Source organism: Quercus lobata, chromosome 8, assembly GCF_001633185.2.
Source record: "Quercus lobata isolate SW786 chromosome 8, ValleyOak3.0 Primary Assembly, whole genome shotgun sequence".
Lineage (NCBI taxonomy): Eukaryota > Viridiplantae > Streptophyta > Magnoliopsida > Fagales > Fagaceae > Quercus > Quercus lobata.
This window is the reverse complement of record NC_044911.1, coordinates 556829-678724: the sequence shown is the minus strand read 5'-3', so window position 1 is coordinate 678724 and position 121896 is coordinate 556829. Positions and strand designations below refer to the sequence as shown.

General features: G+C 35.8%; 11 protein-coding genes and 1 pseudogene across 14 annotated transcripts in view; 7 read left to right on the top strand and 5 right to left on the bottom strand.

The window, feature by feature from the left end:
* Positions 1-4669: 4669 nt before the first annotated feature.
* Positions 4670-7144, bottom strand: LOC115958080. The gene is made up of 4 exons (XM_031076442.1): positions 6253-7144; positions 5996-6166; positions 5445-5923; positions 4670-5368 (listed from the first exon to the last, which is right to left on the bottom strand). The coding sequence occupies exons 1-4, from the start codon at positions 7052-7054 to the stop codon at positions 4838-4840; spliced, it is 1983 nt and encodes a 660-aa protein (XP_030932302.1). The 5' UTR covers positions 7055-7144; the 3' UTR covers positions 4670-4837.
* An 8571-nt stretch (positions 7145-15715) lies between these two features.
* On the top strand, positions 15716-22073 carry LOC115955636 (phosphatidylinositol/phosphatidylcholine transfer protein SFH13). 4 transcript variants are annotated; one of them, XM_031073846.1, is made up of 15 exons: positions 15716-16051; positions 17074-17165; positions 17344-17647; positions 17758-17857; positions 18164-18430; positions 18780-18857; positions 18933-19037; positions 19126-19175; positions 19262-19361; positions 19523-19621; positions 19714-19827; positions 19919-20081; positions 20383-20759; positions 20848-20922; positions 21621-22073. In XM_031073846.1, exons 2-15 carry the CDS (start codon positions 17159-17161, stop codon positions 21639-21641), a joined length of 1860 nt encoding a protein of 619 aa, XP_030929706.1. In that variant the 5' UTR covers positions 15716-16051; positions 17074-17158; the 3' UTR covers positions 21642-22073. The 4 variants fall into 4 exon arrangements, with proteins under 4 accessions (XP_030929706.1, XP_030929707.1, XP_030929704.1 ...); XM_031073847.1 differs by having other exon boundaries at positions 15717-16051; positions 20548-20759; XM_031073844.1 differs by having other exon boundaries at positions 15717-16051; positions 20374-20759.
* A 13504-nt stretch (positions 22074-35577) lies between these two features.
* LOC115958444 (GPI-anchored protein LLG1) lies at positions 35578-38266 on the top strand. Its single transcript, XM_031076857.1, has 3 exons — positions 35578-35913; positions 36012-36068; positions 37621-38266. Exons 1-3 carry the CDS (start codon positions 35811-35813, stop codon positions 37977-37979), a joined length of 519 nt encoding a protein of 172 aa, XP_030932717.1. The 5' UTR covers positions 35578-35810; the 3' UTR covers positions 37980-38266.
* Positions 38267-45223: 6957 nt separating this feature from the next.
* Positions 45224-51518, top strand: LOC115957393 (GPI-anchored protein LLG1-like). Its single transcript, XM_031075621.1, has 3 exons — positions 45224-45857; positions 45968-46024; positions 50802-51518. The coding sequence occupies exons 1-3, from the start codon at positions 45755-45757 to the stop codon at positions 51158-51160; spliced, it is 519 nt and encodes a 172-aa protein (XP_030931481.1). The 5' UTR covers positions 45224-45754; the 3' UTR covers positions 51161-51518.
* Positions 51519-51878: 360 nt separating this feature from the next.
* Positions 51879-53711, top strand: LOC115957391 (pentatricopeptide repeat-containing protein At5g66520-like). Its single transcript, XM_031075619.1, has one exon. The coding sequence runs from the start codon at positions 52050-52052 to the stop codon at positions 53643-53645; it is 1596 nt and encodes a 531-aa protein (XP_030931479.1). The 5' UTR covers positions 51879-52049; the 3' UTR covers positions 53646-53711.
* A 61-nt stretch (positions 53712-53772) lies between these two features.
* LOC115957392 (actin-related protein 8) lies at positions 53773-62290 on the bottom strand. The gene is made up of 12 exons (XM_031075620.1): positions 61720-62290; positions 61044-61129; positions 60430-60500; positions 60200-60267; positions 59786-59847; positions 58568-58665; positions 57700-57781; positions 57228-57370; positions 56302-56450; positions 54941-55074; positions 54697-54815; positions 53773-54352 (listed from the first exon to the last, which is right to left on the bottom strand). The coding sequence occupies exons 1-12, from the start codon at positions 62058-62060 to the stop codon at positions 54275-54277; spliced, it is 1431 nt and encodes a 476-aa protein (XP_030931480.1). The 5' UTR covers positions 62061-62290; the 3' UTR covers positions 53773-54274.
* Positions 62291-67876: 5586 nt separating this feature from the next.
* Positions 67877-76063, bottom strand: LOC115955886 (annotated as a pseudogene).
* On the bottom strand, positions 76061-78595 carry LOC115955404 (pentatricopeptide repeat-containing protein At3g54980, mitochondrial-like). The gene has a single exon (XM_031073520.1). It carries the CDS (start codon positions 78593-78595, stop codon positions 76061-76063), a length of 2535 nt encoding a protein of 844 aa, XP_030929380.1.
* Positions 78596-80435: 1840 nt separating this feature from the next.
* LOC115955403 (disease resistance protein RPM1-like) lies at positions 80436-91066 on the top strand. Its single transcript, XM_031073519.1, has 4 exons — positions 80436-80721; positions 80784-81292; positions 81431-82000; positions 90977-91066. The coding sequence occupies exons 1-4, from the start codon at positions 80436-80438 to the stop codon at positions 91064-91066; spliced, it is 1455 nt and encodes a 484-aa protein (XP_030929379.1).
* Positions 91067-105289: 14223 nt separating this feature from the next.
* LOC115955889 (disease resistance protein RPM1-like) lies at positions 105290-106910 on the top strand. The gene is made up of 2 exons (XM_031074281.1): positions 105290-105447; positions 105631-106910. The coding sequence occupies exon 2, from the start codon at positions 105957-105959 to the stop codon at positions 106815-106817; it is 861 nt and encodes a 286-aa protein (XP_030930141.1). The 5' UTR covers positions 105290-105447; positions 105631-105956; the 3' UTR covers positions 106818-106910.
* A 10030-nt stretch (positions 106911-116940) lies between these two features.
* The window catches only part of LOC115955888 (uncharacterized WD repeat-containing protein C2A9.03-like), a 10465-nt gene continuing 5509 nt past the window's right edge, over positions 116941-121896 (top strand). The window contains exon 1 of the mRNA XM_031074280.1: positions 116941-117230. The gene's annotated coding sequence lies outside the window, so the exon portion shown is untranslated. The remainder of the gene's footprint in view (positions 117231-121896) is intronic.
* The window catches only part of LOC115955402, a 465-nt gene continuing 233 nt past the window's right edge, over positions 121665-121896 (bottom strand). The window contains exons 1-2 of the mRNA XM_031073518.1: positions 121758-121896; positions 121665-121709 (exon numbers count right to left, since the gene is read on the bottom strand). The exon at positions 121758-121896 is cut by the window's right edge and continues 233 nt beyond it. Of these exons, the coding sequence (XP_030929378.1) occupies positions 121665-121709; positions 121758-121896 (184 nt within the window). The remainder of the gene's footprint in view (positions 121710-121757) is intronic.

Sequence of the window (121896 nt, the reverse complement as noted above, 5' to 3'; positions counted from 1 at the left end):
TTTCTTTCAAAGTATATATTGGATATAGCATTAGCTAATGGTTTGAGGATGTTAAAATTAAAATTAAAAAAGAGGGAGATAGAATGATAAGCTTGTAAAATTGGCAGAGATGAAACTTGGAAACGGTAAAAGGCATCTAGTTTACAGTTATAAACAGGATTTTATTAATACGTATCCTTCATTAATTTTCATTTTTAAAAAACTTTTCTCAAAAATTAAAAAAATAATAATAAGTTTTTTAATTTTTAAAAAAATATTTTCAAAAATAGAAAGCAACCGGATCCTTATAAACAACACCGTGTTAAATGTTTGGGATCAAATCCTAGACAAGTTTAGGGGATTGGAGACTTGACTGAAATGATAGTTCAACTAAAAAAAATACTATTATAATAATATTTTGCATGAATTTAATTTGTTTTGATAGTTGACTAGATTTGGATGTGGATGTTTCAGAAAACCAAAGCAAATGTCGGACAAAAAAAGGACTCTAAAATTAAACAATAAAAGTACTCCCCCTGGTACTAGCACTTTCAAACAAACAAACCAACAAAAAAAAGGTTCTCCTACCATTCCAAATTCCCAATGGTCCGTAATTAATTAATTAATTCTTAGTCTACTTTAATGAGTGGCGAGAGCCATGGGAGGAGAGAAAGAGAGAGACAGAATTCTCTAACCTCTCACTCTTTAGGCTTTATATGTCAGTGAGTATAGGGGGTGAGCGTAAAACCCGAGAGTAAGTTCAGTGTTACAATTTTTTTTTTTAATTTTGCCACAATTTTGTTACTTGACAGTTTTTTAGTGGTGTAATCATGGACTTACGTGGACTTATCATTTTATTTCCACAATTCAAAAGTTGCCACAAAACAAAATTATGACAAAATTATGAAATATTTTGTGGTACTAAATTTACTCAAAACCCAAAACAATAGGTCAGGCAAGGAATCACTTTTAGGCTTTATATTTTAGTTCAATTTGTCAATTTTTTTTTTTAATTATTGAATAAGAGAGCAATTATTATGAATACATCCATCATAGTAATTTGAATTGGCATACATTAACAAATCCGTTTTTAGAAAAATTTATTATAAATTAAAAAAGTTGTCAAAATTTTTTCAATTTCTGATAAAATTTTTTCAAAAAATGGTATACTTTTGTATGCCTTTAGAATATGCATTAGTATAATCCTAATAATTTTAGGGTTTTTGAAAAGTCATATAAAAGTATAAGTAAATTGTATCTGTAATTGTGATATAACAGAGAGATGTCAGTGAATTCTGAAACGAAAAAAACCTACTACCCTTAAAGGCCCGGCACGAGTTTGGTTCAGTAAAATCCCCCCAAGTTCCGTAAGTTCTTTCGAAGAGTTAAGCAAATTGTTTGTTAACAATTTCATCGGGGGACAGAGGCACAAGCGCTCTTCGTCCAGCTTACTGACCATAGAACAAGGGGAGAACGAAAGCCTGCGGTCATTCATCACTCGCTTCAACAGGGAAGCCCTTAGCGTGGACGAGGTGGACGACAAGCTTCTACTGGCAGCCTTCCACAATGGGATTAATTCGGATTTATTTATCCACAAGCTATACGAGAAGGAGCCGCAAACCATGGCCGAGCTCGTCCATTCGGCTCAGAACTTCATGAACGCAGAAGATGCAATCATAGCCAAGAAGAGGAAAAGAGCTGAGAGGATGGAAGCGCACCCAGCTCGACACTCAGAACAAGCCCCTCGTCCAAAGAAGGGACGGACGGAAGATAGAAAGGAACGAGATGGCAGGAAGACAGGTCCCATGGGAAGAAGCCAGAACTATACGCCCCTGAACGCTCCACTTAATCAGGTGCTCATGCAAATCAAAGACGATCCTTCTTTAAAATGGGTCATCCATGTAGATGGATCATCTACATTATATGCTGGAGGAATAGGAGTTGTTTTGCAGTCGCCGGAAGGGGACAAATTGAAATACAAGGCCCGTCTGCAATACCAGACTACTAACAATGAAGTGGAGTATGAAGCCCTTTTAAAGGGGTTGGAACTGGCCAAATCTGTAGAAGCAGACACAATACTTGTCATGGGAGACTCTCAACTGGTCATAGGCCAAGTCAATGGAACATATGAAGCCAAGGAAGACAGAATGAAGAAGTATCTAAGGAAGGTAGTACGCCTTGTGAAGAAATTCAAAAAAGCAGATTTTGTTCAAATCCCAAGGGAAGAGAATGTGGAGGCAGATACTCTGGCGAAGGAAGCATCTGCGAATGAGGCGTTGGACGATATAGATGGTGTACACTACATGCCAAGTATAGACCTTCCAGAATTGATGCAGATAGAGGGAGAAGGAAATTGGATGACCCCAATAGTGTCCTACTTAAAGGACGGAAGGCTTCCAGAAGAGAAGGACGAAGCAAGGAAGCTCAAAGTCAAGTCAGCCAGGTATGTGCTTATGGACGAGGTGTTATACAAGAGAGGTTTTTCCCAGCCTCTCTTAAGATTTTTGGCGCCGGACGAAGCAAATTACATGTTGAGGGAGGTTCACGAAGGAGCATGCGGGAACCATTCGGGAGCCAAATCACTCGTCCATAAAGTCATCCGTAGCGGATTCTATTGGCCAACCATCCAAGCTGATGCTAAAGCATATGTCAAAGTATGTGATCAATGTCAACGCTTCAGCAATATTCCCAGACAACCAGCAGAATATCTCACGCCAATGATGGCCCCTTGGCCTTTCGCGCAATGGGGACTAGACATTTTGGGGCCCTTTTCGACTGGAACTCGGCAAATGAAGTTTCTAGTGGTGGGAATAGATTACTTCACAAAATGGGTGGAAGCCGAACCCTTAGCCAAAATTACGCAGCAGAATGTCAAGAACTTCGTCTGGAAGAACATTGTATGCAGATTCGGAGTACCTAGAGTACTAGTGTCTGACAATGGACGATAGTTTGACAACACACCTTTCAGGGAATTTTGTGAACAGCTTGGAATGAAGAACCATTACTCCTCACCTTCCCACCCACAGGCCAATGGCCAGGCAGAAGTAGCAAACCGATCCTTGTTGAAGATCATCAAGACTCGGCTCGAAGGGGCAAAGGGAATATGGCCGGATGAATTACCAGGTGTTTTATGGGCTTATAGAACGACAGCGAGAACTCCAACAGGAGAAACTCCTTTTAAACTAGCCTACGGAAGCGAGGCAGTTATACCAGCAGAAGTACACATGACGAGCCACAGGGTGAGGAAGTATCAAACTGAAGAAAACGAGGAACAGCTCCGTCTTAACCTTGACCTTATGGACGAGGTCAGGATGGATGCAGAGCAGAGGACAGCAAGGTACAAAAATCTAATGGCAAGACAATATGACGCTATGGTGAAGCCTAGGCGTTTCAACATCGGGGATCTCGTCTTGAAGAAGGTTACCTTGGCAACAAGAAACCCGGCCTACGGGAAACTTGGCCCAAATTGGGAAGGACCTTATAGGGTTATCAACTGCAAAAGGCAAGGATCCTACTATTTGGAAGCTTTGGATGGGCGGAGGCTGGAACACCCTTGGAATGTTGAGCACCTCAGGAAGTACCATCAATAAGTGCTGACTCTTCACCAGTGTCCTTGGACGAGGTATCCGACGAGCAGAAGTGTTTACTACTATTAAGTGTTTTTAAGTATTTTAATAATCCCCTAGAAAGTACATTAGTGTCTTCACTTTTGTGCTATTCATGGATGAGTTGGTTTGTATTTCTAATTCAATAAGGCACTAGCTCATGAGCATGTGCCATGCCTGTGGACGAATGATTACATAAGTTTGGGTTTTCAAATATATATATTGTTTTAAAGTATATTATTGGAATCCTTATATGGTCATTTAGATTGATCCGCAAAAAAGAAAGCGAGCATGGACGAATGAAATCCTTGGACGAAAGGACATATCGTCCATGAGCTTTCCTCCAAAGGAAAGATGAAAAGGTACATCCGTCCAAAGCAAGAGACGAGATGAAACCTAAGCTGAAAATGAAGCTAAGGTCTATCCGTCCGTAACACAGGACGACATGGAACCTAACCCAAAATTGAAACTAAGGTTCATTTCATCCGTCCAGAACATAGGACGAGATGAAAAATAAGCTGAAAATAAAGCAAAGTTTCATCCGTCCAGAACATAGGACGAGATGAAAAATAAGCTGAAAATAAAGCAAAGTTTCATCCGTCCAGAACATAGGACGAGATGAAGAATAAGCTGAAAATAAAGCAAAATTTCATCCGTCCAGAAGAAAGGACGAGATGAAAAGGAAATACTCGTCTAGACCTCAAGACGAGATGAATTCCCAAAAGTGTTCGTCCAAGACGCGGACGAGCGAAGACTTCAAAACTAGCTTAACAATCCATTACATTGGACGAAAAATCGTTAAAAAAGTCTAAACATCAAGGACGACAAAATGATCGTCCATAGTTTCGGAATAACGAAAAATCTAGGCAAAAGGAACCAATTTACTTTCTTGGTGATGTAATAAAATTCACCCCCATGCCCAAGACGAGGTGAAGTAAATTCCTAGATGGACGAACCACACATTGATGAAAATAAGAATTTCATACATAAAGCTGGAAACATATATATTCAAACACAATGGAAGTAAAAGTAGAAGTATTCATTTCTTTCATGAAATTCTAAGGGTGGACGACCAACGTCCAAAAACCCCTTTAGTTTTGAATATGAAAATGTATATAAAACTCGTCCATAATCCTGGACGAGATGATTGTACTTGCATAAACTTTAAAAAAAAAGGAAGAAGTAAAAAGCCCAAAACAACAGGCACTTCTATGAAAAGGCAAATAAAAGTAAACTTTCTAAGGAAATAGATTTCACTTGGGCAAGCTCGTCTTGGGATCGTCCTGAATGACTTCAGTGTTAGCATCGTCCATGATGTTGACGTCCTCGGAACTCGTCTGCAACGCGGAACTCTCTGTAGCAAGAGGGAGCTTGAACGAGTTGAAGTCCAAATCAGGATACGCCTCCTTGGCATCAGCACGGAAGTCTTCATACCCAGCTGCATAATGACTGTCTAGACGATTCTTGTACTCGTCAGATTTCTTAAAAGCAGCTATTGCTTCCTCACGTGCCTTCTCCAAGGACGAGGTAAGCTCTGAAACTTGTCCCTCGAGATGGACGATGCGGGTATCCTTCTCTAAGTTGTCAGCTTTGAGCTCCTCTACTTCGTTCTTCAACTTCGTCTCGCTTCCCAGCAGACGATTAAAATCCTCTGTCAACCTGATGACCTCCCCCTTCTTAAGCAAAACCTCATGGCCCAGCTCCTTAGCCTTATCCTTGGCTGTCTTGGCCTCTGTAGCAAGCTCCTTGGCCTGGCAGGTCGCTGTATAAAACTTTGACATAGCCTGCATTTGGACGAAAAGGAGTTAGACATTTTATTCAAATTAAATGTTTACACACAAGGACGAGGAAGAAATTTACCTTGAAAAGGTCATGGATGCCAGAACGCTCAAACTCCTTCACTGACATGTTGTAGCATTCGTTAACCTCATGATCAGTGACGATCCCTTTGAACGTCCTCCATGCATAACCCTCGTCCAGAACCAAATTAGAGGGACGATCAGAGGATTCAGACGAGCCAGACTTCTGAGAAGTTTTGGGAGCTGGGGGAGGATCAGACGGAGCAGGATGAATCGTTTGGACGGGCTCCACGTCCACCACAGGCTCGTCCAAGTTCACTGTTGGTGGCACGAACTTGGGAACCTTTGGAAGGGAAGGCCTTTGTTTTTGCTTCTTGTGGCCACGACGACTGGGAAGGTCGTCCAGGTCCACAGTACTTGAAATTGGTTTTGACTTCCTCTTCCCAGCCTGGACGGAAGCCACTTTGACAGTAGGAGCAGCAGCATCTTCGTCCCCGCTAGCCACTGTTTTCTCTTTGTTTTCCCTCATCGTGCTTATCCCTATGACGAGAAAAATTAATTTAAAAAAAAAAAAAAAAACTGAAATAACAAAGTATAGTGGACGACACTTACTTCGACGAGTGAGCTCTTCGTGACTTAAATTCTCAGCAGTTGGGATTGGACCAAGTCCCCAAGTTGCTAGACGAGTAAAAGTAACCAAGTCGTGGAAAGTCCTTCCTGGAAAAGTGCGAACCACTTCTATCTGATCCAAGAAAAACTTATCCAAACGTGGACGAACGACAGCTGCATCACCAAGATAAATGGTTAGACGAGTGACAGATTAAAATTTGTTGAAGGACAAAAAAGATAAAATGGAAAGAAAAACATACCCTCAGGGCGAAGACGACCTAGAGGGCTGGTAAAAGGAGGGAAGGAGGGAATACCCACATCAGCTGGGTCCCCAGCCCAATTTCCAGAAATAATAAAAAATTCTTTTTTCCAAAGACGGTCAGACGAACTACGGCCCGTTATTAAACTGTAATACGAACCTCTGGACGAGAACTGGTAGAACCCAGCAGATTTTTTGATCTCTGAGGGCTTATAACAGTAAAGGAACTCGTCCACTGTAATTGGACGGTTCCCTTCCAATGCCTCACGCCATAATACTTGCATGGCAACTATCGTCCTCCAACCATTGGGATTGAGCTGGTTTGGCCCAATACCCAACCTTTGGAAGAGGTCTCTGCAGAAAGAGTTTAAGGGAAACCTAAGGCCAGCTAATAGGTAAGAAGCGTATACCCCTAAGCCTGAGGAAGGGGAACAACACCATTCTCCAGGCTGGGGTAGACGAGGGTTAAGCTCTTTAGGGATTTGGTATCTATCTACAAGAGTTTTTAACTTAGCATCGTCTAAGGTGGACGCTACCTCTGGGGCACAACTATAGATTACATCTTCGTCCTCTTCCTCGTCTTGAGGAGGACTTGATGGCTGTCTGGACGAGCTAGCCCCAGATCCAGAAGCCGCCCTACGTCGTTGTTCCTGAAATTCCTCTAAGGGAATGCCAGGAACCCCAGACGAGTAATGCTCGTCTGAGGAGTCACTACAGGACGAACTATCTACACTACCGTCACTCTCAGAAGAACCGTCCTGGTAGTCGTCTATCTCTCTCTCTAGACTAGAAGATGAAGGCATGGTTGAAATGTAGAGGACTTAAAACGAGAGCCTAAAAAGAAAAAAGGAAGAGGAAATACCTGATGAAACTAGGACGAGTGCTAGACGAGAATCTTGGACGAGTTTGCAGAAGAGAATGAGGAAAAAAGTGAGGGGCATGAAAGAGAATGCGCTATTTATAGGCCCCAGCAACAGGGTCAACGAAGCGACACTCACCACTCAGAGATTGACACGTGGTGATCTCTTTGGGAAACGGGATCGACGCGGCTGGCCAACCAACGGTTTCGTGACACGTGGCGTACGAAAAAGCGAAACTTTGTTGAAATCACGACAATGTCCTGGACGACCCTTTGGACAAAGGGGCAACTGATAGAGAAGCGGAAAATAATTCCCATCTCCAGCTCGTCCAACTGGCTCGTCCAGAGCCTACAACGCAGGATTGATCCCAGAGTTTATCCAGAAGAGGAAGAAGCGTCCATGAATAATAGCACCACTCCATAAACTGTCCTCCATGAGGCATGATCGTCCATTGGGTTCGTCCATGGACAATCGATAGATATCTTTGGACGAACCAAACCGTCCTATGCTAGACAGACGGAAGCTCAACACTTAGACTTTCAACAAACCCTTCGAATAAGTTAACTTCCATTAGCGGTTACAATTTTATATCCGTTGAGGTAGTTAACTCCGGAGTTGTTGGTTTCCACAAATCCTGGAACGGTTATTGGACAAGTAACCGTCCCAGGCTCCCTATATAAGGGACCGGTCTGAACCCGACAAAGGGAAGATTCTCACTCAGACAATTTTCCAAAATACTTGGAACTTCCTTCTCTACAAAACTAACTTCTCCATCGGAGGGGGTTCGACCGGTCTTCTCCGGTCTCCTCTTTGATTGCGTTTCCTTCCTTGCAGGCCATCAACCGTTTCGATAGCCCACCGAAGCCAGGCCATCCACCTTACTGATTCGGAGCGATATCAAGTAGTATCTTTGTATGAATAGGTAGTATCTATATATAGTTATATACGATGTCACTTTCTTGGACGTGGGAATGTCTGAGGCTAATGCAGACACACCTTAAGACAATACAACATAAAAGATTGGTAATGCCATGCAGGCATGCACAGTAGTATAAAAGTTACAAACAGAAACACCCAAATATATATTAATTACTACTTCCTCTCCCTAGCTAAGCTAGTTCTGAGCCTCTCAAAATCTCAGAGACTCACACACAATGTGACCATACACTATACTATAATATTGGGACCATTGGGAGAGAGCGACACAGAGCAGAGACGAAGAAGCTAGATTGATTAATAAAAAAAAAAGTATTGGGTAGCTAGCTCTAGCTAGGAATTAGATGGTGAAAGTGACCATTAATTAACTGCATCTGCATGCAATATCGTCTCCCCCTCTCTCTAGTCTTTGTCTTTTCGAGAGTGACTTCTCGATATTCTGACGCGCCCTTCTTCTCCTTCTCTATGTCTCCATCTTAAACGTATGCTGTGTTGTTGCTTTTGTTCTTTGGCCTTTGCTTTAACACCTGGAGGTGTTGCTCAGTGGTCACCACTGTTATCACTCATCATTGTGTGTAATCTCTTTTCCTCCAATTCTATTTCCATAGAAATTAGAATGTCATATAAACTTTAATAGAACTTGTTTCTAGTTGTTGCAGAATCAGTACCTTTTAAGCCAAATTCTCTTTTAGGTGTGACCAATGTGGTGTCTTCCCTTATCCTATGCTAGAGACTGGTGCATGATCACTATCATGTATATACATATATAAAATTTGTGTAATTTTTTAAAGACTCAAGCAAATTATGCATGTATCCTCGATTCCCTACCCTCAAATCAAAAAGATGGCGACTTGTTTTGTAGTTGTTAAGCACAAAGAATTTTTACTTTTTTGCTTGTTTCTTAATGGAATTAGGCATCTTTTGACCACTTAAATGCAACTTAGCTTAAAGCTGTCCTATCATGGTTGCACACTCTATTATATGGTTGGGGGTCCAAATTAAACAAGTCTTTGATTAAAACGTGGAACAAAACTTCATGCTTACGCTAAGTTGAGGTTAATGGTTTGGATTCATATACGACTTTGATTAGATGGATAGTTAACTATACGAAGATAATTTATTTGACAATTTCAAAAATTGACATTCATGGACTAGTACTTAGCAGCCGGGGCACTCAGAAGAAAAATGTACAGCATATCTAAAAATAACAATGATGTAAATGTCCACGAATCACAATTACAAAAGGTCAACATCAAAATTTCATTTGCTGTTGATGAATTTACGTGATGGGTATGCACCATCAAAGGCAAGTAATTAATTAAAAAAAAAAGAAGCTCCAGCAGTATATCATAGCTGATTAGGTAGTAAAAGTTCTCATATCGCTTCACATGATACTTGATAAGAGTTGAGTGATACACATGGTATTGGAGACCTCCTTTTTATTTAGCAAAAAAAAAAAAAATCCGTAATATAATAATGGTATCTTCCCTCCTCTCATGTAAAAGTGAGTCTTACTAACTATATTTATGATTGAATTCATTATTATTTGAAAAGAAGAAATACATTATTATTGTACTATTGAAATATTATATAATTATCTATCAAAAGGACAATTTTGTTTTTGTTTGTGATTTCTTTCTTTTCAACATCTTTGAACTCCAAATTGACTTTTCATTGGTGATGAGACTTTGATGACTTCAAAATTAGTGTTATGTGAGATCCATTTGTCTACATTGAAAAAGAATTGATATTTTGGTCTAATGATAAATAATAATAATTATGAAGTATACACTATCAATTAAAATTTTATCTTATTTAAAAAAAAAAAAAAAAGTTAGAACTACATGGGCAGGTTAGAAGAAAATTGTTTGACACTAATTTTTCTTAACATTATTGACTTATTGTCTTTGAGAAACCACTTTTATTTTTAATTTTCTTTTAAGAAGACTTTGAGAAACCACTTGATTGAGAATAAATCTAAAGTGGCACTATAATTTGTCTGGACGACTTATTAGGTATTAAATTCCTCAACAAAGTACAGTGATCAAATATATATATAAGAACCCAACTTTTATTTTTCCTTCTGAAAAAGAATATATGGTTTTTGACTTTTTCTGTCTTTGATGCTGACGAGGCATTTGGTTTTGACTTCATATAATTTACCTCAGTACTATGATCAATATTGATGCAACGTACATAGATTATCTCTAGAAGAAAGAAGAAGCATTGAGAAGAAAAAAGTAAATTAAATTTAAAGCAGCATCGATTCGTCAATGCTTAACTTTAGCAACGTTTCTATCTATGTTAGAAAGAGTATGAAACGAGCCAATTAAGCTGTAATTGCTTTGCCGTGTCAACCTCGTAGCTTGGAATTATGATCAGACAAATGGAAATTTCTCATTAATTAAAACGTCTCCTTCGTTAGGTTTTCTTGCGTATAGTGATGGGTCCATCTCATATATATATTTTCTTCTTTACTCCTATTTATAATTAAGTTTTCCCTCACAACCAATAATAATAGAATAAATAAAGTTGTTTGGTTGTTGAGAATAACACTTAACACAAAAAATACCATAAAGCATGTACAAGTATTTCACGACACTTTACCTTAATTAATCCATGCTAGTTGTTGTGATTACTGATTAGGCTCAGACTTTCCTTTGCCCCGACCCCAAAAAGCAAAAATATACATATCTTAAAGGGTTAGGAATTATATCTTATTTTAAATTACGTCCCATATTTGCCAATAAAAGTTCAAATTTATGCAACTATTTTTATTTTAAGTTTCGTTATTCTGAACAGTAACATACCAAGAAAAAATGGAAAGAGATGGAATTGTTGATAAAACTTTCGGTTTAACCTAGGTAAACAGTTTCTATTTTCTTGCATAGATGACCGATTTTCACTTTCTCATTTTAAGTGGAACTTTCTTTCTCCAAAACGTGCTTTCTCTCTTTATCTTATTTGTTTAATGGTGGTCAAATTGATTTATAAATAAGTTTTATGTGAAACGTAAAATTTTATCTAACATTTATCATGTTTTTCTATCCCATTACTACTTAAAATAACAAAAAAAAAAAAGGGGAAAATTTTCAAATTAAACTGATCTCATAAATTTAAAATTGATAACTAGGAGCATTCACATCCAAATATGCAAAATGCATATGGATGATACAATAGCAAAAAATCACTAAAAAGTAAAACACACTGACTTCCGGTTATACATTTCTATTCAATTTTTTACACATTGCTATATATTGTATCATCTAAATACAGATGATCACTATAGCAATATTTATAAATTAAAAAGGCATATTTTATCGAACAGGGTACAAAAGAAAGAAAGAAAAAAGATTGTTGAGAATAAATAATAAAGAAAAAGTAGTTAAATAGAGTGATAAGAGACTAAATAATGAAATATATAATGTATTGTTGAAATGGTGATGTTAAATAAATAAAGTAGTTTTTTTTTTTTTTTTTTTTAATGTGATAGAATGCATTTTTCACACATAATAGTATGTGAAAGCTCAAATCTAAATTATGCTTGAAGCCTTCTTATATAAAGCGGTATTTGTTTTACACAATATATTTTATACCCACTGTACTTTTATAACTTGAAAACATGACTTGAAATTAAGTTTTTAATTAAATCACATAAAAATTCAATTTGTAAAACAATTTCTTGCCTTTTATGTAATTTAAAGAAGAAAATGGTACGTTGGGTAAAGTGATTTAGGTGCAGATTTTGGTTTTTTCAATGCATTGCGGTAGAGTGATGTAACGGGACCAGGTAGTTGGCCTGTATGCCTACTTTAACAAAACTACCAACTCAACTACTAACTAACTCTCTGGAAGTAACATTCAATGTTTCCATATCCTCGGATTATTAATTACTGTCTCATTAAATACATAATAATGGCAAAAATATACTATGACACAATCGTTTATTGTTGTTCTGAATTTTGTAGCCACATAATAAATATTTGATCGTGGACTTGTACTATACCTCCACGCATTTGAGATCTATGAGCTAAGCAGGGCAACCAAAAATGGATCTTAATTAATTCTTGACAATGAAATCAACTTGTATAGTACTACATGTTTTAAGTAAGGTCTTCTGCCAAAAATGGTTTGTAATTAAAATATGAGAAATACTATCAAATATTCTAAAGAAATTAGTTTAAGAAGTATTTTTGTAAAAAAAAATTATGGAAAAAGAGTAAAAGCAATTAATTGTTTTGATCACTTTTTATATTTTCAATAAAAATTATGTCAAAAATTTTCTAAAATAATTTATTAACAATTGCCCTTGAAGACACCCGTTAATAGGACCCTTTAAATAAATAGGAAACTAAATTGGCATAGATTACAATATTTTGGTTGGACATTAAGGTTGCGTTTGGATTGGGATGAAAACTTCTGCGTCTGCGTTTTGTTTGGTTTTTTTTTTTTTTTTTTTTCACGCGTTTTTGAGCGTTTTGAGTGTTGCGGCTACTGTTCATGTACTGTTCAATGAACAGTAGCCGCAAACTTTGACTTTTCAAATTTTTTTGACCAATCACAGCACATCGTGTACAGTTTACGGACCCACAAATTTCACTTTTCAGCAACTTTTTCATTAAAAATGGGTCCTACGATACTATTCACACATTTAAAAATTATTTCACTACAGTGTTTTTCAGTTTTCAGTTTCAGTTTTCAGTTTTCAGCTGTATCCAAACGGACCCTAAGACTCTCTTTTCTGATTTTTAGTCATGGATTATTATGATTCAAATCCAAGAGTAATGGGGCTACTTTTTCTCTTTAAATCCTTTCCTTCTCCTCCCTTCCTTTGCTTAAGCCAGGAGTCATGGGGTTTGCTTTGTCTACATTCTTATGATCTTATCCCCCTTCACACTATTTAGTGGATCTCCTCCAATAATTTATTATATATAAAATAATATAACGTAATCGACACATTATTATAGCAAGAGTAATGTTACATATAATACAAGTTTCATTACATTGAGTGTACAAACTAATGTGTCACTGATCATAAAGAGACAATTTAAATATTGAGTTATAAGGTGGTTGAAACCTACCAATTGCATTTATTATCACATCAGTTTGTAAACTTTTTGTAATAAAACTTGTAATATTTTTAGCATTTTCCTTATAGTAATATTGCTCAAATCTCTACAATCAGGTGCATTCGAGTTAATTTAATTGATTAAATCTTTAGTCCTTGGATAAGAAGTCAATATTCAAATTCTTTCAACACAAAACTTATTTTAAAGTTTTGACATGACAAAAATAAAAATCTCTACTATCAACATAAAAAAAGGCGCATATCACTGCATTGAATATGTATGTATGGAGTAAATCAATTTAGAAAATAAAAAGTGTAACCCTTATACAATAAATTCTAAATATAAATAAATTTTTAAAGATATTTTCTCAAACCTTCATAAATACTCCGATTAGATCCTTTTGTGCACTTAATATAAATGTTGATGTGTAATGCAAGCATACAATATGAGTCTTAATTTTTTCCAGTGAAACATTAGATATTTGTGTTGCTGTAATGATTAAGGTAGAGATAATTTTGTAACAAGGTGTTTATATATTAAGATTTGACTAATGTATGCTTATATCTTAATAAATCATTTCAAGAAAATTTTTATAAAAAAAAAAAAAAAATCAAACTTATTATGTCTTGTTATTATCGGGTTATATTACCGAGTGCTCTTAGAGTATTGGTTAACAACTCATTTTAGGAAAATTTTGATACTACTTTTATGAAAAATAAAAAAAATTATTAAAACACTAATTGTTTTTTTCATAACAAAAATTTTTAAATAAATTATTAACTAATACCTTAAAAATATTCGGTAGCATTGGCCCAAAAAAAAAAAAAAAAGTAGAAGTAATACAGTACATTCATTGCAACCCATGTGAATTGGGAATATATAATATGATAATAATAAGAAGATAGAAGGTACAGTATATCGGAACCAAGATTAGACAAGTGTTGCAAAGTACATGTTTGGTGTGAAATTGGCACAAAATACATGGATACTCATTCTCATATTGATATTACTATATGCTTAAAGTAAAAAGTGTTCCTGTCTTCCTGCCATAGCCTGATAGCTTCGGCCATAAGATCAGCAACTAGTAGTAATAGTATAGGGAGTAGTAGTATTGATGATGAGAATTTCGTACTTTAATAAATTAAATAATAAATAAACAACTTCATCTTCTCAAAAAAAAAAAATAATAATAATAAATAAACAACTTCATGGATTCTGAATTGAACAGCTAAAATAATAAAGTTCAAAAGAGGAAGCTAGCTAGCACGCCATTACTTTTATCAAACAACTCGCCGACGCCCATCCTATCCCATCAACCTTCCTAAAGTCACCGACGTCTGTTCATTTTTTATTTTTTTTAATTACTGTTAAGTTTTTTAAATCTATATTATTTTTTTTCACTGTAAAATAAACCCAATTGATAGAGTAATATTTTAGTAATTTGTTATCCATTCAAATTATTCCTTAATTTTCCCCCTTTTTTTTTTATATCACTCATCCTCACCCACCCTTTCTAATCCAGAATCTTTATTAAACAAACAGATTTGATAGGATTGACCGATTGAGATGATCTAGCATTGATTCTCCAAACAAAAGAGAGAAACAGAGAGAATTTAGTAATGTTTGATAACTCTGCGTGAACTTAGATTTTGAGTTAATCATGTATGTATAGTTCAGATTTTAAAACCGGTGGACTTGACTTATGTAAAGAAGTTTGTAGAATACTAATCTAAATTGATTAGATGAATTCCACCAAAAAAATTTACCTCTATAATAACTTGTGGACAAAAATTATGTATTGAATTAAATTGCATTGACCATTACAGAGTTAAATTGATTGTCATTAGGGAGAATAACAGGTTTTGTGTTATATTCATCAATGCAATCATATATATATATATATATATTGAAATCCTAACCTCGTGATTAACTATTTATTCGCTTTTGTTATTAAATTATTATAATATATTAGTCTTATTACATATGTTTTGCATGTGCAATGAGTTTTTTTTTTTTTTTTTTTTAATTTTTATTTTGGATAAGTTTGTTTTGAAACATGAATTGGTAGGAGAGTGTTCTATTTTGTAGGCATTTTAAGTGGAGTTGGAGATATATCTTTACCAGATTCTCCTCAAGTTTTTTCCTAGTTAAACTTAAGGTTTATGGGTATTTCGAAGCTACATAAAAGTTTAGTTCAAAGAGAAAAATCCTTTTATAAATAATATAGATTATAGCAAAAAAGAAAGTTACTAATGCTAAAACAATATTTTTAAATTATTATGATTGGAGCAACATTTATTTAATTTTACTTTAAACTATTATTGCCGCTGTTTTTATACACCAATTACAATGCGATACTAAAAAAAAAAAATGTTAGACTTATAGTTTGAGATGATAAGTTGTTAATAATAGATAGTAAAATGATAATATAAGAATCAGTAAGAATTATACTAATTAAAGTGTGGATAAAAATGTTATTACCCGCAAGAAAAAAAAAAAAGAAAAAAAAAAAGAAAAGAGAGACAGGTGTGCAAAGGGAGGGTGACAAATAAGCAAAGTCCTGAAGTAAAGTAAAAGAAGGAAAGAGGCGTCGCTGGAAGGACCCTTCACTTCTTTTAGAGATAGAGAGAGAGAAATTGTGAGAATTGAGAATTCCCTTTATTTCTCAAATCGAAGAGAGAGAGAGAGAGAGAGAAAATATTAGATCTTTTTTTCTTTTTGGCTCGCTCTTTCAGAGCTGAGCTCACACACAACACAAATTTTCTCTTTTTTCTTTGGGAATTCACCCCAAAATTCTGTTTGTTTCTTGGGAAAATAAAAAAGAAAGAAAGTTCCCGACTCTCCGGGAACGGAGTTGAAAAGCTTCAGTTTTCGCTCCGTTTCCGAGAGAGATAAAGACTCTCTCTCCATCCAGCTCTCCAATTCTTGGTAGACGGTGCGTTTTGTAATTTAATGTGAGAGAGATCTAATTGCTATTGTCGGCATTGTTCTGATTTTTTTGCTTGCGTTTCTAAATTTGCACCAACTGTTACTTTCATTAACATTAACATTAACATTATTAATGTTAATTTTGTTTCAACGCTATCACTCTGTTGCATTTGTTGCAAGTGCTATTATTATTATTTTTATTCTAAATATAAATAATATTAGTAAGTATCGCTGAGTTTTTGTATGCTAATTTTGATGACTTTTCCTTTTTATTTTTTATTTTTATAATGTCTTAGAAGATTCTTAAGATAAAATTTAAGGCTTTGGTTCTCAATCTTCCGGAAATTGTTGAATCAGGAAGTAATAATCTATCAAAGGTGGTGAATTTAATATCTTATTGTTTTTTTTTTTTTTTGGGGGGGGGGGGGGGGGGGGAGAGGGGTGAAGGGGGGAATTTCGTTTCTATGGATCTATTGGATTTACAGGATGTTTTGGTGAAAAAGTTTTAGGATTTGTTTGGTTAGCGTGAAAGTTAGAGGAAAAATTCTGACTTTCTTGTGAAATGTTTGAGTTTCCCGGAAAATAATTGTTGTTTCACGGGAAAGGGGCAATTTTTGATGAATTAAGACACAGGGAAAGTGGCACGTCACAAGAAAGTTGGTTCATTCTCATCCACAAGCAAAACCCATATGTTGATTTTTTGTTGTTTAGGTTTGTATTACTGCCAATTAGCTCTTCTAGCACAAATGGCACTTTCTCCTCCCACAAGTTTGGATGGAGGTTTGAGTTTGTGGATACAAAACCCACCTAGTGAATTTTTAGCTTACCAATAAAAAAGAAGAAAGCTTGTCAACGATTATTATTTCTTCTATTTAAGTAGGAAGTTTGTTGGTCTTCTTTAAATAAAAAAAGAAAAAAGAAGTCAAATATATGTTGCGCTTGTGAGTTGTGACATACAATATATTATGGTTTCTTACATTTGGAATTTGGATACTTAGTTGCTGTTTTTTTTTTCTGTGTTCTTGACAGTGTGGAGCTGGGTTTATGTCCGTGAGCTTGCTGTGGATTTGTCTTAATCCTCTGAAGATTAGGGTTGAGACTCTAGTGGTCTGAAATGTCAGGTAAGCTTATATGCCCTGTGATTTTCAGTTTTTCACTTTCTAAGTTTGATGTTTGATTAATTGGGAATGTTAATACAAAGTAAATAACTAAAGATGATTGAATCTTTACAATAGTGGTGGGATCAGTAGTTATGCACTGTGATGTTTTCACTACTAATCTGTATTTGTCCTGTTGAAGGCCTAGAAGGTTCGGGGGCTCATGATGATATTCGAGAAAGAAAATCAGATTTTGAAAATTCTGAGGATGAGAGACGAAGATCAAAAATTGGAAACCTCAAGAAGAAGGCAATTAGTGCTTCAAATAAGTTCACTCATTCTCTTAAAAAAAGAGGGAAAAAGAAAATTGATCATCGGGTTCCACCAGTTTCAATAGAAGACGTACGGGATGCAAAGGAGGAGAGTGCTGTATGTGAATTGCGTCAAAAACTACTTGACAGGGATCTTTTGCCACCTAGGCATGATGATTATCATACTTTGTTGAGGTAAGTTGTATCTTTCAATGTATAGTTTGTCTCACCTTTTATAGGGCCAAGCAATACGTGCATTCTGAATTGTAATCCTCCTCCTTTTTATTTATTTTTTGTGTGAGCAGATTTTTGAAAGCTAGAGACTTTAACATTGAAAAAACAATCCTGATGTGGGAAGAAATGCTTATTTGGAGAAAGGAGTATGGAACGGACACCATTTTGGAGGTAATCATACTAACTTATAGTTAGTCCACAGAATTCTTTAGTGCAGTTGAAAAAAAAAAGGAACCTTCTTTTTCATTTTCTCAATATAAGCATAATATAAGGATATTGCAAACTTCTAACTATATCTGTCATTGATAAAATAAAAATTGGTGGCAAAAGAAAAAGGAAAATCATAACTTGGGAGAATAGTACAGTTGCATCTGGGTTCTACTAGTCCTCTAATAATCAGAATGCATTCTATGTCAGAACTTATTCTATCTACATTTTCTGTGATTCTGATCCTTTTTGGACTTGATCAATGTGAAGGATTTTGAATTTGAGGAGCTGGAAGAAGTCTTGCAGTATTACCCCCAAGGCTACCATGGAGTTGATAGAGAAGGCAGGCCAGTTTACATTGAGAGGCTTGGGAAAGCTCATCCGAGTAGGCTTATGCGTATCACTACAATTGATCGATACTTGAAGTACCATGTCCAAGAGTTTGAAAGAGCACTACAGGAGAAATTTCCTGCTTGTTCCATTGCAGCAAAGAGACGTATCTGTACTACAACAACGATATTGGATGTGCAAGGCTTGGTATGTAGACTTCTACTTTTGGAAAGCCTTTGGCAAATTGAAATTGGTCTGTCACAGAAAAAAAATTCAGTACAATCTTGCTAAGTTTTTAGGAATGGAAGTTTAGATTTGCTTCTTGTGTTGCATGTACCTTTAAGAGTTCAATCAGACCAGGCTTTCAGTTTTTATGCTTTATATCAGTATAATTATCAAGGTGTCTAGATCTCACTGTTAGTAGACTGGGACAAGAACAAAAGACTCGTTATGTTTAGTGATAGGAACTTTTTCTGCTAACTGCTGGTTGTTTGTGTAACCTGCAAGTGCTTATCTGCTGGATTTTAACTGTCAATTGATAATATGTTGAAAACAGGGCATTAAGAATTTCACCAGGACTGCTGCAAGTCTCTTGGCTGCGATGTCAAAAATAGACAACAGTTATTACCCTGAGGTACTGATGTTTTCCAAATGATATTTTTATTTTCCTATATTGTGTTGGTAAATAATTGTTCTCACAAATCTACAGACATTACATCGAATGTACATTGTCAATGCTGGTCCTGGCTTCAAAAAGATGCTTTGGCCTGCTGCACAGAAGTTTCTTGACGCAAAGACTATTGGAAAGATACAGGTAAAGGATATGGTTAGGCGGCCTATAATTTCTCAGAGTAATATTCCTGCAGCCTCTTCTGACTGTATTTATTTTAAAAAAATTGCAGGTTTTGGATCCCAAATCATTGTCTAAACTACTGGAAGTCATAGATTCGAGGTAATTTGTCATCTGTTTGTTCTGTCTTGTTTGAATGTCCATCTGTAACACCGGTTAATTAATTGCTTAGACACGTTTCCTTTCAGTCAGTTGCCAGATTTCTTGGGTGGTGAATGTACATGTTCCATTGAAGGAGGGTGCCTCAGATCTAATAAAGGTCCGTGGAATAATCCTGACATAATGAAGGTAAGCTTCTTGTAAGAGTGATTTTCCTTTATGTTGCCGATTTATCTTTTTTGGCCAGATGCATGTGAATTCATAGTACCTTAAGCATGAAATCTTTTTGAGGATTGAACTTTCTATTGAACTGAGTATCTGAAGATTAACATTGGTCTCCCCATGTTTAGCTTGTACATAGCGTGGATGCAACATTTGTGCGGCAAATTACCAGAGTTTCTATTGACCAGCAGAAATCTGACACTTATGATAAATTACGGCCCATGAAGGCAAGTCCTAATTTGATTGGCACAACTATGTTGATGCATTATTTGTATATCTTGTTCCTAAGTACCACGTTCCTTTTTTCTTCTAAATTCAGGGAAGATGTAGCAACACATCAACAGCAGAATCAGGGTCTGATATTGACGATCCTTGTTCCCCAGTTAGACGAAAGAGCTCTGCATTTCCTCATTTGGCCCCAGTTCATGAGGAAGTAAGTTCTAATAGCTGTGGCTCACATTGCTTGCAACAATTATTATTTGTATGCATGTAATTTGTGTGTGTAATCTACAATTGGTATGCAGGTAAAGGCATTAGATACAAATGCCTACTACAGTTGTGATGACAAGTTTTCTTTGGTTGAGCAAGTCGTGAGAAGTGATCAAGAAGAGGGATATTTTGGGGATCAATCACATAACATTGATGAAATGGATAATACTCCTCCTGTGGGAACATCAAATTTGGAAGGTACTTGTTAATGTAATTCATAATGGTACCTGTTCATATAATATACGATGACAATCATTTATTTCTCAATTTTTCTAGCATGTATTAGATCAACATATTGTTTGTGCCTTTTTTTCATCAAAATAAAAAGAATTTTTTTTTTTTTGTTTGTGGCTCATAGGGTATTGCATGAACATTGTAAAAAAATTGATTATGAGGCATGGCATTTTCTAGTATATGTTATTATTATATAGTTGTGTTTCATTATTACGCTATTATTGGAATTTATCTCTTAATTGACATCTTGTGTCAGGTACTCCAGTTGGTGGTTGGTTCAACACTGTTAAGGAAAAAGTTGAGAATAGTGATTTTCAATGTGTTGCAAGAGCACTGATATCTTTCTTCTTCAGAATAGTTGCATTTTTACGTGTTCTACGATTTGAATTTTGGAGAAGGCAGAATAATGTTCACCCATCTAATTTGACAGAACACAGCATGAATAGTCATCCACCAGCTGTTGAAGCTGCAAATGAAGAAGACCGTGTCCTTCCATGCCTAGAACGTCTTCAGAGACTAGAAAAAGCATTTGAGGAACTTAGTTGCAAACCTGCTGGAATTCCTTTGGAAAAGGAGCAAATTCTTGTAGAATCTTTGGACAGGATCAAGTCTGTTGAGGCTGACCTTGAACAAACAAAACGAGTATGATTTGTTCTATTTGATTTATTCATGTGAAAATGAAATTTTGATTGTATTGATGGTGATATATTTTGCTATCATTTGGCTACAGGTACTACATTCTACAGTGGTGAAGCAACTAGAGATTGCTGATTTGCTAGAGAAATTAAAAGAGTCTGACTGTCATGTAAGTATCAGAGCTGCATTTTTTTCCCCTGTATTAAATTCATATTCCCACCGTCAAAAAAAAAAAATCTATTCCCTTCTTGCAACATCATTATCCTGTCCTATAGGAATTGTGAGGCTTGAATCCATTGGGAGCCCTGGTGATTATCATAGTTAACTACCAATCACAGAGAGTGGATAAATACTAAGAGAGGCCTTCTTTCTGTTAACTTTTCCTTTAGATAAGAAATACATTTTTCTAACACACTTTATCAAACTTCTAGATTCTCAAAAGGCTGGATTTTGGATTAATGTACTTGGATTAATTTCTGGTGGTGACTTGGAAATATTTACCAGATATTTCATTTGATATAACAAAAAGGGTGGACTGCTAGCAAAAACTCATATTCATTTTTCTCCACTTCCCATTATCTTCTATGACAGAATTCTGCTAATATGGAATATACCATGACCTTTTCTTAAATTACGTGTAACTGCCATGGTGCACCCGAGTATAAAGCATTTTTGTTCTTGAAATTAAAATGTTAAATGCATATATTTGATTAGTTAGTTTCTCAAATAGTGATTAATTTATATTGTTGTATGCATTCAACTAGTTGTCCTCTTGTTAGGAGGAAATTTGTTTTTGCTATCATTGTGTTTCAAAATTAATAATCATATTTAAAGTTCCTTTGTTGAAACTGGTGATCCTTAATGCAGCAAAGAAGATTCTTCTGTTGAATACTTGACGATAGGAGGGGTAGAATGGGAGCTACTGGGAAGAGAGAGGAGGATGATGCAACGAGCATGCCATTCCAGGGGCATTTCTTGGCTGTGGGACATACTGGGAAGGCAATTCTTGTTTTTCTCCCCTTTTCTTTCCTATATTGAGTACTGTAGACAAAAATTTACGGTTGAGCTGCATGGGTTTGCCTCCCCCCTCTCAGCTTTTGCAAAATTGTAGAGAAAAAAAAAAAAAAAAGTTAATGAAATGGTTTACCATACGGCATATTTTTGTAACCATTCTTTCCACTCCACTGAATATACGAAATGCTCAACTGGACTTCATATGAACCTCCTTTGAAGCCATCCAAAAGGAGCTTCTTAAAAATAACAAGGTTATATTCTTCAATCTTCCATTGATAAATAGATACAGTTCCTTATTTGCCCTGAGATAGGATGAGCTACATATGGGCTTATTCAATATTTCATTTCTCTGTTTGCTGCATTTGTTAGATAGGACAAACATAAACTTTTTCACAACTTTTTGATGTTGTATGTTGTGATTGGTTTAACATCACTTTCACTTAACTACTTTATGATTCTTTTTCTCTATTCTTCTCTTCTTCTTCCTACAACCTACAAGTAAGTATTTGTTTACTCTAAATTTTTTCCATTAAATTGAATAGGTTTTGTGTATTTTTTGTCTTTTGTTTAACCTAATTTGCTTAAGTTTTATCCAATTTATATGATTATGGTTTGAGAATCAATCATTAAATATGCTTAGACATGATTTTTTAAATTATTTTGTGTTTTATGACGTGGGTTCCAATTGTGATATGTTGCTTTCATCCTCTCAATTTTGATTTAGAGAACAATCTTCTTTTTAGCTTATTATTAACCATGTCTTGATATAAATTTGATGATAAATTGTTCATAAAAAAGTTGATTTTTTTTTCCCTGATTGAAATAGCTTTGGCTAACTAACACTTTGACCTATAAAAGAAGGCAGTCTATCCATTTAGTTTTTTTATTTTATTTATCAATCATTAAATATGGTTTGACATGATTTTTATCGATCATTAAATTTTCTGATAAAGAACCATGACAAACAAGAACAAGGATACACTAAAAATATAGTGTACAAAGGAAGTATTCAATGAATTCCCAAAGATGCGAATTTCTCATTAGAGCACAATTAGTATGTTACAAAATAATAATTTTTTTTATTTAGGTGTTATCATTTTTTATTTGATAGTTATTATACCAATGCAATTTATTCTTTTTGTTATTATAATAATTATTTATTTCGTTATTGTTTATCAGATAAAATATATATTCTATAAATTTATGATAAAACCATGCAATGCGTAGGCCTTTAACTAGTTTAATATGAAAATTAAGATGGAAGAGGAAGAGTGGAAGTCGATGAAAGTTGAACAAAGTGAAACGGTAGAATTCAAGAAGATATAAAAGATAAAATTTAAAAACCTATAAAGGGAATCAAATTAAAAATTTAAAAGGACAACGATTGGAGGAGACGAAAGATTGAATTAAGAAGACAATTATTGTTGAAGATTATGAAAGGTTGGATAGGGTAAAAATTGCAAAAAAATAATAATAATAAGAAGAAGAAGAAGAAGAAATGATTTTAATTACGAGGTGCAAAAAGTGGTTTATAAAATTTATTGCAAAACTTCCATTATTATATATAGTATAAATAGGTATGTATAAACATTGTTCTTGGTTTTTAATTCTTCATTGATTTAATTGTTTAGTTAAAAATACCTAAACTAAAGTAGATGAATATGTAAAGGCATAATTATATGTAAAGGCATAATTATATGTAAAGCTAAAGCTTCCCAAGATGAATGAGTAAAGTCATCAATCTATTTATTTATATATTTAATATTGTAAAAAACAATTGAAGGATGATAAATAAATAAGAAAAAGAATGATTATGTAGTGAATAACGTGGCAAATGAGGTGACACAACAAGAGTATAGTAATATTAAATATTACACTTCAGTTTTTATATATATACAAGTTAAAGGGTCATGTGTTGCACAGTTTTATAATAAACTTATAGAATACATATTTTTTCTAATAAACAATAACGAAATAAATAATTATTATAATAACAAAAGGAATAAATTGTATTAGTATAATAACTATCAAATAAAAAATGATAACACCTAAATAAAATATTATTATTTTGTAACATACTAATTGTGCTCTAATGAGAATTTTGTATCTTTAGAAGATTGTTGAATACCTCTTTATACACTATTGTAAGGACACGATTCGTGGCGGACCGTAACAGTGTCGGGTTCGGTTCGCACGTAAAAATACCCCTAACAATATCATTTGTAGAGCGTGGGTTTGGAAGGCTAGGCCTTGGTTGACAGGCGGTGGGTTTTTCGTGGTGTTCGTACAAGTTTAAGTTTTCCTTCACCCCTGGAGTCTTTCTCCTGGAGGTAGGCTGGGAGACTCTGGTTTTTGGCCTTTTTTCCCAACCCCCTCCTTTAGGTTACTTATTTTTCCTTTTATATTTGCCTGCGTTCATTGTCCTTCGTCCACGTATAAGGTCAACCTTTCCAGGATTGATACTTGTCCCATCAGCCCATATTCAAAGTCGTTGGGGGTGGTTGTAAAAGCCAAAGAATGCGGCTCTGTCAGGTTCAAAGCATTGAATGGCAGTAAGGGCAGCTTTCCCTGGATATTCTAGATCTTTCTTCCAAGTTTCAGTCCTATACCGTTTTTACCCCTCTTTCAGGGGGGACTTTGGGTCTGCCGAGGACTGAGCTGTCCTCGGCAGTATCCATAGGCTATTTTGTCGAGCTTGGGCCATAGCCCTCCTCGGCTTGGGCCTTCGGATTCTCCCCGGGTAGATGGGCCTGGCCCATAAATCATTTGGGTCCCACAATAGTCCCTCAAAACCTGGCTGTCCAACCTCTTGGTTGGAAAGGGGGGTTTTGGTGATGCCGAACTTCTTCCTACGGCCCAATCAATTTGGCCTTTTAATAATGCTGGCGGCTCTTCATCTGTCCAAGAAATGCACCGGTCTATGAGACAGTTTTTTGATTTCGCGCTTGACGCGTTCTTGTCGTTTGGGTATCCAAGACGCGCTTTTAATGACCACTATTTACGAGACTACTTTAATTCGGCGGTTTGTTTTGATGGGGTGGAGAAACGGAACCGGCATGTTTGTGTTGGCAGATTCCTTTGGAGATCTGAACCTATTAAATGTCTCCCGCTCCACCCTCTGTATAAGAAGGAAGGGAGGAGGTTATTGTTTTTGTAAAGAATCCATTTTCATCCTTCTGAGATTTGAAACACTTGGCCTCTCCTAGGGTTCATTTTACCCACTGGTTTATAAACTAAATCATGATACACTTTACCATAACAACGAGTGATGCAGGAGCCAAACCCCTCCCATAAACGCCATGTTCCAATAAAGCTCATTATGGCTCGATCGGGACAGGGGTGGCGAAGACTCAAAATCAACCTCACCCTTCTTTCAGTCAAAATCCGAAGCAGGGATTTGTCACGTCAAACTTTCGGCGTGACTGAGTCGAGAACACCCATCATCAGTACCAACCGCTCTCCTATGAGCATACCTAGTATGGCTCTAGTGTGTTGGGAGTCAGGATCGAGGCAGGGACTAAGTGTCTCTACTTCTTCCTCTCTTCCTTCACTGGTGCTATCCTCCGTCTCCCTTTCTTAGTCTTCCCAGCACCAGATCCATCCTGGTGCTTTCACTTCTCCCTCTTTTGCTCATTTTTCTTTCTTTTCATCTCTTCTCTCTTCTTCTCCTCCTTCTTTACTCATGTCCTCCATCTTCTTCATTCATCTCCTCCATCTTCTTCATTGATTTCTTCCTTACTATTTCCTTCTCCTTCATTTTTTCCCAAAGAAGGTTCTTATCGTAATATGAGCAGTATTGAGGCAGAGATTGGAGAGACTTTGAAGACGAGTTTAAAAGACGCCTAACAGTTTACTTATCTGTACTACGGATGTAATTGTTGCTTAGGCAGTTCACATTTTGTATAGGCTCGTTTGAGCCCCTCTTTGTACGTTGTAATAATTTTTCGTATTAATAAAAATTGTTGTTATTTTATTTCGCATGTTTTGTCTCTATGCCTTTTTTTTTAAATTTACAAACGCTGCTCGGCACAATAATATAGCATCTAAATCAATGACGACTAAGACCAAAATACTTGATAATAAAAAGATGTCGCCATAACTTTAATAGAAATGCTTGGCACAATAAGGCCGACCAGTGAAAAGTAATACTTACCCCATGCTAGCCGAGGAGAAAAACGAAGGTTTGATGCCGTGTGAGGAATAACCATTTGAAGATATATCACCCACCAAATGAACAGCCTTCTTATACGACTAAATGCTGGGGCGTTCCACCACCTTCCTTACAACTTTATTAGTCTTAACCTTTTATGGTGTTTAAGCCGTGGATGAAGTGACCTGACATTTTTATCAAGTAACCCATCTTACGAAATTCAAACCTTTTCTTATCCAAGTATTTGGTTTCCCCATTGGCTTGGGTCCGAGGACCATACAAGACCTTGGTTCTGTCCAAAACTTGTAATAATTATAATTTTTGTACTTGGTTTCCCCATAGGCTTGAGTCCGAGGACCATGCAATGCCTTGGTTCTGTCCAAAACTTGTGATTTTTTCTTTTTTGTACTTGGTTTCCCCATAGGCTTGAGTCCGAGGACCATGCAAGGCCTTGGTTTTGTCCCTGGGCCCATATGCTGAACGGGCCTAGGCCGCGAATTTACTGGGCCCACAAATTGAGAGTTATTTCCGTAGTCTTTGATCCCGCGGTACTTTTTGGCATCCCAGTGTTCGAGGTGCGCCTTCTCGAGACTCCTTTAACCTCAGGGTTGCAGACGACGTTGGAAATCGAGCCAGAGACGTTTTGTCTGTAGCGTTCCTTAGGACGCTGCGTGAATTAAATGTCACCGGTTTACTTCTGGGTATAAATGGGATAGGGGATCACTTCACTTGCACATGAACTTTCCTGTTCCCTTCAGAACTATATTTCTTCCATATCCGCGATCTCTCTTTCTAGTGCCACTGCCTCAAAGCAAGATGTTTGAGGCGTGGATGGGGATGAAAGGTCTCCGCACGCTTCAGAGGCACCGAATCCTCAAGGTAATATGGTATGGACAAGGATGGCACAGATTCAAGCTAGTCCTCCGTCTTGACAGGAGGAAGATGGTACTCCTCCTTCTTTTAGTCAAAATCCGAAGCAGGTTCTGGTCATGCCAGATTTTTGGTATGTCAGAAGAAGGAATTTCCGCCATCAGCGCTGTCTGCCTTGTAGCAGGCAAATTTTTGCGGGGGCTCCCCGACTTCCGGCTCCCTGCACCTTCTCTGTAGATGGTGTTAGCCTGAGGTCAGGTTCCCTGCACCTTTTCTTAACCGGTGCAGGCCCCAAGTTGGGTTCTTTTGCTACCTGAGTTATGGGCGTGCAAAAGCATTGAGGAGGAATAAGGTCTCGAGGCAGTAGCCAACTTCTCCTCTGTGCTACCTCCTCGGCTTTATCTTCACTCTCTTGTATTTGTCGTTACTTACGTAGTTAGCTTCGATGTAGGCTTTGTTTCAGCTTTTCATTGTACACTGTACTGTTCCTTTGTCTTAATAAAATATGTGTCTATTCCTCTATACAGATCTTTCTTCTCCGTAACAACTACTTTATGCATGAATATTAAATATAAGCTTGCCCTTAATGATATTCCAGGCAGAAAAATGCCTTAACACAGATTCCTACTAGTTTAAACTTACAAATATTATCAAGCATAACAAGGTTAATCATCAATAAATTAAACTCTTGGAACTAACCGGGATAACCGCTGAGTGCTGCGCGATGCATACTAGAGCGATGTCCGAGAACGATAAACTCTAAGTCATTCGTCCGAGAGGGTAGCCGAGTAGCGAGGGGCTTTGGTTGTGCTTTTGGGTAATATGTTGCGCTGTATCACATCAACCCCTTTGATATTGGGGATCAGAGGGTAGACCGAGGAATCCACGCAATCAAGGTATTAACCCATCTGTTAACGCGGAGTTCTCTTCGGATGGATTTTGAGGTTTATGTGCCATAGTTTTTTTTTTTTAAATAGTTGGTTCCTCATCCAGGTAGTTGGTTTCCCCATAGGCTTAAGTTCGAGGACTATGTAATGCCCTGGTTCTGTCCAAAACCTAGTTTTCCTCATCCAGGCAGTTGGTTTCCCCATAGGCTTGAGTCCGAGGACTATGTAATGCCTTGGTTCTGTCCAAAACCTAGTTTTCCTCATCCAGGTAGTTGGTTTCCCCATAGGCTTGAGTCCGTGGACCATACAATGCCCTGGTTCTGTCCAAAACCTAGTTTTCCTCATCCAAGTAGTTGGTTTCCCCCTTGAGTCCGTCAAGTCCAAAACCTAGTTTTCCTCATGGTTTTCCCCATAGGCTTGAGTCGTGGACCATGCAATGCCTTGGTTCTGTCCAAAACCTAGTTTTCCTCATCCAAGTAGTTGGTTTCCCCATAGGCTTGAGTCCGTGGACCATGCAATGCCTTGGTTCTGTCCAAAACCTAGTTTTCCTCATCCAGGTAGTTGGTTTCCCCATAGGCTTGAGTCCGTGGACCATGCAATGCCTTGGTTCTGTCCAAAACCTAGTTTTCCTCATCCAAGTAGTTGGTTTCCCCATAGGCTTGAGTCCGTGGACCATGCAATGCCTTGGTTCTGTCCAAAACCTAGTTTTCCTCATCCAGGTAGTTGGTTTCCCCATAGGCTTGAGTCCGTGGACCATGCAAGGCCTTGGGTCTGTCCAAAACCTAGTTTTCCTCATCCAAGTAGTTGGTTTCCCCATAGGCTTGAGTCCGTGGACCATACAATGCCTTGGTTCTGTCCAAAACCTAGTTTTCCTCGTCCAGGTAGTTGGTTTCCCCATAGGCTTGAGTCCGTGGACCATACAATGCCCTGATTCTGTCCAAAACCTAGTTTTCTCTTTGTGTGGGATCTTGGTTTTAGGGGAGTTAGCTCCTCAACCAAGCCCCTAGAGTTTGTCCATACGATTAACGCTATCAAGTGCCTAGTTTGCTCTTTACGGGAGACCTTGGCTTTAAGGGAGTTAGCTCCTCAGCCAAGCCCCTAGTCAAGAAACGTAGCCCCTAGCAGAATTTTATACTAAAACTCTATAACCAACGGTTAGAAATAACGAAGAAACTCTATCGACCCACATCCTATACCAACACACAAGCCTTTCCCACAGACGGCGCCAATTGTAAGGACACGATTCGTGGCGGACCGTAACAGTGTCGGGTTCGGTTCGCACGTAAAAATGCCCCTAATAATATCATTTGTAGAGCGTGGGTTTGGAAGGCTAGGCCTTGGTTGACAGGCGGTGGGTTTTTCGTGGTGTTCATACAAGTTTAAGTTTTCCTTCACCCCTGGAGTCTTTCTCCTGGAGGTGGGCTGGGAGGCTCTGGTTTTTGGCCTTTTTTCCCAACCCCCTCCTTTAGGTTACTTATTTTTCCTTTTATATTTGCCTGCGTTCATTGTCCTTCGTCCACGTATAGGGTCAACCTTTCCAGGATTGATACTTGTCCAATCAGCCCATATTCAAAGTCGTTGGGGGTGGTTGTAAAAGCCAAAGAATGCGGCTCTGTCAGGTTCAAAGCATTGAATGGCAGTAAGGGCAGCTTTCCCTGGATATTCTAGATCTTTCTTCCAAGTTTCAGTCCTATACCGTTTTTACCCCTCTTTCAGGGGGGACTTTGGGTCTGCCGAGGACTGAGCTGTCCTCGGCAGTATCCATAGGCTATTTTGTCGAGCTTGGGCCATAGCCCTCCTCGGCTTGGGCCTTCGGATTCTCCCTGGGTAGATGGGCCTGGCCCATAAATCATTTGGGCCCCACAACTATATTTTTAATGTATCCTTGTTCTTGTTTGTCATTGTTCTTTATTAGAAAATTTAACAATCGATAAAAGTAATGTCAAACCATATTTAACGATTGATAAAAAATAAAAATAAAAACTAAATGGACAAACTGCCTTCTTTTATAGGTCAAAGTGTACAACTCTAATAGTTAGCCAAAACTATTTCAATCAAAAAAAAAAAAAAAAAATTTATCAAGAATTGCTTAATAATAAGCTAAAAAGAATATTGTTCTCTTAAATCAAAATTGAGAGGATGAAAGCAACATATCACCATTGGAACCCATGTCATAAAACACAAAATAATTTTAAAAAATCATGTCTATGCATATTTAATGATTGATTCTCAAACCATAATCATATAAATTGGATAAAACTTAAGCAAATTAGGTTAAACAAAAAATAAATAAAAAATACACACAACCTATTCAATTTAATGGAATAAAAAATTAAAGTAAACAAATACATAAGGTTATAGGTAGAAGAAAAAAAAACCCATATGATAGGTATTCATTATGAATTATTTGATATATATATATATATATATACACACTTTAAATTAAAGAAGTTGATATAAATAAAAAGTCTAATGTTAGTCTAATTTTTAGAAATGTGAAATTGAAGTCAAGTGGAGTGTGAATAGAAAATCTAAAGAAAAAAAAAAGTAACGTTGTGTTTTGCATTTTTTTATAAACGCGATTTGGTCTCCTTTGGACCTGGTAGTTGTGATAGGTGGTGATAGAGTTTCTCTCTCAATAAAGTTCCTAGTTCTAGGATGATAGGCATTTTCAGTTGGGCATTATCTTACCGGTTGGGTTTTTCCAATTTTTTCGTTATTATCCAATTGTATTTTCAGATTAATTGTTGTGAACCGGGATGAAAAAAAGATAAATTAGTCAATTTGAGGTGATTAGTCTTTCTTTCAAAACTTGAGAGGTAATAGATTTTTTGATTTAATTTTGTGCTTAATTTTCATTATAAGTTAAAAAATGCTACGTTCATAACATTTTTACTAAGATAAAATAACAACATCAACAAATTCTAAAACTTAGAAACCAATCATATCCTAAAACATAGGAATTGATTTGTATATAAGCAAATAACAATATTAATTTACTACTACCTTATTTAGATAAAGATTTATCACTAAGCCTAAATTCAAATACTAGTAGTAATTTAAATAACAATTTATTCAGCACAAGATCTTGGTTCATAATATCATCCCCATTGTATTTAAGCAAGATAATGTTTAATAAAACAGCGGCAGAATTATACTCTAAATTTCATTTCCCTCTCTCACAATTCAGTATATTTCATTTGAGGTTAAGTTGAGGATACATCATTTGCAATACATCTAAAGAGGAAAGGTGAAGCCTTCTCTAGCGAGTTTTTCCCATTTCAGTACTTCTAGCTTCTTTTCCAAACTTGCAACAAGAAATCTATAGAAACAACATCCATAGCGTACCTCATAAGAGCATCCACAGCGGTGGAATTAAAAATTTAGCTATTTGACATCACAAAAAATTACTTTATCTATTTTACCTACTCATTTTACAAAATATCCAGCAGCAGTGAATTTATTTTAACTTTTAACACAATAAAATAATATAAACATCACAATAAAATAATATATCTACTAGAATAAAATAATATATCCACTACAATAAACAATCACAATCACCACAACCGCAACCGCTACCGCTGCTGCACCAACTCTTCCACCGCCGCCCCCTCCACTACAATGATATTTTTTTTCCACTTCAAAAAAAAAATAAAAAAAATTTGAGAAAATTTACTACTTCAATTAAATATCCCTTCTTTATTTTTTCTTTATTATTTATTATTCTCTCTTTCTCTCTCTTCCTCTCTCTTCCTCTCCGCTCTTTCTCTTTCTTTGAACCAAGATGAAAGTGATCCAACTTTCACTCTTTCTTCTCAACTCAGCAAACCCATTGCCACCTAAACCCCCACGTCACAACCCAGCCATAGCCACCTCCAAATACCCACTACCCAGCAACCATAATCACTGCCAGATACCCACTGCCCAGCCACCATGATCACAACCCATCATCGCAAATTGACTCACTGAGACCCACCAAACTCATAGCCCAGCCACCGTGATCACAACCCAAACCCCCACCGCTGTTACCAAACCCATCAAGAAAAAACCCAACAACCCAAAATTGCAAACCAATCGGTAACCCACCACCACAACTCGATCAACAAACCACCAGAGGCTCTCGCCTTCCTCACCAGTGCCGGTTTGTGGGTTGTGCCATGGGTTTGTGATCTTTCTCTCTACTCTAACCGATCTGCCATGGGTTTGTGATTTGTGATGTGGGTTTGTGTTTTGTGGTGGTTGTATGGAATTTGGACCGGCATTGCTTCGATCTTTCTCTCTACTCTATCTCTGTGGGTTTGTGTTTTATGTTTTGTGATGTGGGTTTGGTGGATCGGCATTGCTGGTAGTCCAATCCAGTGTTTTTCTGGTGGTTGGGTGTTTGATTCGGTGGGTTTTATATGGATTTTATGAGCACCACCGCCAGCGAGCTGGCCGGCGAAGCAGAGAGAAGATGAGGGATGCTTGAGAGAGAGAAAAAAAGAAAAAGAAAAAATATTATTTTAATGAGAGAGGAGAGAGAAGTTTATAAAATATATATATATATATTTTAGCTTCTTATAGCTGTGTACTATAGCAAAAAGTTAAAAAATTTTAGATATAGCTCTATTATTCAGTATCCACAGCAGTGAATCTATAATTTTAGCTATTTAGCTTCAATAAAAGTTCTTTTATCTATTTTATCTATACACATACTGCAGTAGTGGATTTATTTTAACTTTCAACACAATAAAATAATATAAACATCACAATAAAATATTATAATCACTACAATAAAATAATATATACCAATACAAAAAAAAAAAAAAAAAACCACAGCACCAACCACAACCACCCCTACCATCACACACCACCACCCCCACCAGTCCACAGCAGGAGAAAAAAAAAAAAAAATCAAATCTCCAATCTTTTTCCTCAGCCACAGCCACAACCACCACCACCACCAGTCCACAGTAGGGGAAAAAAAAAAAAACCAAAGCTTGATTGACGGAAAAACCCACAAAACCCACAACGAGGAAGGCAGCGGTGGCTTCGAGGATGAAACCCAAAGCTTGGATCGACGATCGACGATGAAACCTAGCGGCGGCTTGGGGCTTGGGGATGGACTGGGCGAGCTGGGCGATGGGGCTTGGGGAGATCGGCGATGGGGCTTGGGGTGGGTTGGCGAGCTAGGTCGACGAAACAGATCAACGATGAGGAGCTGGCCGGCGAGCTGAGGGATAAGGGAAATGAGGGAGTTGGCTGGCAAGCTAGAGAGAAAAAAAAATTGAGGAAGAAAGAAGAGAAGCCGGAGAGAGAGAGAGAGAGAGAAGGAAATGAAAAAAATAAAGAAAGCAGTATTATTTTAATCTGGGGATGAATAAAAAATTAATTTTTTTTTAGATGTCTGCTACAGTGCACATCTATCTATAGATGTGCACTGTAGCAGTTCAGCTAAAAATTATGCCTATGCCTCCACTGCTGCATGGCCGTTTTTGGTATTTTGGTGGAGCTAAAATAGCATTATAGCTATTTAGCTCCACTGCTACAAATGCTATGCATTTTTGTATTTTGGCGAAGCTAAAATAGTTATATAACTATTTAGCTTCACTACTACTAATACTCTAAGCGAGCTTAAGCCACTGGATGCTCTTATCTTTTTAGCGTTTGGACAGTACCACAATACATGTTTCACTAATTCCATATCATTCTAACATACTGTGTTGGTAGGTTGCTGTAGTAGGTAGGGCTGTAAATAAACTAAATTTGAGGTGTGGCTCGATAAAAAGCTCTCGTGTTTGTTTGTTTATAAACAAACCAAACTTGAGACTTAATTTTAGGTTTATTTAATTAATGAGCTGAGCCCAAGCAAAAAAAGTTGTTCATAAACAAGCTCGTAAACAACATGGCTCAATAAAAAGACAAGTCCATGTTTTGACTGTTTTATGGATCTGTTAATAAAACTTGATATGAGCTTGAAAAATAAACTCATATCTTACTAAATTAGTTGGAAGTTGAGAATACATGTCCAAACCAAATGAGATTGATAATATGCTTAATATGATCTTGATAATGTATTTGTGTTGAATCTTGAGCAAAAAAGCCTAATATTGAGCTTGAGATTGACTTGACTAATGAATCAAGCCAAGCCAAACTAAGTTCAAACTTTTGGATTATCTAACATGCTTAAGCTCAAACATAGTTTGTCGTTTAAGCTTAAGCCAACATTTTATATTTGTTATCAAGCCAAACTTGAACATTTAATACTCGACAAAACTTGACTTAAACTATTAGTAAATTTGGACAAAGAAGACACCATGCATCAATTCTTTCTTCCAAAAGCCTCTCTATATGTGTCAATTAAATCTGCCACTATAGAATCCTCCACGAACACCTTCCAGGGTGATCACTTTCGAATTAGAATCTATGGGCAACCATCTATCCTTTCACACTAAATTTGGATCCTATTGCCAACTCGCCACTTGGAACCTTGCTTAACAGGTCTATTGTAGCAACAATACTTCGGCAAACATAGTTTCACTTTCGCTTGCGTGAAGGAAGTGAAAGGGAAAGATTTTCTTTAAAGAGAGGAGGAATTAATAGTTGATGAGACGCCAACCTTGCTTTACTAAAAGCTTTATAAGATGGGCTTTAAATCCATGAACGCCATCCCTCCTTTTTCTTTTGATCAACACGTATAGTCTTCATTGTGTGCATGCCACTGCAAACCATTCCTTCATCTTCTTCTCCCCTATCTTCCTCTCATTAGCTCCAAATCAGCAAAGAAAATAGATGAACAAAAAAAAAAAACATCAGACCTTTTGAATCTCTTAAAAGACCCTACTGAATACCTTTTTGGGCTATCATCCTAAAAAAGGACTTTTCCTTCTACTAAGAGCAACCTAATCTAGGTACATCAATGAAGATTCTTCCCTCCAAAAGATTTCACTAAGGACCATATCATATTATTTACTTTCTTATGTTTCTGTTAATGGAAATTGTGATTTTCTTCCACACCTTTGGAGGGAAGAAAATCACAGCTTTTCCTCAATAGAATAGATATAAAAATGAACCAGACAGATAAGTAAATATATAATACACAAACATTTTAAATACATGAAACTTTTACTTGATAATTTTTATTATAATTTTTTTAAGTTGCATTTGTTTGACTCTTATAAAATTTATATATGAATTCTTCACTATGACAAAGTACAAAATAAGGGTTCGTTTGGAATTTCCATAGGAAGTAAAGCCTGTAGAACTTTAATTATAGAATTTAGTCCCTAAACTTAGAGGAAAACTAATTTTTTACTTATATTTTGATTTAAAAGTGAAATTTTAACTTCTATAAAAAGTTAATGACATTATGTCACCTACTCAAGAACTAGGGATAAGATCTGATGACATAACATATACGTTGGAGATAAATGAATAATTTTAAAAAGTAAATTAATCAATCCTTAAAACCTTTTGTAATGGAATAAAAAATTTGAAATTTGATTTACTTACACTAAAAATTAATTAGTCTTGACCTATTAATAAAAGTCAATAATAAGCGTGCTTTATAAATTGATAAAAGAAGATTAAAATGGTCATTAGTTACAAGTGATTAAAGATCATCATTTATTCATTTACCTCCAATCAAATAAATAAAAGTGAAATCAAGAAACACAAATGGCTAAAATTATATAAAAGACAAATTTATTAAACAAAAATATCGATATAAATGATAAATGAGAAGCTTACACGAAGGAGTGTAGGTGTGTGCTGACGGGGTCATTCTCCATGGACCATGAGGAAATCCAGTTTTCGCGTTTCCTGCTGTAACCCACTTCAATCAATCAAGCAATCATGTCTGACTGTCTCTGTCTTTATTAAAATATGTTTATTTATTTATTAAAACAAACTTAATAAATAACATCAACTCTGACTAATATGTGTTTGCGCGTCCCACTTTCCTCTTCATGTCTGTCTGTAAACTGCCTGTAATCTTATGTAAACTTTTTGTGTGAAACTTGAATAGCTCAAAGCCTTGAAGGAGCTAGGTAGAGTATAGTAGTTAGTTGAGTTCAATAAATAAAAGGTCTCTCTCTTTCTTCTTTTCTCTCTCTGTGTCTCACTTTCTCAAGCCCAAAGAAAATCCAAGAAAATATGGACTGGAATCGATGTTTCTGCTTCTTTTCTGCAATTCTCTTGTCCTACCTTTTGATGGGTCTTCCTGTTTCTTCTTCTTCTCCTTCTACTTTCATTTCAGGTACTTCACATTTTTCAACAGTCTTTGTTATATTTTCTGTTTTTTTTTTTTTTTTTTTTTTTTCTTTTTTTGCTAACGTTTTGTGTGTGTAATTGCAGATAGTATGTTTGAATCTCAGTCATTTACTGGCAGGAACCTTCTTCAAGCTAAAAAAGGTGCTCACTTTCACAACTGATTTCTTTATTTTGGATCAGATATTTTCTGGGTTTGTTCTTGTTTTTGTAATGCATTGGTATTGGATCTGATAGCTAAAAAGCCCCAACTTTTTGGTTTATGCCCATTTTTTAGTTTTCAATTAGATCACGTTGGATCCATCAAATCTATCTATAGGCTGATGGATTTTGCCTTTTCAGGCATACCCACTTGTAATTACTACTAGTTTTTTACTTTCATATTCCTTTCTGTTATTTTCGTTTTTTTTTTAGTTATATCTTTCTGGTTTTAAGTTATTAGTAGCATTGCAAATATGACACTGAGAAATTATTTGCTGCGAAATTAGAAACTTGTGATTAAAATAGGGAGATCTTGCCCTGAAGGCTGAAGGACTAACGAATTCAAGAGTAGAAACCTTTTTCAAGGTTCTTGCTCCATTGCCATAGCACTAAAAGAGATGATTATGAGCTTTTCTACAACTGTCAACAACATAAAATTACAACAAACTGATTGGGGTTGGATATGTATCCTAAACAGACTAATCTGGTTCAGCCACATCTGTTCTTTTTTGGGGGTTCAACATTTAAAAACATAAAACACGATTAAAAATTAAAAATTGATGTACCTTATTTTTTATGGGGCAAATTATTCCCGTATCCCCCGAAGTATGCTATTCTTTCGGTCTTGCTAGATTAGCAAAGTTATTATGGTTATACTACATTAACAGAGATATTATTGGTTTCTTTTGAAAAGGTTTTCTTCCTGAAATATTTGTGGGATATTTGCTTGTTATTTGTTCCAGAAAAAATAATTTCTCTGTTATTCATGTATAGCTTTTGTGTGAGGAAGTGATGCTGCAGTTGGGTTCATAGAGTGAAAGTTCCTTTGTTAATATCTTATATTATAGGATGCCTTCTAAGTTTTCTTCTGATAGCTTCTTGCATTTGTTTAGATTACTTGATGCCTATTGCACAAGGGTGGCATTAGAGATCATTGGAAGTGACCGGTATACCTTACTCTGCAAATAGCAGATGACTGAATGATCAGGATATGATATACAGATTAATTTTTATGTCAAATAAATTTCCACAATGGTGCTTCAGATCATTTTGAATCAAATGAGAGTGAATTAGGTGATTGACTTTGTGAATGGATATAATGAGTTTAATTATCTCTCTGATCCATTCAGGGCCATGGATTGTATATATAGCTGGCTGGTTTCTGATGTGCATATCCAAGTCTTCTTTTGCTTGTTTATGCAAAGCATCCATATTTTGTGATTTGAGAGGTGGCATATTTGAGAGAGAACTTGCCTAAGGAAAGTCACTGATGTTATCTTTAGATGGTATATTGTTTCACACTAAGGCTTTGTTTCCATCTAGGGAACGAATCATTCAGTAAGGGAAGTGAAGGAAAATTGATAAACCACTATGGAAATTTTCTTTTTCAAGGCATTATTACCTTTTCTGATTTCATAATTAATCACTTGTTCTACCCAATAGACAAAGGTAATAGAGTGGTCTGATGATATATTTACTTATGCAAAATCTGCAGCTTGCCCTGTGAACTTCGAGTTTCTGAACTACACAATCATCACAAGCAAATGCAAGGGACCCAACTACTCACCTAAATTGTGTTGTCCAGCATTCAAGGACTTTGCTTGCCCTTATGCGGATGTGATAAATGATTTGACAAATGATTGTGCCTCAACCATGTTCAGCTACATAAACCTCTATGGAAAATACCCACCTGGCCTTTTTGCCAGTGAGTGCAGGGAAGGCAAGGAGGGTCTTGCATGCCCTGCACCAGCACCATCAGTTTCAGCCAATGAAAGTGGGACTCACAACATGTATCCCTCGCCACTGCTAATGCTCACAGCCGGCTTCTTTCTGTTATTATTTAAGTCTTTATGAAGGCCAAAAGTCAACCATCTTTTTCTTTTTATTTTTCTCTATGACCTTGTGAAGATTGAAATTTTTTGATACATTAGGTTCTGGGCCTTGTTTTCCATTCTATCATCACCAGCTGGAGCTCATAAAATTTCAGTTAGGCATACCCAAAAATTAGTTTTAAGTCATTATTTATCAATTTGTACTTCGCTGCACTCAAGCTGTTGGGGTTAGGTATTGGTTGGTTGTTGTATCTTTTATTTATTGTTGATAAACTTCAATTTTTATTCATTAAAAAAAAAAACTAAACAGAACTACAGTCTTTATGTGTTTGACTATTATAAAATTTAAATATGAATTCCTCGCTGAGGCAAAGTACAACATAAGGCATTTCAAAAAATAAAAAAATAAAAAAAAGGGTACAACATAAGGGTTCGTTTGGCATTTCCATAGGAAGTAGAGCATGTAGAACTTTAGTTATAGAATTTAGTCCCCTTTTAAGTTTTTGGGCTAATTACAACTTTTACGTTTCTAGTTTAGTCAAAATTTAAGTTTTACTCGTAATTTGAAATTTAACACTTTATTCACATGAGATTAACCTAATTAAGATTTTGTAATCTACCTCTATTAAAAATGGGTTTAAATATGCATTTTTGATCCTTTTTGTCTCTCTTCACCAAAAACAAGAAAAAACATAGAAAAACAAGAGTAAATAAGACCAAAAAAGTGGTTGATAAAAACTTTTATGCAATGTTTTAGCATTTCAACCTTACATTTACACTAATTGCATCAAATTGACAGATTCTAGCAAATACCCATACTGAGAGATAGGAGGAACATAGTTCTTTATGTTGTTTTCTTCACATACGGAGTTTGGATTAGCAACTGATCCAAGGGTTTGGTTATGGTTACTTTTCTTTTGCAATTTAACTGTTTTATAAAATAATTAAGATGGAGAGACATCACTAAACAAATGATGACATATTCAAAGGTTTGATGTCACAACACACCAGATGAACATATGGGCAAAAAGAAAGTCTAAGAAAAAGAAAATCTAGAGGTAATTATAGATCAGTAAAGGATTCAATAGAGCAGGATGCCAAGAATCCTAATAGTGGAAGATCACTCAAGCGAAAAACCATAGCCAATGATGCCCACAAATCAAAATCATCCAAGGATGTAGATATGAATCTTATAAGGAATTAGCTGTAGGACCAAACTGAACAGCAGGAGGACAAGAAAGATTTTAGGAAAATTAAGAGGTCAAAGAGAATTATGTTGGAAAATCTGGTTTTGTGTTTGCATACAAAATATACAGTAGAACTAACAAATACGGATCTACTTCATTCATAAGAGATAACATGTAATCTTGAATTCTAAAACAAAAAATAGAAAGCGTATCTTGATGCAGTGAAATTCAAAACCAAGACTTGAGAATACCTCTAATCAACATTCCAATTCCACATGGTGCCCGAAAAGAGTGGTCTCTCAATCAGTCTCTATGTACGTTGATTCTTAAAGAAAGTTTTTCTTCTTCTCATTGTAGAGAAAAACTGTTTTCTTTTCTTTTTATAATACGTACATTCTAACTACCTTGGTAGTTACTTTATTTAATAACCCTTATTAAATAAAAACTGATTATCTAATTGGGTTAGTCTTTTAGGCCTACCTAATTGGGTTTTAGTTTATGGCTTGAGATGGGACCAAAGGGAACGAATAAAACTCTAACTCCAATGAGCCTTGGATTTATCTGTCAACTCTTGATAAGTCCAAAGTTGCCATTAATTATATTTAATACTACTATATAAATATAAGTGCACTCTATGCCTTATTAATAAATTATATCCCAAGACTCTAATGATATCATTTGACCATTCCATGAAATATCCATAATGAACAAAGTCATAATGAACTGTCACTTTGTAAACAATTGTTTTATCATTGAATACCCGGTTTAATCTTTTAGTTATTCATATTTATTGAAATCCGATTTCAATAAATATAAATTTTAGTAACTCCTTACTAAAGGGGGTGCCCTGAATAACCAGTTCCCATTAAACTTATCTCAATGAGATATTTCGTATCTCTAAAGAAATAGATTATGGATTCCATCTTGAGAATATGTGTTCTCTCAATGCTACGTGTGATTACCCAACATACTGAGGTTTTGACCATCAATATTAGATCTCACTCTTGATATATCAAAGTAATCTACATTTCATGATCGGGTTCCCTATTCTCTCAGGATTGAGAGTCTATGAAATTAGAAATCGTGAGATTAATTATTCAGGTGACAGTTTTTTATTGAATAATTAATCTCACAACGGTCCAATTTAATATGTCTTAACACTTAAGACACATCAACACATCAACTAAAAGTCTCCACTTCCATGATCAAGACAAGCCATCTTAGTAGATGTGTTATAGTTTTCGCAGATGAAATGTCTAATTTCATCACCGACTACGAACTATGTTTTGAGTTTACAAGGAACTTGTAATTTATATCTTTTGTGACTAAATCAAAGAAATCACATACAATGCATTTCAAGGACTATGATATTGTCACATTAGTTCATTTATAAATAATCTCATATAATTAAACAATTTAATTATTTATGACATGCCAATAAATTGGATTTTAGGGCATAAACCCCAACAAATTACTCCCACTAGTCGTATGATTCTAACATAAGAAAAATAAATCCTCCACTAAGCCTTCCTCCACCACAAAACCAAACCAAAATATCACACCTAATCTCAACAAATTCATGGCCCCAAACCCAAACCCACCATTAACAAACCTCAAACTAATTTAACAACTTCAATTGAAACCAAAACATCCACGCTAAAGACTTCCTTTAGTCAAAACTCCTGATCCTAACCCACTATTAATGAACCCCAGAAACCAAACTCAACACAAACCCTAGCCTTCTTCTCAGATCAACCATGGAGTTGCAACAAATTTGAAGTTTGAATTTTTGGGTTTGATTTAAGCTTTAGATGCTATAGCTTCGTTGGTTGCTTAGAAATGGCTGAAAGAATTTGTTTTTGTTGGATCTGATGATTCTTAACAAAAGCTTCTATGGTGGTTGTAATATTTGTTCTTAATTTTTATAAAACACTCACTTTTTGATCTTACTTTCTCTTGTTTTTCTATGTTTTTTTCTTGTTTTTTGAGGAAAGAGACATAAATGGGAGCAAAAATACATATTTAGCCCCATTTTTAACAAAGTTGGGTTACGGAACCTTAACTGAGTTAATTTTAGATGGGTAAAGTGTCAAATTTCAAATCATAGGTAGACAACTTAAATTTCGGTCAAACCATAAGTGGATAAGTTGTAATTAGCACTAAATTTTTATTTTTTTATTTTATATAAAAGCTGTAGAATTTAGTCCCTAAACTTAGAGGAAAGCCTTTTTTTTTTATACTTATATATGTCTATTTGAAAGTGAATTTTAAACTTCCATATAAAATTAATGACATCATGTCACGTACTAGAGCTGGGGATAAGATTCAATGACATAACATATAGTTTGAAGATATTTAAAAAAAAAAAAAAAAATGAAGTTAAAGTATACTAGTCAATTGGTAAAATTTCTTATAGTTGAATAAAAAATATGAAACTGAAATCAGCCTAAAAAAAAAACCTAATATGTCTTAACCTGATAGAAAGCAATCATAAATCATAAGTGTGCTTCATAAATTGATGATATTACCTACCCTAAAATAAGATTACAATGGTCATTAGTTATAAGTCATTAAAGATCATCATTTATTTATTTACCTCTGATCAAATAAGTAAAAGTTAAATCAAGAAACACAAATGGCAAAAATCAATCAATCAATATCAATATATATATATATATATATATAAAAGTAGAGACCTTATCATGTGAGAGTCTAAGGGTCTGTTTGGATTGAGTTTTTTGATAACTCAATTCTCTGTTTCCTTAACTCATAACTCAAAAATAGTGGGACCCATAGTAAAAAGGTTGTTTGGCCAAACGATAACTCTGTTTCCATAACTCTATTTCCATCACTCAATTCTCTGATTTTTGAGTTATGAGTTATGGAAACTGAAAACAACAAAAGGCTGTTTTCAGTTTCCATAACTCATAACTCAATGGCATTTCCGTAAATAAACACACATGAGGGACCCACAGCCGCAACTTTTGACCACCTTTTATTTTTTTTTATTTTTTTTTCTCTGGGTTGGCGTTGTTCTTTTTTTTCTTTTTTCTTTTTTCTGGGTTGGCGTTGTTCTTTTTTTTTTTTTTTTTTTCTTTTTCTGGGTTGGCGTTGTTCTTTTTTTTTTTTCTTTTCTGGGTTGGCTGTTCGGTTTGGTTTTTTTTTTTTTTTTTTTTTTTAATTATATATATATATATTAGCTTCGGTGAGTTGGGTACTAAAAAAAAAAAAAAAAAACTGTACTGGCTGACAGGTGTGGGAGTGATGGGACCCATGAATAGTGTGAAAAAATTGAGTGATGAAAATAAAAGTGATGTTGCCAAATGAGTGTGAAAAAATGAGTGATGAGTGATGAGTTATGAGTGATGAGTGATGAGTGATGGAAATTGAGTGACGAAAATTGAGTGATGAAAAATCTTTACCCAAACAGGCCCTAAAGTTTTGTCAAGTGGCACACTCTTTGAAAAGGAGAAGTAAATTATCACCATCTTCTCAAAATAAAAAATAAAAACTCTTCATTTTTCGAATGACTCTTTGTTTTGCTACACTTCAAGTAATAGATAGTTAATGACTCTTTCTTTTCCGAATTAACCATAGTCTCCAAAGGTTTTAATTGACCATCGTTTCTTCAGCTTCTTTGTTTTTGAATTTTCATATGTTTAGTTTTCCAATTCCCAAAGCATACCACACCATCTTTTTTTTTTTTTTTAGGAGCACACCACGCCTACTTCTCTTCGTCTGTTACAATATGCATTTTGATTTTGCTTTTGCTATGCTTATGTTGCTATTTACTAAGATTATAATTATGTGTTGTATAGTTTGCTAAAATAACATGTTGTCTTATTGTGTTCCTAGGAAAAATTATTTTCATCTCATGAAATTTGTGCTGGATCCAAGGGCAAAAGAATCTTCCCCATGTTCATTCACATGGGTTGGTAATCAACAATATTCCCCATCTTGCACATACCTGCCTAGGGTCCCTCATGGTAATTTTTTTCTCTCTCTCCCTCCGAGTATCAAGCTGTTCTTTTATTAAATGTACTTGATTCGTATGGCCTTTTGGGGAAGCATAATATTAAATTATGCATTTTACTAATTATTTGTGTCTAACATTATGGTGCCACATCTTCCAAATTTGTTTTTTTGGCGGATAGTTAATTTATTTTCTGAATTCCTCAATGTCTTTCACAATCTGCAGAGAAAGAAACATCATTGCAACTTCAATGATATCAATGTAATTATTGTTTTCCTTTCTTTTCTTTTCTTTTTTTTCCCATTTTCCGAATTTGTGTAGTTGTTAAGTTGATGTTTCGGTATTGTTATATACAACTTGATTCATATATATTATTTTTCTTGATTGATTTGATACATCCAAAAGGGAGACATTCGCAAAGGTAACATGTAATAATGTTGTTATTTGCTTGATTTTCATTTGAGTTTTATGAAGTTTTAGCCTCCACAAGAATTAACACTTGAAGACTCCGACCAAAAAAAAAAAAAAAAAAACTCTTTGACGATTGCAAAAAGATAATTGTCTAACAAAAAACCACACAATTTGAAAGATCATTTCTTTAACCTAACGAAAATACATGCACTTTAATCCTTTTATATTGTTACTAATAATTTTAATGTGTAATTTTTTGGTGGTAGAGATTAAGAAGAACCATGACATGTAGCTTGGTGGTGTTAGGACTTAGGAGAGCTCTTGAGCTAAGAAAGTTGTTTTTATCCAAAAGATTTTATTTTTATTTTTTATGGAAGAGTTTTAATACAACCTTTATGCATTTGTATATATTTTTGTGTAAGCACACACATACACGTTTATGTGTGTGAGTAGTTGTTATTATGTGATACTATTGCTACTTTTTTATTAATCTTAATTCAAATATCGCAACATACTCCAACTGATTAAAAATATATTAATTAGAGTAATCATTACTATGTTCAGATTGTAGTTTTCAATACTTGATTTATGGACAAAATTGCCAAATGCCCGTTTCGGGAAAACTAATTAGCATTTTGTCCTTCTTCCCAAACTAAATAGGGAAATGCCCCTCTTTTGGAACTCGACTTTTTCAAAATCGAGTTAAGCCCTATAATGACGTTTTTAAGGACCTATAGTGACGTTTTTAAAGACATATAGTGGCGTTTTATAACTTGATATTCATGAAATCGAGTTATAGGCAATAAAATTGCCTATAACTCGATTTCATGGATATCAAGTTATAAAACGTCACTATAGGTCCTTAAAAACGTCACTATACGGTTCCAGAAATTTTTTATTTTTTTAACTCGATTTTGAGAAAATCGAGTTTTAAAAGAGGGGCATTTCCTTAATTAGTTTGGGAAGAAGGGCAAAATGCTAATTAGTTTGGCTGAAAAGGGCAGAAGCCCATTTTGTCCCTTGATTTATGTACAATTGTACAATTTCTATATATTTTCTAACAAAAATTTGCAATTGATTATAATTGTACAAAATTAGGTATTGCAATATTTCCAAGGCCATATAAGCTACAATTTCGTTCTTATAAAGATTTGAAGAAGGATATAATGAGGTATGTTATACTAAATGATAAGTTAACTATCTTACTACACATCAGCTTGCTTGCATCTTCAAATAGGTATTTTGTTGTTGTTTTTCTCACCAATTGGTTTAGTTCTATTCTTCCTCATAATTTGTTTTTGTGCCCAACATTATCTTTTTGGTATCTAATGATGTATTATTATCTAATGGGATGGTTTCATAATAATTCTATGTTTTTTTATTGAGCATTATACTTTGATGTCATATATATCTTTTTCTTTTCTTTTCTCTTCTTTTCTTTTTCTTGATAATTCAATAATTGAGGAAGGGGGTTTTAAATCCTGTACATCACCGTTAAAAACACCGAGAGATTCTTATTAATCTAGAAAGCTCTTAGTGATGTCTATGCACATCATAATATACCCGCACATCATGCGGGCACATCGGCTAGTTATATTAAAGACTAATTTAGTAAACAAAAATATTCACATAAATGATAAATGAGAAGCTTACACCATGGAGATAGAGAGAGTGTTGGTGTGTGCTGACTGCTGACTGCTGACGGGGTCATTCTCACTCCATGAGGAAATATAGTTCTCGCGTTTCCTGCTGTAACCCACTTCAATCAATCATGCAAGACTGTCTCTGTTTTTATTAAAATATTTTTATTTATTTATTAAAACTAACTCAATAAATAACATCAACTCTGACTAATTCGTGAGAGAGAAAGAGAGATGTGAGTGAGTAATCTTCTTCCCTAATACCAAAGCTCTCTTTCTCACTCACTCACTCACTCACTTCCTCTTCAAGCTCAAAACTCTGATTAATTCTTGTTTGTGTGTGTCCTCCTTTCCTCTTCATGTCTGTCTGTAAACTGTAATCTTATGTAAACTCTTTGTCTGAAATTTGAATAGCTCAAAGCTTTTTTCTTTTGTTAGTTAAAAAGATAAATTGAAGGAATTGAAGGAGCTAGGTAGAGCAGTAGTTAGCTCAGTTGACAGTTCATTAAATAAAAGGTCTCTCTCTTTCTTCTTTTCTCTCTCTGTTTCTTTCACTTTCTCAAGCCCACAGAAAATCCAAGAAAATATGGACTGGAATCGATGTTTCTGCTTCTTCTCTGCAATCCTCTTGTCCTACCTTTTGATGGGTCTTCCTGTTTCTTCTTCTTCTCCTCCCACTTTCATTTCAGGTACTTCACATTTTTCAACAGTCTTAGTCTTTTTTGAAACATGTGATTCTCTATATTTTCTGTTTTTTTTTTTTTTTTTTTTTTGCTAACGTTTGTGTGTGTAATTGCAGATAGTATGTTTGAATCTCAGTCATTTACTGGCAGGAACCTTCTTCAAGCTAAAAAAGGTGCTAACTTTCACAACTGATTTCTTTATTTTCGATCAGATATTTTCTGGGTTTGTTCTTGTTTTGTAATGCATTGGTATTGGATCTGATAGCTAAAAAGCCCCAACTTTGGTTTATGCCCATTTTTTTAGTTTTCAATTAGACCACGTTGGATCCATCAAATCTATCTATAGGCTGATGGATTTTGCCTTTTCAGGCATACCCACTTGTAATCATTACTAGTTTATGGCTTTGAGGCTTTCAGATTCCTTTCTGTTATTTCCGTTTTTTTAGTTATATCCTTCTGGATTTTAGTTAGGAGCATTACAAATATGACACTGAGAAATTATTTGCTGCGAAATTAGAAACCTGTGATTAAAATAGGGAGATCTTGCCCTGAAGGCTGAAGGAGTAATGAATTCAAGAGTAGAAACCTTTTTCAAAGTGCTTGCCCCATTGCCATAGCACTAAAAGAGATGATTATGAGCTTTTCTACAACTGTCAAAAACATAAAATAACAACCAAATCTTATTTCCAAAATTTCAGCCGGCTATGTATCCTCAACAAACTAATTGGGGTCGGCTAGGTATCCTAAACAGACTAATCAAGTTCAGCCACATCTATTCTTTTTTGGGGGTGCAACATTTAAAAACTGTTGTGAGATTTGTGAAACAATCTGTTTACGTAAGGTTAAAGAGTAGAGAAGAGAAAATATGACACAAGGAATTTACGTGGTTTGGCAATATGCCTATATCCATGGGAGGTGATAGAATAAAGTTTGACTATAACTATGAAGATTACAACAATAGCTTGAAGACACTCTCACACAAGGATTTCTTGATGTGAACCCCGTCAAGAATAACGAGACCCAACAATGAAAGGGAACCCAAGATCGTTCTATGGACAGATTCAAATGGGAGACCTCGACCCGTTGTTTATGACAAACAAGAACCTCGGTATAAGGAAGACGCCACAAACAGTGGTGGAAACTCCGTTTGATAAGTCGAGATGAACACCACGGGAATTCCCGATAAGTTCGAGTAGTTCTTCAAAGAATCAAAGAGAATAAACCTCACAAGTTTTATCAATAATCTCTCAAAAAAGTTTACAGACTTAGATGACTATTTAAGGGCTCCTTAAAACTTGACAGATAAGAAAATATATTCTAAAATAACTCCTAATTGATACCTAACCATATAGGAATAAAGTTTGACCTAAAAAGTATTAAATGCACCTAAAAACAAGGAAATAAATCACCTAAACCTAGAATAACGTTTTTTACATAGATCCAAAATATTTCATGTCAATTCTTAGCCTTGACCGGATCCTTTTAGAACTTGAATCAAGGTGACGATTTTTTGTTGCCCACGTGGATCATGCTCAATGGGCCTCCACGAGTTTGCTTGAGCCCATAACTCTTGGATGAGTTCGTTGAATATATTCTTGAACTTCTTTGTTTGTGCTCTTGTAATTGGCCCAATTGGTACTTGAACGAGATCCTTCGAAGCGGTGCCTTGATCTCCATCATTTCTTTTAAAAATAACCAAATCCTTCAAACTATTTTATTAGTAAGGCAACGTTTCAAATTATTTTCGTTTCTAACAATTTGAGTCCAGAGGACTTGATTTTGCCATTTGAAAATACGCTTGAAAATCAAGTGTGAGACACTCGATTTTCAAACTTGAGTTTCTCACACTCGATTTCCAAGTGCATTTTCAAATGGCAAAATCGAGTCCTCTGGACTCGAATTGTTAGAAACAAAAATAGTTTGAAACGTTGCCTAACTAATAATATAGTTTCGGATTTACAGTTATTTTTTAAGAAAATCCCTCACACAAGCCCAAACCCCATATACACCCTTGGTTCTCTCACAAATAAATAGAGAACACCCTATTGTATTTAGACAAGAGTTGTAGGACACTCTAACTTCCTATCTTTGGTGCACACACACTGTAGAAGATATTTCTCTTTTGCTATCTCACATAGGAGCGCTCTTGCATCTTCTCTATTTATAGCTAGATGTTCAGCCAAAATGTCAATAGTTTCAGCACATGAAACTTATCAATTCAAAGAAGATGACCAGCATTATTGCCAACGGAGTCATCCATTTCAGCTACAAGAAGAAAGCAAGAATTTGGTTTGCATGTCAGATGTTGTTCGTTCCTTGCCTTTTTGACAATTCATGCAAGACAACATTTAATGCTTGCTTGTAATATCAATCCACCGACATTACAATTTAAGCCATTCCAACAAATCTCCACCTTGGCTTGAATTGTATCAAGCTTCACAAACGAAACTCTTCGATCGCCTCCACCTTAGCCCATACGGACTATCACAAGCCACAAACACTAGTCAAGTCCAAGCAGTGCTTGAATTTGTTTGTAGGTGCCAGCTTCGTCAATATATCGGCTGCATTCTATAAAATGTCAATCTTCTGAAGAACAATCTCTCCTGTGACAATCAACTCCCTTATCATGTGGAATCTTACATCAATGCATGATAAACCTGATGCTTTGCCAAGTAAATGGCACTCTGACTATCACAATGCAACTGAACTCCTCCTTGGTTCAAACCAAGCTCTTTGACTAGCGCTTTCAGCCACAGTGCTTCCTTTGCAACTTCAACTACCGCCATGTACTCAGCTTCTATAGTAGACATGGTGACTAGGGATTGTACTGTGGATCTCCAAAAAATGGACCCTCCTAATAGTGTGAACACATATCCTATAGTAGACCTTCTGTCATCCATATTGCCTGGATAGTTTGAATCCACATATCCTACCACTGAATTATTCCCATGTTTCCTCGCAAACAAGATCGCATATCTTGCAATTCCATTCAGGTATCTGAATATCCACTTCATTGCATTTCAATGCTCTCTACCTGGGTTTTCCATGTACTTATTGATAGTACTCACTGCATGAACCAAATCCGGCCTAGTGCAAACCATCATGTACATTAAAACCAAGCTGCACTTGCATATGGAACCTTTGACATGCCTTCAATTTCTTTTTCGTTACTTAGGAACCAACTACCAAATAATTTGAAGTGATTTGCCAGTGGGGTGCTTACGGGCTTAGCATCTTACATGTTGAATTTTTCATAAACTTTTCTGATATAGTTCTTTTGAGATAACCACAACTTTCTTGACTCCCTATCCCTGCAAATCTCCGTACCCAAAATTTTCTTAGCAATACCCAAGTCTTTCATGTCAAATTCTTTGCGCAACAAAGACTTTAGCCTGTCAACCTCACACATGCTCTTAGCAACAATTAACATATAGTAACCAAAAAAATATAAGAACCATCATCGAGCCTCCTAACATATACACAACAATCATGCTCACAACGAGTATAACCAATCTGAATCATATAGGAATCAAACCTCTTGTATCATATCTGGGAGATTGTATAAGCCATAGAGTGACTTTTTCAATTTGCAAACAAGATTCTCTGTACCTGGTTTCTTGAATCCCTCTAGTTGTTCCAAGAAGATTTCTTCCTCCAAATTCCCATGAAGGAATGCCGTCTTCACATCCAATTATTCCAATTCCAGATCTTGATGTGCTATCAAGGCCAACAGGCCCAACACTACCCTGATAGAAGTATGCCTGGCCACAGGTGAGAAAACCTCATCTAGTCAATCCCATGTCTTTGTAAATATCCCTTTGCCACCGATCTCGCTTTGAATCGTTCTCCTTCCCTTTTTGATATTGCTTCCTTCTTTCTGAAAACCCACTTGCAACCTATCGATTTCTTTCCCTTTGGAAGTTCTGACAACTCTCAAGTCTTGTTCTTATTCAAGGACTCCATCTCTTGCACCATAGTTTCCATCCACTTATCCCTTTTAGAGCTATCAATTGCTTCTTGAAAAGTGGAAGGATCCCCGCTACTGATTACTAAGCAATAAGAAGCAAGATCCTCGAAACCATACCTAACCGGTGGTCTTATGGTTATACTACATCAACAAAGATATTATTGGTTTTTTTTTTTAAAGGTTTTCCTCCTGAAATATTAGTGGGATATTTGCTTGTTGTTTGTTCCAGAAAAAATAATTTCTCTGTTATTCACGTATAGCTTTTGTGTGAGGAAGTGATGCTGCAGTTGGGTTCATAGAGTGAAGTTCATTTGTTTATATCTTATATTATAGGATGCATTCTAAGTTTTCTCCTGATAACTTCTTGCATTTGTTTAGACTACTTGATCACAAGGGTGGCATTAGAGATCATTAGAAGTGAATGGTATACCATACTCTGCAAATAGCAGATGACTGAATGATCAGGATTAGACACATTAATTTTTATGTCAAATAAATTTCCACAATGGTGCTTCAGATCATTCTGAATCAAAGGCGAGTAAATTAGGTGATTGACTTTGTGAATCCATAATGAGTTTAACCATCACTCCGATCCATTCAGACCATGGATTGTATACATACAGTTACGATGATAATATAGCTGGCTGGTTTCTGATGTGCATATCCATATCTTCTTTTGCTTGTTTATGCAAAGCATTCATCTTTTGTGACTTGAGAGGTGGCATATTTGAGAGAGAACTTGCCTAAGGAATGTCATTGATGTTATCTTTAGAACGTATATTGTTCCACACTAAGGCTTTGTTTGCATCTAGGGAACGAATCATTCAGTAAGGGAAGTGAAGGAAAATTGATAAACCACTATGGAAATTTTCTTTTTCAAGGCATTATTACTTTTCTGTTTTCATAATTAATCACTTGTTCTACCCAATATACAAAGGTAATAGAGTGGTCTGATGATATATTTACTTATGCAAAATCTGCAGCTTGCCCTGTGAGCTTCGAGTTTCTGAACTACACAATCATCACAAGCAAATGCAAAGGACCCAACTACCCACCTGATCAGTGTTGTCCAGCATTCAAGGAATTTGCTTGCCCTTATGCGGACGTGTTAAATGATTTGACAAATGATTGTGCCTCAACCATGTTCAGCTACATAAACCTCTATGGAAAATACCCACCTGGCCTTTTTGCCAGTGAGTGCAGGGAAGGCAAGGAGGGTCTTGCATGCCCTGCACTAGCACCATCAATTTCAGCCAATGAAAGTGGGTCTCACAACATGTACCCCTGCCCACTGCTAATGCTCACAGCTGGCTTCTTTCTGTTATTATTTAAGTCTTTATGAAGGCCAAAAGTCAACTATCTTTTTCTTTTTCTCTATGACCTCGTGAAGAAGATTACATTTTTTTGATACATCAGGTTCTGGGCATTGTTTTCCCTTAAATCATCACCAGCTGGAGCTGAAGCATTAGCCAGTTGCTATTTTAGCAACCCACTGGCTCAAATTGAGCTTTACCCGGGTGTGGGTTGCTAAAAAGTTGGAAGAGAGAGATAGGAAAGAAGAGAGAGAATGAGTTGGCTAGGTAGCTTATATTACTTTAATAAGTTATATGTAAAAAAATAAAAACTAGAATGTTGTGTGAAATGTAAAACAGGTTGGTAAAATAAATAAAATTGTGTTTGAGGATGTAAAATAAGTTTTTTTTTTTTTTTTTTTTTTTTTTTTTTTAAATCCCCATGCTAGTGTTAAAACTAATTTTGGGTATGCCTAACTGAAATTTATGATGTATCAATTTGTACTTTGCACTTGCAGCACCCAAGTAGTTGGGGTTAGGTATTGGTTGTTGTATCTTTGAGTATTGGTTTGTGCGTTGCGTGATACAAAAATTAATTATTAATTAAATCTCTCCAATTATATTCACTGACAGATCAATTTGTTCTTGTCATTTCCCATTTTTGTCAAACGTGTATTAGATGTGGGCCCACGATGCAGCTGTCCTCTTATCCTCTTGTGCTTGGATATAGTTTGTGTGGCTATGGATATCTTAGGGTAAAAAAATTACTAAAATCAAATATCTTAGCTGTATTATATTATATATTTCATTTCCTTGCCTCCAACTGACCAAACCTTAAAAACACTTTAAGAAATCAAGGCTACACTTTCTTGTCTGCAATGACAATAAGCTATTACTGAGCTTTGAAGTTTTATATAATTGTTTTTGGGTTCTCAAATTATGGCTGCTTTCCTCTTAGCTGCATCCTTGCCCAAACAGAGGTTTCCTACCCCATTAGTAAGGACCCCAACTAGAATTCCTGCAAGCATTCACTTGCTTCAATTGTGCCAAAACTATCAGGAAGTTAAACAATTACACACGCAGTTGGTTGTGACAGGTCTCCTTGACTGTTATCCAAATGCTGGGAGGCTCCTCGAGTCATATGTTAAAACGTCACAAATCAACTCTGCCTTATCAATCTTTCATAGACTACCTTCTCCTGATGTATTTGCCTACAACACCATGATCAGAGGCTTTACACTCTGTAAGTGCCCACATGAATCTCTCTTACTGTATAATAAGCTGTTACTAGATGGACTAACCCCAGACAATTACACTTACACCTTTGTCCTTAAAGCATGTTCCCATTTGGAAGCTCTTTCCGAAGGTAAACAAGTGCATAGCCAGATAATAAAAGCTGGAATAGCACCTGATACCCACATTCATAGCTCACTAATCCATATGTACACAAATTCAGATATCATTGCTTGTGCAGAGCGTGTTCTTGCAGAATTCTCGGAAGAGAACACGCATACCAAGAACGCTATAATCTCTGGGTACCTAAGTAAAGGTCATGTAGAAAAGGCTAGAAGAATGTTTGATACCATGGAAGCAAAAGATGTTGCATCTTGGAGTGCAATGGTTACAGGATACACCAAGAATGATATGTATTTAGAGGCTTTAGGTGTCTTTCATGAAATGATGGATTCCCAAGTGCATCCAAATGAATCAACACTTGTGAGCTCATTGTCTGCTTGTGCTCATTTGGGGGCACTGGATCAAGGAAGATGGATACATGCATATCTTGATAAAGCTGGGGTGAAGATTGGTGTTACCTTGGGTACTGCTCTCATTGATATGTATGCCAAGTGTGGTAGCATCAGATGTGGCTATGAACTCTTTCAAAAAATGCCTCAAAAAGATATAGTAACATGGGGAGTCATTATATCTGGTTTTGCCTTGCATGGACAAGCTGAAAAATGCTTTCAACTGTTTGATGAGATGGTTGCTAGTGGAACTTATCCAAATGAAGTGATCTTTGTGGCTGTATTATCTGCTTGCTCCCATGCTGGATATGTGGAGCTTGGACATCACTATTTCAATCAAATGATTCATGATTTTGGGATTAGGCCTTCGATTGAGCATTATGGATGCATGGTTGACCTCCTTGGCCGTGCTGGGCAGTTGGTAGAAGCAGAAAAGTTCATCATGTTGATGCCGGAAGAACCCAATTCAATTATATGGGGTGCATTACTTAGTGCTTGTCGAACCTATGGTGACGTAAGGAGAGGAAACCATGCTTTCAGACACCTCATTGAGCTTGAGCCACTGTCAGGTGACCGATATAAACTAGCAGGGCTCATGTTGACTAGTGCGGGTGAAAAAGCGGATGCAACCAAAATTAGAAAATTCATCAAGAAAAATGACTTGGAGACAACATGTGGTATGAGTTTTGTTGAAATAGATGGTGTTGTCCATGAGTTTGTAGCAGGTGATATAGACCATAGCAAGCTTAGAGAGATCAACAGGCTATTGAAGGGTTTGATGGCAAATTAGAAATGCCCAAGTTGAAGATGGCATCTAATTTGCCAATACTCTCGATCAGGACTCGGATGGCCAAACCTATCCACCAGTTCAGGAAAAAGAAGCAGTAACTGATTAGTAAATTCAAATAGGAAACATGAGAAAAAATAGAATCCTTCTCCATAGATTGGCATCAATGTATTCAAGTAAAATACACAATAACAGAAACTGGAATCCACTATCAATTACATCAGCTGAACAGCTTTATTCACTCTTGGTATTGATTATTCATTAACACATATAAAGTTACAGTGAATTCTTATTCAAGGATGCTTACTTTTATAAACGCATATAAAGTTACAGTGAATTCTTATTCAAGGATGCTTACTTTTATAAACGCATATAAAGTTACAGTGAATTCTTATTCAACGATGCTCACTTTTTAATATCAAGAATAAATAGGCAAGGAAGTTCATAAAAATATTCATTGCCTAAATTCTAAAACTGAAGCTAACTCACTTAACAAGAACCCCTCCCTGCTCTCTGGAGGAAACAAAGAACCAGAAGGTCCCTGGTGCAGTTGAGCGATATCTTCACCAGATAAAGTTGGCCAGGATTTCCATCAGAAATGCCTTCTAGTCATACTAAGCCAAGTAATCTGATCACCACATGAGGTTGAGTTTAGACTTCAGTCCGGACGGCTTCTTTGTCAGACACCAAGGACCAGGAAAGTTGCTTAACTGTAATTAACAAAAAGCTTAAAAATAAATAACTAACACTTGTACAAAGAGAAGCAAAAAGTGCCATGTAACTTAGAGCTACTAGTCGTCTAATAAAAGCCAGTCTGCACAAACTCAATGTCTGATCATGTATCTGAACCATGCTTTGATGTTTATGAAACTCCTATTTAACATTTCAACAGAAACTTAATTAAGCTTAAGTGAAGTAGGGAGTATTCTTTGAGGAAGACCATTATTTTGGGATTTATTGAACAGTAGAGTTGACATGCCATAATGGATGGCAAAACAAGCAATTTTTGATGTTCATTGAGGTACAGGTAGCACCAGGTAATGAGGTAGCTTACATTGCTGACGAGCTTTGCCCCAAACCATGCAGTGTCCACACCATATGGAGGAGGAATGACTCTGATTCCATTAGAAATGGATGCGGGAAGAAGTCCATGTAGTTCCTTCTCTAACCTCTCTGAACCAAAAGAATTTACAATCAAATGTATCTTGTTATATTTCTTGATTAAGTCCATAAGATTAGAAAGAGATCCATTTCATCTTTCAGAGCTTTGTTGCAAAAGAATAAAACTGTTCAAGTACCTGCCAGCCCTGGTAAACATGCAGTCCCCCCTGACAAGACTACAGTCTTGAACCAAGCATCATCGCTTGTTAATTCTGCATCATGGCAGTGGTCCATACAAAGTGCTACAGCCTGGTGCAAACCCATTGCACGCCTATACCAAGATCATATGATAGACTTAAACATACAAGGCAACAATAACTCAAGAAACAAAATATTAGGAATCCACAGCAAGGACAAACATGGACATATACAAGTGGTTAGACTGTGTTTAGCTCAATGTAGAATATTTTCTGATTGTAAAATTTTTTCAGGTGAAAATATTTTTTGGAAAGGATAATATTTTCAGTTGTATGGTTGTGTTCTGGAAAATACGCTGGAAAATGGTTTCCAATGTTTGGTTTGCACGTAAAATGGTTACCAAAAAATATGTATAATCCGGCAAATGCACCAGACATTGTCTCGGCTGGAGCTTCTTTCTCTCTGTGTTCGGGTGGCTGGAGTGAGGTGTAAAATGGTTGAAGGTCAAATAAAAGTGTAAATCAATTTACACTCCCACCCCCTCTATTTTACGGTCAATTTGACCATATTTTCTAGCCCACCCAAACACCCTGTCAAGTATAAAATATTTTCCGTATATGTTTTTCATCCGAAATAAACACAGCCTTAGACACACCTTTCCCTAATTGCCATCAACCACTGCAAAAGGTTACTAACTGAAAAGAACTGATTCTAGAAATATCAACAGAAAGTGAAACTGCTTATGCATAAAGTAAAAAACAAACTATCCGGTCTATGTATATATTAACGGAGAATTTTTGGACAACTTGTAAATGTCAGTAAGAAACACTTAAAAATGACAAAATTGTCCAGTAATTTTTAGTTTAAGAGTAAACAAATTATTCATCTTTTAAACTCCAAAAGCATTAGTCTTGAGTTTGTCCTTGGCAATAAAATAGTTTCAGGTTGTAAAGCTAGACATAAACCATGATCTGAAGAATTCACTTGGACATGCTCAGGATCAGGCCCCAACCATTTATAAAAATTGAAGTCAATTTTAGGAGCACCAAGCAGATATGCAAGATGTTATTGATATTGGCGACAGAAACATATCTTGGTTTCCAAAGAAAACATTTATATGGGAATCCTTCAGCCCACTTAGAGTGTGTTTGGCATTAGCTTTAAACTTTAGCTTTTAGTTTTTATGTATAGCTTTTTAAAGCCTCACTTTTCCCGCCTTTTATCACTTTTTCAAAAAATTTCAAGGTATAAGTATACTTTAGCACACTTTTAGTAAAAAAATTTCAGCAAAATGCTAAATAAGCTATTCCCAAATAGATACTTAATATAAATAACCAGATTGTGCTAGAAATGAACTTACACTCCTCCAATACTTGGCCAGAATAAGATCTCTCCTGTTTGAAACCGCTCTTTCGAAAGAGTAATAGGACCTTCTCCCGTAATTTCAAATGACGCTGGCATATTTTTAGATAATTCGGCCTCATAATCAGCAGCAACATAACATAGGTTCTGTGTGCTCATTCAGTCAACAAAAAAACAAAAAATTCAGTATGAATATTTCCTAGGGAAACATAATAATCACTGAAACCACAAACTTGACATGGATTCAACTTAAAAAAACAAAAAATAAAAACTATACAAATAAAATCCATAAGAAATCATTGATACTCCTATACTTTCTAATCCCTACCCTTTGAAGCCAATAACACACGTCTTAACCTTTTAAAATTGAGATATACTTGGGAACTTCCTAAATATCAAGAAACCAAGAGGATAACATAATAATAAAAGTGAATATTAGTCCATAGACTGTACATTTTGAAATAATAAGTCCTGTTTCTGTAAGCATCATGTTAAAATGGTAGCAATAACGGTGATATTTGTAGCATTTGGAAGTTTGTGATTGGAAGTGGATATGGCCATGTCAATAAGATATTTGATCGGACCAGAAGAAACTCTATTCATAGAATTTGGAATTACCAGCACTAAGCAAAAAAATTGAGACTCATAGGATCCTGCCTAACCAAAATAATAATAATAATTATTATTATTATTATTATAAATTTGAAGATTTGTCATACAACACAAAAAAAGGACGCACCTAGATTTGAAAGCAGTGCATTCAGTTCTCCAAAAATGGAAGTACATAAGTGAGGATTCCCATTATTTGGAAAGCTATTTTGATTAGCCAATTACTCTACATGCAAATTAGCCAGGACAAAAACAAACTAACCAATCTTTCATGAAACAAGAATAGAAATAAGATAACCATTCTCAAAGCACTACCTCTTTCAGTGTGCGAACAGTATACAGTGATCCGAAATTTATATTGTTCAGCTGCATCAGCTCCTTAAGGAACCCTGTAAGTTTTAATGCTCCCACTCCCACAACTTCCACACCAACCTTGCGCATTACTTTGCCATGTAAAACTGAAAAACACAGTAGCAAATGTATAATATGAAGTCCAATTAACTTTAAAGCTAAAAAGGGTTAAAATAAAAAGAAATTGAAAAGCTAAAAAAGAAGAAGTTGAGAAAGGGATTAGGTGGAAAATAGTGGGCCTACAAATTGCATTATCCAGGAAAAGAGCCATAAGCAGCAATTAAGGCTCACTTTCATAATGAAGAATACAAGAAGGCTCCAAACTAAGCTTAAAGTGCCTATTAAGGCCCAATACTACAGGACATTGCAATAAAATACTCCACATATCAATCTCAACATCATGAAGTTAATAAGACAAAAAATGAGGAAAACTTACTTGGAACAACAGATGTGACTTGAAAACCAATATTAACAACAATTCCTGAAGTTCGTCTCGCTGCATATAATGCTAATATTGCCTAAATTTTTAGAAATAGATGCATAAGATGACATAGAGATAATGAGAATAACAATGGAATTATTGTTCTTTTTCTAATTTCAAAAGATAGAAGAAATCCAGATCCAATTTACAGATCTTAAAAATACAAACACGAAGCATCCAAATCATTAGGTTAATTTGGAGTATTGGTACACGATCATATTCATGCACCATGAAGACAAAAAAATTAGCATGGGTTGTGAGTATGGACAACTGGTTTGCAGAAGCTCCCTCGTCGTGGGAAATTCTACACAAAGACAATCTGGATTGCCAAACTCTCAGGTAAGATAATGTAATTAATGCACTGAAGAGAAGTCATTAGGAGGGTTACAGAAATATAAATTTTTTTAAGTGTACGCTAAAGTTTGAATTTACAGTCAGAGATGAATGTAAAATTATGACGGGAATGTTATAATGTACTAAAGAGAAGTGATTAAGAAGTCATTGCATTATTTAAATATGGTTCAAGATGGAGTTATTTTTCAATCTTTTCAGCTGCCCATAGGAACCCATTTTCATTAGGTTTAGGTTAGATTAGTCCATGGGGGTTTCTTTTTCTCCTTGCACATCTTATGGAAAGCTACAATAACTTTTCTAGGACATTTGCAATGGCATAGACCTAAGCTTTATAGAAGTATTTACATCTCATGGATCTTCTTATTCTTCAAATCACATAACTCCTTTCAACTTGATTTAGCTTTCTATTCTAACAGTGACCGTACCAGAATTTATTTAACAGAAAAGGCTTCTAAATAAAAAGATCAACCTGATTGATGGCACAAACAGCAGGGACATTCATATCAAATAGGGCTGAGTACATGGTTTTTTTGAGCTGCCGCCTTGATGCTTTGGCAGATTCAGTATCTGGAATAACCACAGAAGAAAAAAAACACCATATTATACAAACTGAGAGACAACATATAAGTAAAATAAAATTTTATCAATCGCCATTAAGCCAAAATCTAACATTGTCGGATCTGACAAAAAGATCAACAAATGTTTTTCTTTATGCTGATATATGAATTCAACATGCGATAATGTTCTTATTATTTCCTCCCCAAAACACTTTTAAAAATGCAGATACGAGAGATGAATACTCGGAGTTATTAGACATAATTGATCAAGCATTATGTTTTCATATGACTAAAATGCAAATTACACTCTCTAAGTTTTGGGTCAATTTGAATTTGTCCTTTATGTTTAGAATTTTAGATTTTCATCTTTCATATTGTATAGCTCTTTGAATCCCATTGATTAGGTGGCTATTAAATGCCACCTCAGCTCGAAATGACATAGTTTTTATATTCAATACTATGTCATTTTCATTTTGAGCCCTATTTTAACCAAAGCAGCATACTTTTCTATCAATTCATATAATTCTCTTTTGTTTTCCCCTATTTTCCTTTACTGTCTCCTCTCTCTCTATGGCTGATTTTTTTTTTCTTCTCCACTACTTAGCTCAGCACCGAATGCATTGCAGCCACTGATAGAGTTGGAATTAGTTTTGAGAAGATCGGTGAGCTCATCCCAATCAAACCCCGTGACTCCAACTCGATTTTCAATCCCAAGAGACCTCCTCTTTAAACCCTCCATTGAGGACTAGAGCATCACAGATGTTCACATTGGCAAGGTTCACATCTAGGCTATCTCCACTGACAATTCTACCCTTGCTGCTCCACATATCCATCATGGCTTTCTGACAATGTTGTTCATACCATACCATACATGCTGTACTGGCCAGTATTTATCATACCGACCACTAAACTGGTATAAATAACATCCACGAAGCCAGTTAAAAGATGTCATACAATATGAAACAATACATGTTCAATCATGGCTTGTATATCTATAGCATAATGCTTTTTTTTTCACTACAGGGCTATGACTTCAATTGAAAAAGGTTGGGTTTCAAGTTTTGGCACAGATAATAAGCACAAGCAATGCAGGACGGAGTTATTCAGTAAGTTACTAGATAGTAGCTGACCGTCATAATGGCAGATTGGTACAGACACAACAATTGGCTGATTAGATGGTTTCACCTGCATCCTGTGAAAAATTAAAATCAGCATCTTGAACATATTAAGCACCAAGACAAAGAAGCACTAATAGATTTTATGATTGCAAATATCTTACTGTAATACAACTATAGAAGCTCAAATATGCCATGTAAATAAGTTCCAATATGTACTTCTCGTAGAAGAACTTCACTACTTGAAAACCATATGTATTCATAATATAATGATTGAGATTTTTATGAAGTTTTACTGTAGGATTCCCACATTTGCACTTGTATCTTTATTGCAAATGTAGGTGTAACAGAATATAAATTCATTGACCGGTTGGAGAGAGAGAGAGAGGTTTATATAAAAAATTTCCCAGTAATAGAGAGAGATTGAACCTGTTATAGATAGTTGCAAAAAAATGTCGAAGCCTAGAGTACATTGGAGACTCAATGTTACCAAATTCCTGCACATACAGATACAGCAAAAGAAAACTAAATTGGCAAAACAAACAGTGAAGGGGAGTCAGAAGCACACCCAACAAGCCTATAGGATTTCCCAAAATTTGCAGAATTTGTTTCTGTAATCTTCTAAAGGTTCAGTGAATCAGTTCCAATTAAAACCTTACCAAAAATGTTGCTGATTTCCCAGATGGACAAGCATACTTGCTCCAACCAAATTTGCAATAACCAGAACCACCTATGCATGAATATGTAAACAGAAAAATGAGAACATGTTTTGTAAGTCAGTCCTAAATTCCTTAATGAACACTAAAAGGATTAATAACTTGACTGAAATAACTGGTACAAGTACAACAAAAACAACAAACCTTAAACCAAAATTTTGGGGTTAGCTATGGATTCTCTCAATAGATTAGTTAGGGTTGGCCACAAGTATTCTTTTTTCTCTATTCTATTCTATCTGAAGCCATATTCTCTATTACTCCCTCAACTCGGATCAACTCACTCTTTCTTCCAGTACATCAATCGCTCTCCTCTAAACATGACTAAACTATCTCAAGCGACTTTCTCTCATCTTTTCATCAATAGGAGCTACCCTTAACTTTAAGCAGATTTCCTTATTTCAAATCCTATATTTTCATGTGTTTCCACTTATTCATCTTAATATTCTCATTTCCGCTACGCCGATCATACTACGAAAATGGCTGGTAACATTAAGAAATAAAAATAGTAATAATAACTTGATATATGAAGTGAATCTATGCTAGTGATAGATGCTCACCATCAATAATAACAGAACCTGGAACTCGCATCCGTTGACTATAAATGCGCATGAATGATAATTCTGGCATCAGAGTGGGAAATGTTCTGCAATTACAGTTCATTTTAGGAATGGGGCCACAATATTCCCATGGCAGAATGGTTAAAACTGCATATATATGCTTTTCAATAATCTGATTCACTAACTAACTATAAACCTAATATCGAATTCAATTCAATCTTCATATACAACTGAACCATAGATAACAATAGCCACTTCACCAACAGTCAAAATTCAGACTTTTCAATCAACGATGAAGAAAGTTTCCAGAATAAACATTTGTAGATTTTTAACAAAGAATACACAATTCAAAAGAGAATATATCTATTGACTTTAACCAAATAGCTGAATATTTTGCTTGATTATCTCAGCAACCAAACAGAGTCAGTGCAAAATTGACTTCAACAACGATCAAAATTCAAAATTCTTTATAAACAAAGAAAAATTCAATGTTTTATATTCTTTTCGCTCGAATTTTTCAGCAATCAATCAGGAACAGCGCACAATTCAAATTTCTCTCTAAATTTTTGAAGAAAAAAAAAATTAAACCGAATAGCTGAGCTCCAAGAAATTCCACTGTTTAGCTCTGTTTTCTTGGCAAGCAAACAGAAGCTGAACAAAAAACCGAGAAACTTACTGAAGAGGATAACCGGATCGCAAGCTGGTCTCGGCGAAGAAAATAGCGTCCCAAGACTCATACGGGTGGTTCTGGAGGAAGGAAATCCAGAGAAGATTATCGGAGATGAGCGATTTCCAAGACTTACACACCACGCTCATTTTCACAGCGTCCTTAGCTTCAAGCTTTCTCAGTATCTGCATCAATATATCCGCCGGTAACTGATCGAACGCCCCTAGCGACGACAACGACAACAACGACGACGAGAAAATTCGGTTACGATCCGACGACGACGACGACTCCGACTCCGACTCGGACCGGTTCGAGACCGATCCCCACACTTTTCTGAGCAGCATCGCCATGAGATCGAGCGACCGAAAGCTCGGGTTGCTATCTCATCTCATGGTGTTTGTTTGTGGGGAAAATGAGAAAAATGTTTATGGAAAGAGACAATTTGAAGATTTTGTGAGACTGGTCTGGTCTGACGAGATGAGAGCTGAGTTGTGTGTGAAAATGGCGATGACATGGGTGATGGAAGATGTGACACGTGGGACGATAAGGTGCCATTGATTTCTTTTCTGCGGCTGCATGAAATTATGTAAATGTAATGAACAGATTGGTTTGGTATCGTACCATTAATATACCTTCATTTCTTCACTGTCCGCTGTTGACTTTACCATAGGCTTTTATTTACAATTTCCTTAAGTGTATTTGTTAAAATAATATTTTTTTTTTAATCTTATCTAATTTTATTTTAGAATAGAATGAAAAAAGAAAAAAAAAATGGTCCCATTTTACAAAAATTTACTTTTCTTAATAAACAATTGATAGGTTGAGAATTCATAGTCAACTCTAAAAATTTATGGTTAAGACTTGGTTGTTGTTGTTGTTGTAAAACTTATATAAAGTACCAAATCAAATTTAAATATTTGGGTGGGTTGAATTTAATTGTACTTAGAAAAGATAATAGTGTTTTCTATTTAATTGATCAATGCAAACAAATTTTTGAACTTAATTGAGAAACTTGATATATTGCGGTTAAGGTACTATAATTAAGGTTTTTTATTTATTTATTTAAATTTTAGAATTGTATCATTCCCTAAGTATAAGTCGTTCTTACATATAAAATTGTATAAAGCTGTATAAAGCTCGATAGGGAATTGTCATGCAAAAATGATATTTTGAAAGACTTAATTTATATACTAAATTAATTAATAAAAATTAGACACTTGTATTTTCTCTATAATATGCTTAAAGATTAGAATACATTAGAATACAACTACAAGGTTATGAGGATAGGGAACATTCTCTTGCATGCTGTGTTATATAATCCTGAGCACTACCTTGAGCGGTATTGGTCTAGTCCTAAAATGATGTTGTGCTTGGCATCCTCGTTCGTTAGTGGCCTGACAGGATAATAGAGTATTGATGTAACACCATCCTCTTGTGTAACTTCATGTATTTACAACCTTGGATAAAATTTGTTGATTTATTCTCAAAAAAAGGAAATTTTTTTTTTAAAAAAAAAAAGCTTGTTATGAGATGATTCTCTTAAGGCGACCTTAGTTTTGGGAGAAAATTAGATATTTTCGTTGAAAATTCTAAGAAGTGCTAATTGGGCTTTACCATTTTTGGTCTCTTGTGACCATATTAGTTGTTCTAATGTTATCTTTAATGTTTTTTTATTTTTAATGGAAGAATACTATTATTTTACACGGTGTAAGGCAATATATCTAGGTTCAATTGTCTCATAAATATGTTGTCGATATGCATGTTGTAATTTAAGTTGACCAATTGAAGCTAAAGAGATTGAAGAGTTTTGCTGGTGAAGGGATAACTTGATAGTGAATGGTCAAGGTGAGGAAAAGCTTAGAGGTGTCAATTATGGAGGTTTCAGCCGTTGGACTAGGGCAAGAAAGAGAGAAGAGAGAAGAAAGAAAAGAAATTAGACAGAAATTGAGAGAGGGAAAAGGGATTTGCAAGGGATATGAGAGAGAGAAGCTCTTGCAATGAGTAGGCTATCAGAGTCAGAGTATGGTTGGTTCCATTCAGTTGTGGGTGTTTTAAATGGATTTGGCAATGTTAGATTAATTTATACCTCTAAAATTTATATTAAAAATATGTCATCACAACATTGTGTTGGACATGAGGATAAAAGTTTACAGAGATTGGACAGGAAGACAAAAATTAGAATGCATTCAAAAATTTAGGAATTAAAAAAATCTCATAAAAGTTTAAGAATAAAAAATAAACTTAAAAAGTAGATAAAAAAACAATATTTTAGCGTAAGAGATATAACCAAATAACGAATAATGATTTTATTTTATTTGGTAGAAATAAATGAATAACTACGTCAATAATAATTCATTATAGTATTTAACTATTTTGTTAGTGCATACCAAACATGCTACACACGAACACTAATGACACTTCATGTATAGATTCATAATCAAGGGAGGCTGTTGAAGTGATGTCAACGATGGGAAAATTATTATGTATTTTTCGAGTATTTGATCTAGTGTGCTTTCTTCTCATATAGTATATATTTAATTAATGGTATGTAGCTTGAATATGAGAGAAAGAAAATCACGTCAGTGTATCTAATAGGATTTTTTTGCAATAAAATTCTAATAATTTCGTTAGTTAGTATCGTTTCTAAATTATTTAGGAAACTAACATCTCGAGTTCCATATGCTGGCAGAGTTGAGGTGGATTAAAGTCCACGTGGAACTAGAGTCTTAAAGACTCGAGTCCTTGCTCTGCACAAATAACAACCGATTCATGCAATTCAAAGAAGAAGAAAAAAAATGAGAAGAAAATGAAGGAATTAGAGAAAACCTTCGTTGCTGCCTAGGTTCAATTCGACCCGATTTCCCTCACTTGTAGCTTTCACCGCCATTGCCTGGGTTCAGTTTGTCCTACAATTTAAAATTAGTTTTCTTAAATTTAAAAATACTAATAAAAAAAATATATTCTCAACCCTTTGTGTTCCACAGTTAAAATTTTAGATAGTAACTCTTTGTGTTCTATGGTTACAATTTTAAACAGCAACTCTTTGTGTTCCACTGTTACAATCTCAAATGGCAACCCTTCAGCTTCCTAACGCCAAACTTTGGCTTTCTAACTTCTTCATCTCTTCCTTTCCTCACACTATATTAATACTGAAAAGTTGGATGATTCAGTTTAGGTATCTCTAAATCCTAGTTGCTCTTGACCTCTATTCTTATGGCTGCCTGCATAATAGTTCAACGTAAGGATTAAATTAATAGTGTTGTTCTTTTTATTGCTTTTTTTTTCTTTTTTAATTTTGTTACTACCTCTTTCATGTTGTGGGTCATATATGAGTTTTTATGTATTTAGGTTGGGTATTTGTACTGATATATGATTGTTTGTTTCTATGTTTAAAATATATTTGGTTTTTTTTTTTTAAATAAATGTTTGAGATGGTAACATTATTGGTTTATATTGTGTAATCCATGTGATAGAGTTTTAGTAGTTAAAAAAATTGAATGATAGAGTTTTAGTAGTATCTGTGCCTGCAGAAATTCAATAGAATGATGTAATCCGTGCCTACAGAAATTAAATTTTCTAAGGCATTTTAGTAGTTAGCAAATTGAATTACAGAGTTTAAAATTCAATACTATACTCAAAACATGATACTTCTCCTTTTTTCTTGGTCTCCTCATTTAAGTGAATCCCTCTTTCATCATTGAAATCGATTTAAAATTCCTTCTATTAGCTTTGATTGTACTCTTGGCTATATCATAGAAGACTTTTTTTTTTTTTAATCTTTTTATGGTAATTATCGTCATTTTTGTTGTAGTTGAATCAAAATAAGATTATGCTAGATATGCATAATTAGTAGTTGTTACATCTTCATCATTATCACAAGTTTAAGACAGAAATTACCCATATCATAGCTGTTGCGTCTTCTTCATTGGCAAACTTGATCATCTTGACAAACCTTTTATTTATCCGATTGAACCACATGTATTTATTTACTTATGGATTCTATTTGGTCATAAGATTTTTATGTCTTTTGATATAAATTAACTAGCTGGTATGCTAGCCAAATCGTTTGCTTCTTCAAATTTTTTTTAATGTTTTACTTTGCCTCCAACACTATTGTAATTGGTTGTCTCTTTAATAGCATGTTCTTTCTCCATCACTATATATATATATATATATATATATCATTTTGTAGGATCCAAGCAAGAAAGAGTTTAAGATGCTTGTTGTGTTATTCTCTCAAATTTTTTACAGCATGAACAACTTGCGGTATTGAAGTAATTTTGAATATTTTATATCAACAGTTATTTGTTAATAGGTGTTTGACAACTTTAAAATATGAAAAGTTTTAGGTTAAATGGGTAACAACTTTGATTTTGTTAATTTTTGCTATCTAAATTACTAATAGTGATTTATCATGTTAAATTGGTAGTTTATTTGTATATTAATCAGCTACAATGTTATACTATTATTTGTTTTTTCTTTCTAATTTGTGAGGCTTAAGTCAAATAATTTTGAATAAGTTCTCTGAAATCAAATTCATACAAAAGAAATTTTGTTAGAGATTTTGTAAGGCTAAGGGGAGCTTGAAGATAATATAAGTTTTGGCCTTATATAATGTACTTATATTGTGAGCTTTAGTTGCTACAAGTAGTATTGTAGTAACTTAGATATGAAACTCTAGATGTAACACAAATAGCTAAGGATAACGATATTCACTAATATTTGTCTTTTAATTTAAATGATATTTTGCATAATTGTTTTGCATTCATTAGATTTTATTTTCAGTAATTTTCCTATGCATAGCACAGGTTAGCGATTAGTAATGAATAATAGGACATATTTCAAAAGGGTAAAATTAAACTAAGTGATAGTAAATCTCCATGGACAGAATTTTCCTCCGAAATGGTTTGGCGGACAGTTCCTCCAACCCACTAAATGGCAACTCAAAAGACTATCCACACTCTTTTAGACACACTCACAATGATCTACTTAATAGTAATGTGACATGTTTAAATGACTAACAAAGTGTATTAAATCACATGATTCATTAAATCAAAGTTCATTTCATTGCATTTCCCTGCTTAGATCAAGTTCTCCCCCAAATTAACGGCTGCAATAGGTTGAATTTGCAAGGGTTTGTGGAGTTATGATCAATACCCTCCTATTAACAGGATGGCATTGTGCACATAGCATCACGTATATTATGTAAAAAATAAGTTGCCTCTCCTTCCACTCACAACAGAAGACTCCAATACATTCCCCCAGGGGTGCAAACCGTGGCCACCACAACCCCCACCCCCCCTCCCCCTCCCTAAATGCACTTAAGACGTGGAAGTACCATTCAGCTCAACTCATCCAGAGGTCAATTTATTGTATACTGGGAGTTAGTTTAGGGGTGGTTTGGATCTAGTGTCCAGTGCACTGGACCTAATCCGAACCCATTTAGTTTAGACCCCTTCTTTTCTAATTGGGAAAAAAAAAATAATAATAATAGAGCATATTTGAAGTAGGAGTGATATTGGGTCGAGTTCATTGTGACCCAAAACTCGACCCAATAGAAATCGGGCTTGGTTCTTTTCTAATTGGGAAAAAAAAAAAAAAAAAAAAATAGAGCATATTTGAAGTAGGAGTGATATTGGGTTGAGTTCATTGTGACCCAAAACTCGACCCAATAGAAATCAGGCTTGGTTGCCTGAAACCCAACCCGACTCGAAAATTCAGGTCTGTAATTAGGTCGGTTTTTCAGGTCTCAGGTTGGACAATTTTTAAATATATATATATATATATATATATATATATATTGCTAGCTGTTCATATTCCTTCACCAATCTCTTCCAAGAAGCACAATTCCTTAACGCTGAAGTACATAAACGAACATTATTGCTTTCAAAAGACATAATGACTCCAAGAAACATATTCCAAATAGGTTTCACTTAAACATTCTCTGTATTGATATATTGAAATTCCAAACAAGTGTGCCCTTTCAACATGAGCAAAAGGAGCAGAACTCACCATTTGATGAGTTCACTTTGACAGATCAAGTATAATAAAGCCGACCAGATTTATTTATTTATTTATTCTAAAGCAGACCAGATTTGATGGATATGGCCTTTTATCTTAACAAAAAAAATGTTATTAAGGTCAGGAAAATGATGTAAAGTTTCCATAACAGAACCATCATTCACATCTTCAAAGAAAACCCAAATCATCCAATATTATCAAAAAATCAATAATAAAACAACCTGAATTCATCAACCTGGATTCTATAGTTAAATATCAAAATGAAGGTCTTGAGGAGGATTTACAAGACCTTTTTCATAGGTTTGAAAAAGCAAAAGAAAAACCCAAATCATTACAAAGTATATAAGTTATGGCTCCATCCACAAGCATAAAAGAAAAGAGGCAGACATACAGGAGGTTCTTGCAATGACCACACCTGGCAAAATCTCAATCCATTAGAAACTATCCATTAACAGTGTTAATGGATTTAACAGTGAACAAATTAAGAAGAAAAATAAATTAATTTCAAAATTCACTGCCCATGGAGAAAGCAAGATCAACAGTATCTATAAAAACTAGACATTAAGAGAGAGAGAGAGAAAGAGAGAGAAATAAGAATGCTTACCACGGTGCATAGAACTCAACCAAAACATCTTTGGTTTCATCCAAAACAACCTCACCAAAATTATCAGACGTGAGCACCACTACATTGGATGGAATTGCAGCTATCTTCACGTTAGTCCCTGAAAACAATTGATCTAATTAGAAATTTCAGGTGGTTGGGTATGCACGCGTGGGAAAACATAAGAAATTTATAGTGACATTAGTTCCTGAAACTGTGACAGGGAAATTGTTAAAACCACAAAGAATGTCTAGCAATTAATGTTCTATTCTATGAGATATACTATGTCAAGTCAGAATGATCTATTGTGACACATTCTTGAAGACGTGATAGGGAAAAGAATAATAGTATAAAAATTATGTGTAGCAACCAAAGTTCTACTATACATGTTAGGGTAACACCTGAGGACTTGTTTAAAGACAATGAAGGCAAAGCATCCACAAGCATAAAAACAAGGTCTCAATTCCAAATTTTCATATGGACCAGGGCAGTTTGTTAGACATGCATTCCACAAGCAAGGGCAGTCATTTCAAAGCATACAATGTTTAAGGGGATTCCTCTCACAGCAAAACTATTAATTGAATTCAAAAAATTAATTTCAACTAATATCCAAAGATCACAAGCAGAACAGCTACCACAAAATTAAAACTATTCATTTAACAGCAACAAGATGTAATGATTGACATGAAGATTTTAGAGATACCCACCAGACTGTTTCTAACAATTTGAGACTATATCAGGCATTTACATGCAGTTATAAATCTAAAAAACTAAACTAAAAAAGAACAAATCGAAAGGTACCCGTGAGGCATGGAGTCAAAGCTTTAATCCCATTGCTTCAGCAAGCCCCCATCCAAAATAGAACCTCTCAAACCTCTTACTACCAACACTTTCAGGAACCTTGAAATACAAAAACCTGAACAAAATCAAAATGGGTCCTTAAAAAAACACAGCTCTTTAGTTAAAAACCTGAAAAAAATTGAAATGGGTCCTTAAAAAAAAACTAGTTTTGCTGCCTGTAAGTACAATTCAAGCCAAACCCACATCACAAAACACAAGAAAATCAAACCCAAACAGGATATTCACATAGAATAAAACCCAAAATCTTAAAGTATTAAAAACCCAACTAAATTAAGGGGAAAAAAAAAACCCAACAAAGAGAAGGATGACTTACACACGTAGAGATAGAACTAGGTGAGATTGAGACTTGGGAGAGTAGCTTGAGTAAGATTCACAGAGCTGAGAGAGGCTGGAGAGCTGAGGGAGAGAGACCAACAAAGAGTAGGGTTTTTTCAACAAAAAAAAAATCAGGTCCAGAAGTTTATTTACAAGAACCGATGCCGACCTGAACCCAAAAATAACCCGACATTAAGGCCTGAAACCCAACCCGAATATTCTCAGACCCGCCCAAAACCTATCGGGCCGGGTCGGGTGGGTCAGGTCCCTTGCTCAGTCCAAATTTGAAGGCAACTTTATTCAATGGACATATCTGTGTGTCTCCAATCATAACACCCAAATCATGGGTCAAGTGGCATGCAACCAAGCATATCATAGAACAAGATACAAACAAATGCATGCAACATAGAGAAAGGTAACACCAATAAAGGAAAAGTTTAAGATCTCTGTTTTCACGGGTAGTTGTTTTGTCTGTGCCTCAGCATGCTAACATGATTACCATACAAATAGAAAAGCAAGTCACTAACCATTACCAAAATACATATTGATTTCGATCTCTATCCATGGTGTGTGTCAACAAGGGTGGAACCTAGTTGCATCTATAACTTCACCAAAACTGTCAGGGAGCACATTAGCACCAACTAAGATTTCCCTAAAACAGACGTCTAGCACTTAAAAGCCAAAGAAGCCAAGTTCACTGGCTCTTTCCTTCTCAAATGTCTGAGAGTACTGATAGATGATTGTAACAGCAAGTAATATTCCAGTTCCTGAGCCAATGGCCCCCATGAAATCTGCCAGCACTGTAAGTGCACCAATGCATATTCCACCAAATGCAGCTGCAGTAGGTATGTAGCGATTCAGCTCCTTCTGTAAGTTTGAATCACGATGTCCAGGCATCACTGTTTGTTGTTCCTGCAGAACCAGTATGGAGTGTTTAGCATCATCCAAATGCATAATAATTCATAATTATAACATTTTTGGAGCACCATAGCTTAATCCTACATATCTCATCTACAATGTAATGCTAATGATCATAAAACAGCAGCAGTGCAAAAGGCATATCATCTATAAGCATGGAAAATCAAAAAGGAACTCTGAAGGTATACAAACATTTCATAAAGTTACAGCAAAAAACAGAGCATAGGTGTCTTCATATGATCACAAAACTAAGAAAACTAGGGGCATCTCATGCCTACTTAATTAATGTTACATGAGGTGTCATTACTGGTCAATAGCACTAGCAATCTATATTATTGATCAAAGAGATTGCTCTTCAAATGGTTAAAAGTAAAAATAAATGTCTTTTTTTAAGTGTGACATAAGTTTCATCTTGGAATACCTTGAGCTGTTTAGCAACATAACAGGCAGAAGACCCAGATACCTCAATCCAGGTTTTTGAGAATAGGGCACAAGCTGAAAGCATAAACACCAAATAGAATAGAGCATGGAATGGATTGGCTGCCATATCAGCCAAACTGCATAATGATAACATCAACAGAGGAAAAACCAAGGCATCAGAGAAATGGACAAAAACACAATGACTAGCTACTCCTGGTGGCCCACTCTTTTGCACTTTAATATGATAATACGATAATATATGATAAAAGAAAATACTGCATCACCTTGCTGGTGCAGTGACATAGTAAGCAAGACCACCGACTGGAATATACTGGCCACCTGAATATTCAGATTCCTTCCACTTTCCCAACAGATTTACAATGAAATTATCACTGTACTTCCTGTATAGCAACTGGATGAATTTTTTTTTAATTAAAAAAAATGTTGTCATTTCAATTTCAATTACAATGTAAAGCAAGGTGTTTGATATTCACCACTGCATAATTAACTTTAGTACCTGGGAGATGAAATAGAGATTTGACACAAGGGCAGATTGGAGAATGATAGGCATGTTGGAGGTGTAGAAAAGCTTAATTGGATACGAGCCCTGTTGTCCACAAGCATTCTTTGATCTGACAGGCAGAACTACATGGAAACCTTGGAAGTAGATGACCATAAGGAAAATCAAGACCGTGGCAAGCAAATCAGTAACATTTGGCAGGTTTTGCTGGTAAAAAGCCTCTTGAAGAGCACGAACTTTGTCAATCCTAGTGATCAGTAAAAGGAACAAAGCAATAACAGCACCTTCAAATTCAGCCCCCCAGCCACTGTTAATGGTTGTGGGGCTAAAGGCTTTCCAAATAATGTTTTCACTGCACAGTCAACCGAAAATAGAGGATTAAAACACCATAGATCATACCATTCTAAACACCATGATGAAAATCACATTTGTAGCCTACCAGATGTTGGTTGCTATGAAGAGAGAGATCCCAGATCCCAGACCCCAGACCATATCCCTTCTGGAGAAGTTCATCTAGGCATATCACAATAATTCCAGCAAAGCAAAGTTGAATAATTATAAGAATAGCATTGCCCACACCGAGTTGACCAACACTGCCGTACATCCCAGATAGGACACAGGCAACTGCAAGACCAACAGCAATCAGGATGCTAACAACTTTTGTGCCCCATTTCTGCAAAAACACGTGCCAAAGAAAGCAGGATTCATTACACTAGAAGTCACACAGCCAAATCACAATTGAAGGATAGTTGATTTTTAGAAAGTAACAAGGCAAGGATGTGCAGCTTATAATTTTATGTACATATATTTACATTTCAAATACAGAATCCAACAAGAGTTGAAATTTGCGACATTAATTTCTTGGTGGAGACAGCATCTAAATCTGAATACAAATCTCATTTTCCTTGAGAAGAGCAAAGATCCACTATTTCTTTAACTAAGAAGACAGTGGTCCCAAAAGAATCAAGGAAACGCAAGACCACAAGCATTTTGACTAATGTCACTCAGTAAATCTAAAAATTAAACAAAGACTGGACAGAAACAACCCTAATCTGCAATAATTTTTGTTTGCTAGGGAACATCATTAGACTTTAAGACTTGCCCATTAATGGTGGATACTAAAATGTTGAAGTGGTAATTGGCATAAAGAAACATTATAGCCCTCTTGTAAGTTTAATTGGCCCCCTCAGGCTTTAAATTGACAATCAAGCAACTAAATTTTTACAATTGTTTCGGGTACATTGAAACTAAGTATAGTGGATTAGTAAAGGGTTCCAATTTAAACTTAATATAGTAATTCTCAAAAATAGGGAAACATAAAGCTCTTAGAGCAAAGTTTTAATTGACTGCTACAACTTCATGCAGAAAAAACTGCTTACAATGAGAGAGAAAGAGAGAAAGAGGGAAGGGGGAAGAAGGGGGGGGGGGGGTCCTTCATAGTTTAGGGCTGGATTCTAAGTAAATACTGAATTTAAAAAAAAATTAATTACAACCCTAAACTTCCTAAATTGTTTCACTTTGCCTCCTTAGTGAGTCACTATTAACTAAAAGTAATGGAAACTCAAGTGAACTAGCCTTGAAAATTATCAGGACACTAAAAAATCTGAAACACAAACACCGAAAGGCGAAAGTATTTTAGTGCCAGAAAACCACTCACAAGAAAATGGTTTCTTTATTAAAATGTGTCTCTTTATTAAGGTTTTTTAAAGTTGCTTGGATACATATTTTGGTTGTAGAATACAATCAAATATTCATATGAAGCAAACTTGAAGTCTAAATAGGTTGTAAACACAGATTACATGAATTTCTTTTATTTTTAGTTTAATGAGACATACTAATGGTCAAAATTGCAAAAATTTAATGGCATAAGGTAGGAATTGGTGCAACTGAAAATTTAAGGTTTAAACAGCAAGGTCAAACTTTGGGGGTTTTCATGTAATTATTTCACAAAAATTTCTCAAAACTTACAAGAGGGCACGATCCTTGCAGAAACAGTTGTCCACTTCAATGAACTTGGACCCAGCCAAGAGTTGCATCACTAGCCCAGAAGTCACAATAGGTGTATTTCCAAGCTCCATCACAGTCCCACGGATTGATGCAAGAATAACACGCATCCAATAGAGGATCGGCACCCGTTGTTGAGTGTATGCCATAAAGAGGAAGCTGACGGCAAACAAGAAAGATGAAAAGTGAAATGACAGTGTAAATGACCTTCTCTCTGAAGGGAATTTTCCTGTCAGCACTCTGAACTTCTGGCAAAAATGAGAGAAACGGTCTGACCAGATGCAACACTCTAAATCCTCCTCCCATTTTTAACGGTGAAAACTAAACCAAGCACCTGCTTCCAAAGTTTACACTTTTATCATCAGTAGATCAACAATATACGTGCCGAGTAAATTGTTTAAGAACAATTTAAAGATAAGATTCAAGTTTATTAGTAACTATAAAAGGATTTTATAGAGTATGAGGTGAAACTGTTGAATAAAGTTTATCAAATTAAATGGGGAAGGACCATAAAAAAAAAAAATCTTACTAAAGCATGCACAATTCTTATTGATCACTACCATAAAAATCATCCATATAAAAATGCCTATAACATTCCAGTCTATATCTTGTAATCCATGTGCATTGCATAATAGTGGTTCATCATACTAAAGAAGAGCCTTTTGAAATTGCCTCTAGCTATGAGCAACTGACTCCACTCATCAAAACCAGTTGCCGGGGAATCCATGTGCATTCACCCTAGATAGGCTAAGCAGTTTATGCTCTTGTCCAAGAACACACGGCATAATAATTAGAACTCAATGGTCCCAAACAATCTCAAACAGTGACACCAATTCTGTTACATCTCTTAGGATTATCAACAAAGCACTCACAGACAATGACACTAATTTAGTTAATTCTCTTCCTGATTGTCATGTTCACAATCCATCAACTAGCATTTTATCTAGTCCTACACCATAAAGCCTCTTGGAACTTTGAGACCCCATTGGAGTCAACACATCATCAGCACAAAACCATACAACCATGCAATACATTAGCGAAGCCCGAGAGTAATTCAAAACCAAACAAACCAACTAATATGGGTACATATTCAAAATGAAAAATGTTGCTATCCCACATCAGCCACAAATGAGATCACATTAATTTCAGAGAATGCCATATAATTCATATATTATTATGATACAGACACATCAATTAAAGTTATAGCTCACAACGCTAGGAAAATAAAATAGATAATAAAAAAAAAAGTACTTAAATTTAAAACTGATCTAACAGTAAAAAGTATTTTTCTGAACCAAAATTTTTTTCACATCAGGTTGAATTTGCAAGGGTTTATGGAGTTCTGATCAATACCCTCCAATTAGCAGGATGGCATTGTGCACATAGCAACACGTATATTATGTAAAAAAAAAGTTGCCTCTCCTTCCGCTCATAACAAAAGACTCCAACAAATTAATGGATGAGAATATTGTCTGCGACTTACATAATATCTCATAAAATGAATGGTTAAGCTATGCTATCAAAAATCATTCATATAGTAGGAGATCTTATAACGTTATGGAATCTTCGAGTGTGATGGGAAATTATCTCATCCATGTCATCTGGAGCCCATCAGAAAAAGAAATTGCAACAACCTCCTGCCATTTCACATTATTTATGTATATCAGATCAGTAGGCATGTTGACATACTGTGAAAGTTGAATTGCCCTCATGTATTTTATACAATTTTTACAAGAATGTTCATCATCATGGCAGGAACATCAAAACAAATGGTAGACCTGCCCAAAGAAAACGTGATATTTCTAAAACATGGCAGTTCAGGAAATCCTAAAACTGACTTTGCATCCCAAATTCAGATATTGTATCTGATCTTACTTAAGGATCACGTTTTAGAAGATGGATTTTTAAGTTCAAAAGCAGCATGTAACACAATGTAGTCATGAAATTCTCTGGGATGGTCCAAACATGCCTCTTGCTCCCTGTCATTCACATCCAAAGCCTTTTCCGGCCATAAGAAAGGCCACTAAACACATCAGCATGTCACAATCAACTTATGTACCTCACAAATTCCTTTCTAATAATATTTAGTGCTGCAAAGAGGTTAGTTACATTTTAATGCAAATCAAGCTTCAGCTAAACTTTTATTTAAATAAAATAATGCATTACTTTATTGCAGATATCCAGTTAAATGCAGCAGTCTTTTTCATCTTTCAAGAAGGAAGCCAGTGGATATGCGTTTTGGAATAGAAAACTAAAGTAGAAATGAAATCCAATTATATTCATGTCCAAAACATCTTTGCCCATCTAAACTAAAGGATCATTCAGCACCAACAAAAAAAAGGGACATCTTTTGATAGGTAAGAAATGTTTTATTAAAAAAAATTCTACTTTATGTATAAAGAAAACGAAGAAGCATATAGAATTCCCGTAAAATAGGGATCATAGAACAGGGCATAATTATAAGTAATGCAAATAAGAAAAGGAAAACAAAAATCTCAGACTTGAACTCTAACCAGAAGAAGATGAAGAAGAGCCTCCAAACGCAGGAGCTGAAGAAGCACCCAAGGCACATGCTGAGCTTCCAGGACCAAAAGAGTGGGCTCCTTTCTGTGAAAAATAAAATTGAAGATTCCTGAGTTGCCCCAACAATTCCAGTTGAGGTTCCAATCAGTTATTTACACTCACAAGACTCAAGCAAGAGTATTTACTGCCTTTGCTTTCCCATTTACAAGAATATCATAAGTAATCTCATCAGGTACAAGACCTCTGTCAAGCATCTCATCATGTAGTCTAAAAGCTTCTTGCAGATTCCCATCCTTGAAGTGTCCAGCAATCAAGGTATTATAAATAAGAACACTAGGAGTCATGCTCTTCCCATCCATGTCTTCCAAAATCTTGCGTGCATTTTCTAGCTGTCCTTTGTTACATAGGCCATTTATTAGAACAGTATATGTAATGATGTCTGGCACAATACCCTTGGAAAGCATCTCCGAGTATAGATCTGATGCAAGTGGTAATTTCCCATCTTTTAATAATCCATCAATCAATGTAGTGTACGTTTGCAAATCACACGGAATTCCCTCATTAATCATTTTCTTGTGCAAGTCAAGGGCTGCTTCCACGTTATCTAGATTCCTAAAGCCACTAATCATGCTATTGTACACAACTGTATTTGGAGACAAACCGACCTCACGAAGTTCAGAAAAAAGTTCACGTGCACTTTCCATGTCTCGCCTTTTGCAAAACCCATCAATTAGAGCGCAATATGCCATGACATCCAATTCAAGACCCTTGCTTTTCATCTCATTCAGCATTTTCAGAGCAAGATCAATATTATTGCTTTTGCAAAAACCATTAATCACGCTGGTGTAAGTGACCACATTGGGGGAAATTCCACTTTCACACATCCCTCTATAAACAGACAATGCAGAATTGATGGCACCCTCCTTGACAAATCCATCTATAATGCTATTGTAAGTCAAACAGAAGGGAATGAAACCCCTCTCAACAAAGTTCTTCAACATCTCCTTTGCCTCAGATGTGCGGCCAACTTTGCACAAACCATTGATAACAGTGTTAAATGTGAAGTCTGTGGGAACAATATTTACACCCACCATTTGGTCAAACACATCAAAGCCACGTTCAGTGTCACCTTTCTTAAAATATCCATCCATTAAAACAGAATACGTTATCACATTAGGTTTTAAGCCCTTTTCTATCATCTCCAAAAATAAACTATTTGCAACATCCATATCCCCCTTTCTGCAGTGGCCAAGTATCATGTTGTTGTAAGACACTACATTAGGTTCCACACCCTTGCCAATCATTTTTTTCCATATACCTTGAGCCTCAATTACCTTACCTTTTTCAGAGAGCCATGACAAAAGCTTATTATATGTAAAAACATTCGCAATTCCACATTCAACTGCCTCATCAAACAGCTTGAATGCATTTTCCAGTGACTGAGATTTCAAGAACCCAAGTATTAAGGAATTCACATTGAAGACACTAGGCTGGATACCCTTTTCTTTCATTTGGGTGTAAAGCTCATAGGCCTTTTCCATGTTCTCATTCTTACTGCACCATTCAATCAAAATTGAGTAAGTAACCTTGTTCGGTGAAAGTCCATCCTCACCAATCTTATTGAACAAATCCAAAGCACTATCCAAATTCCCTTGCATGCAATGCCCCTTCATCAAATTCGTCGCCACAACCAAATTCATTGACTTCCCACAGCTAACCATCTCATCCTTAAGCCTCAATGCCTCTACCATATTCCCATGCTTCACACAAGTTCCTATAACACAAGTATAGGTACCCTCCGAAGGAACCCATCCCATTTCTTTCATCTCCTTCAATAACACAAAAGCCAAACTCAAATTGGGTTTCTTACAAACAGCCTGAATAACAATACTATACACTTCTGCATCAAGTTCTATCCCTTTAGCCTTGGCCTCTCTAAAATACTCCTCTGCCTTCTCAGGCTTCCCGTCCTTCAAGCACGCACGCATCATCACATGTACAGTATAGCAATCGCCACTAATTCCTCTACATACCATCTTATTGTGCAATTCATGTATTTCACCAAACATGTTTCTCCTAACCAATGCAGCCAAAAGAATATTGATATACGGTACCCAAGTAATTATATCACTCTCAATCATTCTATTATAACAAAGCACAGCATCTTCAATTCTATTAGCTCTAACATAACTATTCAACAGATAATTAAAAACACGCGAATCCAACACGAAACCAAACCTGTTGGCGCATTCGACTAAGTGATCGACAAAAACATCCGGAGCCGGAGCTGAATCCCCGAAAACACAGTCAGTAAGCAAGGTTTTAGCAAGTTTTTGAGTCTCCGGGAACCCCACCAAAATGTGAAGCAAAACACAGAAAGCATCCACGGTTTTAACAAAGCCTCGCTTTCTCTCAACCTGTTTGAAGTGATTCAAAGCTGATCTTGGGTTGTTCTTGTGGGTGAGGAGGGTGTTTATGAGATGGGTTTGAGTAAAAACTGAGTTTTGAGAAATGGGTTCGGTGAAATCTGCGTTTTCGGATTCAGACTCAAAATCGAATTCTGAAGTGATTTTCTCGGTGTTGGGATTCTCAGGAAATTGAGGTCTATTGAGAAATTGTGGGTATGAGCAGAGAGATTTAGGGTTTAATAAAGCGCGGAGAAGAAATGGAGAAGAAGTGATTGAAGATCTCATCATCATCATTATTCTGTGTTTATAGAGAACGTTCACGAGGACAGGCATGAAACGGTGAAAGCGCAAGACTCAGACTCAGAGGCACGTAACGTAAGGCTCCGCTTGGGAGGAGGGAATGGAATGGAAAAGAAGAAAAAGAATAATTTTATAATATTCTTCTCTTCTCTTGTTTGAGAGTTTTAATGGAGGGAATGGAAAGTTCATTCCCTTATTTGGAAGTTTAAGTGAGAGGGAATGGAATGGATAGGAGGGAACACTCATTTCTCTCTATTTCATTAAAACCTCAAATTTTCATTCCCCCCGAAATTGGGAGGAATGGGAGGGAATGAAATTAGATTTAATGATTTTTTTATTAGAACTCCCAAAATATCCCTATATATTCAATCTTTTATTTTAAAATAGGGGTCTAATAGTAATATTGTCATAAAATGATTCCATTCCATTCTCTCCATGTTGCTCCCAAACAGGATTACATACATTCCATTCCTTTATTTTAAAACATCCAATCAAGGTTACTTAATTCCATTCCATTCCATTATTTTCCATTCATTTCCCTTACTTAAATACATCCCATTCCATTCCTTTCCATTCCCTTATGACCATCTCATTCCATTCAATTCCATTCCCTTATGAACTCCCAAGCGGAACCTAAGTGAGGGAAGAAAAATGATACAAACAAAACGACGTCGTTCCATTTATTTATTTTTAAAAAAATATGCTCTCTAAAACGACGTCGTTTTGGAACTAATATTAATTTTAATATTAGGTTCAAACGACGTCGTTTTAGTTAAAACCTAGTTTAAATATCTGAATCTCTTTTAATTTCTCACTCTCTCTCTCTCCCCTCAGTCGCTGCCATTGCCACCACCGTCGTCTGCCACTCGATGCCACCGTTCTCCTATCTACTCTTTGTCTGTCACAATTATTATCTTGCTTAATACCAGCTTTGTTACTATTCTTCTCCTTGCTGCTATGCTTTCTTCCAGGTTTGTGAATTTATTTATATAATGCTCAATATATACTTGTTTCTCCTTTCAATGCTTTTTAGAAAGATGGATTATTTGTTTGAAAATTTAGTATGGGTATTACAGAAATATTTTGAAAATGTTTGTTTTTGAATATTTGGGTTGTTTGATATTTCTATGTGGGTGGTTGCTTGATGATTCTAAATGTCATTTGCTTTTTTTTAAAAAAAAATTATTTGTTTTTTTTTTTTTGCACCGAATTAACCGCTATGGTCAACCGAACGTGAATACAAAATCAACCCCAACCCACCCACTCTATCTAATAGATGCTTGGGTTTAATAACAATGAAGAGTTTTGGACTTGGGGTCATTAGGTGTAAGGTCAATGAGTTCTAGTATACAATGAAATGAAATTGTGTTATTATTATTAAGATCTTAATCTTGACCTACTCAATTGTACGATAATGACCTGGTGCATGTGTTGTGTATTCAATTGTCTTTGAGAACTTGTTGATTGATAGGTTATGGATGGTTGTGGCATGTTTTGTTGATATCAATATTCACTGGAATAATTTGTTTTAGTGGACTCGTTTGAAAGGAAGCACTAGTTAAAAGGTGTGGGGTTACGATGCCCAGAAATGAGTTACTTTACAGCTGTGGCGTAGTTAAAACATGATTGATTTTTTTTTTTTTTTATCTGACAAAACGTGACTAAAGTAGACTAATCTGACTCAAAAGCTAGAAATAAGAAGAAGACAAAAAACTAAGGGAAAGTTGGTGGAAGCTTAATCATACAGAACCCAAATGGTCCATTTGATCATAGGGAAGGAAGAGGAAATTCAAATGAAATAATGTACGTTTCGTTGGTGTAAGGAGAAAGTCACATGGCGGAGACGGTAGTATCCTCTCTTATCGACAGGCTGGTTCCCTTGCTGACCCAAGAAGCAAAGCAGTTACGAGGCATTCATGGAGAAGTTGCTGACATCAAAGATGAACTGGATATCATTCAGTCCTTCCTCAAGGACGCAGATGCAAGGGCGGCAGCAGAAGAAGACAACAGTGAGGGAGTCAAAACTTGGGTGAAACAAGTACGAGAAGTAGCTATCCGAATAGACGTTGCCATCGACCAATACTTGCTTCAGGTGGCACAACATGGTCCTCATCGGCCAGGTTTTACTGGTTTTGTCCATAAAACAACTCACTCACTCAAAACTCTAAAACTCCGCCATAAGATAGCAATGAGATTCAAGAGATCAAAGCATCAGTGCAGAAAATCAAGGCAAGAAGTGAAAGATACGGCTTCCAATCCACTGGTCAAGGATCTGGCAGCAATGCTCCAAAAGCTAGGTGGTACAACCCTCGAAACGATTCTCTTTATCTAGATGATATTGACGTTGTGGGAATTGAAGTTCCTAGAGATAGATTGATTGGCTGGTTGGTAAAAGGACCGCCTCATCGCATTGTGGTTTCGGTGGTGGGCATGGGCGGATTGAGCAAGACCACTCTTGCCAAAAAAGTCTACGACCACCAAACTGTGAGAGGACACTTTGACTGCCATGCTTGGATCTCAGTGTCTCAATCATACAACATAGAAGATCTTCTAAGGAGCATGATAAAGCAATTTTGTGAGGTTAAAAAGGAGCTTCCTCCTGTGGGAGTGGACACAATGGATGAGGTGTCGTTGAACAAAAACTTAAGAGATTACTTGCAACAAAAGAGGTATGTTGTCGTATTTGATGATGTATGAAAAATAGATTTTTGAGAGCATATAAAGCACGCTTTACTTGATAATAGCAAAGGATGTAGAATAATGATCACAACACGGAAGTTGGAAGTTGTTAATTTTTGCAAAAAATCCTCACATGTCTATGATCTTCAGTTGCAACCAGTGTCTCCGGAAAAGGCATGGGAGCTCTTTTGCAAAAGAGCATTCCGATTTGACTTTGGAGGGCAATGCCCCACAGAGTTGGAGAAATTGTCTCGTGAAATTGTCAAGAAATGCCAAGGATTACCACTTGCAAATACTACTATAGGTGGTCTTTTATCAACCAAGAACAAGACCTTGTTTGAATGGAGAAACTTGCATGACAATCTTGGCTTTGAGTTAGGAAGAAATCCCTATCTTGCTGGTGTCAACAAAGTTTTATCCTTAAGTTTTGAAGACTTGCCTTACCACCTCAAATCTTGTCTCTTATACTTTGGCATGTATCCAGAGAGTTTTGGCATTCCAAGTATAAGATTGATTCGACAATGGATAGTTGAAGGTTTTGTCAACAAAATAAATGATAAAGCATTGGAAGATATCGCTCGAGAATACTTGACTGAGCTGATTAGTAGAAGCTTGGTTCAAGTATTAGAGGTTGCCTTTGGTGAAGTTGCAACGTGTCGAATCCATGATATATTGCATGAGATCATCCAACAGAAGATGGAAGATCTATGTTTTGGTCATGTTTTATCAAAAGGAGGGTCTAGTTTTGAAGGACTAACTCGACCCATATCAGTTAATAGAGCTTCGCATGGTGTATTGGAGCAATTTAAGAAATCTTTTATCCATTCTCTTTTATTCTTCAATATTAATGAATTTCCAATATCCTTCATGAGTAAATTTCTTCAAAATTTCAAGCTTGTGAAAGTATTGAATTTTAATAACAAATAAATTACATTAATTTGATTTTTAATTAAATAGTCTTTTTTAATTCAACCCAACTCAACCCCATCCCTATACCTTTTTCTTCCTCCGATCACTCAACGCAGGCCTGAGATCTCTCAATCCTTATTCTGCATTATTTTCCCTATCATTATTAAATGAAAAGTAGACATATGTATTTTCTATATAATTATTCTCGTGTATGAGAAACTTAAAAACAATTTTTTTTTTTTTTTTGAAAGGAAAGACCTTTTTTGGGTGCTAAAATCCAAAAAATAAAATGCTATTACTTTTCTTAACGAGGTTTTTTTTTTTTTTTTCAAAAGTTGTGTTGGGTGGGTGGGGGAAGACGCCCCTACTCTCATTTCTTGAAAGTTTGAAGAAGAGGATAGTAGAGGAATGAGAGAGAGGGAGAGGAGATGTGAATGATTATCATTTTCTCTCATTAAGATTTTTTTTAAATGGACAAAATTTTGCTACAAATTTGATTGACTACAACTTATCTATATATATATATATATATATATAATAATAGGTGAAATTGAGAGAAACTCAAATTAGAATTTCAAATTAGAGTTCTAATTTTGTGTCATGTGTCCTAAATTTTTGTTCTTAAAGAGTTTTATTTCTTAATTTTAGAATCAAATGTGGGACCACATTATAAATATTCATCCAAGTGAGTTATTAAGTACAAAAACCGGATTCTAAAAAAAAAGTACAAAAACTAAAGAGTCTAAAATAAATAAATCAAAAAAGTGCTTCACAATAATTTTTAAAAATACACGGATAATTTACATTTTATACGTAATAATATCCTTACAAATTTTTTTAAAGAGTTGGCAAAATATAAAAATGACTATCAATAATATTTAAATTATATATAGGAATTACATTATGCATCTTATTATATATTTTTAAGTGTATCCATGCATTTGCATGGAGTTACAAGCTAGTATTAAATAAATTAAAATGGTTACATATTTTGAAAATCCAACTATTAAATTGGATATTCTTTATGTTTTTAATATACATGTCAAATTTTGTGTCAATCAAGTGTTATTTACTATTTGATTTATAAACTTATATTTTATGCATAATTTTAGATTACAAAAATTTGAAATTTAAACATTTAATTGATAACATATCTATTGATCTTTGATTTTTTGAAAATTTTGTAAAAATGAAAGATAGTACAGTGGATGAAACTTGAAATATGAATTTATAACATGTCTTTCAGGTCTATTGAACTCACCATTTGAATGACCTTAAAGGGACTTTGTTCATGAAAGTTAACCATTAATTAACCCATAATCATGATGATACACAACATAGGTAAAATGCCAAAAAGCTATAATGCTATTTTAGCTCCACAAATATAACAAAAAGAACATGCAGCAGTGGAGACAAAGGTATAAAATTTAGCTTATTTGCTACAGTGCACATCTATCTATAGATGTGCACTGTAGCACTCATCTAAAAATATATATAATTTTTTACTCCCATTACCGAATAAAATAATCAAACTAATCTTATTTTTTTTATCCTTTTATTTCATTCCTTCACCGCCGTGCACTCTCATCTCCCTCAACCATCAAACAGACAAACACTCATCTCCCTCACCCATCTCTAGCTCGCCGGCCTCTCTCATCCCTCAGCTCGCCGGCCTCCCTCATCCCTCAGCTCGACAATGACGGCCATGGGACCCACACGGCCAGCATCGTTGCCGGATCCCCCGTGGGGAACGCTTCTCTTCTCGACTACGCTCAGGGCACGGCGCCTGGAATGGCGAGTCAGTCGCGCGTCGTAGCTTACAAAGTTTGTTGGAGCGTTGGGTGCTTCGGATTCGATATTCTTGCGGGTATGGATTAGGCCATAAGCGACGGCGTGGACGTGCTTTCGCTCTCTCTTGGCGGTGGGTCCGCTCCGTAATACAGAGACACCACCGCAATCGGAGCTTTCACGGCGGTTGAGAAGGGCATTTTCGTCTCTTGCTCTGCCGGAAACAGTGGGCCTATCAGAGCCTCATTGGCCAACGTGGCACCCTGGATCATGACCGTTGGAGCCGGTACTATAGACTGGGACTGCCAGCTCTGATGTGGGTTTTTTTTTTTTTTTTTTTTTTTTGTGCTCGTTGTGGGTTTTTTTTTTTTTTTTTTTTGCTGTGGACTGCCAGTAGTGGTGGTGGTGGTGTGGTGTTTTCCGATCTGTTGTGGGCAAGTGGGCTTGTATTTGTGTTTGTGGCAGTGGGCTTGTGCTCGTTGTGGGTTTTTTTTTTTTTTTTTTTTTTTTTTTTTTTTTTTGCTGTGGACTGCCGCCGGTGGTGATGGTGGTGGTGGTGGTGGTGGTGGTTGTGCCTGTGGTTGACGGTAGAGGTGATTGAGGTTGGTGGTGTAATATTTTTTTGTAGTGGAATATATTATTTTTTTGTAGTAGATATAATATTTTATTGTGACGTTTATATTATTTTATTATGTTGAAAGCTAAAATAGATCCACTACTGCAGCATATGTGTAGGTAAAATAGATAAAGTAACTTTTAATGGAGCTAAATTGCTAAAAATTTAGCTCCACTACTGTGGATGCACTAAGTATGGTCAATAACTATAAAGAATCGATTGAGTGGCATCAAATCTTTCTCTTTTTTTTTTTTCTTTTTTTTTTTGGAGAGATTGTGGCATCATCTTGGTGTTAGTGAATTTTGGAGATTCAATCTAGGAAATCAAATGGTGTCTTTTTCTCCTTAGGCTGTGTTTGAATCGGCTTCAAACCAATTTCAGAAATCAATTTCCGGAAAATGCGTGCGTTTGACTGTCACGGAAAACATTATTTTCAGGAAAATGATTTCCTGTTGACCGAAATTTTCAGTTTGACCACGGAAATGAATTTCTGCCTTCATTTTCACTTCAAAGGATTTCCGGAAAAAGAGAGAGAGAGAGAGAGAGAGAGAGCGCGCGCGCGCGAGAGGAGAAGACCAGTCCGAGCTCCAGTCCGCGCCGATCTCCAATCCGAGCTCCAGTCCACGCGCGCGGACCAGTCCGACGACAGCGATCGACGCTTCGCGAGATCGCGCCGTCGATCGCGATCTCGCGAAGCGTCGATCGCAATCTCGCCTTCGCGAGATCGCGTCGGATCGAGATCGCGATCGACGGCGCGATCTCGCGAAGCGTCGACCGCGAGATCGCGACGTTGATCGCGATCTCGCCTTCGCGAGATCTCGCCTTCGCGAGATCGCGCCGGCGAGATCGCGATCTCGGATCGCGATCGTGTTTTCTGGATAAACGTTTTCTGGGTTGTGGCTTGTGTCTAGATTTGTGTTTTCCTTTCTTCTTTTCCAAACACTAGAAAATATTTTCCGGAAAATTTTTTGAAATGCAACCAAACACACATAAATATTTTCCTTTTCCAGAAATTAGTATTTCTGGAAAATATGTATTTTCCGAAAAACGTTTTACGGCAACCAAACACAGCCTTAGTTTCTTTTGAAAGTTAGTGGAGCTCAAGTACGTCAATACGTCATTGTCCAAATAGGTTAGAAATCAATTGAGTAAGCACGTTATTTTAATTTTTTTAGGGTAAACCACATTCTTAGAAAAGAAATAATAAAATGAGAACAAGTTAGCCTTCAAGAATAGAAAAAGGTTATATATATAAGAAAAACACCGACGAAATTTTTGACCATAATCAGGAAAATACACGGATGAGATGCTTTTTGTTTTTTTTTTTTTTGGTTTTTGGCAAAGATAGACTGCAGCTTTACAGAGGAGCAAATCTAGAACAAAACAGCTCAAGTGGGCCACATCATTGAATACGTCAAGACTCAAGAGAGAGAAGTGATGGTTGAGAAATTGGAAGATTACAGATTACTCATGTGAGTCATGTCAAATAATCTGGAACACATGAGGATTAGGTCATTGGCTAACCAGAAAATACAGAACTTTTTGAACGTCAATGTTTTTTTCTCAAAAAAGTTATATGGGCCTTATACTAGAATTTAACTCAACTGATACCCCATAATGTTTCTAATGAATGCATTAAGGATTTCAATCCTCCACCTCAATTAATAATGTATAAAAAATAATTTTTAAGAGTTTTCATGTGTGTGATTCCCATGAAATATATTGTAAAACATAACTGATAGACTCATTATAAAAGCAAAATTGTTCTTTTCCATCTTCTTGATGTATTGTAAAAATGTTGACTTCATAAAAATATGATTGGCCTCCACTTATCAATCTTAAAAGAATAGATTCCTACCATCAAAAACAAGTATATGATCTTAAAATAGGGTTATTTAACTCATTGCGAGATAATAGTAGACTAATGAGAGAGTCCAGCTCAAAGATAACATCCTAACATCCTTTGTCCCATTTGTGTGTTTATCTTGCTCATGTTAGCAAGACTAATTATGTGGCCTATTTCACAAAGAACCCTTAATTTAAATGTATTTAGCTTGAAGAGTGTGAGAGTGCTTTTTTCTTTAGCACACAGGCCCAAGGATCCTGGGCCAAATAGTTGTGTTTTTGGTGGACTGGGCTTGGTTCACCGCAGCTAAATGGGGGCTGATTACGAACCAAGTTGTGCGCAAGTCACATAAATCTCCTCAAGGCAAAAATGCGATTCCTCCTCAGGCGTACTGTCGTGGGATCACGGGACGTACTGTCGTGGGATCCCGGGGCGTATGAGGCCTGTAAGAACCCAGAATCTCTGGTTCTCTACACTATACAATCTTTATACATATATGTAAGTGAATTTCATGAGAATGATTCAGCCACGAGGATCCTGGTCCCAATTCTCACAGACTTATGCTTTTGCACAAGACTTGTGGGATTTGGAACTCAAGTCCGAGTGGCTTTGCTTGGGCAGGGACTCAGCTTTACAAGCAAGAATATATATGTATTGAGCAGCAAGAAGCAGTAAAGAAATATGCAAAGTAATTGTTAGAAATTCTCAAATCAATATGAGATATTTCATTATTTTTCTTGATTGTGGATTACAAATGTGCTCACTAAGACGTGATACAAGGTTCAAATAAGCTCAAAAATTACAGACTTTGATGGCTATTCAAGCCTCTAAGACTTGCAAAGTTTGAATCCTTTTGAATCCAAGTATGTGCTATAGTGGCTGTTTCTGGGATACCGGGAGACATTCCTCTGTTTTTCTTAAATTTTACAGAGTTCTAATGACTCTGTTATGATATTCTTCCTACTGAAAATCCTCTGCCTTCAACATGGGTTTTCTCTTCCTTTTATAGCGTGCTTTCTAGGGCTCTGAGGTACTAGTGATTTCTCTCTTTTGCCCCTCAGAGCTCGTGCTGTGTCATTTTCTTATGGGCTGGTCTCTTCCCTTTTTTCTCATGGTTTTCATCTTTCATTGCTGTTTCTCTAAAAGTCATTTGCTGACTTTCCATTCCGGGACGTCCTCAGCAATTAGCCTTCAATCTCTCTTCTTTCAAGTTTTCTCATTTTTCAGAATTGGCTGTCGGTGTTATTTCCTTTTTGTCGTTATTCCCAAATAGTTGGAATCTTTTACTGCTGGGTTGAAAGTTCTCTTCCAGTTGCTTCTTCGTATGATTTTCTCATTCTTGGTTCCTTGTGATACAGCTCATTTGTTCATGAATGTTTGCTTTATACTTTCTGATTCTTTGCTGCACCAGTGGGTACTTGAGAAGGACATCTCTGTTCTTCATTTCTTGTATTTCGTGGTACCTTTCTTGAGTTGTCTCAATTCTACAGTAGCTGTCCTGCATTACCTGAGGATCCCGGGCCTCTGAGGATCTCGGGCCTTTGGCAGCCTCTAGGTATCCCGGCCCAGTTCTTTCACTGAATTTTGCAGGACTTTTTGATGACCTTTTTGCTGGAAATCTGAATATAAATTGGGCCTTAATGTTGATTCTTCTTGCTACTTGAATTGGGCCTTCTTTACTTTTTCATGGAATGGGCATTCTTGTGAAATTTTGGCCTTCAACATTAGCCCCCCGAGCTCGTGGGTTACCTGTAGCCCACGCGCGAGAAAATAAATTGTTTTTGGACACTTTTCTGGTTTGTAGAATCAATGTGTAGATCAAATAATTCTTTGAGGGAAACTCCAAAGGAATTGCTACATTTCCTTCATGGGATGTACTAACACGTTGCAAAAGATTAGAATTCACCTTCTGTAGATTGGTATTCAATAAATCAACTTTGTCAAACTATCAATAATATATGCAGATATATATGTATAACCAAATTATATTGGTATTGCATTTGATACTAAGAGTATATTTCTAGCACTAACGTTTTTTTGCTAGCAATTCTAGGATATGCTTTTTTTTTTTTTGAAAGTAGCATACAAAAATCATGTTGAATGCATATTAAATCTTAATATAAGATAGCACAGCTTTGTCAACAAGATTTTGTTTGTTTTACAAAATAGATTAAATGAGGGGAGCCCCCATGAACTTTGCCAAAGATATTCTATGCATTGTAGTACATGCTTGCTATGGCTAAGGTGAATAACACCAAGATGTTTGCCCCATGGGATTTTTAGTCCATGAATAGTGACTTACCAATGGGACCATGATATCATAAATCATTGAATCATAAAAATATACTGATTTAGAGTCTAATCGAGGTTAGCTATTCTTCTCAAAATGTATTAAGAGATAGAAACTTCCCTGAGGACATGACTTAGAAGGCTTAGGAACATCTCCACGCCTTGCTTTAGCTAAAGACCTTGCTCTTCTGGTGGATGCTCTTGATCTTTGCCTCATTCTTTTTCCAAATTGTGAGAGATTATATAATATTTCAGATTGCAGCAGATTATTCACATACCATGCCACCAATTATATTGTTGTTTGAATTGCTATATTCCATATAGTTCATAAGCCAAAGAAAATAACAGTGGCTGAACTTATGTACAGTAAAGTTCGCACTAGACTTCTTAATTTTCATCAAGTAAAAGATATATCTAAGGAAAATTTATAATCTTGTTTTAGCCCCCAGTGTATGCACTGGAAAAGCCAATTGCCAAATAAGATATGGCAATAAAAATTACTTCATGTATATGAAACCATGTGAGGATCTCAACCACACAAGAATTTCGAATTTGATTTTCGATAATTGGTCAAGTAAGAAGACCAAAAATTTTTAGAATTTTTCGTTTTAATCCATATGAATAAAATATTAGTGCATGGGTGATACCTCTTGCACAACATTTTGCAGTGTTTCGATATATTCAAACATGGTATTAATGAGTGGGCTTACCGAAAGGGTACCTTTCTTTTGTTGAGTTGAAATACCTCCAAGCCTTTGGTGAGTTTGCGCCTTGTTGGAGGAGGGAAATGTCGCTAGCTGGTTTGCAATGTCATTGACTAATCTCTTTGTATAGAGACTTGCAAAAGTATCCATGCTTGTGCGACTTCGAGTGATGTACTCTTAGAATTTTTTTTTTTTAAGTTACGCCTTCCTTGCTTCTTTAGGCTCTCTTGAACCAATTCCTTTCAAGGAGGTCAATCTTGTGCACTTTACACACCCACTTTTGGGTTTTCATACCCACTCAAGGCTCTTTCTCTTTGTACCCCTCGTTGGGCTTTGCTTACAATTTGCATCCTTTGCTAGGACATGCTACGGCTTGTACCTATTACTGGTACGTGTTACAGTTTGTACCCATTGCTGGTACATGCTAAAGTTGTAGTCATGACTGGGATATGCTTACAATCTGCACTTTTACCTATTGCTGGTACATGCTACAGCTTGTACCCATAAACTTTTGCTTTTGACCATTTTCTTGGTTGTAGTTGGAAACTTTTGCTCTTGTCCAATTTCAAGGCCATGTATTTAGAAAAATGGTTCTAGGCCAAGTTTTGGGCTAGATACATGGAAAGTTTGCTCTTACCAAGTCCTAGCCATGTTACTTGGAAAAATCTGTTTTTGGTTAAGTCCTGGGCTAGGTACATGGAAAATTTTCCCTTTCCCAAGTCCTAGGCCATGCCACTTGGAAAAAAAATCTGTTTTGGTCAAGTCCTGGGCTAGGTACATGGAAAAGTTTCCCTTTCCCAAGTCCTAGGCCATGCCACTTGGAAAATTTCTTTTTTTTTTTTATCAAGTCCTGAGCTAGGTACATGGAAAATTTGCCCTTTCCCAAGTCCTAGGCCATGCTACTTGGAAAATTTCTGCTTTGATCAAGTCCTGGGCTAGGTACATGGAAAATTTGCCTTTTCCCAAGTCCTAGGCCATGTTACTTGGAAAAAAATTCTATTCTGCTCAAGTTCTGGGCTAGGTACATGGAGAATTTGCCTTTTCCCAAGTCCTAGGCCATGCCACTTGGAAAAAATCTGTTTTGATCAAGTCCTGGGCTAGGTACATGAAAAAGTTTCCCTTTCCCAAGTCCTAGGCCATGCCACTTGGAAAAAATCTGTTTTGATCAAGTCCTGGGCTAGGTACATGGAAAAGTTTCCCTTTCCCAAGTCCTAGGCCATGCCACTTGGAAAATTTCTTTTTTTTTTTTGATCAAGTCCTGAGCTAGGTACATGGAAAATTTGCCCTTTCCCAAGTCCTAGGCCATGCTACTTGGAAAATTTCTGTTCATGACCATTGAATTTTTCAATCTTCAGGAAAAGTTCCTTCGTAGCCCTTCATTTTCAAGTGGGCTTACTGAACTGATTTCCTTTCTTCTCTTTAAAGGGATGAGGATTTGTTTTCTTCTTCGAGAATCTTCTAAAATATCCTTTCTTGGCTGTGAACAAATTCTTTATCGAAAGAATCTTCTTTTGTGAGTCATCTAAGGTTGCTTTCAATGGTAGATTGATGGCCAGGAGCTCCACCAAGATGATTCTGTCATGGTGTTTTCTTCAAGTGGGGGATCTTCGTACGGGGATCCTGGAAGAGGATGACTTCCTCTAGGCATGCTCGTTGAAGACTTTCTTCACACACCTCATAGTCTGTTACTTTACAAGGATCTCTACCGCTTCTACTTTTTAGAGATCTTCTCACTTAATAGGCATTTCTCATCTTCAGGGAACTGGGTCAGTGAGTTTATTACAGCTTAGCTCTTGATAGCTCTGGGGATCCTTCAGACCTATGTTGTATTGGGAAATTAATATTAACCACCGGGCTACTCTTCAAGATTGTAGGAGTTGATTGAGGAGGGCTTTTATTGGATGAGAGCTTGTCACCAATAGGATTTGGTGGGATGAAAAGTAATGATTCAGTTGTTGAGATGCATAACTGCCATACACGCCTTTTCTATGTTGGGATACCTCATTTCAGTGTCCTTCAATGCTTTGTATGCTTGGGATCAAGATCCCAGGTACAATAATAGTGATTTTGCCATGGATAGTACCCATATGGTAGGCAAATGACTCATGATTTGTTGAAATTTTATGAAAGACATTTGGTTGCCCAACTCCCCATATGAAAATATTCCCCTTCTTCAACAGTTTGGATAGTCCACTAATGACCAAGGTTGGTCTTGGTGTGAACTTCCTAATGTAAGAAACTCTTTCTAAGAAGCTCTTTGAGTTCCCTGGTCGTGGTATGCCTCTTCATGGTTGATATTGTTGTTGCCTTAGTTGGATCTATAAGGAGATCGATGTTAGGCAAAGGAAATTTATCCTTTGGACGTGCCTTATTTAATTTGAAGGAGTTCACGCCAATAAATCTTCATATTTTTTCAATAGCTCAACCAGTTGCTCTCTTTTTTTCTGTACTGACTGCTGATTAGGATGGGCTCTGGGTTCCTTGCGTCAGCCCCCAAGTTCACCTCTTCTAGTTTTTCCTTTGGTAGGATTTATGTCTTCCTTTTCATATCTGTAAGTTTCTCCAGGATCTTCGTAAACAGTATATTAGCCTTCCTCATCCTTTCTTTTTCTGTCCAAGGGATCCCTTAAACCGTGGGCATTGCTTCCTTCTTCTAGGATGGGAACCCCTCGGGATCCTGGAGATGGAAAATTCTGACTCATCGTATCCCCAGGTTCCTCCAGGATCTCTTCCTGGGCTATCATGTAAGATGGTGGTCCGAGATCCTCTTGTAGGCTACATTCAGGTTCCGCGTGCCTTCATAAGCAATATTCTGCTTTCCCTCCAGGTTTCTTCTTCTTCTGTGATAGGAACCCCCGAGATCCCAAATATGGGAGCTCCCCGGGATCCTAGCAATGAGATATTCTTCAGCTGGAGCAGATTCATCATAAAGTATATTTTCCACAAAGTTTACTTTGTGCTGGATGAAATGACTGAGATTGGCAATGACTTTTGTGGTCTTCCCATTCAATCCCTCTTTCGCGTACTAATGATACGTTGAGAGGATTAGGCAATAGTTGTGATGTCATGGTTGGCCGTTAGAGCTAGTTGTAGGTGTCTTCCAGTGGTCTCTGTATCTCCTCCAAATCTTGTTATTTCCATAGGTGAGCCCAATTATTGAGCTGTAAGAAATGATAGATGTATTGTATAGTTGTTGAGCTTTCAATAATGTTGATTTTGCTACTGACTTGCAATATAGTGTTTCTATTGATTTTCTTCAAAATATATTTAAGGTCCACTGCATAATAGGCTTTAGCCCCCAAGACATGAGGCGATTGTTGAATCATGCTTGATCCACCTTCTCTTGATGCTATTATGGAACTTCTATCCATTTTCCGGATGCCTCCATTTTTTTTTACAACCATTTTACTTTGCTGGATTCGTGGAAATACTTCGACTTTGCTGGAACTAATGATCTTTTAGGCTTTGCTGAAATTGAAGGTGTACTTAGCCTTGCTGGAATTAAGGATCTCCTCAGCTTTGTTGGGATCAAGGATCTCCCAGGCTTTACTTTGTTGGAGTTAAGGATCTCTTAGACTTTGCTGGAATTAAGGATGTACTCAGCCTTGCTGGAATAAAGGATCTCCTCAGCTTTGTTGGGATCAAGGATCTCCTCAGCTTTGTTGGGATCAAGGATCTCCCAAGCTTTGCTTTCCTGGAGTCAAGGATCTCTTGGACTTTGCTGGAATTAAGGATGTGCTCAGCCTTGCTGGAATAAAGGATCTCCTCAGCTTTGTTGGAACCAAGGATTTCTTAGGCTTTGCTGGGATCAAGGATCTCCCAGGATTTGCTTTCCTGGAGTCAAGGATCTCTTGGACTTTGCTGGAATTAATAATGTACTCAGCCTTGCTGGAATAAAGGATCTCCTCAGCTTTGTTGGAACCAAGGATTTCTTAGCTTTGCTGGGATCAAGGATCTCCCAGGCTTTGCTTTCCTAGAGTCAAGGATCTCTTGGACTTTGCTGGAATTAAGATGTACTCAGCCTTGCTGGAATAAAGGATCTCCTCAGCTTTGTTGGAACCAAGGATTTCTTAGGCTTTGCTGGGATCAAGGATCTCCCAGGCTTTGCTTTCCTGGAGTCAAGGATCTCTTGGACTTTGCTGAATTAAGATGTACTCAGCCTTGCTGGAATAAAGGATCTCCTCAGCTTTGTTGGGATCAAGGATCTCCTCAGCTTTGTTGGGATCAAGGATCTCCCAAGCTTTGCTTTCCTGGAGTCAAGGATCTCCTGGACTTTGCTGGAATTAAGGATGTGCTCAGCCTTGCTGGAATAAAGGATCTCCTCAGCTTTGTTGGAACCAAGGAGCTTTGTTGGGATCAAGGATCTCCCTTTGCTTTCCTGGAGTCAAGGATCTCCTGGACTTTGCTGGAATTAAGGATGTTCAGCCTGGAATAAAGGATCTCCTCAGCTTTGTTGGGATCAAGGAGCTCAAGGAGGCTTTGCTGGGATCAAGGATCTCCCAGGCTTTGCTTTCCTGGAGTCAAGGATCTCCTGGACTTTGCTAACCTGCAGCATATGATATTATTATCAAGTTGCTGCAAAATTATTTAGCCCCACAACGTGAGGAAATTGCTTTGCTATGTAATTTACATTTCATCAAATCTCTTTGATTCACTTATTTCTCTTTTTTTTTTTTTTTCAAAACTGCTTCTTATTTCTTAATATGTGAATCTGCCTTTTTCTTTGATATATTGTCTTTTCTTTCCTATGACTCTTTTCTTTCCTGAGTCCTGGACCATGGTTTCTATAGGCTTCATTGTAAATTCTGGTCCAGGTACCCGGTAACCTGTCAAAGTTCATGAACTGGGACCGTATCTCAAAAAAAAAATATACATAGGAAAGGATACCAGTGTACCCAGTTCAATACTTGCATAAAACAATATCATGAATTTTTTTTTTAAAGAAAGAATACATTAGCCCCCAAATGTGGGGCCATTTCTCTATTATGTATCTCATACAATCTTCATTTCATCAATATATTTTATTTGTTCACTTCTCCATTTTTCTTTAAAGCAATGAGACAATATTATAATTGTTTAAATATTACTACATGACCCCCTGTTTTTCTTTTAAAAAGCAGGGCAATGATCTATTATGTTCAAATTGTAAAGCAGAGAAAATAATAACGCATAAAACTTATCTTGTGTTCGGAAATTCCCCAAAATTCCATATAGAGTCTCTCGGTAGAACGTTCGTTGGAGGAACCCACACTTTTGGGATCTTGATGTTGAATGCACTAAGAGGAACTTTCCTTCCTCTAGGTGTTTCCTAGCTTTGGAGCCATGCTTGCGAAGGGACTACTTTTTCCCTCTCCTTTCTCCCAGTCCCCAGCGGAGTCGCCAAAATGTGAGAGTGCTTTTTTCTTTAGCACACAGGCCCAAGGATCCTGGGCCAAATAGTTGTGTTTTTGGTGGACTGGGCTTGGTTCACCGCAGCTAAATGGGGGCTGATTACGAACCAAGTTGTGCGCAAGTCACATAAATCTCCTCAAGGCAAAAATGCGATTCCTCCGTGGGATCACGGGACGTACTGTCGTGGGATCACGGGACGTACTGTCGTGGGATCCCGGGGCGTATGAGGCCTGTAAGAACCCAGAATCTCTGGTTCTCTACACTATACAATCTTTATACATATATGTAAGTGAATTTCATGAGAATGATTCAGCCACGAGGATCCTGGTCCCAATTCTCACAGACTTATGCTTTTGCACAAGACTTGTGGGATTTGGAACTCAAGTCCGAGTGGCTTTGCTTGGGCAGGGACTCAGCTTTACAAGCAAGAATATATATGTATTGAGCAGCAAGAAGCAGTAAAGAAATATGCAAAGTAATTGTTAGAAATTCTCAAATCAATATGAGATATTTCATTATTTTTCTTGATTGTGGATTACAAATGTGCTCACTAAGACGTGATACAAGGTTCAAATAAGCTCAAAAATTACAGACTTTGATGGCTATTCAAGCCTCTAAGACTTGCAAAGTTTGAATCCTTTTGAATCCAAGTATGTGCTATAGTGGCTGTTTCTGGGATACCGGGAGACATTCCTCTGTTTTTCTTAAATTTTACAGAGTTCTAATGACTCTGTTTTTATATTCTTTCTACTGAAAATCCTCCCCCTTCAACATGGGTTTTCTCTTCCTTTTATAGCGTGCTTTCTAGGGCTCTGAGGTACTAGTGATTTCTCTCTTTTGCCCCTCAGAGCTCGTGCTGTGTCATTTTCTTATGGGCTGGTCTCTTCCCTTTTTTCTCATGGTTTTCATCTTTCATTGCTGTTTCTCTAAAAGTCATTTGCTGACTTTCCATTCCGGGACGTCCTCAGCAATTAGCCTTCAATCTCTCTTCTTTCAAATTTTCTCATTTTTCAGAATTGGCTGTCGGTGTTATTTCCTTTTTGTCGTTATTCCCAAATAGTTGGAATCTTTTACTGCTGGGTTGAAAGTTCTCTTCCAGTTGCTTCTTCGTATGATTTTCTCATTCTTGGTTCCTTGTGATACAGCTCATTTGTTCATGAATGTTTGCTTTATACTTTCTGATTCTTTGCTGCACCAGTGGGTACTTGAGAAGGACATCTCTGTTCTTCATTTCTTGTATTTCGTGGTACCTTTCTTGAGTTGTCTCAATTTTACAGTAGCTGTCCTGCATTACCTGAGGATCCCGGGCCTCTGAGGATCTCGGGCCTCTGGCAGCCTCTGGGTATCCCGGCCCAGTTCTTTCACTGAATTTTGCTGGACTTTTTGATGACCTTTTTGCTGGAAATCTGAATATAAATTGAGCCTTAATGTTGATTCTTCTTGCTACTTGAATTGGGCCTTCTTTACTTTTTCATGGAATGGGCATTCTTGTGAAATTTTGGCCTTCAACAAAGAGGTTTCAAAATTTTGGGAACTTTTGAATACATGTGATGTTATACAAATTTTTATAAATATGATGTTGTACAATGTTAATCAAATAAATTTTATATCTTTTATTTTCTTTAAAAAAAAAAAAAAACTCTAAGGCTAGTAAAATTGATGTGTTTTTATCATATAATTTATTAATTAATAAAATAATTAATCAATTTTAAGTGAAATTCTATTAATCTGTCTTGTTTTAGAAGAAGCAAAATGAAGAGTTACATAAAATAATTAATGTAACCATAACAAATCCTTCTAAATGTTAATGTTTTGCTAAGTTACTTAAGAAAAGAGAAACAAAAAATAATTTCAACTACTATGATAGACAGTAATAAATTATCAATGAACCAATCCTCTTTAATAGAATTCACTCAGCTCTAGCTATTTAAACATTGAATATTTTTAATGGATTACCTTTTTATATTGCATTGTAATGGTTGTGTAGTGTTAATATATTAATACTATTGTTATGTTTTAGTGTAGATGGCAGAAAAGTTATTCATTTTTCTCATCCATTCCGGCAAAATAATTAAACATGGCGAAAATGGGGTTTATTACGAAGGACCACCTCCTTCTATGCTTCCATTAAGTATGGTGTTACATTTGAAGATCTATACGATGAAGTAGCATTCACACTTCATATAAACAGAGAATATTCAAAACTAACTATTTGGTATAGATTTCCTTTTTAATGTCATCCATATCTTGTGACTTACCAACAAGTTTTTGTAGAAGATGATAATGGTGTCAATGCAATATTCGATATGTTAAACCGCTAATATGGATTTGTAGATGCAAAGCTATATGTAGGTGTAGAGCCCATAAGAAGCCACCGAGATATTTTTCCCATTCGATATGCCAACGAAGGATCGAGTGCATCGTTTAGTTATTCACATGGCGGACACTTCCATGATCCATATGCAACTCATACTGGTCATTATTCTGAAGATGCGGCTCATTCCTCAATCAACATTGGTGGTGCTAACTGTTGGGGCATTTTAATATTAAATAATTAAAATGAATAAATGTTACAACATAAATGTAAAATGTGGGAGTGAATATGGAAGATGGGGAGTTGTGAAAATATTTAATCCCACATTGAAAATGAGAGAGACTATTTTATACTTTTTAATTGTGGTGATTAATGGGCTAATATGAATTGTCTCAGATATTGGGCTAGATACGTGCGCAAGGAGGAGATGAAGAGTGGATACTCTTAAAGTGACCCCGTTTGGTACACCCACTCAAACACTTATTTTTAGTTTTTAAACAATATTATATGTATTTTCATACACTTTTTTACTTACACATATTTTCACACATATTATACTAAATACCTCTTAAATTTTTTTATTTCACACTCTTTTTGATGATTGGTCTGTCCTTAATTTTTCTTTTTTTAATTTGTTAGAAAAAGTGAAAAACCATCTGAGATGTGATTTTGACATAATACCATAGGCATTGAAATGCCATTGAAATAACCTTTTTTTAAATTATTTTTTATTTTTTTATGTACCATTTTAATTTAAAATTGTAGCAAACTAACAAGTAATAATCGAGTGCAACAGGCTAGCTTTTTAGAAAGCTCTAAGTGACATTATAGCCTGTGCTTTCTCTGTATTGCTATTTGCTGCTTCTACTATTTTCAATTAGTCATTTTGGCTCACAAAAATAAGGGTCATTACAGAATTTAGAACTAATCAACACATTAATAACTAGTAAATGCTAATATTATTAAATTATGTATTTGTTTGGATACGCGTTGCGTTTGTGCCTATGCGTTTCTTGCATTTTTACCTCTTTCTATTTTAATTTTTTTTTTGCTGCCGCACTCATTTCAGGATACAATGGCTACTGTTTATAAACAGTAATCATAACTTTCAACCCATAAATTTTAATTTTTTCATTAAAAATAGATCACACAACATTATTCATACATTTAAAAATTATATTACTCCGATATTTTCACTAAAAAAAAAGAGAGACTTTTATTCTGTATTTTGTAGATCTTGAAAATTTGGATTTTACCAACTTTAACCAAAAGACTCCATTCAGCGGACCAAAAACAAGCTCGCAATCCCAAATTGACAGCCAGCATTGCCCGGCTCCATACCAGACGGCACGTGCTATTGATTTTGAAATTAAAAGCTTAGCAGGACAAGTTGATGTTTGTAGATCTCAAGGCAATTGACTCTGAGACGTAAGGTCTGTGTAATTAATTCCTTAGAGCATTTTCAGCCGCCTCTTTAAATTTTTGTCTAATTTTTGCCTGTTTAAAAAATGAACAGTGATATTTAGTTTTTAACTACTCACTTTTTCAAATACACTTTTCAACAGATTCTCTATCCCATTCTCTATTTCATTTAAATATTATTTCATCATTTATTATTTATTCTTTTTTTAACAACTATATTTTTCAATAAGAATTGCTATATTCATAATATTTTACACAATACGTTCACAACAAAATTTATGTGGAAAGTTATTACTAGTTCTAATTTAAACCCATCACTAAAATTATTTTTTTAACCACCAATATTAACTAATAAAAACTTATTACTTAAAATTTATTGAGAAAATATTATAGTAGTATTTTTCAATTAGGATTTTTTATTTTTCCTTTATCTCATTTTTTTTCTCCACACGTTTCTTTTCTTTTCTTTTCTTTTTTCCTCTTTTTTTTCTCCTCCACACCTTTCCCTTATCTCTATCTTCAATTTTTCTTTTTTCTTTTGTTCTCTGGCACTTCCTCTGAGCTCCTTCACTTTACTTTTTTTCTTTTCTTCTCTTCGTCTACTCCACTGGTGTTCTCTTCACTTTTCTTTTTTCTTTTTTCTTTTCTTCTCTTCGTCTACTCTACAGCATTCAAGAAGCTCTCTCTTTCTTTTCTTTTTCTTGTTTTTCTCCTCCACACAAGTGTTCAGCCCATCTTCTTTTATTTTATTTTTCACCTCAAGAACTTTCCAACAACCTCACATTTGCTTCACATCAGAGAAAATAGAGAGAGAGAGAGAGAGAGAGAGAGAGAGAGAGAGAGAGAGAGAGAGAGAGAAAGACTGGGTCAGATTGTCCGCCGCCCCACCGCCGGTGGAGATCGGCGTTCACCATGCAGCACTACCACGTCTGCCGCCCCACCACCGCTCGTCCTCCTCCCCACCAACATGCTGGGTCAGATCGGTTTGTTTTGTTTTTTTTTTTTTTTTTTTTCATATTTGCTTGTTCTGATTCAACTTTATTTTAAGAATTGGAATTTGCTTTTATGGTTATGGTTTGATTAATTTTAAGATTATGTTTTTGAGTTTGTATTTTGATTATGCTTGAGTTAAGAGATGTTTGAGAGAAAGATGGATGAGTTTGTAGCCGTTGTGTTTGTAGCCGTGAGAAGAGAGATAAAGGGAGGAAAGAGAAAAAATTATTTTTTTAATTCATCCGGTATTATTTTAATGAGAAATAATATTTGCAAAAACTACAGTGATTGCTACAGTACTCTCCAGATCTGGAGAGTTACTGTAGCAAATCTAAAAAAAATTTAGAGATGGAGAGGCTGTTGGACTTCATTAACTGGGAGGGCTTTGTGTGTCTCTATTGAGAACATGAACTGCTTAGAAGATCTATTTGTAAGTTCAATCAACGAAGATGAGGTCATCGATTTACAGCTCATTTCATCTCCTCCTAAATGTCTTCAATTCCTCCGCATACAAGGGCGTTTAGCCAAGTTGCCTGACTGGATTTCAGAACTTCAACACCTAGTCTCATTAATGATTTTTTGGACAAGGTTGAGTGATGATCCACTCAAAGCATTTCAAAATCTACCTAATCTAGCGAAGCTCAAACTGGGGATAAAAGCATACAATGGAGAGCAATTGCACATTGGGAAAGGAGGATTTCCAAAACTCAAGGAGCTAGGGCTCACAGATTTGTCTGAATTGAATTCATTGAATATAGAAAAAGAAGCGTTCCCCCTTCTTGAAAAATTGTATATTTGTGATTGTCCACAACTGAAGGAGGTACCGTCTGGTTTCCAACACCTCAGAAACCTTAAAGAACTGATTATTACAGATATGCCCACAGAATTCGAAAAAAGTTTGGATCCAGAGCAAGGGTCACATTATTGGATCATTCAGCATGTACCATCCATCTTTCTCCTTCACAAGGTTCGCAAAGGTATTTATGGCTATGAGCGGCGCAATCTCCGTTCTAAGGATTTGGAGAGGTCAAGAGGTCAAACAATCAACCAAGATGATGACAACAAAAACAATATTAGTGGCGATGACATCAGCGCTTCAGTTGAGAAAGGTTAGTAATTTTTAGCATTTTGGTGAGATTTTTATGCTACTGCTGCTTTTATTTATTTTTTTAAATAAAAATATTGGGAATAATGCTTTGAGTCGTATTGTATCTCAATCTAAATGTGATGGTTCTCTTGTCATTTTAGAAATTGTTACTATATTTCATCTTTTATTGCTTTTAGAATCTGAATTTTCATATTATTTTCGAATTGCACGAGATCTATGAAAAATTTTAATTAGCATGTAGAGGTTTTATTGAAGAGGCAGTACCAAACATACATAAAAACTTGTTTTATTGAATCATTTATTTTTAAGATTTTCGTTTTTTTAATTTTTGTAAAGATACATTTCTTTGGTCACATTAACGCCTTCAATTACTAATTAAACTTTTTTTCATTCGTGTAGGTAAGCAAGCAATTTCTACGTAGTGATGCCAATTGGAATTTGTTTGAATCTCTTTGCATTGGATCATTCTCATGTGCACCTTAGTTTTGGAATTGTTGGGCTTTATCTACCGACTTGAGCAGAGAGTGGAGACATAAATGTTGCTATTGGTTGGATTTATGTTCTGACAATCAGCCCAGAAGATTTGTGGCTTTTGAATTTTATTTAATTTTTTCAAATGCTTGTTATTGTGTCTTTGGTACTGCTAGTTGTTTTACCCCAAGTAAGTGGTTGTCTTTGACATAATTAAGTACTGCTTTGTTAATTTTTTCCCTACTGCTGTGATCATTTTGTAACTCTTCATATGTCCTGTGAAAGGATATGAACCTCTTTGAATTATGTTCTTTCTGGTTTGATATCCCTCAATTATAAGATATTGCTTCTATCTCTTCGATCAAGTTTAGGATGGTCCGATTTTACTAGGTCCAAGTCCAGAGTTCAGTGCTATGAGTCGTACTGTATCTCAATCTAAATGTGATGGTTCTCTTGTCATTTTAGAAATTGTTACTATCTACTAGCCTCTAATCACACACCAAAAAAAAAAAAAAAAAAAAAAGAGAAAAGAAAAGAATACATGAGGTGAGTTTTGTAGATAGGAGGAGTTTTAAAACTAACAAAAGAGTGATCCTATTTTGTAGAGAGTTAGAGAATAGAAGTGAGAATTTAAATTAACGTAAAAGTAGGAGTTTATTGTTTAAAATCCATTCAAACAGGACTGCAAAGTTACGAAGAAAGGGAGCTCATATTATGAGTTCAGGCGGAATTCAAGATCTGCGAAACCAACCATTCCTCATTTTCAGGTCAGGTGAATGAAAGTTATTTTAATAACCTGGAGGCTATTTTTTCCCTTTTCATCTTGAATTCAGTGAATTTTTAGCAATCTTGGCTGACATGAAACTGATTTGCACCACCTTATTGATCCTCTTATTTGTGTAATTTGCTCAAATGAATTAATATCAGCTCTTTGAGTAACAATTTTGGTCACATATATTTGATAAAATGGGTTAGTTGAATTGCTGTGTTGATATGGACACCAGACACGGATATAACAAAACACAAACACACAGGCATGGGACTTTCTGTAAAATAAGACTTGTGTTATGATTGGCTGACCTACATTTTTATTGTTTGGTGATGCAGTCGAGGAACTTGGTTTGGGCTACCTCAAAGCATGATGTCTACCTTCTGTCTCATTTTTCTGTCATCCATTGGTCCTCCTTAAATTGCACCAGGCAAGAAGTTCTCAATGTCTCAGGGCATGTTGCACCATCGGAGGTGGGTGTTTGGGATATGATATTTGGTTTGAAAAACAGCCTTGGTTTTGTACCTTTAATGTAATTAATGTCCATCTTTTGATCTTGAATTATGCTCTTCCATGAAATCTATCTATCTATTTTCTCCCACAGAAACTTCCTGGAAATCTGTTGGAGGGATTTACTCAGACTCAAGTGAGTTCTTTTTCTGTAAAAGAGAAGCTACTAGTTTCTGGAGGATATGAAGGTGAACTTATTTGTAAGGTAAGTTTCATAGTATTCTATGTGTGTTTGTATTGATAGATAAGGTTGAGTTTTTGGATCCAAGGGGAGGGCGAGTGAGAGATTTGAATTAGTGATCATTTGCTTCATGAGGCATGGTCCTTAGCAATTTTGCTATCCTTGAGGTGTCTTCTGTAAATTTTTTCTTAAATGGTAGTCAGAGTCTAAGAGATATTACAGACTGATTAAACATTGCAACTGCAGTAGCAGCCAACCAATGTACATGGCGACAGCACATACTTGGCTCTTGCTAGTTTCTTGTGCAATATCAATTTTTTTTATTGGCATTACTTGGAGTGACCTAGCAATCAAGCTGTCCTTAATGCAATACTGGTACAAGATGAAGAAAACTTCTACAATTTGAGAATGAACTGAGATCTCTTGCTAGGCATTTTGCTAAATGCTATCATCCAGCCACTCTATCCCTTTAAGAGTTATCAAGTTGCGCATTATGAATATATTGTAAAACATTAAGGCTAATTGTTCTCCTCTTTTATTTTATTTTTCTCAAATTTGCAGCATTTGGATCAGCCTGGAGTTAGTTTTTGTTCCAGGACGACTTCTGATGACAATGCTAGCACCAATTCTGTTGAGATTTATGTCAGCTCCAGGTATTTTTTTTACCCCTTGTCTTGGTGGTGGGACTGTGAACTTCCAAAACAAACCTAATTGAACTTGTCTTCTTCAATTTCAGTGGTGCATTTCACTTTACAGCTTCAAATAATGATTGTGGAGTTAGAGACTTTGATATGGAGAAATTTCAACTTTCTAAGCACTTCCAATTTCCATGGCCAGTGAATGTGAGCCCCTTAGATTGTATTTTCTGGCTATTTATATCAAGAAATGGACACTTGGTGATTCTTGGTTGTATATGCATAGATAGCATGGGTAGCAAGTTTTACAAGCTTTAAATCATATCTCATGACATACGTGCATATGATGATAGTTTCAATTACATTTCAAATGATGCTAAAATTTTACATTTGCCTGCAATGTGGAACCTTGGGGGTGCAACTTGATATTTCAGTGCACTCTTCAGGTCGTAGACTGAGATATGTACCAGTACGAATGTAAGTATACGGTTTTATTTATAAGAAAAAGGGTAACAAAGTACTTTTATGTCATGACTTGTCCAATTAATGGAATATTGAAACAAAAAATAGTGGATGGAGGGAATGTATTGGGATATCTGTCTTGGCAACAATGGTATGAGTTGTAAAAATGAGAATACTTTGACAAGGCTCAATTGATAGAGTCATATCACATCATCTTGATTGCCTGACCATTTAATGAATTTTTATAATTATTTGGTAGTTATTTGGCTATGCTCCCGTACTCTAGTAATTTTGTTGGACAAGAAGATAATTGTGTAACAATAAAATACTAATTCCTGAGACATACATAGCATAGCCCAAAAAATGATATACTCCACCAAAATCTAAAAGTTCCAAACACTTCTCTCTCTCTCTCTCTCTCTCTCTCTCTCTCTAGCTAGTGAGGCGGCTGAGACCAGAGAGTTTCACGAGCCACAGAGATAGAGAAAGACATGGCTAATGATCCCATAAATAGATTTGGGCTTTATGGTGGAAATTATTAATGTAATAGTGGGCGTTATGGTTAATGTAATAGTGGGCTCTATGGTGAAATATTTTCTTTTTAGTCCTATTTTAAAATTATAGGAGAAATTCAGAAAAAAAAATGGTAATGACATGATTACTGATGTGGCTTAACGAGAATGTAGCAACATTAAATGCTATGCTTCAACTTTTAAATATAACTAGTCGCTAATCCGTGCGATGTACGGGAAAATTCAGAAAAATGTTCAAGAAATTCATTTTTTTTTTAATTCATCTTCCTCTAGATTGATGAAAGCTATAAGATTAATTCCTAATATTCATATACTTAAACAGCAAGTTTAAATGGTTAAATGTTGTAAGTTTGATGAATCCATAATCATAACCTATAAAAATACTTCATTCCAGACTTACAAAAGTAAATGTATGAATCTTTACTCTTCCTTTGGCAAGCATAATTATTTTCCAATTAAATCTCCTTTCAAATAGTGTTTCTCAGTATTGGTACATTTTGTAGTTGGAAAAGAGATATACAAGGCTAATGTTTAGCTCATATTGCAAAGTTACATGCTACTTATAATTTGCTTCTAAATATTTGAAGAGTGATCTATTTAATGAGGCATGTTATATAAACTAATTCATTAAAAAAAATGTCAAATGTTTATTGATATTCAATTGGTTGAAAACACAATCGATGCAATCTAACAAATTTCCACTTTGAATTCATTAAATTTTATTAAAATGTAAAACCCCATTTAAGACTAACAAGTATTTGCTAAACTATCTAGCCATGCGACTATATATGTTGATAGTGTTGTCTCAAAAAAAAAAAAAATTTGATAGTGTATATATTTTTATTTGGAAATATTTCCTATGCTTTTTTTTTATATGGGCCTTGCAAATATATATATATATTTTTTTACTGAAATGATAGAAGCCTTGCAAATATATTGAACAACTTGGGTCTGGCTTCTGGGCTTGGCCTTGCCCAAATTACTCACTGCCCATTAGATAAGTTAGATTAACTAACTAATTAACTTAAATTAATTAAGTTAAACAGAAACTAATTGAAAAAAAGAAAAGAAAATAAAAACCCTACCCTTATCCTACCACACGTATTCACTGTCACTCTCACTGCCTCCACTCCACCCACTCACAGCCTCCACTCCACACGAATCTGCCTCTGTTGCCGCCTCCACATGCCGCCCTTCACACGCGGCTTGATCTTTTCATTCTCACGGTGACCCTCTCTCTTTTTTGTATTTTGGGTTTTTGTTTAAAACTGAATCAATGCTATTTTTTGTGAATCTGTGACTGTGATGTTGAGTTGTTATTTTCTTATTGAAAATTCGATAACCCAGTGGGATGTTGAGTTGTTATAATTTTCTTATCTTTTTCATCTCTGTTTTTATGCTTCGTACAGTGTTAGTAACCTCATCTATTCAAGTTTTTGAGAGAGAAAGAAAGAGAGTAGAAAAAAGTTTTAGGAAAGTGGATTTGATCTACACGAGTAAGAAGATAGGCTACATATATGGCAGAGGCAGCGATATCCGCTCTTACTGAGAAGCTCATTTCCTTGTTGAGCGAAGAAGCAACACTGTTACGAGACATCCATGAAGAAGTAGCTGACATCAAAGATGAACTGGAGAGCATTCAGTCCTTCCTTAAGGATGCAGATGCAAGGGCCGCAGCAGAGGAGGACATGAGCGAGGGCGTCAAAACCTCCATAAATCTGCTCGCTTCATTTCAATGTTAAAACCTCGCCACGAAACAGCCACTAAGATTCAGAAGATCAAAGCATCAGTGGAGAAAATCAAGGCAAGAAGTGAAAGATACGACTTCCAATCCACTGGTCAAGGATCAAGCAGTGGTCCTCGGAATGTTAGGTGGCAGGACCCTCGAATGGCTTCTCTTTTTCTTGAAGATGTTGATGTTGTGGGCATTGAATCTCCTAAAGATGAATTAATCGGTTGGCTCATAGAAGAACACTCTTACCGTACTGTAGTTTCGGTGGTGGGAATGGGGGGACTGGGCAAGACCACTCTTGCCAAGAAAGTCTATGATCACCATATGATGAGAGAACACTTTGATTGTCATGCTTGGATCTCAGTGTCTCAGTCATACAACATGATGGATCTAGTAAGGAGCATGGTAAAGCAATTTTGCGAGGCAAGAAAGGAATTTCCTCCTGAGGGAATTGACTCAGCAGACAAGATGTCACTAATTAGCAAAGCAAGAGAATATTTACAAGAAAAAAGGTATGTAGTTGTATTTGACGATGTTTGGGAAGTTGATTTTTGGGGGGAGATAGAACATGCTTTACCTGTTAATACAAAAGTTCCAAGGATTTTGATCACAACACGGAAGTTGGATGTTGCTAATTTTTGCAAAAAATCTACACGTGTTAAAGTTCACAACTTGCAACCACTACTACCTAATAAGGCATGGGAGCTATTTTGCAAAAGGGCGTTCCAATTTGAACTTGGAGGACACTGTCCCCCAATGTTGGAGAAATTATCTCATGACATTCTTGAGAAGTGTGAAGGATTACCGCTTGCCATTGTTGCTATAGGCGGTCTTTTGTCAACCAAGGAAAAAAACTCTCTTTGAATGGCAAAAATTGCATGATAGCCTTGGCTTTGAGTTAGGAATAAATCCTCACCTTGCAGGTGTTAGTAAAATTCTATCCCTAAGTTTTGAAGACCTGCCTTACAACCTTAAATCTTGCTTCTTATATCTTGGTATGTATCCAGAGGACTACTCTATAAGACGCGGAAGATTGATTCGACAATGGATAGCCGAAGGTTTTGTGAAAGAAAAGGAGGGTAAAACATTAGAGGAGGTTGCACAAGAATACTTGACTGAATTAATCCATAGAAGCTTGGTTCAAGTATCAGATGTCGATTTGGATGGAAAAGTTACACAATGCCGACTCCATGATCTTTTTCGTGAGATTGTCCTTCAAAAGATGAAAGATTTGAGTTTTTGTCATGTTTTGTCAAAACAAGGGTCAAAATTTGAAGGACCAACTCGACGTATGTCAGTAGATGGAGTTTCATATAGTGTATTGAAGGGATTTGAGGACGCTCACATTCATTCTCTTTTATTTTTCAATATTAATGAATTTCCAATATCCTTCATGAGTAAATTTCTTCAAAATTTCAAGCTCGTGAAAGTATTGGATTTTGAAAATACTCCACTAGATCATCTTCCTGAAGAGGTGGGGAATTTATTTCACTTAAGGTATTTAAACTTGGATAATACAAAAGTGAAGACACTCCCAAACTCCATCGGAAAGTTGCAGAATCTAGAGACTTTAACAATGTGGCAAACCGCAATACAGGAGATACCAGTTACAATCAACATACTTCATAAGCTACGTTGTCTTGTAGTCCAATATTTTGATGAAAAGATGGAAATGAGTCTTAATATTATAAGAGGAGTTAAATTACATTGGAGTATTGGATGCTTAAAGGCACTGACAGAGCTACAATACGTGGACGCAAATTATGGAGGGGTCAAATTGATTGAAGAGTTGGGGAAGTTGAGTCAATTGACGGATCTTGCCTTGGTAAACCTAACAAGGGAAACTGGGAGGGCTTTGTGTGTCTCTATTGAGAACATGAAGTGCTTAAAAGATCTATTTGTAAGTTCGATCGATGAAGATGAGGTCATCGATTTACAACCCATTTCATCTCCTCCTAAATGTCTTCAATTCCTCCGCATAGAAGGGCGTTTAGCCAAGTTGCCTGACTGGATTTCAGAACTTCAACACCTAGTCTCATTAAAGATTTATTGGACAAGGTTGAGCGATGATCCACTCAAAGCATTTCAAAATCTACCTAATCTAGCGGAGCTCGTACTGGGGATAAAAGCATACAATGGAGAGCAATTGCACATTGGGAAAGGAGGATTTCCAAAACTCAAGGAGCTACAGCTCAGAGATTTGTCTGAATTGAATTCATTGAATGTAGAAAAAGAAGCGTTCCCCTTGCTTGAAAAATTGCATATTGGGGATTGTCCACAACTGAAGGAGGTACCGTCTGGTTTCCAACACCTCAGAAACCTTAAAGAATTGATTATTACATTATTGGATCCAGAGCAAGGGTCACATTATTGGATCATTCAGCATGTACCATCCATCTTACTCAGTCACAAGGTTCGCGAAGGTATTGATGGCTATGAGAGGCGCAATCTCCGTTCTAAGGATTTGGAGAGGTCAAGAGGTAAAACAATCAACCAAGATGATGATAACAAAAAGAATATTAGTGGCGATGACATCAGCGCTTCAGTTGAGAAAGGTTAGTAAAATAAGTTTTTAACGTTTTGGTGAGATTTATGCTACTGCTGCTTTTATTTATTTTTTAAATAAAAATATTGGGAACAATGCTTTGAGTCGTATTGTATCTCAATCTAAATGCGATGGTTCTCTTGTCATTTTAGAAATTGTTACTATATATTTCATCTTTTATTGGCAGTTAAGAGTCAGTTCTATGGATTTCACATCTAGGTTCAACTGTCTTACCATTTCTTTTATTTTCAACTTTAATGAAGTGCAATTTTGTATTATTTCAAAAAGAAAAACAAGCTCCATCTAACCTACAATTTCAGAAAGGTCAATTTCTTTTCTTTCACTTGTTTTTTAGTTCTTCTTTTCTTATTTTATTTGTTAAGATCATGGGCTTTTGTTTTTTTGATCTCTGTGTATTTTTTGTTGATCTTATTTGATGCTGTTGATGAAGATTGCTTCTTGTTGTGCACTGTTTTCTGAATCCTCGGTTTGTGTCTAATTTAATGTAAATTGTTGTCTTTGATTTACCGGGGAAAGATATCCAGGGGATCCCTTGGGATAGGCTTAGTATCACTAGGGAGAAATACCGGCAAACCAGGCTACAAGAATACAGGAACTATGAAAACATCCCTCATTCCGGAGAGGGGTCTCAGAAGGTAATTTTTTTTTTTTTTTTTTTTTTTGTGGGGGGTCATTTTTATATATCAAATTATTATATGACTATGTTGATAATTGTAAGTTAACTGAAGATCAATAAGGTCATTTTTCCTTTCGTTTAAAATCCATTCAAATAGGATTGCAAAGTTACGAAGAAAGGGAGCTCATATTATGAGTTCAGGCGGAATTCAAGATCTGTGAAACCAACCATTCTTCATTTTCAGGTCAGGTGAATGAAAGTTATTGTAATAACCTGGAGGCTATTTTTTCCCTTTTCATCTTGAATTCAGTGATTTTTTTGCAATCTTGGCTGACATGAAACTGATTTGCGCCACCTTATTGATCCTCTTATTTGTGTAATTTGCTCAAATGAATTAATATCAGCTCTTTGAGTAACAATTTTGGTCACATATATTTGATAAAATGGGTTAGTTGAATTGCTGTGTTGATATGGACACCAGACACGGATATAACAAAACACAAACACACAGGCATGGAACTTTCTGTAAAATAAGAATGGTGGTATGATTGGCTGACCTACATTTTTATTGTTTGGTGATGCAGTTGAGGAACTTGGTTTGGGCTACCTCAAAGCATGATGTCTACCTTATGTTTCATTTTTCTGTCATCCATTGGTCCTCCTTAAATTGCACCAGGCAAGAAGTTCTCAATGTCTCAGGGCATGTTGCACCATCGGAGGTGGGTGTTTGGGATATGATATTTGGTTTGAAAAACAGCCTTGGTTTTGTATCTTTAATGTAATTAATGTCCATCTTTTGATCTTGAATTATGCTCTTCCATGAAATCTATCTATCTATTTTCTCCCACAGAAACTTCCTGGAAGTCTGTTGGAGGGATTTACTCAGACTCAAATGAGTTCTCTTTCTGTAAAAGAGAAGCTACTAGTTGCTGGAGGATTGGAAGGAGAACTTATTTGTAAGGTAAGTTTCATAGTATTCTGTGTGTGTTTGTATTGATAGATAAGTTGAGTTTTTGGATCCAAGGGGAGGGCAAATTGGAGATTTGAATTAGTGATCATTCGCTTCATGAGGCATGGTCCTTAGCAATTTTGCTATCCTTGAGGTGTCTTCTGTAAATTTTTTCTTAAATGGTAGTCAGAGTCTAAGAGATATTACAGACTGATTAAACATTGCAGCTGCAGTAGCAGCCAACCAATGTACGTGGTGACAGCACATACTTGGCTCTTGCTAGTTTCTTGTGCAATATCAATTTTTTTTATTGGCATTCCTTGGAGTGACCTAGCAATCAAGCTGTCCTTAATGGAATACTGGTACAAGATGACGAAAACTTCTACAATTTGAGAATGAACTGAGATCTCTCACTAGGCATTTTGCTAAATGCTATCATCCAGCCACTCTATCCCTTTAGGAGTTATCAAGTTGCATTATGAATATATCGTAAAACATTAAGGCTAAATGTTCTCCTCTCTTACTTTATTTTTCTCTAATTTGCAGCATCTGGATCGGCCTGGAGTTAGTTTTTGTTCCAGGACAACTTCTGATGGCAATGCTTGTTCCAGGACAACTTCTGATGGCAATGCTATCACCAATGCTGTTGAGATTTATGTCAGCTCCAGGTATATTTTTACCGCTTGTCTTGGTGGTGGGACTGTGAACTTCCAAAACAAACCTAATTGAACTTGTCTTCTTCAATTTCAGTGGTGCATTTCACTTTACAGCTTCAAACAATGATTGTGGAGTTAGAGACTTTGATATGGAGAAATTTCAACTTTCTAAGCACTTCCAATTTCCATGGCCAGTGAATGTGAGCCCCTTAGATTGTATTTTCTGGCTATTTATATCAAGAAATGGACACTTGGTGATTCTTGGTTGTATATGCATAGATAGCATGGGTAGCAAGTTTTACAAGCTTCAAATCTTATCTCATGACATATGTGCAGATGATGATAGTTTCAATTACATTTCAAATGATGCTAAAATTTTACATTTGCCTGAAATGTGGAACCATGGGGGTGCAACTTGATATTTCAGTGCACTCTTCAGGTCGTAGACTGAGATATGTACTAGTACAAATGTAAGTATACAGTTTTATTTATAAGAAAAAGGTAACAAAGTACTTTTATGTCATGACTTGTCCAATTAATGGAATATTGAAACAAAAAATAGTGGATGGAGGGAATGTATTGGGATATCTGTCTTGGCAACAGCGGTTTGAGTTGTAAAATGAGAATGTTTTGACAAGGCTCAATTGATAGTCATATCACATCATTTTGATTGCCTGACCATTTAATGAATTTTTATAATCATTTGGTAGTTATTTGGCTATGTTCCCGTACTCTAGTAATTTTGTTGGACAAGAAGATAATTGTGTAAAATGATGACGTGTTCTTTGAGTCATGGTTGAGATGGTTGTGGTTTAAGATGCATTATATCTCCTTTACTGTTTACAAGTATTAATAGTTTGGATTACATGCAGAGGTTTATGAATGTGAGACATAGTATGTATATCTTTGTTAGTCTTGGACATTGTAGATTATGGCCAAATTGCAAATTATAATGGCTAGTTCACTGTTCACATCACAAAGTAACAAGTGGATGATGCACTAGATTGTTTTTACATGCTCTAGTCTGACATTTGCAGCATACTTCTGTGAGTCCTGATGGTAAACTTCTTACAATTGTGGGAGACAACCCAGAAGGTATGCTGGTGGATTCCCAAACTGGAAAGGTACTCAAATTTGTTTTCAATCGTTTGTCAGCTAGACTTTATAAGTATTATACATCTAGAGCTGCTGCTTTAATGGCTAAGCATGTGTAATTTGAATTTTGATTGTTGTAGACGGTGATGACCTTGTGTGGACACTTGGATTTCTCATTTGCATCAGCATGGCACCCTGATAATGTCACTCTCGCGACTGGAAATCAAGACAAAACCTGTCGGGTTTGGGATGTTCGAAATTTGTCCAAGTCAGTTGCTGTTCTGAAGGGCAACATTGGAGCAATTCGTTCTATCCGCTATTCTTCTGATGGTCAGTATATGGCAATGGCAGAGGCTGCTGACTTTGTTCATGTCTATGATGCAAAAAATGGATATGAGAAGGAACAGGAGATTGATTTCTTTGGAGAAATAGCAGGCATATCATTTAGTCCAGACGCTGAGTCAGAGTCTCTTTTTATTGGAGTGTGGGATCGTACATATGCTAGTCTCCTTGAGTATGGCCGATGCTCCCTTGTTGCAGGAAATTCTACATATTAGAGATACATTAACTCATTAGAATAGGCAAAGCCAAGTCTCCTTCTTCTACCTACAAGTAAATGATTTGGTTTAGCCCATTCTAATTAGCTAATGTATCTCTAACACTACATAACAATAATCTGGATCCTCTAGGCGGAAGGTATTTTCTAAAATGTAATATGGTAGAACTAAAATGTATTTCTATATAGAAAATTCCGATTGGTATGATGTTAAAACTTTTACTTAAAAGTGATTATGTTGAATGGAATTGCATTACATTATTGGATAATTCATTTCTTTATTATGTAATTAATATTATTTTTATTTTTAATAATGGCTATAGCACAAAAATAACATATTAGCTTGAGCTTTAAATTAATGTTAATATAAAACAATAAAATACCCTCTCGCTGATAAATTTGGAAATATATATATTTTTGTAATTTTTAATAACAAATAAATTATATTAATTTGATTTTTAATTAAATAGTCTTTTTTTCATTCAACCCAACTCCACCCCATCCCCGTACCTTTTTCTTCCTCCGATCACTCTACGCAGGCCTAAGATCTCCTCCAATGTGAGAAAGCTAGTCACGTCAGGGCATGCTGAAAGGGAAATGGATGTTGAAGAGGTTGAAAGAAAATTGAGGAGCCAGAAACAACCATTATTTTTGTGTTGTCATCTCAATCCTTCTTCTGCATTTTTTTCCCTATCATTATTAAATGAAAAGTAGACATACGTATTTTCTATATAATTATTCTTGTGTGTGAGAAACTTAAAAACACTTTTTTTTTTTTTGGTTGAAAGGAAAGACCTTTTTTGGGTGCTAAAATCCAAAAAATAAAATGCAATTACTTTTCTTAAGGATTTTTTTTTTTCTTCAAAAGTTGTGATGGGTGGGTGGGGGAAGACACCCCCACTACTCTCATTTCTTGAAAGTTTGAAGAAGAGGATAGCAGAGGAATGAGGATAGTAGAGGAATGAGAGGGAGGGAGAGGAGATGTGAATGATTATCATTTTCTCTTATTAAGATTTTTAAAAATGGACAAAGTTTTGCTACAAATTTGGTTGACTACAACATATATATATATATATATATATCTCTATATATATAATAATAGGTGAAGTTGAGAGAAACTCAAATTAGAATTCCAAATTTGAGTTCCAATTTTGCGGCATGTGTCATAAACTTTTATTCTTAAAGAGTTTTATTTCTTAATTTTAGAATTAAATGTGGGACTACATTATAAATATTCATCCAAGTGAATTATTAAGTATAAAAACTAAAAAGTTTAGAATAAATGAATTGTAAAAAAAAAAAAAAAAAGTGCTTTACAATAATTAAAAAAAATACATGGACAATTTACATTTTATACCTAATAATATCCTTACAATTTTTTTTAAAGAGTTGACAAAATATAAAAATGACTATCAATAATATTTAAATCATATATATAGGAATTATATTATGCATCTTATTGTATATTTTTAAGTAATGCATGGAGTTACAAGCTAGTTGTGGGGCCCAACAATTCGTGGACCAGGCCCATTTATCCTTAGAGCGTCCGAAGGCCCAATTCGAGGAGAGCTGTGGCCCAAGCTCTACAACGCAGAGCACAAAACAATTTTTGGGAAACAGCCGAGGACAGTTTAGTCCTCGGCAGATCCATAATCCCACCAGAATAAAGGGGCAAAACTGGTATAGGGACGAATTAGTAAGGAAATCCAGAATATCTTGGGGAAGTTATCCATACTACCCTTCTAGATAAGGCCCGACGCCTGACAGAGCCGTACTCTGCAGCTTTATCAAACCATCCCCAATAATTCCGGGATTGGACTGATGGGACAAATGTCAGTGTTCGTAAAGATTGACCCTACACGTGGACGAAGGGCAATGAATGCAAGCTAGTATAAAATAAGGAAGTAAGTAGATCTGAGGGGGGCCCCCTTTTTCCACCTCCGAAAAAAGAGAGACGACATGGGAAAATATCTCAGGAACACCGAACTTCATGGAAGAAAGTCCGTCGTTGGGCAACCGAGAGAAGACCTCAACAGGTCCTCGGATCAACTCCGAGGAGCTCCATCTCACGGGGTACGACGCCTCAGGGCTTAAATGTTCATACCCAATCCCCTTTTTCTACGTAGATTCCTCTAAAGCCATGACCGGACAACGCCACTTGACCAACGGCTAGCTTTTCAAGCCTACTCTCTACAAATCATATTGTGAGGGATCTTTCGTACGTGAGCCCAACATCCTTATTGGGCCGCCAGAGAATTGTGTCCTTACACTAGTATTAAATAAATTAAAATGACTATATATTTTGAAAATTTAACTGTTAAATTGGATATTTTTTATGTTTTTAATACGCATGTCAAATTTTGTGTCAATCAAGTGTTATTTATTATTCGATTCATAAACTTATATTTTATGCATAATTTTAGACTGTAAAGACTTGAAATTTAAATATTTAATTGATAACATATCTATTGATCTTTGATTTTTTGAAAATTTTGTAAAAATGAAGGATAGTATAGTGGATGAAACTTGAAATATGAATTTATAACATATCTTTCAGGTCTATTGAACTCACCATTTGAATGACCTTAAAGGGACTTTGTTCAAGAAAGTTAGCCATTAATTAACCCATAATCATGATGATACACAACATAGGTAAAATGCAAAATTTTCTATAGAAGTATGGTCAATAACTATAAAGAATCGATCGAGTGACATCAAATTTTTATTTTTATTTTTTATTTTTTGGAGAGATTGTGGCATCATCTTGGTGTTAGTGAATTTTGGAGATTCATTAGCCGTTTGGATCCGACTTATTGGCGTCTGTGTTTAGCACTTGTGCGTTTTCTTTTCTATTTTTTTTTTTTTTTTTTTTTTTTTTTTTTTTAAATTCGCAACTTTTGACTATTCTCTCATAAACAGTGCATCCTATTTACTGTTCACGGTTTCTCAAAAAAAAAAAAAATTTACTATTCACGGGTCCCACAAACTTCATTTTTCAACAATTTTTTCATTAAAAATGGGTTCCACAACATTATTCACACATTTAAAAATTATTTTGTTACAATATTTTCAGTTTTTAATTTTTAATTTTTAGTAAAAATAAGTTGTATCCAAACAAACTTTTCAGAAAATCAAATAGTGTCTTTTGAAAGTTAGTGGAGCTCAAGTACGTCAATACGTCATTGTCCAAATAGGTTAGAAATCAATTGAGTAAGCACGTTATTTTAATTTTTTTTTTTTTTTTAGGGTAAACCACATTCTTAGAAAAGAAATAATAAAATGAGAACAAGTTGGCCTTCAAGAATAGAAAAAGGTTATATATATAATATAAGAAAAACACCGACGAAATTTTTGACCATAATCAGTAAAATACACGGATGAGATGCCTTTTGTTTTTTTTTTGGTTTTTGGCAAAGATAGACCGTGGCTTTACAGAGGAGAAAATCTAGAACAAAACAGCTCAAGTGGGCCACATCATTGAATACGTCAAGACTCAAGAGAGAGAAGTGATGGTTGAGAAATTGGAAGATTACAGATTACTCATGTGAGTCATGTCAAATGGTCTGGAACACAGGACAGGACAGGTCATTGGCTAAGCAGAAAATACAGAACTTTATTGAACGTCAATGTTTTTTTCTCAAAAAAGTTATATGGGCCTTATACTAGAATTTAACTCAACTGATACCCTACCCCCCACAATGTTTTTAAGGAATGCATTCAGGATTTCAATCTTCCACCTCAATTAATGATGTATAAAAAATAATTTTGAGAGTTTTCATGTGTGTGATTCCCATGAAATATACTGTAAAACATAACTGATAGACTCATTATAAAAGTAAAATTGTTCTTTTCGATCTTCTTGATGTATTGTTAATTGGTTTATAAAAATGTTGACTTCATAGAAATATGATTGACCTCAACTTATTCATCTTAAAAAAGTAGATTCTTACCATCAAAAACAAGTATATGATCCTAAAATAGAGTTTCTTAACTCATTGCGAGATAATAATAGACTAAAGAGAGAGTCCAGCTCAAAGATAACATCCTAACATCCTTTGTCCCATATGTGTGTTTATCTTGCTCATGTTAGCAAGACTAATTATGTGGCCTATTTGACAAAGAACCCTTAATTTAAATGTATTTAGCTTGAAGAGGTTTAAAAATTTTGGGAACTTTTGAATACATGTGATGTTATACAAATTTTTATAAATATGATGTTGTACAATGTTAATCAAATAAATTTTATATCTTTTATTTTCTTAAAAAAAAAATCTCTATGGCTAGTAAAATTAATTTGTTTTTATCATATAATTTATTAATTAATAAAATAATTAATCTATTTTAAGTGAAATTCTATTATAACTTAAAAGTGCCTCACTAATTAATAACATTATATATATATATGGTAGGTATAGAATAGTTAGTCACCTTTTATCAAAAGAAGAAAAGAAAATCATAGTTAGTAAAAAATTGTGCACATTAAAATATTAAAAAAAAAGAAAGGAAAAAACCTACCTGTCCTTTTCATTTCCTCAACACTCACATTGATTCAGAAAACCAGTGGATAAAGATAAAGCGAAAGACACCCACCTTCTCTCTCTCTTCCTTGCTCTCTCCTCCTCCCCCTCGCGATCCAATACCCCCAAAACAATTTTTATATATTAATTTTTCCAATTTGGGTTTCCGCAAAAATTAAATAATATATATAAAAAAAATAAAGCTTTTGTTATAATATATATACATAATAAATTAATCTTGCTGACGAGGATGCTTTTCATTTTGTGAGAGTTTGGGATTTCCAGATCCATATAGCTTTCTCTAACCCTCAATCTCAAAAAGGTATTTTTCATTTCTTTTATTTTTTTTATTTTATTTTTAATATAATTTTTGTTTTTTTAGGATCATGGGGTTTTGTTGTTTGATCTCTGTTGATCTTATTTGATTCTGTTTATGAAGATTGATTTTTTGCACTGTTTTCTGAATCCTGGGTTTGCGTCTGTTTTTAATGTAAATTGTTTTCTTTGATTTGCTATATTCATTATGCCTTATTTGATTCTGAGTTGTTGTAGTTGTTTTTTTTTTTAAATTTTTTTTTATAATTTATTTTAATATCTAATTAAATTAGGGTTTGGTTGATTTGGTAATTAAAAGTTGGGATTAAGTATGGGATCATGATTGTTTGCATGTGGGATATGCAATTTTCAGAAAGTGAAGAATTTTGTTTGTTGAGCTATGGTTAATTCTTGTGCACAAATTTTGGTTTATGCCCAGATAGTCATTTTCAGTTTATGTTAGCTATTTTTGTTTGTTGAAGGTGGAAAGGCCATTGCCCAGTGGTACTCATGCCAAATCATGCTTTTTTGTGTCTTTATATATATATATATATATATATATATATATTTGTATACTGAAAGTATAGCAGAATAGTTAATCTTTTATCTCTCCTGAACGATTATATAATTATATAAAAAAAAACCCTGAATGATTATATCATAATTGGATTAGCAATAACATGAGAAATGATTAGGATATAGAAGATAATGTTGGTGCAAGCTCCTATGTTAATATGAATTGTATATATGAATATTAATGTTAGAGGTGTTTATACTCTTGTGGATTGCTGTTTGTATTGTGACAATGGTTTGCTATGACTTTAACCCTTGCAAAGCTTGAGAAGCATGGCCAAATGTTCGATGGTTTCAGTTAATTGCATTTTGCCAATGATGTTGACTCATTATTTTTTTGATTAGTATGTAATGTAATTTTATTAAAAATAAAATATGCTTTATGTTCATGATGATGAACACAAAGTGTCAACAAAGTACAAAAAACTTAAAAAGGAAAATCTAAGAGAAACTTGAAACTCTAAAATAGAAGAGCAATGTGTGAAACCCCAAGTCCGGGACCAATCAAAAAGAGTACAAGAAAACAAAGTTTTCAATTGATCCAAGTAGCTCTCCAACTCTTCAAAAGTATGTCTATTCTGCTCCTTCCAAACAAGCCACATCAAACAAGCTGGAACCATGTTCCAAATATCCGAGCCGTGTTTACTAAAGTAATTTCTCCAGCTAAATGGCATAACCTACCGAATCCCAAAACATTTGAAGCACATCTCCCCACAAAGCAGAAGCAGTATCAGTAGATTAAAAGGTCATCCACCGTTTCCCCATTGCTTTAGCATAGACAACACCAATTAACCAATGACAAACCCTTCTTTTTGAGGTTATCCAAAGTAAGAATCTTTCCCAATGCTGCTGTCCACAAAAAGAACGACACCCTCTTGGGAACCTTGATGAACCAAATACCTTTGCAAGGGAAAGGAACAATAGTAGCACCCTGAATCTCTCTGTAAAAAGACTGGGTATAAAAAATGCCATTCCCCTTAAGACACCATCTCATCTTATTCACCCCTCCCCCCTAGGAACCCAAGAATAAATGAAATCAAAGAAAGAGAAAACAACATCCATCTCCCAATCATGAAAGGCCCTGTGAAACCTCAGGTTCCAATTTCTTGCCTCCCCATCTGGTTGAGAGTCCAACACATCAGAAATAATAACATCCTTCTCCGCTGAACACTCAAACAGATTAGGGAATAGTAATTTTAGTGGGAGGTCCCCAGCCCAATGAACATGCCAAAACTGTATATGGTTGCCCTCTCCAACATTGAAAAGCCACATGCAAAGAGAATATGTTCCAACCTTCCCGTACACTCCGCCATAAGCTACACCCATGAGTTCCCCTGCCAACTTTAGTACACCAACCCCCCCTATCCTCCCCATATTTAGAGACGTTCACTTGCCGCCACAAATGGGAAACTTCATGCCCAAACCGACATAGCCACTTACCAAGCAAAGCTTGGTTAAAATGCACAAATTTCCTAATCCCCAAACCCCTTCTCTCAATATGTAAACAAACCTTATCCCAAGCCACCAAGGAATATTTGAACTCCTCCTCTGACTCCTTTCCAATTTATCAGCCAGAGACTTAGGAATGGTGAATGAGGATAAAATGTATGCAGGAAGGTTTGAGAGAGTGGACTCTAATAATATAAGTCTACCCCCCTTAGACGGTAAAGTCTCTTCCAGCTCGACAATTTTTGTTCCACCTTCTCCAAGTTAGGATTCCAAATCAAGATTGCCTTATAGCGTGCACCTAAAGGCATTCCCTAATATGTCATTAGAAAACTACCAATTTTGCAGCAGGGAATATTAGCTAGTGCAACCAAATTACTCGCTTCCCCAACCAGAACTAATTCGCTTTTTCCTACATTAACTTTTTTTTTTTTTTTTTGGATAGGTAATAAGATATATTGATTAAAAAAGGAACACTGTAGTGCACAGGGAGTGAACAAGGGATAAGAAATCAAATACAAAAATTGCAAGTGTCTAGGAAATCAATAAAAGAAGGGAATGATTGATTTTGCAAAGCAAACAACCAATCCCTTAAAGTTCTAAAAAAGAGTAGCTTGGGGTCTGAAATAGATCTCTCAATATCTTCAAAACATCTACTATTTCTCTCCCTCCAAAGACACCACAATAAGCAATGATATTGTGTGTTTGCAAGAGACCAAACTAGAGTGGATTACTAGAGGTATTTTTCGAAGTATATAGAGTTGTCCATATGTAGATTGGTTGTACCTGGGCTTAGATGGTGCTTCTGGAGGTATTTTATTGATGTGGGATAGACGGGTTGTGGAAAAGGTGGAGCAAGCAGTGGGGCATTTTTCGGTTTCATGCAAGTTTAAAAATGTAGGCAACCAATTTAAGTGGGCTTTTACAGGCGTATATGGGCCAAATTTGAACAAAAGGCGTAGGTTGATGTGGGAGGAGCTAACCGGGCTGATCAGTTGGTGGGATTTGCCTTGGTGCCTCAGAGGGGACTTTAATATAATCCGTTTCCCATCAGAGCGATTGGGGGCTGCTAGCTTCTCCCGGGCTATGTATGGATTTTCTGACTTTGTTTCTTTGCATGGGTTGATGGATATTCATATGGAAGGGGGCCTTTATACCTGGTCCAATACTTCCTCAGCTTCTTGGCTAGACCGGTTCCTTTTCTCCCCACTTTTGGTAGATCACTTCACTTAGTTCTCCCAAAAAAGGATGTCTAGAATACTTTCTGACCATTTTCCTATTTTGTTGGAGGGTGGGAGTCAACGAAGAGGTACAATTCCTTTCCATTTTGAAAATATGTGGTTGAGGGTGGATAATTTTGTCGACAAAGTGAAGAAGTGGTGGGCATCCTATTTGTTCCAAGCAGTGTAGTCAAAGGCGAGCCGGGCGCTCGCCTAGGAGCCCGGGCGAGGCGAGGCGCCACTAAGGTGCCTCAAAGGCTCTTAAGGCGAGGCGCCACTAAGGCGCCTCAAAGGCTCTAAGGCGAGGCGCCTTTAGTGAGGCGCTCGCCTTTAGAGCCTAGGCGAGCAAGGCGAGCGCCTTAAGCCATGAAAAAGGCGCTAAGGCGAGAGCCTCAAGTTTTTTTTTTTTTAATTTTTTTTTTATAGATGTTTGTTGTGAAACCTATTGTTAGTTAAATTAATTTACAAATTTGTTTTGTAAGACTTATTGTTATATAGAAGCTTATTGTAAAACGTATTGTTAGAACTAACTAATAGAGCCTAAATCATGTTAATCCTATATTGAAATAATTTGATAGACCTAATTTCTTCATGCTACACATTGAAAAACACTTCATTATAATATACACTTCATTATAATATTATAATGCACTAGGTACATATGATTTAAGTTCTATATGTATAATAAATATATTAAGAATTTGGCGCCTCGCTTTACTCGGGCTAGCGCCTTTTTGTCGCCTCACGCCTCGGGCGATACAAGGCCTTGGCGCCTTAAGGTCGCCTTTCGCCTTTGACTACGTTGGTTCCAAGGAACCCCAAGTTTTATTCTTTCTAAGAAGTTGGCTGCCTTGAAGTTGGATTTAAAAAAGTGGAATGAGACTGAGTTTGGCAATATCCTACATTAACTTTCAAACCAATAAGAGCTTCAAAACAGATAAAACCAGTCTAATATATAACAAATGTACGCTAGGGGCATCACAAAATAGAATGGTGTCATCTGCTATGTGAAATACTCACCCCCTCAGAATTATTAAGCCCCACATGAAAGCCATGAATGAAACCTTTCTCGGTTTTCTTCAATAGTCTACTACACTTCCATGACCAACAGAAATAAGAGAGGCAACAAAGGATCTCCGTGTCTCAAACCATTAGAGCTGCCAAAAGAGTTAGCAGGAAAGCCATTAACCAGAACAAAAAATCTAGCAGTGGATACACAAAAATTCATCGAGCTCCTCCATCTCTCCCTGAAACCCATCATTTCCAACAGATAAAAACAACGTATGTTAACTCACATGATCATAAGCCTTTTCTCTATCCAGTTTACAGATCATGCCCGGAATACGACTTTTCAATTTGCTACCTAAGCACTCGTTAGCAATAAGAACTGAATCCAAAATCTGCTGTCCAGCAACAAAAGAATTTTGAGATTCA

Excerpts from the sequence above, each read along its gene's own strand:
- LOC115958080 (XM_031076442.1), bottom strand. The coding sequence starts at position 7,054 with ATGCCTTCATCTTCTAGTCTAGAGAGAGAGATAGACGACTACCAGGAC. Across the intron at positions 5,924-5,995 it reads CGAAGAGCTCACTCGTCGAA|GGATAAGCACGATGAGGGAA; the intron begins GTAAGTGTCGTC and ends TTCTCGTCATAG. Across the intron at positions 5,369-5,444 it reads GCATCCATGACCTTTTCAAG|GCTATGTCAAAGTTTTATAC; the intron begins GTAAATTTCTTC and ends GTCCAAATGCAG.
- LOC115955636 (XM_031073844.1), top strand. Across the intron at positions 17,648-17,757 it reads GATTATCATACTTTGTTGAG|ATTTTTGAAAGCTAGAGACT; the intron begins GTAAGTTGTATC and ends TTGTGTGAGCAG. Across the intron at positions 19,622-19,713 it reads ATAAATTACGGCCCATGAAG|GGAAGATGTAGCAACACATC; the intron begins GCAAGTCCTAAT and ends TTCTAAATTCAG.
- LOC115958444 (XM_031076857.1), top strand. The coding sequence starts at position 35,811 with ATGGACTGGAATCGATGTTTCTGCTTCTTTTCTGCAATTCTCTTGTCC. Across the intron at positions 35,914-36,011 it reads TCCTTCTACTTTCATTTCAG|ATAGTATGTTTGAATCTCAG; the intron begins GTACTTCACATT and ends GTGTAATTGCAG. Across the intron at positions 36,069-37,620 it reads CCTTCTTCAAGCTAAAAAAG|CTTGCCCTGTGAACTTCGAG; the intron begins GTGCTCACTTTC and ends CAAAATCTGCAG.
- LOC115957393 (XM_031075621.1), top strand. The coding sequence starts at position 45,755 with ATGGACTGGAATCGATGTTTCTGCTTCTTCTCTGCAATCCTCTTGTCC. Across the intron at positions 45,858-45,967 it reads TCCTCCCACTTTCATTTCAG|ATAGTATGTTTGAATCTCAG; the intron begins GTACTTCACATT and ends GTGTAATTGCAG. Across the intron at positions 46,025-50,801 it reads CCTTCTTCAAGCTAAAAAAG|CTTGCCCTGTGAGCTTCGAG; the intron begins GTGCTAACTTTC and ends CAAAATCTGCAG.
- LOC115957391 (XM_031075619.1), top strand. The coding sequence starts at position 52,050 with ATGGCTGCTTTCCTCTTAGCTGCATCCTTGCCCAAACAGAGGTTTCCT.
- LOC115957392 (XM_031075620.1), bottom strand. The coding sequence starts at position 62,060 with ATGGCGATGCTGCTCAGAAAAGTGTGGGGATCGGTCTCGAACCGGTCC. Across the intron at positions 60,268-60,429 it reads GGAAATCAGCAACATTTTTG|GAATTTGGTAACATTGAGTC; the intron begins GTAAGGTTTTAA and ends CTGTATGTGCAG. Across the intron at positions 58,666-59,785 it reads ACCAATCTGCCATTATGACG|ATACTGAATCTGCCAAAGCA; the intron begins GTCAGCTACTAT and ends TGGTTATTCCAG.
- LOC115955404 (XM_031073520.1), bottom strand. The coding sequence starts at position 78,595 with ATGATGATGATGAGATCTTCAATCACTTCTTCTCCATTTCTTCTCCGC.
- LOC115955403 (XM_031073519.1), top strand. The coding sequence starts at position 80,436 with ATGGCGGAGACGGTAGTATCCTCTCTTATCGACAGGCTGGTTCCCTTG. Across the intron at positions 81,293-81,430 it reads ATGTTGTCGTATTTGATGAT|TTGCAACCAGTGTCTCCGGA; the intron begins GTATGAAAAATA and ends TATGATCTTCAG. Across the intron at positions 82,001-90,976 it reads AAGATCTATGTTTTGGTCAT|ATTGATGGCCAGGAGCTCCA; the intron begins GTTTTATCAAAA and ends TTTCAATGGTAG.
- LOC115955889 (XM_031074281.1), top strand. The coding sequence starts at position 105,957 with ATGTTAAAACCTCGCCACGAAACAGCCACTAAGATTCAGAAGATCAAA.